Source organism: Chionomys nivalis, chromosome 5 (assembly GCF_950005125.1).
Source record: "Chionomys nivalis chromosome 5, mChiNiv1.1, whole genome shotgun sequence".
Taxonomy (NCBI): Eukaryota; Metazoa; Chordata; class Mammalia; order Rodentia; family Cricetidae; genus Chionomys; species Chionomys nivalis.
The window spans coordinates 57,984,478-58,102,091 of record NC_080090.1 but is presented as its reverse complement, the minus strand read 5'-3'; the positions used below and the strand labels follow the sequence as shown (position 1 = coordinate 58,102,091).

General features: G+C 40.6%; 3 protein-coding genes across 3 annotated transcripts; all 3 read right to left on the bottom strand.

The window, feature by feature from the left end:
• Positions 1-2,018: 2,018 nt before the first annotated feature.
• LOC130874222 (dimethylaniline monooxygenase [N-oxide-forming] 2) lies at positions 2,019-25,429 on the bottom strand. Its single transcript, XM_057769202.1, has 9 exons — positions 25,367-25,429; positions 24,890-25,027; positions 15,384-15,572; positions 14,232-14,394; positions 12,921-13,063; positions 9,344-9,543; positions 7,739-8,094; positions 5,534-5,606; positions 2,019-4,533 (listed from the first exon to the last, which is right to left on the bottom strand). The coding sequence occupies exons 2-9, from the start codon at positions 25,019-25,021 to the stop codon at positions 4,182-4,184; spliced, it is 1,608 nt and encodes a 535-aa protein (XP_057625185.1). The 5' UTR covers positions 25,022-25,027; positions 25,367-25,429; the 3' UTR covers positions 2,019-4,181.
• A 17,284-nt stretch (positions 25,430-42,713) lies between these two features.
• LOC130874224 (putative dimethylaniline monooxygenase [N-oxide-forming] 6) lies at positions 42,714-61,114 on the bottom strand. Its single transcript, XM_057769205.1, has 8 exons — positions 60,983-61,114; positions 54,248-54,436; positions 53,060-53,222; positions 51,026-51,168; positions 49,326-49,525; positions 46,966-47,321; positions 44,542-44,614; positions 42,714-43,056 (listed from the first exon to the last, which is right to left on the bottom strand). Exons 1-8 carry the CDS (start codon positions 61,112-61,114, stop codon positions 42,714-42,716), a joined length of 1,599 nt encoding a protein of 532 aa, XP_057625188.1.
• Positions 61,115-76,808: 15,694 nt separating this feature from the next.
• On the bottom strand, positions 76,809-94,742 carry LOC130874223 (flavin-containing monooxygenase 3). The gene is made up of 9 exons (XM_057769203.1): positions 94,668-94,742; positions 93,440-93,577; positions 88,164-88,352; positions 87,375-87,537; positions 85,778-85,920; positions 82,688-82,887; positions 79,706-80,061; positions 78,203-78,275; positions 76,809-77,520 (listed from the first exon to the last, which is right to left on the bottom strand). The coding sequence occupies exons 2-9, from the start codon at positions 93,569-93,571 to the stop codon at positions 77,178-77,180; spliced, it is 1,599 nt and encodes a 532-aa protein (XP_057625186.1). The 5' UTR covers positions 93,572-93,577; positions 94,668-94,742; the 3' UTR covers positions 76,809-77,177.
• Positions 94,743-117,614: the final 22,872 nt, after the last annotated feature.

The following is a 117,614-nucleotide window of genomic DNA, read 5'->3' as shown; positions in this document are numbered from 1 at the left end:
CAAAACCTTCATATTTTGGGATGATTGTTTGAAATTCATTTATATGTCATGGCCTGGGTAGTTTGCTTGAACGATATCTTTGCTTTTCTGCACAGAACAAATGTGGCACATCTGGTTTTGATGGAGAAAACCAAAGAGCTCTCATGCAGAGGAGGGTTAAAGGAAAGATTAGTAAGGAGAATCCTCTTGGGGAGGGGTTTGGAGGGGAGTGGGAGCCAGCGCACATTTTGTTCAGAAGAACAATTTCTGCAGACTGCAGCAGGAAGCTGCAAACAGGGAGGAGGCATTGGGCTGGAGGAGAGGTCTGGCCGGGAACTCAGCCTGAAAGCAAGATTTTCCCTTCCCTTCCTTTCCCTTCCCTTCCCTTCCCTTCCCTTCCCTTCCCTTCCCTTCCCTTCCCTTCCCTTCTTCCCTTCCTTCTCTCCCCTTCCCCCCTCCTCCCTTCTCTTCTCCCCTCCTCTCTCCCCCCCTTTTTTTCTCCCTATTGTGAGTCAGGGTCTTGATATGTAGGCCAACCTGGCCTCAAACATGTTATCTCCCTGTCCCAGCCTTCTGGGTCCCAGGATTACAGGTGTGTGTTACCACACCTGGTTAAAAACAGCCAGCCTGCCTTCTCTCCCCTCCCTTCTCTTCCTCCTCTCTCTCTCTCTCTCTCTCTCTCTCTCTCTCTCTCTCTCTCTCTCTCTCTCTCTCTCTCTCTCTCCTCTCTCTCTACACACACACACACACACACACACACACACACACACACACACGCACGACCCATGTTCCTTCTTTCCACACTCACGGCTCCCAAGTCTAATGTGCACAGGAGATTTTGAAACAGCAGAGATGCTGATTGAGCAGGTTATTGTTTATGTTATAAAAGCCATAAGGCCATATCCATGTGTACTGTGAGGGTCTCTAAAGTAGGTGGTCTCTGGACAGTGGTTTGGAGCAGACAGCTTTAGAAAGTTGGTCTGGGGTGGCTTTATGTTCAAGATGCACAGAGGCAGAGGGCGACCGGGTGACAACAGGGTGGCTTTTTTCTCTGTAGGGAGCTGCTGCTGAAAATTGATTATCAGAAGTTTTGCAAAACATTTAAGAGATTTGTAAAATTTTCAGTGGTGTTAATTGAATAATAATTTTGTCTTAAGGAAACCGATCCCCCCCAGTGACTGAACACCAGTCTAATAGGTGTTCCTCATATCTTTCACCATAGAAGCAGGGAAGGCAAAGCTGCTTCCGTGGGCGGTGCCCATGGCAGAATGAGTAGAGGTGCATGGGACCATCAGAGCGCTGCCTGGCACATGTAGGGCAGGGTGGGCGTGTTTTCTGCGAAGGGTCAGACAGGAAGGATCTTAGGGTTTGTGGCCCCCATACTCGCTCTGTCGTAAATGCTCCATTCTGCCACTGGAGCACAGAAGAAAGGGCAATAAGTGAGTGGGTTTGTCTGTGTCCTGATAAAACTCATAAAAACTGATGTTGATTTTTGCTCTTCAGGTTGACAGTTTCACATCATGATTTGAAAAGAATTTTTAAGAGTTGACGAGGTAATCTGCTTTTATTTATTTTTCTGCATTTTTAAAATTTATTTATTGTGTGTGGGTGTAGGTATGAGTGCCTGCACAGAGGTCAGAGGGCAACTTGCAAGCATGGGTTCTCTCCTTCCACCACGAGGGTCCTATGACTTGAACTCAGGTCATCAAGCAGGATGGCAAGTTCCTCTACCTGCTGAGCCATCTTTTCAGACACAAGGAATCTGCTCTTCATCAAGAAATAAGAATATATATATATATATATTTCATTTGTAATTTTTATTTAAAATTTTTTGTTTTAGGACTTTATATATGTATATGATGAATTTCATTTGTAATTTTTGAAAGGAATTTGCTTATAAGTATAGAAAGAAGTCTTACGTGCAAATTAGTGAAGTGGCATGATTTCAGTGAACTTTTGTATGTGTGTGTATGCCTGTAAGTGTTTGTGTGTTTAAGCATGTGCAGTTGCATGTGTATTTGAACATGTGGAGGTTCATGTTCAGAGGTCAGACTGTGGTCTCGTTCCTCAGGCAATTCATTGCTCACTTTTGTTTTTTTGAGATAGAGTGTCTCACTGGCTTGGAACTCACTAAAACTGACTAGGCTGACTGACCAGGGATCCCCAGGAATCTGTCTTCATTTCCTGCCCCAGTGCTGGGATTAGAAGTGTTTGCCATCACCCCTGGCTTTATAATGTCAGTTCTGGGGCTCAAACTCAGATTCTTGCTTACAAGGCAAACACGTTACCAGCTGGGCAGATTCTGAAGCCCAGTTCAGTGGACTTTAAAGAAAGCTCTTTCTACTGGGAGAGATTGCCATTAAACTGGGAAGGCAGTGGAGTGGGGGGATGAGAACGAGAGCTTGGTTGAGGTTTAAGAATAGTGTTCATAGAGGGTTCGGAGGGACAAAGAACTATTTACCTATGCCTTCAATATCCCAACCTTTGTCCTCTCTTCAGGGACTCTGATTTGGTCTCCAGGTGTGGGCTCATCTCCCACAGAGCGGCTCATGAAAAGAATTCTCTCAGGAGAGTCCATGGCTTGATGTTTGTTATGTTGCTCAATGTTTGTTGGCATCAATTGCTTGTGTCTCCTTTAGTTTTCAGTTCAAAGGAAATGTCTCTCACAACTGACACACCCCCTTTCATCAGATGGCATAGATAATACATCGCTGAATTTGCCCTGCTTACCTGTAATGCTAATCCTGGACACAGGCTCAGCCTCTGGAACATTTTGTGCCGGTTGGGCAGATATACTTTAGTTCAATTCTTATTTTCTCAAACTGTGATCATTATTTTAAGTATTACTGCATACATATTTCTCATTTTAGATCTCTTCAATTTCTTTTTCCTTTTGAGACAGGGTATCACTATATAGCCGTGGCTGGCCCAGAATTTGCTATGTAGACCAGTCTGGCCTCAAGCTCACAGAGATCCACCTGGCTCCAGAGTACTGGGATGAAAGGTCTGTACCTTGCATCCAGCTCATGTGTTATTTACAATCTAGCTGAAATAGAGAGCTAATATTGTAAATAAAATTAGTCAGACGGATTTGCAAGCAAAGTGCCATTTTCTACAATGGTTTTAGAAAACTTTATGCTAATGAATAGAATTATTGTCTAATCTTATAATGAATAGAATAAACTACTAGTAAGTACTTTATCAAGAGCAGAGATTTTAACAAATAAGTATATTCCGTGGTGAGGTTATGACCTTTAGTTTCAGGGTTCAATGAACTGGGCTCCAACTGAAGCTTCATCTCAAGGCCAGTGGCTAAGGGCATGCTCCATAGCTGTCTGTCACGTAGTATCATCTATAGAATGGGTATCATAGCTCTACCCATTTCATAGTTGCTGTGAGAACTAAATAAGGCAATATATATGATGTACACATAGCACAACGTCTAATCTGGGAGATATAACAGCTAACTCTATGTTGTAGCTAGGGTATATTATTTCCATCTTTGCATTAGTGTTTCTGTTCTGTCGTCTCAGTTTTGCCCACCAGCATTTCGGAGTGATCCCTCATCAAGCCAACAGAGCAGACCATAATACTTGGAAACCGTGACCAGAGTCTGCATAGAAATAGCCTGGAGCTCAGTGGGTAGGATATGAAATGTTACCACAATTTAAACTTAAATTGTTCAGTGAACTAACCTATGTGATTTTTTTTTTTTTTTTTTTTTTTTGAGATAGGATCTCTCTATGTAGTCCTCGCTGTTCTGGAACTTGCTACGTTGACCAGGCTGTCTTCAAACTCAAAGAGATCTGCCTGCCTTGGTCTCTCAATTACTTTCTGCCTCTCAAGTGCATGAGCCAACACGCCCAGCTATGACTTACTTTTTATTCTGCATAATTTGTTTTTTCCATAAAACTTGAAACCTGCTGTGCCTAGAAGCACTGTCTACCTGTGTTGGTGTTATTGTATAATACTATTTGGAGACTGATGAATTTGAGGAAAGAGTAGAATGCAAAAGATATTCCAAGACCTTCATTTCAGTTTTATATCTAGACCTAATTCTTCTGCTCTCCCTACAATTCCTTCTCCCACTTGTTCCCCTGAATTGTAAAAATTCTAATGTAGATGTCATTTCTTCAGTCGTTTTTGCAAAGACACACTGATGAATGAGAGGCACTGGCGGACAAAAGCGTCATGCTGACAGATTAGAACCACTGAAGTTGGAAAAAGAAGGCCAGGAGAACAGCCAAAAGCCCCAGGATTTTGAGCAGGAAAGCTGCTGGGATGCTGGATGGATGCTCCAGAGTGCGGGTCTTTAAGGGCTTCAGGATCCTCTGCTTCTGGGTGAGGATGGCATTCCTGGCTCCTTCCCACTGGCCAGGTCCAACTAGGCGGTACTGGTAGGAATTGCAGGGCCCAAAGTAGAGTTTCACAGCCAGTTTAGGGTCTTTGAAGAACAGAGAGACGAAATCTGGCTTCACACCTATCTCCAAGGCGAGTTCATCCAGGTAGTCAATGTAATTGGTCTGCAGTGTCTGGCTCTGGCTTTTTCCAAACCTTAATGAAGTAAATAAAAGGGCAGATTCATAAATGTTCTAAGTTATGTCTGAATATGAGGCACTCAGTGGCTGTTTAAAGAACAGCATGAATGCATGAAGGTATGAACTTTGAATAAATGTCTGGGAGGCTCCATTACAAGGCCCATATCTCAGATTGATGAGTACGCTACAAAGTAAACAGACAAATCCACGGAGATTCTAGAAAAGTAACAATGTTGAAATGGTGGTGATTATTTATTACTTATTAAGCTGCTGTATGTTTCCAAGTAAGAATATATGACTCAGGATTGATACAAATACTCGTGCGGTATCAGAGAGGTAGTGTCTTCCAGAGACCGGATGTACAGTATTCCTTGTTAACTACTAAAGCACCCTGTAGTCTGGCTGGCATGTTCTGGATACTCAACCTATATCAGATGGATTAAAATCCGTGCAGGAGATGACTCCTCATGTCTGTAAGGTCTCGAGTCAGTGGTGCAAGAGTATTGATCACTGTCAAACTCATTTTCATCTCAACAAAACTGACAAACCAGAGGCGTTTTTTGAGAGTGCCGCAGGCTATGGTGACCTCATCCTGTCCCTGAGTGTGGGTGGCCTGAGGGTTTATGGAATCCAACATGGGCATCATAGAAAAAAGAAATAAGATTAACCCAAGGAAAAATACTCTAAATTGGTACTCTTTCTTCTTCCTTCCTTCCTTCCTTCCTTCCTCCCTCCCTCCCTCCCTCCCTCCCTCCCTCCCTCCCTTCCTTCCTTCCTTCCTCTCTTTTTCTTTGTTTTTTGAGTTATGGGTCATTAAACCAGGATGTCTAAAAATAATATGGAAAAAACATCAGATTACACACTTCCAGTCTTATCTTCAGAACTGATCCATTTGTACCGGGCTGTGGTCCAGGACTCATTTCAACAGCCAGCTGTCTCTCATAGGCAGTCAGACCACGGTACTTTGTGACACACTACTCTATATAGACATTTTTCTTTATAAGGAAATTGCTTACAGGTCAATTTTCTTTTCATTCCTTTCAACAATGTCCACCTTCATAGTTGTCTCTGAGGGCAGGCTACACAAGCCTAGAAAACAAAAACGAAAACAAATTTGCTTTGAATAGTGGGTTTGATTCGATATCATTGATTCGTATAGTGGTTGTTTTCTAAAATTAAGTTTCGGCCGTTTTGTCATGCCATAGAGGCAGGACTTCTGTGCTTCTGAGCTGTAGGGTGAGAGTTCCATAGTGGGTCATAGCCACTGGCATCACCAGTGGAGAGGCCAGGGAAAGGGCTGAAGAAGGGACGCATGCTTGAGAAACGATGCCAGCTGGGGTGGCTTCTATACTGGCACTGACAGGACCCTGGAGAAAACTTTGCTGTGTGAGGCAACAAGGCCAGATTTGCCCTTTGGAAAGATCTATCTGGCTCTTTGGTTAAGGAAAGAGTGCTCACGGGAGGGGAACTTACAATTAGGGAGACCAGGTAAAAGACTGTGGAAGGAGATCTGGTGAGGATGAGAGTGGCCCCAACTAACAAGGGCAGTTGGGTTAAACAAAATAGTGCAATGCCCACTGTATGGGGGAGCCTGTCCCCAGTACGCAAGGGTCCTGTGAGCTTCAGAGGGGAAAGGTGGCAAGTCATCTAGCTTCTAGGACTTAAGTCCAAAGCTGAGTTTACTGTTGAGACCCTCCTGTCTCTATTCTCAGGCCCAGCCATCTCTCCAGCCTCCAGTCCTATAAGCCCTCCTTGATTCCTCTCCTTCCCTGTGTTGAGCCCTCCAGCACGCCCTGGCCCTGCTGCCTTTGTCCCTGACTGTTTCAACATGTATGTCCTCCTTTCCATTTTCTCTCTCAGCTCTGGCCCAGGCTGCATTGTATTTTGGCCCAGGTGAGCGCTGGAGTTTTCTCAATGATTGGCAAGTCTCCATCCCTGAGTTATAAATCTCTGTTCCAAACAACTGATGGAATTACGTGAACCGTGTAGTAGACACTTCCTAGTCTTTGAGGATACCTCCTCCCTGGTGCCTCTGGCTTAAGAACTTTCTAAGATGCAGATCCCAGGTTTGGAGGCCAGACTTAATCAGGATGGCTCCCTAAGGATCAGCTAGAAGGTTCTTGCATCTTACTACTCTTTCTCCTCCCTCCCTCCCTCCCTCCCTCCCTCCCTCCCTCCCTCCCTCTCTCCCTTCCCTCCCTCCCTCCCTCTCTCCCTCCCTCCCTCCTATCCTTCCAAGAAAGTCTGTTTAGAAGCCCTAGCTAGACTGAACTTTGCTGCATGGCCCAGGATGTCACTAAACTCTCATCTATCCTCCCGATTCTAGAGTACTGAAATTACAGGTCTGGAAATACTTAAAAGGTAGAAACAGGAGATCTGGAGTTCAAGGCTAGCCTTGGCGACATAACAAGTTTGAGGATAGCCTTGATTAGATTAGATTCATTCTCACTCCCCTGTTGGAAAACAAAATCAAAAACAAAAAATAAAAATAAAACACAGAACAAGAAACAAAACAAAACAAAACCTCACAGCTGTCTATATGTTTACATTTTATAATCCAGGATCCTTAACAAAATGTACAAAGCTTTTGTGTCCATCTGTCATTCTTTAAGATTAACCTCCCATCCTGTTCCACCTCACAGATCAGTAACGTGGGTCTCAGTTCTCCACAGGCAACCTGACTCTGTGTCTTTTGCTCAGGCAAACCCTTCTCTGTACTGAGAAAGTAAGACATCAGGAAACTGTCCTGGACCTTGTACCATCACACCAAGTTCCTTTCTGGGCCACGGTACACGTTCTGCCACCAAAGCACTTGTCATGTTACTAAAAACAACTTATTTACATTTCTTTCTGGCTGACCAGATCTCAGCACAGGCTCGGTGGTAAACGAGGCTTTTGTTGAACAGAAATGAACCCAAGAAGCAGGAAAAAAAAAATAGCCTTTCAAGGAAGGTGACATGCTGCACAAACCAGAAGAGATAAATCTTAAAAAAAAAAAAATGTAAACTTTGTCTCCCTGAGGTATGGCTCAGAGGGTAGAGCCATGCTATTGTGCAGGCCCCACAATCTGAGCTCTATCTCCGGCTCCCACAAGGTGGCAGCAGAGAACCAACTGCCCATAGAGTAGCTGTCTTTTGAGGGCCACAATAGAGCTGCCTCCCCTCCAGTAAAATTAAGGGAAAAAAATGTCAGAACTCTACTTGGTTGAGCAGCCCACTCACCTTTGAAAACTCTTGTCGCCCAACGTGCCTGCAGCTCCACAGTTGGGAAGATGGAGCCTAGAGGCTGGATGAGCCCCATGCACGCAAGGGTTGGCTTCTCCAGTTGAGGGGGGAACATGTATTTGTACAGCGAGACGCTGTTACCCTCCATTTTCACAAGCGAATCTTCAAGGAACGGGAAAGAGAAAGTATAGCCCGTGGCAAAGACAATGACGTCAATGTCCTCCTCCACCGTGCCGTCCTCAAAAACGGCAGCTGTCTCCGTGAGCTCCTTCACTTTGGTTTTCACCTTGACGAGTCCGTACAGCAGGCGGCTGGGGAGGTCGTCATTCAGAACAGGTTCTTTCAGAAGGTATCTGAGGCACAAGAGGAAAGAACACACTCAGAGCAGTCTTTGAGGAATCTTCAACCCGCTTGACAGCTTTAGGGGTGGCTCTGAAAAACACAGGAGTTTCCCAAACATCCATCAAACTCCAACACCACTGTTTTGTCCACCCCAAACTTTGTCACTGGCCTCAGTCTAACACTGATCATCTCTTCATTTGATAAACAAATGAAGACAACTAGGTGATAAAAGTAAAAAACAAAATAACAGCAATAACAACAAAACCCTGCAGGCGGAAGCACTTCAGGGGGCTCAGAAGTGATGTCAGCACCCATTGTTAATTTTGAGTTCGCTGGCAATTGTTCCCTGTGGTACCTCTATCACTTTTTATGCATCTGTTTTTCATTATTTGGTAGTTTTGTTTAATATCTACCCAATCATAAATAAGGGGAAACATACTACATTAGCACCGAGACCCACTGTGCGGTCAGTGTGAGAATCTATGCACAAAATGGGAATTGCTGACATATACTGACCCCAATATTCACAGGAACTCCGTCTGTGGTGGTATGGACAGTGGAACTAAGTCTGCTTGTATCTCTGGAGTTCTAATGTCTAATGTTTGTAAACCATTTTCTTTGTTTTAAAACATAAGGCAATCTATGACATATAGCTGGATTCTTAATTCAGCATAATGGAGCATCTCTTTTCGAGACTAAATATCCCCCTGGGGCCAGGGAGGAAGGCTGCTATCAACTGAAGGAGGGTAAACATCCACACTGTTTACTTGTGCTTACAGTATCCAAGATGTGTGACTTTGATATCAGCAAATATTTGTCTTTTGGCCACAAGAAAAAAAAATATGTTCTCATGGGAACAGCCTTCATTGCATAAGGGCAGCAAAGCTTGCGTTACCAGATGAAGAGCTATCTTTAGCCATCACAGTGCTCTGAGAAGATCACAGTCTTCTTGAAAAGCCTTCTCCAAACTGTCAGAGAGATCTTCCCATCAGTTCTAACCCCGTTTTCCTGCTTTCTGGAGCAGCTTCAACATTCCTATCTATATTCTCAAGTTTTTTTTTCTGTTTTTTTGTTTTTGTTTTTGTTTTTAAGGACACACAGTACAAATTTGGAATCAAGACCCCAGGACCAATATGATCACACACGCTGTTGGGTTATAGCTTGCACTATCATGCTACCAAATTGGATCTTTGCAAATAGAGGCACCATCAGACAGCCTTGCCTGTAAGAAGTACACCAGAAAAAGAAAAATAACGTTACTTGTTTTGAGGCACCAGACCATAATTTTCGTGGTTGAACCATCGATTCATTTGTTGCTCCATCATCCACTTGATGATAGTACGGGGCAGGACATTTCGGAGCATGGAGCTAAATCTAGTGTGGAACACCATGTCCCAAGGGTAGCCATCTTCAGAGATCCGGCTCATGACCCAGGCACCATGTCTGGTGCTGATAAACACCTGGCAAACAGACAGGAGTGCAGTTGAAGTGATGAGCTCTGGCCCTTTGGGAGGAATCTCTTGTACAGGTAATAGAAAAGATGTTTGGTGGCACAGTTTGCTGAGTTCTATTTATTTTATTAATTTGTGTGCAGTGTATGTGTGTTCATGTATGAAGGTGTGCGTGAGTATGTGTATATGTACGTGTGTGCATGCATGCATGTGTGTATGCATAACGGTGCCAGAGGTCAACCTTGAGTATCATCCCTGGTGTTGTCCATCTTGGCTTTTATTTGAGACAGGGTTTCTCACGGGCCTGGAGCTCATCAATTAGAATAGGCTGATGTCCAGTGCCCAGGAATCTGTCTCTGTTTATCTCTCTAGAACTGGAAGCATGCACCATGAAACCTGACATTTTTACCTATCTACCTGCCTTCCTTTCTTCCTTCTATTTTTCCTTCCTCTCTTTCTCCTCCCTCCATCTCTTCCTTTCCTCTTTGTTTCTTCTCTCTTTTTCACTGTTTAATAGCTTCATACATTTATATAATAATAAATTTTAGTCATTTCCTTTCCCCCATTTCCCCCTCTGGTTCTGGGGTCACGTCTAGGTCTTCTATTTGTGAAGAAATCACTTTATCTGCTGAGATGCCATCCCAGCCCTCAGGTTCCATTTTAAGAGTATTTGATGTCAAAATGAGGTCCTCCTAGCCTTTCCCCTTCTCTTTGGCAGCATGTCCTGACGAGGGCTGTCCAGTAACTTGCCCTGAGAGTGGAGTGTATCAAAGCCCTGATAGCATCTTGGAGATATGAGAAAAGTCTTTGGGCTAATTCTCATGGTCAGTTGACCAGCCTCTCCGGTGTTTACAGATGTGCTCTGCTGCTCCCTGAGAAACAGCTCCTCTGTATTTTCACTGTGGCTACCCAAGGAGACCTGGTAAATAATCACAGGCCTTGCAAACGTGTGTCTACTGTATCATGGCTGCAGGCATGCACGCATGGATCTCAGTATCTCTGGATGGTGAATAGGAAGCGCAACCACCTCTTTCCAGACCTCTGTCTGTGTGCTGTGGCTCCTTTCCTCTTCAGTACACATATTTTTAAAAATCATGCTTATATATTTTGAGATTATAACTAAATCATTTCCTCTTGCCATTCCTTTCTCCGGTTCCTTTCACGTACACTCTAATCCCACTTTCTTTCAAACTGGAGGCCTTTTTTTCATTCATTGTTGTTGTATGTATTCTTTGCCTTTTATATTAAAATTTGTTTCCAATACATACATTTAAAAATCTTGTCAAAGATGTATTCTCCTTTTTACTGTTGTCTTCCCATGGTCCAAATGCATCATTTCAGCTTCTCAACTTTTGTCTCATCTTATTAGTTCTGCTAATATCTTCAATAAATAAACAAGACTCATTCTCAAGGCATCCAATTTACTGAAGAGGTTTAGGTCATGGACACCGGGTCCAGACTCCCTAGGTTTGAAACTCAGTCCCCCTACCTATGAGTTAAGTAGTCTTGGTGAGTTCTTTGCGTTACTCTCTGCTTTTCTTTGCTCTCTTTTTTGGAGTGGGCAGTATAGCATCTGTCTTGGGACATTACTGTGCAGGTTACAAGAAGTTACCAATGTACTGTGAAGTATAAGCACACACAAACTCTCATTGTTTTGTAGATTAACCTTGGAGGAGGCATTACATCAGTCCTACCTAAGCTTGTGAGTAGCACATACCCACGCATGGCTGTACCCTTGGTCTGTGTGGGGGCCATATGCTTATGTCCCAATGTGCTCCTGTTGTTGCTCTTAGGCAGATTTGAAAATACTTGGAATGGATATTGGATATTCCATTTAAATGCTCCATCACCATCTCTTCCTATTATCTTCTCTCTCCTTCAGTAGGATCAACATCAGGTTTTCCATTTTCTTTGTTTACTTACTGTTGTGACCACTTTGTTGTAGAGAAATTAACCTAGATGAACTGTGATCCATGTGAGGGTCAAGGCTCAAGCTGCCTTCTTTGAGAAGCTAACTTCCTGGTCCAGATGTGAAGATCTGAGAGCTTACTACTCTGTTTTACTTTTAGACTTATGTGATTAATAAATATCGAAGAGAGGCTCTATGCAAAAGAGTAATGACTTATAAGGCACAGGTATAGAGCCAAAGTAGCTGCTTGGTATTAAATTTGGTCAATACTTAGGCTTGTTGACATGGAATGACCTTATTAAGACATGGCTCATGAAATTCAATATTTGAATCTCTGGCACATTTGTTCTAAGTCCAAATCACTGACCTGGCTCTTTACTTGGCTGACAGTGAAGACAACTTAGTTCCTTCCTCCTGTCCTATTGCACTCTCTTCCTCTCAAGTTTTAGAGGTGTTTCCAGCACAGAGAAGCTGGTGGCTGGTGGTCCCTGCCTCTTTCTACTGTCTTTCAAATGTTCATTTATTGCCTCTTTACTTGTTCTTTATGGCAAGGGTTGAAAAATTTGAAAAGTGAAAGGTGACAGTGATCTATCTATCTATCTATCTATCTATCTATCTATCTTCTATCTATCTATCTATCTATCTATCTATCTATCTATCTACCTACCTACCTATCTATATCTATCTCTCTATCATCAACTATCTATCTATCTATCTATCTATCTATCTATCTATCTATCTATCTATCTATCTCTCATCTGAGACAAGACATCTTACCGGACTGGAGCTTGCCAATAGATAGGTGCCTGGCTAACAAACCTGTGGTGTTTACCTCTATCTATGTCCCCAACCCTGGGATTACAACTGTGTGCTATCATGCATGGTTTTAAAACAATATGGGTTCTAGGGTTCAAACTCAGGTCCCCACGCTTGTTCAGTAAGCACTTTTCTAACTAAGCTATCGCTTGGCCCGTGTACTACATCTCTAAAAGTTGGTTCTTAAAATATTAAGGCCATGCATGTTGACGCATGCCTGTAATCCCAGAATTTGGGAGGTAGAGGCAGGCAGATCCATGAGTTTGAGGCTAGCCTGGTTTATAGAGCAAGTTCCAGGACAGTCAGAGCTACACAGAGAAACCCTGTCTCAAACAAATAAACAAACAAACATTAACAGGTCAGTTTCTCATTGGGTGCCTTGGATAAAAAGTAGGCTTTCTGTACCAGAAATATCTAATTTCCATTAAAAAAAAAACCCAAGGCACTACAGCTCAGAGAAGCAGAACAACTGGTTCTACGACACACAGCTAGTTAGCCGCAGAGGTGGGGTTTAGACTCTGGCTTCCTGGCTTCCAGGTTTCCTATGCTGTTACAACAGGCAGCCACCTATCAATCAATGGACCTTTGGAGTACAGCTGGGTACCCCAGTGTTCTCTCCCCACCCCTTCCACACAGTACAAGAGAAGCAAAAACATCGCACCTGTGAGGCCTTCTTACTCAGCTCAGAGGCAATATCTATGGCTGAGTTTCCTATCCCAACCACCAGGATGCGTTTCCCCTCAAAGCCAGCAGGGTGCTTGTATTGGCGGCTATGGAAATACTGGCCTTTGAACTTCTCGATACCTGTGGCAGGAAGAAGAGGGAAACTGTGACCTTCCAAGTAAGCAATTAGCACAAGTTAATGTCAATAAAACTGCGGGTTGGTTTTCCCTTTTTGAATTCTCACTTCCTCCCTTACAGGAGTTAAAATAGTCAAATATCAAACTCTAACTGAAATTCCTTATGAGATATGAGGTCCACGTGAGAGACTGGAATGTGTGTGTTCACCAGTGGCAAACAAGTGGCTTTGCTGTACAGATCATGACCTGACGCCGGCACCTCACTAGCTATATTTGGGGCACTGATCATGACCTGACGCTGGCATCTCACCAGCTGTATTTGGGGCAGTCTAATGACACTCTAGTTTCACATCGTCGACACATTGAAGAACTCTTTGGAAATAGTGTTATTGTAATTGTGCAATAATTAGAAGAGTGCTTATCATTTTGCAAAAGCAAATAACTAAAAGACTGAAACCAGGCCTACAGAAGTTGCTTCTTGAGTGACTCAATGACCATTTGATTGTTAACCATTTGCGTTCTTCCAGTTCGCCACTGCTATACTTCCCAGTAATATCTGGCCTTATTAAAGTGTTCTTTGCTTTTAGAGTGTGGGCAGTTCTCATATGAAGCCTGATTGTGACCTACTGTGTCAGACACTTTGAGGACTCTGGGAAGGGAATGCTCTTGGTGAGTCCTTGTCTAGGAGACGATCTTGACTAGGAAGTTCTCTCAGAGGGAAAGCTGGGACGACCTGCCAGCTGGCTTCAGGCATCTACTCCCACATTCCTTCCCTTATCTCTGTCCCGCCTCAGTGTGTATTTCCAGGAATTCTCTCTAGCAACCCTTGGCCGGTAGAAAAGGCCCCAGGGATGTAGTAAGTTTCCATGGGTTTGGCAGGACAGAACAATTAGGGTAGGCGTTTGGAGGTCCTCTTATAGGGAATGCATGTTTGTGTGAATCCTTTGAATTGCTGAAAATGTAATGATCTGGAGGAAGTTAGCTGAGCTATGTGTGAAGACTCAGAGGAAGCAATAGAAGCAGAGATGGTGTCCAGCATGTTTCTGCTCCCCAGCTGTTCCTCAAGCTTACTACCACCCCCATTCACAGCAGCCAATCCCGCCTGTCCATCTGAACTCCATGCGAGATTCCCGGAGGCCTACTCCTCCATGCTGAGAAGCCCACAGCCTCACCTGGAAACGACTTGAGCGGCAGGTGAGGTTGGATGTGATGGCCGCTGCAAACCATAACTGCGTCAAAGACAGCATGCTGCTCCTTGCCATTGCTCTGAGTATGAACTTCCCACTGCCCAGAAGAGGCAAAATCTGGGCGTCTTTTCACACTAACGACAGTGGTCTTGAACAAACACAGAGAAGGGCTCGTTAATTACTCTGTCAGGGCCCTGGAAGTAAGGATGGGGTGAGTGTAATAGGTTATTTGATTTTCTTGAGTCCACTGCCAGCAAACTTTGTCAAGTGGGCCCTTCTTGTTCCTTTGGCAGGCAAGCACTGAGGATATCCTTAGAAGACTGCCACTCATGGAATGGCTCTGCCAGGAATTGGAGGGGGAACCACAGGAGATTCCCTAATGGACATGAAGGAATCCCTAAAATGGACATAACAAGTCCCCAAAAGTGGACATTTCAACAGTATTTACAAATACAGATTTCCATGAAGATAAGCTGTTATGCGAACACAACACAAGCCTGGTGCTCACAAAGCCAAAGTTGCTAAGTTGCTAAGGACATGAAATGTCTTAAAAATGAGCCCCATTGAGTTCTTTATTCAGAAAAGCAATTTCAATTTGAACTGTGCTCATGCTTAGTGGTAACATGTTTCCTTGTTGTTCCTCTTTGTAGAAAGTACAGGAAATGGTAGTTTCAAGTATAACTCAAGATGATTGGATCATCCCTCTGTTGCTGCGGTTTACGTGCAGAAAAGAAATTATGAAAAAGTCGCTAGGTGCACCCGAGACAAATGGAAAGTAGACAGTGTGTTTAACCCATTTCTGTGGAGAACATAGAAAGAGGACCATTCGGCTCAGATTCATACAGCCTTTCAAGAGGAAAGGTCAGTGTGGCACTGGCTTAAATGATATTTTCACATCACTTTTCATCATCATCTGAACTTTCAGTCTTAATGGATGATTTTTCTCCTCTGTCCATGTGCATCATTGAAAAGACCAGGAGCAATGAGACTACTTTTGGGGTGAAATACCATGCTTTTACCTTTCCACAAAGCCACCAAAGTGCGATAGTTTATTTTAAGGTCTTTTACTGCCAGAGACACTTTTCCATTTATGTGTTAATTAAGGCAGAGAAATCCATTCCCCACCACACACAGTACCTGAAACTGAATGTATTTGAGAAGATCGAACTTCTTGGCAAAAATCCTGAAATATTCCAGGAGTTTAGAATTGTGCAAGAAGTTGGGGAAATCCTCAGGCATTGGGAAGTCGCTGAAGCAGGACATTTCTTTGCTGGTGTTGGTGATGACAGAGTGATAGATACTTGCTCGACCATCTTCCACGTTCTCCTAAAGGAGCGAGTGAAACGATCAGTGACAATGATTTTAATGCAAGTCTTTTTTTTTTTTTTTTTTTTTTTTTTTTTTTTTTTTTTGGTTTTTCGAGATAGGGTTTCTCTGTGGCTTTGGAGCCTGTCCTGGAACTAGCTCTTGTAGACCAGGCTGGTCTCGAACTCACAGAGATCCGCCTACCTCTGCCTCCCAAGTGCTGGGATTAAAGGCATGCGCCACCACCGCCCGGCTTAATGCAAGTCTTACTTGTAGTAAAAGTCTTCTTCCGGCCGGGTGGTGGCGCACACCTATAATCCCAGCACTTGGGAGGCAGAGGCAGGTGGATCTCTGTGAGTTCAAGGCCAGCCCTGGTCTACATAGTGAACTCCTGGACAGCCAGGGCTGCTATATAGGCAAACTCTGTCTTGAAAAAACACAGACACGTATGTATATGACATCTGGGGGCAAAGAGGTAGCACATGTGGCCCATCATTCTATGTGATAAACCTGTTTATTGACAACTGGCGCTGCTCAGTAGATGTGCTATTGGCCCTCATGGGGTTTGGAGTACAGACAAGTTTTTTTTTTTTTTTTTTTTTTTGGCATATTACAAAATATTTAACACTCTATCAATCTACCTATTTAACACCAAACTTTGTGAGCCAGTTCCAGTTGTCTTCTTAAATTCCCTTAGGGAAGCTTTATTTACTCTGACTTTGAAGGACTAATAATTCCTGGGACACTGAATATAGAATTTAAAATTAATGACTGCTTTTAGAAGCAGGGAGGCTTTATATCTTGATTTGACCCCTTAGGTCTTTATTTTGTTCTTAATTCAAATCAATTGTCCTTAAGTGACAAAGGTGATTAGTGCTGACACCAAATATCGTAGTTTTGCCGACTTGATACACACTCAGACACATCTGGAAAGAGAGAATCTCAGCTGAGGGACTGACCCTTTGGTATATCTGTAGGCCTTTTCTTGCCTGCTGACTGATGGACGGTAGCCATCCCACTGTGGATGGTGTCATATTTGGGCAGGTGGGCCTGAACTGCAGAAGAGAGCAAGCTAAACAAGGCAGTAAGTAACACTTCGCTATGGTCTCTGCTTTGATTCCTGGCTCCAGGCTCCTGCCTTGGTCTCCTGCCTGGCTTCTCTTCATGATGGAGACTGTAACCTGTAGGCTGACTTGAATCCTTTCCTCCCCCAGTTGTTCTGGTCAGTGTTTGATCACAAAAATAGGAAGCAAACTGAGACATCAGCCAGACCTCAAACCTGATTTTTAATGTTCACAATTGTGCCTCGGTAAAAGTCCCAGAAAGCACATGTTATGATTTAGTTAATATTTTCTTCTAAGTCATGCTCTACATGATGTCCTTCATGTAAATTTATGTAAATAAATAGCCATGATTGGTGGTCAGAATCTGTGAATAAACCTATGATCAGAGAGGCTTTTATTAGAAAATTTAAATAATGGTGCTTCAGAACCCTTCAGTAGGCGTGTCAGTGTGAACACAGACTAGGCTATAATCCAGAGAAACAGTAATTGCTATTTGACTATGCATTAGAGTGGCTGTAAAGATAGTAAAGTTTGTAGGAATTCACTAACTGACAGAAATTACTTAGTCTTACTTATATGGCACTGTATTTTCTCCTGTAGAGAAGTTTAAAAAGAAAAAAAATATTCACTTGTAATCCAAACAGCATTTTAAATCAAGTATAAATGTATCTTTCTTGTAAGTTTTTAATAGAAAATTATTCGTTGCCTGCTGTGTTTTTTAGACCCTCAGTTCGTTAGTTTTTGGCACCGTTGAAAGTGGTCATCAGAGATGGGCACGAGCTACACAGTGGACACTAAGCCAGCCACAGGAAGATAGTTAGACTCCATCTCAAAGCCACATACATAAATAAATTAAAAATTTATTAATAAATTTATTAATAAAAAATTAAATAAGAAATAAAGCAAACAAAAAAATGAAAGAGGTAACCAGGACTAGAAGAAGATGTGCTTAGTCTTCTCAGTAAGATGTGGGTGTCAACACATGTCTTTCTCTTTAAAGAGAAAAGTCTGGACAAATCTGTGCCGCTCCTCTGTGAGACAGAGATGTAAGAAGTGCTCCGTAGTACGAGGAATGTCATTAAGCCTCAGCGTTGATGCTTTCACAGCTCGCTGTGGCACTGAAGGTCAATCTGGGTATCAGCTAGGCATAGTGGCTCACTATTACACATGAATGTTCTGCAACAGGTTGAACTTGGTCTCCATGAGTTAAAAAAGAGAAAGTTTATGTGACTTGCCGTCCATTGTCCAAGTAGAAAGTACTCCACGTGTTTGGCTTCACTGGGTCTTAATATCTGGGATGCCAACACCTTATTACTTACTCTCAGAGCCTTCTGGTTAAGAGAAATATTCAGAATTCTTGCCAAATATGGATTTGCTTACAAATATCTTTCTCCCTTACATCCCTTCTTCTTTCTTCTTTTGTCATCCCTTCATCATTTATACATCTATTCTCTCATGCCTTTGATCAGACTTTCCCCATGAGTAGTGTGTTTATTTTTCCGGGACTAGAATCTAAACTTGAATAATAATTTTTGTTCCTATTGCAGGTGTCTTGGGCAAAGGCAGTCAGTGGAGAGTATGCAGCTTTTACATTATGCTGGGTCTCTAGACAGAGAGGGCTCATGGTGCTGTTATTGTGAAATTGTGTATATATACATATACACATATATATGCAATGGAATACAAACATGCATTTCAGTAGAATGAAAGGTTTTCTGACTTTCACACAGGAATATGATTACTTAAACATTGGATGAATAAGTAATGGTGCTCTTATTTTCTAACACTAGCTTCAAATTGTGCAGATACAGTCATATTGATATTTAAACATTTTTTTTCTGATTTTTTTGGGGGGGCGTAATTGAACACAATGTCCTTGGCAAATCTGAATACTTGTGTTTCCTATTCAACCAGAGTCTTAAAAAGGAAATATTTCATTAAGAGAAGAAATGCATTTTTTCCTCTCAAGACTACGTGATTTTGAGTAGTGTTGAATAAACAGTGAGGATTCCATAAATATTCTGGTGGGACTGGTCCCTGCTGCCTCTCTTAATGCTTCTGCAAACACGGACAAGTTACACAACTCAGTTTCTTCGTGTTCCTGTGTCAAACGGTGTTTGTGCATAACCCAGACGTTAGACATTTGTTCCAAAGTTTGCAGAGATTAGATAAAGTGCTTAGTACAATGCCTGCCTCCAAATAAGTGATAAACTAGTGTCTGCCTCTCTCATTATCACTACAGACCACCAGGGTGAACCTCACCGAACAGAAAAATCATTACACCCTTCGGAACCAAGACTGTGACACTGTAGACAAAACATTAGGACTTTTTCAAGAGTTAAAGCATTGCCCAGAAGTGTGACTGGACTCTGTCAGGTACATTTTTAAAGGAGGATTTGAGGATGAGAAGAATTCATTCTAATTGCTGATTCTTAATACAAATTTTAGGGCCCAACTAAAATCTTCCTTGGAAGTTTCATGTTTATAGATTATCACCAAACAGTGATGGAATCATAAGTTTTTTTTCCTCTTCTGAGGAGGAAGTGATCATCTTTATAGTAGATTTGATTGGTAGAAGTAGTTTCTTGTCAAAAGCAATGCCTGGTTGGGGGGTACTAGAACACTTATCTCACATGTTTAAGGCCCTATGATTCTTCCCCCCAATTTTTTTTTCCTTCAAGACAGTGTTTCTGTGTATCCCTGACTATCCTGGAACTCATTTTGTAGATCAGGCTGGATGGATATGATTAAAACTTTTCACCTCCTTGCATGATTAAACTGTGGTCCTCACAAACGAGAGTGGAGCAGCTTCATCAGAAGCATTCAGAGGAAGCTTGAGAACTATAAAGGTCAAGTTGGTGTGCTTAGCATTGAGGCATCTGTATTTTATTTCTTCTTTTTTTCCCCCTACTTAGATCATGTAGTTCCCCATTTAATTCGTATTTTCTTTAAACGGCAAATTCGTTTCTTAAATCATATGTTGTATAAACTAACCCTTTAAATATTTTTAGGTTTATTTTTATTTATGTATGGAGGAAGCTGCCCCGAGGTCAGAAGGGGGTGCCAGATCTAATGGAGCTGGAGGTACAGATCATTATGACCTATTCAATGTAGGTGCTTGAACCACACCTGGGTCTTCTAGAAGAGCAGCATGTGGTCTTAACTCATTCTGCTTTTTCTGGTGGATCTGTGTGCCCAGGCTGGCCTGGAGTTTGTTATGTATCCCACAATGGCCTCTTTCCTGTCTCTGTGCTCCAAGTGCTGGAATTGCAGGCATCTGACTTCACACTGAGCTGCATTTTACTACTACTACTACTAATTATATATATAATAATTAATGATGATATAATAGTAATAATAATAATAATAATTTTGTGGTGCTGGGGATTTAACCCAGGCAGAGTCATGCGCATGGTAGGCTAGCACTATACCACCAATCAAACACACAGCTCACTGTATTTTAGAAGGGCTCCTTAGGTGACTGTCATGTGTACTGAACACTGGGAGCCATCCTTATCACAGAAGCCTGCCATCCTCCCCTTAGGATAATGCTCCGTCAGATCAGCCTCAGTCACTGATAGAGTTCTGTCTTACTTTTGCCCAGTGTCTACACTCCATCTATGGTAAAGGGTCACCATTCACCTGGGACACAGTCCCCTCTTGACTAGTGTCTGATGGTCCTCTCTGTCTCACTGGGTGTCACTCTCTCACCCACAGTCCTCATTCCAGCCAGGGATTGTGACTCCCTGTCCTTAGAGCATCAGATTTAAGCTTGGTACCTTTTCACAGACTAGTTGCTTTGTCACTTTGTTTCTCCATTGTCACAGGATCCCTGTTAATTGTCAAGACAAATGAGAGCCTCACAGTCATGGAAGTCTGCCTTCTTCTCTCTTGAGATCCCATGCTTCTAAGGCAGCCTTGGTAAAACTGTACCCTAGGAGGGATTATCCTTAGTGATTCTCCATGAAGTGCACATCCTCTGACAGCTAAGAATGCGTTTTCGTGTTTTCAGCACCGAGTGCATGGCTGGAAGGCATCAAACACTCAGCACATTTGGTGAAAGAATAAAAAGGATGTGTGATGCCAATCATAAGCCCTCCTCTGTCTCTGCAAAAGCATTGGATGGATATCAAGTAGCAGCATGAACAAAAAATAGACATTCTGATAGCACACTATAAATGCCATTCTATTTTATGCATAAAATATGTTTTTTTTCTTTTTCTTTGAGAGACTGGGGGTTCAGCTCAGGGGCTTATGTGTCTACGTGCATACATACCCTTGGTCTCTTTTTAAATTTTTTATTTTAAATTAAATTTAAAATTTGAGACAGGGTCCCACTAAGTGGCCCAGACAGACCTTGGATTTATAACCTTACATAAGTCAGCCTCTGGAGTAGTTGAGATTACAGGCTTACATGACCAGACCTGGGCTTAGAACACGTTTTGGATTTCTTTGATCTTATGCTATATGCTTTCTTCAGTCTATGCAGGAAAACATCACTTCTTCAAAACTGTTATGAAGAAGCAAAATAAGTGTATTTCAGACAGTTAATGACTATGCCTACAGGACCACAGTACTACCTATTTGTTTGCCTGGAGAGGTTCACATAAATTAGGTTAAACTTGGTTCTAGAAGTGTCATTAGGATGCAAATGCCTATTGAGTTGTGCTGTGACAACTTTGTCTACGAGAATTTCAGGTTCAACAAGGGTAAGGCTGTTTGTCATCTTCTGAAAAGAACGTGCGAGAGCCTATAGAATGTCATGTCCTAAGGGAATGGAATGGCTCTTAAATGGCAGATGCCAGCTAAACAGAAGAAAGGCTGTGGTGACACCAAGAGGAAGTGGAGCAAGTACATGTTTGGGTCAGTGTAGAGGTGGCGCCAAAGGGCAGACCTCATTTGGGAGCTACTCCATGTGTCCACTTTATATTTTTATCTTATTCTGATCAATATTTTGTTTGTTTCTTATGAGACAGAGGATCCCTATATTGTCTAGCCTGGCCTCCAACTTGTCATGTAGCCCAGGGTGGCCTTGAACTGAATATCCTTGTGCCTTTGCCTCCCAAGTGTGGCCATTACAGTGTGGCTTTTTATGCTTGGCCTTGTGATCAATATTTTAACCAATGACTTTGACAGAGACAAATACAGATGATCATATTTGGGTATACACAATGGAGGGTGGTATAGTAAAGATGACAGATAATTGAAATTTCAAATAAAATTTCCAAGGCCAAGCAAACTTACAAAATACAAAACAAATAACACAGGAGGTTGTTGTGAGTATAAAGTGAGATCTACATGAAAATAACCATGCAAACATTAGTTTTTGTTTTGTAAATGCTGAAGATGTAGCATTAAATTGTTTTAGTGGAAGTGGTATTGGGGCGAAGTACATGGAAATCATACTGGCAAGACTCAGGCTACTGGTAACAGTTTTGTCAAAGGAACTGATTGTGTCTGGTTCATGCTTAATGTCTACTGCATTGGCCAGCCTCTCTCTGATCTTGAAATAGATGTTTTAAAAAATATGATCAATTTGAATTAGATCTCAGGAAAGTCACATGCTAAGAGATGATAATATTTCAGGCTGATTATAGATATAAGAGACTAAGTTGGAAAGAGATCTGTAGACCATTATGTGAAGGTTAAGTAAAATACCTGGTTATGTGTTGTTGGAGAGGGGAGATCTATTTATAAAAATTCCCAAGTCAGAAGACAGTGTACATTAGTAATTTCTCTGTGATGATAGGTACAGGAGCAGAGTAAGCTAGGGGCTGCAGGAGGGTCATGTTTTGGTGTCCCCCCCACCCCGTCAATTCTTTAGTAAGTGTGTGGACTCAGGAATCACAGACCTTTAATTTTGCTCTTTCCTTTCTACTGCCTTCCCTCTGGGCAAACCATTTATAACAAAATTCAGCTTCCCATTCAGTCACTAGTAAGAAAAATCCTAAGATCTAACCCTAAAGGTATGAAGAAAAGTAATGCATGCCAAGAGCTTCTTCCCTGGAAGAAACACTAAAAAATATTTAATTCCTCATCAGCTTGCCTGTATCTCAAAGATGACACCAGGGGGTGCTGGAGAACCTCCTGGAAGAATTCAGTATCACCTAATCCAGGCAAGGCACATAGATTTGAATTTCTTGGTTTTGTTTTTAAGTTAGCATTAGATGTGCCAATGATCAGAGGATTTTGTGTCAGTGTGGGAAGCAGTAAAAAAGAGATTTGCGCTGGTTTATGATGGTGTAATTGTGAGGAACAGTTTTCCTGGGGTGGGCATTGACGCCCCCAGAATCCTTTTCCAGAGTCTTCTTATCTCAGAAGCCGCGTACCCAAAATACCTCGGGCCCCAGTTCCCAAGATGCCATGACCCCCCCCCCAGCAGCAATTCGTAAAATTTTGCTCAGTGTTTCTCTTTGAAGGAAGGAGGTCTCTGAGAGGAGCAAATTATTTATTACTCTCCCGGCATATGATGTTGTTATAGATGCTTGGAAATTATGTATTTAATGTTATCCAATAAAGATTAATTAATTCACATTTTAATCTATATTTTTTCACAAAATACATAAGAAACGATCTCTGATTTTAAAATCTAATACACTGGGGCCATGGAAATGCTATAGGAACCACCTTACTGGAATGTATTAAACCCTATTGTTGACAGACTATTCAAAGCAACTTTTACCTCTTCGGCTAACAAATTTGCTACAAACAAGGAACACTTTGTGCTTAGATATTAAGTCTTGCACATTAAATTTGCTATAGGATCACTGAAGGGGTTCATCAGGTCAAACTCTTACTGTGCAAACCTGAAGATATGAATGCAACCCCCTGCAACCCACGTAAGGGCGGAGGGACGAACCAGTTCTACAGATCTGTCCTCTGGTCTTCATGAGCATGCCGTGACACTGGAGCCCCCAAGCTCACCGCTTGTGCTCTCTCTCTCTCTCTCTCTCTCTCTCTCTCTCTCTCTCTCTCTCACACACACACACACACACACACACAATTAATAAATATGTTAAATTGGTTACAATTTAAACCTATTCACATACAAAAAAAAACCCCTGTGTGTGCCTGCTATCAGTTAAGACAGGAATATATTACGTCACTTTCTCAGGAAAAGTTCTAATTCTCACAGCCAGTGTTTATTAAGATATAAATGTGATCCCTCACAGTAAAGCCGCTCGTCTCGCATGAAGGTCAAGGTCTCCATCATTAACTTTGTGTTTTCATGGTTGCGTGAACACATTTTCACTTGGCAACCTGTCCCACTGTTTGCCAAGCTGTCTCATTATCGTAGGGTTTGCGTGAGTGAGGCTTGCCTGAATTTCTTCGGGAGATTTTGATTCGACATGTCCAGTAAGGAGGATATTTTCTGATTGAGACAGAGTTTTGACATGTAGCCCAAGCTGACCTCAAATTTCCAATCCCCCTGCTTCACCCTCCCTAGAGGTGGAACCCCAGACAAGTGCCGTACCACTCTCTGGAAGGAATGCAAATATTTACATTCACAGGCATAAGGCTACATAGTTGTCTATGAATCTGTCAATAAAATTTTGAATGGCAAATAATATTATGAAATTTTAGGTTGAGTAAGAATGACTTTATTTAATAGAAAATATTTGACAAAGAGGTTCACAACAGGTTATACTGGAATATAACCAGAAAAGCTCAGTAAACAAACATGCTCTATTTTATTTTATTGTTTTTTTCAAGACAGGGTTTCTCTGTGTAACAGCCTTAGCTGTCCTGAAACTAGCTCTTATAGACCAGGCTGGCCTCGAACTCACAGAGATCCGCCTACCTCTGCCTCCTGTGTGCTGGGATTAAAGGTGTGTGCCACCACCATTCGGCGCATGGTTTATTTTAAGAGAAAAACAAAGTCAGAAGTAATAAGGGCCCATTCTCTGAAGAAGCATTTGACTCAGTGATTAGAATAGAAGTGATGTCTTAAAAATAATTCTGATTACTTCTATTTTATAAAATGCTTTCTAATATTAGTATATTATCTAATTAGTCTATCAGAAAAATGACAGAAACGTGGGCTGTTTTGCAATTAGCTGGCTTTTAAGAGAAGATTCCTTGCATCCCTGAGTTGGTCACGCGGGTTGGCACGATATTGACCTGGGAGAGATGCCAGCCCGAGTTCAGTTCCTGGTTAGCTGCATAGATAAATAAAAACAAAATTGGACCAAAACTGCTTAAGAAATCTTTCAAAGGCTCATCAGTCACCTTGAAATTTCAGCGTGTCGTAGTCTGAGGCATGGATTCACTTACTTTGAATCTCCACAGTCCCCCGATATCTTCAGTCCTTTCGAAGCAAGTGGGCTCCAGACCCTCATCCAGGCAGCACTTCAGAGAGATCAGTCCACTGACTCCTGCTCCAATCACAGCCACCTTCTTTGCCATCGTCTCCTGTCAATGAGTTGACCAGTCATTACTGCTTCAGGAGGACAAAGGTAAGAGAATCCGCCAGTGTGGTCAGGTCACACTATTGGTGGTAATTTAATAAGCAGCACTAATTGAATGAAATGCCTCACTAATCAAATCTTCAACCTCTTCCTCCCCTTAAGAGAAACTTGTCAGGTCAGATGACCTTCATTGTAAACTTGCTTACAATGTCTTGGCTTAATATTAAAAAGGAATCTGTTTAAACAAGCCAAGCCACTCAACAAAACAGTCCCCGGGCTGTGAACCTTCTTCAGAGTTCTGAGCACTTCCTTCTCAGCCTCTCTCCCCAGCTGTCATTCCTACCTTTATTTGGGCTTTTTAGCACAGTCCCTTTGGCAGGAGAGTTTCCTCTGTCGGTGGTGTGCCTAGAGGTGGAAGTTTTTAAAGAGATGGCTGAGCTGTGAGAAGTGGGAGGAGCTTTCCTCCTGGAGCCACACTCAGCCAGCTGAGTCTTCAAGGACTTCATTAGTACAGAAATGAAGCAAGAAGTGGAGAACACCGAACACACAGCAAACAGACGGTCTAAAGTTTATTTTTCTAGCCAGTGTAGAAAATGTGCATTGACAAATTGAAAAGAGAAAATAAATAAAAAGAAGTTAAAACCATCCCTACTATTACCATCCAGATGTATCTACAACTGCCAGTCCCATTTTGGCAAGTTCTTCCACCTATATATTGTATGTGTGTACGTGTGTATGTGCCCATGCGTATACACAGAGGTGGAGGCCAGAGGTTGGCTGCAAAGTTTTCTTCAATTATTTTTCATCTTATTCCTTGAGACAGGGTCCTTCACTAGGCATTCTGGCCAGTGAACCCCAGGAATCCTCCCATTCCCAATTACTGGGTGCTTGGTTCTAGATGCATGCTACTGAGACTGGATTTTTGTGTAGGGGACCTGAACTTAAGTTTTTTTTTTTTGTTGTTGTTGCTGCTGCTGCTGTTATTTTTCTTCCCCTTCCTTTCTTCCTTTCTTCCTTTCTTCCTTCCTTCCTTCCTTCCTTCCTTCCTTCCTTCCTTCCTTCCTTCCTTCCTTCCTTCCTCCCTCCCCCTCCCTCTCTTCTATCTATCTATTTATTTTTGAAGCAGGGTTTCTCTGTGTAGGTCTGGCTATCTTGGAACTTGCTCTGTAGACTAGGCTGGTCTCTGCCTCTGTCTTCTGAGTGCTAGGACTAAAGGTGTGTGACACCCCTACCCAGTCGAATTTAGGTTTTATACTCATGTTACCACTTTTTTTTTGAGCGAACTGACTTCTGAGCTCTGCTTTTACTTAGCTGTAGGTAACACATGTAGCAAAGCAAAAATGTGATTGCACTCCAAGTGTAATTTCCAACTTAGTTTTTTTTATTTCACTCTACCAGATTTGTGCAAGAACATTTTTTAAAAATTGTTTTTATTGGGCTATATATTTTTCTCCACTCTCCTCCCTTCCTCTTCCCTCCCCTTTTACGTTCTCCCATGGTCCCCATGCTCCCAATTTATTCAGGAAATCTCCAAGAACATTTTTAATGGTTGTGTTTTAATGGATTCCATTTGACCGGTGGAGTTAGTCATCAATCTAACAGCTATTCATTTTTTTGTGTTTGGTATTATTTGTCATGTAGCACCATGTCTGGATGAGTAGATTGTTTTTCTGACTTCACGGATTTTCTTTCTAGTCCTGATCTGGTTCTCTTAGGCTCCACGACTTCTGTGTCTTAGCACTCTGTGGTTATCTGTTTCTAACTGAGATCTATTTCTCAGTTGACTTCTCTGCGTGTATGTTTTCTGGCTTGGATGAACCTTCTGGGACTTCTAAGATCTTCCCAGCCACTACCCTCCTTGACTTGGAACAGGTAGAACAAGATAAACTTTTCTTTAATTCTTAATCTGTTATCAGCATTAACGTTTAACAGAAAGCCAGAAAGCTATAAGGCTCTGTGAATCTTGGTCACAACAGTGAGGGTAACTCTGGAAGACCAGTGGTCTGAGGACCCTGCAATGCTTCGCACAAATTGACTCACTGAATTCCAAATGCTTCCTGGGTACCAGACACTGTTTAAGTGCTACAGACACTGGAGAGAACAAACAGCAAAGTTACCTGGACTGTTGCCCTCGCTTGCAAGAGGAGGGACAAGACCGTCAATTGGTAAAGTGAAGTAAGCAGTAGATGGGAGGAGAGCTGTGGGGACAAATACAGCAGAGAGCGAAGGGCTGCTTTACAATGGAAATAAAGTGTTTAGGGCACATTGTTTTCTCTGAAATGCTCCAAATTGCATTTAGTCATGATGACAGGCTCCTCTTCAATAAATTGAGTGACTGCAGGACAAGAGTAACAGAGCCACAAAGGGGACGATCAGCGACTAGATACAAAGGAACTGGACACATTTCTCAGCTACAAAGAATAGAGCAGTCAGATCGCAGATTTTGCATATAGCCCACAACTAAAAATGAACAAGATAATCTCTCAGTTGTGTCTTCACCATCCTCCTTTAATTGGTTATATCTTAGATAGTTGTACTAATAGTTGCTAATAGTTGTACCTGACCTTTATACTTAGGAGAAATACCTAGATATGCTAGCAAAAGTTTAACGGCTGGAGTCTTGGGATTGAATAGAGGCCAATGGTATGGTTCCACCCTATGCATAACTCATGGTGGGGGGGGGGGCTAAAGCCATTTTGTCCCAACCTGAATGGATACCTTTATTCATAGCCAAAGCACTGGCATCTTCCTGGCACAGCTGCCAGGCTTGCTTTACAGAGGTAGTGCAGGCTGGCAAGTGGCATGAAGGTGTGGCTCGTATCATCAACAAGCTCCCAGGGAGACCGCAGGTATACCCAGGGTGAGTCAGTGAGCCCCTGGGCAGATTTTGACTAGCAGACCTGTAATTGTTTTGAGTTTCTGCTGTTACAGAAGCACTGGGCACCTTTTATACATCTCTTCCACACTTCACTAATTATTTCTCTGAGCAGATACTTGAGGCAGGGATTGCTGAGTGAGAAAGCATTTGAATTTTTGATGTTTAAGGCATTCCTCCAAGTTTAAGGTGCACAAGAAGCATTTGGGGGTCTTGTTAATAAACAGGATGGGGGCCTGGATTGTTTCTAACAAGCTTCCTGGTGACCCCAGAAGTGTCCTTTGGAGTTGTAACCACATTTTGAATTGTAACTTTCTAATACCTATATTCAAACTGCCTCCCAGGAAGCACATTTATTTTAACAGTTTTTTTTTATAGTTACAAAGTGTTCTGAATTGTAAAAAAATACTTTCCCTCACGTTAATTCCTTTTACTAGCCCAAGTCTATAAGTTTTACCACCCACCTCTACTTTATAGAAGTGGAAATATACTCCCTATCGCTAGGGAGTTTAAGAAGAGCCAGGAGAGCAGTAAGTTCTTAAAAACATTACCACATTAGAAGTTCCCTGGAAATGTTGTGCTTAGCCAAGATGGTTTATTTGAAATTCCCTAGTCAAGAAGGCTGATTGATGGACAAGCTCACACAAGGCAGTTTTAGGTAAGGCGAAGGTCTACCCAGGACCCCAAGTATGCATGCTCCGGAAGAACATAGTTTACTTTGGTCTAAGGAAGAACTCTCTGACTCGCAATACTATAGGAGAGGTGTTCTGTAAGGGGAGAATTCTCTATACGCAGATTAGCCCGTCAGCTCTTCTCAGGTCAGAGGGGATGCAGGCGAGTGAGTGGGAGACATGTGACGAAGCCTACGGCTGAGATCAGAAATCTTGCTGTTTTCAGTCAGTGCTCAAAACGCAAAGAATCTGGGGGAGGCTATTGATTGGAAAGTGCCCTGGATATTGTGGAGGCTGGAAGGTTCTTTTCACAGATCCCCGTGGTCAGGTGGCCTGGAATGACCCTTGAAGCATTCGTGGGAGAGACCACGTCCCCTTCTCTGACAACTGTGAGGAGAATGTACTTATCAGCTATCTTTTCTTTCTCCTTTGTTTTTGACTATCTGTTATTTATTTAACAGAAATATTCGAACAGAGTTCCCCTGGCTGAGGAGCCAAGAACTGGGAGGATAGGTTCTCTCAGTAAATCACGTTAGACCTTGGATGAACCACAAATCAAACTCGTTTTTCTTAGGTGAGGTAGGGCATCCGTGTTTGCTGCACGATGCTTGTAGACCCACTGCTTCCTGGATGCCCTGTATTATCTGGGGCAGTGGCTGAAAGAAACAATCCCTCTGGAGCTCTGGGATCAAGGGAATGAACTGAGCAAGCTCTTTGCTTGCTTTTGACACTTCAGCAGAGTGTCACGAGAGATCCTCCCACAGTGAAGTAACGCGACTCTGACATCCCTGAATCAGGGAAGCATTCCAGCCCAGGTTTAGAAAGCAGATACAATTTAAGATATCATATATTCCTCTAGTTTTAAGTCTAAAACTCAGTGGTTTTGCTAAATTCACAGCTGCGGAATAATTACTAAACCAATTTTAGGACTCTTTCATGCCCCCCCCCCCCGAAAGAACTTCCGTGTCTATTAGCAGTCAGCTCTAATTTCCCACCAACCAGCAGTGAGTTTTCTAATTTCCCACCACCAGCCCTAGGCTCTTTCTTTCTTCCTTCCTTCCTTCCTTCCTTCCTTCCTTCCTTCCTTCCTTCCTTCCTTCCTTCCTTCCTTCCTTTCTTTCTTTCTTTCTTTCTTTCTTTCTTTCTTTCTTTCTTTCTTTCTTTCTCTCTGTTTCTCTCCCTTCCTTCCTTCCTTCCTTCCTTCCTTCCTTCCTTCCTTCCTTCCTTCCTTCCTTCCTCCCTCCCTCCCTCCCTCCCTCCCTCCCTCCCCCCCCTCCCTCCCTCCCTCCCTCCCTCCCTCCCTCCCTCCTCCTCCCGTCTGTCTGTCTGTCTTTCTTTTTGTCTAAGCTTGGCCTACAGCAGCTTGCTTGGTTGTTCTTACAATCCCATGAAAGGATAAATCTTGTTGGCTGCAGTGTTTGAGTGATAAAGCCCATGTATAGACAAATTAAGGAAACTGTTGAAATTCACATAATAGGTTCTAAATTCTGGCCATTTAAGGTCTTAGGATATGTTTTTAAACATTCCACCTAGCTCAGAAGTAGCAGGTGTGGTGATAGGTGTGTTCTGTCAGCAGTAAGTCAGATAATTAATTTAATGAGAGTCAGTGGAAGAGTCAGGCTGTTTTTTATTTATCTTCTCAGCAGACACATTGGGAATAGTAGCTTTATTTACCTCTAGAATTATTTATAATTAACAGGAAAAATTCAAAGTCCTCAGAATGATCTACTCATTCTCCTATGCCATCGTATCCTAACATCATCCTAAACTCAATTTCCATATAAAACATCAACATTCTCTCCAGAGTTGTCCGTTTACAATGAGTTCAACAGCTAAGGCTATTTGAAAATTTCAATTTGATATTTTTTCTTTAATTGGAACATTAATGTTTTCATTTTGCCTGTATTACTATTTATATTGTGTTTGTAGTATATGTTCTATTTTGTACTTTTATGCCAAATTAGATTAATAAAATTTTTTTATTCTTTATTATATAATTGGGTTGTCTCCTGATGCTATTTTAAAAGTGTCCTTAAGGACTAAAATATACATCCTTTCCTCTTTGAAGTATAAGATATGTTCCTTTCTTTCTTTTTTTTTTTTTTAAAAAAGACAACACAAGGAGTTTCAAACATTCTCAATTTACTTGTTACCCCTACAGCATTTTTAGTGTCATTATTATATGTTCAATTATTCCTGTGTTTAACTCTGTGCAAGATGTTTTAGTCTTATACCATTAATGTTCATGGGAAGTGATACAAATATTTTCCTACCCAAAGCATAATATTTCATGTTCCCTCCAGGATCAGTTTCATTTGTGTGGGTTTTTTGGGCACTGCTTTTAGTTTTTATTTTTAAATGCAAATTGTTTTACCTTTTTGAAGACATTTAAAAATGTATAGCACTCTAGATTGGCAGCACTTTTTAAAAGCTAGTACTTAGAAAGTGTTTTTTATTTATTTTGCGTTTTTAGATTTTTTTAAATTAATTTTTATTGAACTCTACATTTTTCTCTGTTCCCCTCCCTGTCTCTCCCCTTCCCGTCAACCCTCTCCCAAGGTCCCCATGCTCCCAATTTACTCAGCAGATCTTGTCTTTTTCTACTTCCCATGTAGATTAGGTCTATGTATTTCTCTCTTAGGGTCCTCATTGTTGTCTACGTTCTCTGGGATTGTGATTTGTGGACTTGCTTTATGTTTAAAAACTACTTATGATTAATCCCAGCACTCAGGAGGCAGAGGCAGGCAGATCTCTGTGAGTTCGAGGCCAGCCTGGTCTACAAAGGGAGTTCCAGGATAGGCTCCAAAGCTACAGAGAAACCCTGTCTCGAAAAAAAAAAAAAAAAAAAACTACTTATGAGTGATTACATGTGATAATTGTATTTCTATGTCTGGGTGAGCTCACTCAAAATGATGTTTTCTAGCTCCATCCATTTTCTTGCAAAATTCGAGATGTTATTTTTTTCTGCTGTGTAGTACTCCATTGTGTAAATGTATGACATTTTCCTTATCCATTCTTCGGTCAAAGGGCATTTAGGTTGTTTCCAGGTTCTGGTTATGACAAACAATGCTGCTATGAACATAGTTGAGCACATGTCCTTATGGCAAGATTGAGCATACTCAAAAGTGGTATTACTGGGTCTTGAGGAAGGTTGTTTCCTAATTTTCTGAGAAATCGCCACACTGACATCCAAAGGAACTGTGCCAGCTTACATTCCTACCAGCAATGCAAAAGTGTTCCCTTTACCCCACAACCTCTCCAGCATAAGTTGTCATCAATGTTTTTGATCTTGGCCATTCTTAGAGGTGTAAAATGGAATCTCAGAGTTGTTTTGATTTGCATTTCTCTGATGACTAAGAAAGGATGTTGAACATTTCCTTAAGTGTTTTTCAGCCATTTTAGATTCCTCTGTTGAGAGTTCTTTGTTTAGGTCTGTACTCCATTTTTTAAATTGGATTATTTGTTCTTTTGATGACCAATTTCTTGAGTTCTTTGTATATTTTTGAACTCAGACCTGTCTGATGTGGAGTTAGTGAAGATCTTTTCCCATTCTGTAGGCTCTTGTTTTGCCTCGTTGACTGTGTCTTTTGCTTTACAGAAAGAAGCTTTTCAGTTTCAGGAGGTCCCATTTATTAATTGTTTCTCTCAGTGTCTGTGCTACTGGGGTTATATTTAGAAAGTGGTCTCCTGTGCCAATGTGTTCAAGTGTACTTCCCACTTTCTCTTCTTTAAGGTTAAGTGTGGCTGGCTTTATGTTGAGGTCTTGATCCATTTGGATTTGAGTTTTGTGAATGGTGATAGATATGGGTCTATTTTCATTCTTCTACATGTTGATATCCAGTTATGCCAGCATCATTTGTTAAATATGCTTTCTTTTTTCCATTTTATATATTTTGCTTCTTTGTCAAAAATCAGGTCTTCTAAGGTGTATGGATTAATATCTGGATCATCGATTCAATTCCATTGGTCCTCCTATTTTGTTTTTATGCCAATACCAGGCTGTTTTCAGTACTGTAGCTCTGTAGTAGAGTTTAAAGTCAGGGATTGTGATGCCTCCAGAAGTTTCTTTATTATACAGGATTGTTTTGGCTATCCTGGGTTTTTTGCTTTGAGTACTGTTCTTTTGAGGTCTGTGAAGAATTTTGCTGGGATTTTGATGGGCATTTCATTGAAACTGTAGATTGCTTTTGGTAATATTGCCATTTTTTACTATATTAATTCTACCTACCCAAGAGCATGGGAGATCTTTCCACTTTCTTGTGTCTTCAATTTCTTTTTTCGAAGATTTAAAGTTCTTGGCGTACAAGTCTTCCATTTGTTTGGTTAGAATTACTCCGAGATATTTTATGCTATTTGTGGCTATTGTGAAGGGTGTTGTTTCTCTGATTTCTTTCTCAGCCTTTTTATCATCTGTGTACAGGAGGGCTACTGATTTTTTTAAGTTAATCTTGTATCCTGCAACTTTGCTGAAAGTGTTTCAGTTGTAGAAGTTCCTTGGTAGAATTTTTGGGGTTGCTTATGTAAACTATCATATCATCAGCAAATAGTGAGAATTTGACTTCTTCTTTTCTGATTTGTATCCCATTGATCTCCTTTTGTTGTCTTATTGCTCTAGCTAGGACCTCAAGAACTTTATTGAATAGATATGGAGAGAGTGGACAACCTTGTCTTGTTACTGATTTCAGTGGGATCGCTGGGAGTTTCTCTCCATTTAGTTTGATGTTGTCTGTTGGCTTGCTGTATTTTGCCTTTACTATGTTTAGGTATGTTCCTTGTTTCTCTGCTCTCTCCAAGACCTTTATTATGAAGTGATGTTGCATTTTTGTCGAAGCTTTTTTGTAGTAATTGGAACGGCGGGCTGCTTCCCGTCACCAGCTAGCTTTACCCCAAATAACAACACACAATTGTATTCTTTAAAATACTGCTTGGCCCATTAATTTTAACCTCTTATTGGCTAGCTCTTACATATTGATCTAACCCATTTCTAATATTCTGTGTAGCACCACGAGCTGTTGGCTTACCAGGGAAGATCTTAACCTGCGTCTGTCTGGAGTGGGAGAATCATGGCAACTGCCTGAATCTGCTTCTTTCTCCCAGCATTCTGTTCTGTTTACTCCACCTACCTAAGGGTTGGCCTATCAAATGGGCCTAGGCAGTTTCTTTATTAATTAACCAATGAAAGCAACAGATTAGAAAGAAATCACTCCCATATCACTTTTTCAGCATCTAATTAAATGATTATATGGTTTTTATTTTTCAGTTTATTTATATGGTGGATTATGTTGACAGATTTCTTATGTTGAGCCATCCCTGTATCTCTGGAATGAAACTGACTTGATCATGGTGGATTATAGTTCTGATGTGCTCTTGGATTCGATTTGCCAGTATTTTATTTAGTATTTTTGCATCAATGTTCATGAGTGAGATTGGTCTGTAATTTTCTTTCTTAGTAATGTCTTTCTGTGGCTTGGGTATCATGGTAATTGTAGCCTCATAAAAAGAGTTTGGCAATGTTTAGAAGATATTATTTAATTGCTTTCTGGCTTCCATAATTTCAATTGCAAAATCATCTGTTAAACCTTGTTTCCTTTTGAAGGTAATAAGTACTTTTCCCGACCCATGGCTTATGCAGTCTTCTTATTCTATTTTTAACCACAAAGGACTTAAATTATCTTTATTGGAGGGTGGCTGGAGCTCATCTTGAATCACAATCAAAGATCTGAGGCCTGACTCAATAATTCCCTTTTTTTCAAAAAAAACCATTTATTTATTTATTATGTATACAATATTCTGTCTGTGTGTATGCCTGCTGGCCAGAAGAGGGCACCAGACCCCATTACAGATGGTTGTGAGCCACCATGTGGTTGCTGGGAATTGAACTCAGGACCTTTGGAAGAGCAGGCAATCCTCTTAACCTCTGAGCCATCTCTCCAGCCCAATAATGCCCTTTTTTCAACTACATATTTTTTTCTACATGGCCTTGTAGATTTTCCAGAAGTCCAGCCTCTCATTGGTTACTTCTCTCTGACTGACACAAGTCTCAAACAGAAAGTGAAACAACGCCTAGCCCATCCTTAGGGAACTTTTTTTTTTCCTCAGAATTTTGTTCTGGATGTCATTGTTGTTCTCTAATACTTATAGCAAATATATACTTAAAATGTTATATGCAGTGTTAGAGTTGCTATCAGTGGATGCTGGTCCAATATATGCTAGCCAGTCATAGCTAGAAGACTTCAATGATTTTCAGTCACTAAGAAACTTTGGAGTTTTCTTTTTCTATACTTATGGGAAAGAATGACTTTCTTCTTGATTTTGCCTACTAGACAACATTCTATTGTTGATGTTCTTTGTAAGAACATAACTTTGATGCCAAACTATGCTTCTTACCACTTTGAGACAGCTTTATACATGTTGCAAAGGTAGAGATTTCACTTTATTTTCAGCGTTTATAAATATACTACATAATAGTTATGATATACAAAATGCTATGAAATTATTCACATTCGTGTACTTCCTACCCAACTAAAGCCTTCTTTGTTCCACTCTGTGGTTATATTCTTTTTATTGTTGGCTGAAAATACCAGTCTGCTTCATATTTCTTTATATTTTGCTACATATGTACAAATCAACATGTAATAATATAAAGATATGTCACAACAAGTATATTTTTGTTCAATTTGATTTTTCCTCAATGCTCTCTGTAAGCCCTATATTTCCCCTCTTTAACCCTTCCTTTCTTATTTTTTTCTTTCCTCTCCCCTTCCAGTTTTTTGAGATAGCCTCACAATGCATTTCAGGCTATCCTCAAACTTACTGTGTAGACCAGGTTGGTCTTGAGTTCTGTATCTTTCTTCTTTGGCATCCCTACAGCACCACCACACCTAACTCCATGCTTCTAAATTCTGTGAATTAATTAATTTATTTTCAATTTGAAAGTTTTTGTATAGATATATTACAATTTATTTAACTATTATTCATTGAATACTTAGATTATTTCATTTTTCTAATACGAATGCTGTCATAAACATTCTTGATCTTGTTTACTATGTACCTGTTCAAAGTTTTCTGGTAATACACGACTAGCTGTGAAATGGCAAAGTTTTGAGTTATGCATGTTTCCAATTTTGAGATATGTTCATATTTCTGATAGTGGTAAGATGTTCTTCAGAACATTTATATCCATAATCTGCCTCTAACCATTAAGAATTCTACATGCCTCTAGTTCTATCCAATTGTCTCAGACTTTTTATATAATAAAATTGTGAAATGATATTTTATTGTTGTTTGTAGTTTTGTCTCCTGGATTACCAGTCAGTGACATGAATTAACAAAAGTATAGAGTAACACCTCAACACAGACAGTAATTTATAGTTATCACTAGAATACGCTTCCTGCCGGGTGGTGGTGGCGCACGCCTTTAATCCCAGCACTTGGGAGGCAGAGGCAGGCGGATCTCTGTGAGTTCGAGACCAGCCTGGTCTACAAGAGCTAGTTCCAGGACAGGCTCCAAAACCACAGAGAAACCCTGTCTCGAAAAAAACCAAGAAAAAAAAAATAGAATACGCTTCTCTTATAGCTAATGTTTCTCGATAACCAACTTCTTGCTTAGTTTTGTCAAGGGGAAAATTAAAAAGAAGTAGCATTGACTTAGACCACTTAAGGCTGAGTTGGGAGGCAGTTGTTAACAGATTTCAGTTTCTTCTCTATCCAAACTTCAGGCTGGATTGGAGACTTCTCATTATACAAGCTTACCTTTGAAATATTGTTACCTTCTACTGCCAAGAAGTCTTTCCCTCCAAATTGCTCAGAGCCTGAGGCTGCACCCAATTCCTTTCTCACAAGACAGCATAACTTCTGCCAGGAGCAATCATGATTCCTAACTAGTGATGTGATGTATGGTTTCTCTGATGTTGCTGCTGTGTGTGCTACTGCTGTTTTCTAGAACTCCAGGACACATCCCGGACTACCCCAGTCTGGGTGCTTCCAGCATTCAGTTCTGACTGCATTCCAATAAATGCAATTTTCTCTGTTAGACAAACTCACCAGGGTGTGAGTTTCTCGCAGGTGCTAACATTTACTCACATGCTATCTGCTAATGAATTCACCGGGTTGGTGATGGAAAACCAGCTAAGACTTCATAGGCTCTCTTCAGGAGATAGTTGAGATTTCCCAGAGGACAAACAAGGGTTCTCAACAAATAACAAACAACAAAAATCCCACCAAGAACAACAACCAAGACAAAAATCCTAGTACAGATTGAAGACAGAGAATGCCAAAACTGTAGAAAAACTGTGAGTAAAATAACAAACCATTAAATCACATTCTGCGGTTTCACCTGCTGTCTCTCCCCAGTGCTAGATGCAATGCCATAGAGATAAAGGAAGAAAAATGCATGAAGGAAGAAGACAGAGGCAAATGAGCTACTAGGGTGTTAGTTGAACAACCTCTAGCTTAATTAGATTGACCATATATCATGAAATTGCAAAAGTATCAAGTCAGGTTAGAAAACAAACCTCTGCAAAGGAATTTCAATAGTTATTAGACACTTGGGAAGAATTGTTATGATATAAAAGAGAAAGTGATTTGAAAGGACAAGTGATGTTTAAAGAGACACTTTCCCATGTATAACTCAAGGGGAGGAACGGAAAATAGAGAAGCAGAGCAAATCGGAAGCAAAGGGGAAAAGAAAGAAAGAAAAAACTAGAACTATAAAAGCGGAGGAGCTGACAAACTCCCCCATCCTTAACCCCGGTTTAACTTTCCTAGTCTCTCAGAAGAGTGCACCACTAGATGAGGAGCCCAGTAAAACACCCTACTATCATAAAGACAAAGAAGATGAAGTTGAGAGCTAAAGTCCAGATAGATAATGAAAGGTAGAGAAAGGGGGTGGGCAGAAGAGGAAACCACGCATGTGCTCTGGAAATTCTTGAGCACAAGTGAAAAACATCGGCAAATGTGAAGCAGTTTATAGCAAATACTAGCAATATTAGAAAGAAAGAAAACCGAAATAATCTAAACGCTCACCAGTGAGGAACCATTAAGTGTCTTGCAACATATTTCTATCAAGAAAGTTTTCTCATGATGACAAAAAATGAAATGAAATTTTATGTAATGAAAAGCACGCGTATGACAATAATAACACTGCAGGAAAAGCAAGCCGAGTACTGAAATGAAGCTCATGGTTCTTCTAGTGTTAAACAACAGGATAAATTCGTGAAAAATTTGAAAAAGCATTTCTCTTAAAACAAATGCAGTGTGATTACTTGCTAATGTGGCAATGATCTTGAATATGTTTCTAGCAAAGAGATACTAATTTAACTGCAGTTCTTTTGTAGATAGGCTTTGTGTTGCCCTAGCAACTGATTGCAGTTTGTTTTTTTGAAGTATGTTAAATGCTCATTCATTGTCTTCATTGGTTTTTCAAATTTGAAAACAGCAGTCATAACTAATGTAGGATCAGAAGAAAGAGCACTTCTTTCTTGTCTTTTCGAAAGGATCTTTGCTAATATTCCCACAACAAAGGGCAATTGGAAGAGAGGGCATATAAATGTGTATGATCACAGTTTTGTATGCCTTGATTGTTCTGAGATCAGTCACCTAAGAAATGAACGTAACCTCTCCATTTTCATAGATTTGATGAAGACTGGAGAGTCCTATGGAGCTATGAGCAGACGAAAGTTAGGTTCTAAGAAAAATAGACCAAGGAGGGAGAACCCAGCAGCACCTATCTGTTTAGATTCCTTTTGGTGTCTCTGCCCCATTCCCTCCCTCTCGACCTTGGGTTGGACCCTTTCTGATGGGGTCTTCTGACCTTCTCTCAGACAAGATAAGGTCAGACATTTCCTTATGATCACATCCTAGACAAGCGGCATAAAGTTTTATGGCTGATTTTATGGAGAGTTTGGCTTTCACGACTTACCTTGGAAAGAGGAGTTGTGTTTTCTACAGCTTGCCTGAGGAGTAAGGATGAGGAAAAGTAGCACAAAAGGTGTCAGAGCAAACATTTCTCTGAGGTTTTCATTTTTGGCTACCTCTAAGTTGGCCCTAAACTCTTGTTCACTATCTCCATGGTGCCATGACTTCCCCATTGACATTTAATGAGATCTGAGAGGTGCTGTGGGAACTCTTGTTGTCGATTATAATAAAATAGTCCCACAAAGAAGGGTTAATATTTGTGAAAAGCTGGCTAGAAATTCATGCAAGTTTCTCTTTGCCTCTATCTTTCTTTAGCAGTTCTTCTATAAAAAAGTAATTAGAAGGCTTTTAATGGTTTCGAAGAAGTGTAAGCTGTGCTCATACCTGTGGCAGTGTATAGCATATAATTGTTATGTAATTGTATTGTTATATAATTATATAAATGTATGCATATACGTTTTGTACATATATTGTACTTATTTGTACATATGTGTATTTGTACATGTATGTGTATAATCACACAAGTGAGAAAAATGTGCAGTTATTTTGTTGCTCCTTTCTTTTACTGAAAATATGCTTTGGAGTACTCCATGCGCATGTGCAGACTGATCTCAGATATTTTGCTTTGCATTGTTTTACATCATGGTGTGTATCTGGGGCATTTTATGTCTTTTAAATTAGAAGGGTGATGTCAGTTGCTCCCCTATTTTATGCATTTTAATACTTAATTAGGCCTCTAACCTGGAATCAATTAGATACCCTACTTCTAGTTGTTGGGCAGCTAGCTATGGCTCCTGAATTCAAACTTGGCATTTACTAGGCTCTTTCTGTGGCTCAGGATTGGTTTCTGTCTCTGTGAGTGAGAGATCACCACACTGAGAAAATGCTAGAGGTCATCAGTTACCTAAAGGGTCCTTGGGAGGGGATGAATGCCTGGTCTGTCCACAGAGTGATCAAACAGGAGACAAGATAACACAGGGAAGATGTGTCAACTACAGGTTGAATCAGGAGATATTTTAACTACATCTCTAGTCCAAGACATAGATTTTTAATGTGCTTGACCTTTGAGTGTTGCTGGAGTTAGAATACTGACTCCCTTCACACTTTTTATTTTTATTGTTTACTATATATAGATACACATATTCATGTTGTATATACTATGTGTGCATAAATACACATGTAATACTCTTTATATGTGAAGTAGGAAGCACTTCTCATAATAAGACTCGACCTATTTTATTTGTATTATAATGCATGTATAATGTATATACACATGCACATGTATACTATATGCATTATATATCTGTATACATGTATAAGTATTATATGTACATTTATCAATAAAATATAAATATTTAATCATATTTGTGAAGAGTGCTACTCATTTCATACCTGAAGGCTGGTCCTTAGCAAGTTACATAAATGTTCTTTTGGTTCTCAGTGTCAGAATGAGATGCTTGGAGGAAGTGGTAGTCAAATTCCTTTTGGAAAGAACACCAGATCAAGGTGTAAGAAAATTAGCTTCACCTTTAATCCTTGGTCTGCCTGGAAGCTTTGGTTTCCTCATGTGAAGTAGGTCAGGATAATGATGGTAGTTAGAAACATGCCTGAGAGATTAATGAAGAAATGTTTACAAATGATTCAGGCATGTCAGTAAAAAAAAATAACAAAGGGAAGATAATGAAAATTGAACTTCTGTGATTGTAGATTATATATATATGTATATATATAAATTTTTACTTAATATTTGTTACTTTATGCTAGTTTGTAGTCAAGTGTGACAGTAAAATTGTGATTACTTTTGTGTCAGCAGATACAGAGCACATTTTACCTGCTAGACTGAGGTCGATAATAGACTGGTAAGGTTCTTCCTTTTTTTTTTTTTAACTGTTAGAGACTTTGTTTGGTATGTGGAATTTCCCTCTGTATGCTGTGATTACCATTAATGAATAAAGATACTGCTTTGGACCTATGGCAGGGCAGAACTTAGCTAGGTCGGGAAAACTAAACTGAATGCTGGGAGAAAGAAGGGTGGAGTAAGAGGGATGCCATGTAACTCCACTGGAGACAGATGCCTGAACTTTAGCAGGTAAGCCATAGCCACGTGGTAATACATAGATTTATAGAAATGGGTTAAATAAATATATGAGTTAGCCAATAATAAACTAGAGCTAATGGACCAAGCAGTGGTTTAATACTATAGTTTCTGTGTGATTACCTTGGGGCTAAGTGGCTGGGAACTAACAAGCAGCCTCATTCAACAGTTTGGTAGAGTTCTTATATCAGATTTGGTCATATACCCCGATTCCACAAATATATACAAAGACAGATTTCACATTGATCAGAATAAGTTCTCAAAGCTAAAAATGAAATGTCTCTTCAGTGATCTTTGGTTTTATTTCCCTGGATGGTAAAAAATAAAAAGGCCATGATTGTGTCTGCTATTACTCAGAACCAAGTGTTGTAAAGCTATTTAAACCCCTTGTTTACTGGGATACACTGCTACAGATTTTTTTCCTCAAATCCAGTGTTTCTCTTCTCTGTTTTATATATTCAAGTTGATAGATTGAAGTATTCATCTTGCTTTTATTGTATATAAAATTAGTATAACTGCCAAAGATCTCTATATACTTATTATTTTCCCCCAAGGGAACTGTTCTTAATCTTGATGGAGTCCAATTTATAATTTTTAATGGAATTTTGGCATTTTGTGTTATGTTTAAGATGTTAATTGAGCTCAAATGGCTTTTCTATTTTCAGTTTAGTTTATTAGAAAGATGAATTATGTTATCCTTGAAGCCAACATTCTCTTCCTGAAATGTCTTATTTGGTGATAATGTGATGTGGAAAGGTCATTTGTCTATCTGTTGCTTTCATTGGTTAATTAATAAAGAAACTGCTTGGCCTGATAGGTCAGAACATAGGTGGGTGGAGTAATCAGAATAGAATGCTGGGAAGAAGTTAAGCAGACACCATGCCTCTCCTCTCCAGTGTAGAGGCAACGGAGCCAGACGCCAGGTCAGACATGCTGAATCTTTCCCGGCAAGCCACCACTTTGTGGTGCTACACAGATTATTAGAAATGGGTTAATCAAGATGTGAGAGTTAGCCAGAGAGGCTAGAGCTAATGGGCCAAGCAGTGTTTAAAAGAATACAATTTGTGTGTTGTTATTTCGGGGCATAAGTTAGCCAGGCGGCTGGGAGCCGGGCAGCAGGAACGCAGCCCGCAGCTCCTCACTACAATAATGCTGTTCATTTTATATACTGTTGACTTATATTTTGCATTTATTAAGAATGTTTGCATGTGCCAGGTAGTGGTGGTACATGCCTTTAATCTCAGCACTTAGGAGGCTGAAGCAGGAGGGTCTCTGTGAGTCCAAGGCCAGCTTGGTCTACAAAGCGAGTTCCAGGACAGCTAGGACTGTTACACAGAGAAACCCTGTCTTGAAAAAAAAAAAAGAATGCTTTCATGTGTTTATATGTATGTGAGGGATATTGATATAGATTTTCTTTTGTGGTTTTAAGTTTTAGAGTGATGGTAGCCTCATAAAGTTAATCAGAAAATAATCTGTCTTTTGCATTTTCTGATCAATTTTTACATAATCTGTATCATCAATTTCTCAAATTTTTGATGGAATTCATGAGTGTGGCCATCTTGGTTTTGAAGTTCATAGTGGAAATGTTTTCTCATCTTCTCTGGTCCCGGGTGTTGAACTCAGCACATGCCAAGCAGGCACTCTTTCCACTGATCTATGCATCCAGCCCTCTTCCTAGAAATTTTCTCTTCGTTCATCTTATTTAAGATGTTGTGGTGCCAGAACCCTATCTCCCCGTATTCATTTATGGTCAAACATTTCAGCTGATGTTGTGTAAAACATGTTGCTGCTGCAGTATCTAACACACCCCTTACAAAGTTCTTTAAACCTTGTCTAGTCTGAAAGTCTGCTTCTGCCTTTTCAACTTCCCTTCTGCTTCCTCCTTATTTCAAACATCCCAAATTTCAGTTCAACATGTGAAAGGCCTATTAAAGAAAAGATTCTCATCAGGAATAGATAGGCTGGGTACGTTCCATTTTATTTATCTTTTGAGTCCAATGATCCAGGATTTCTTTCACATCTGCCGGAAGGAAAGGAGGGGCTCTTGGCGACTGTGTGTGCCTACGTGTGTTTGTATATTGTACTCTGTGATTGCACTTCTAGGCTAGACTCTGGCACTGGAAAAGTTTTATCCTTAATAAAAGGTGAACAAAACAGCCAGAAGAAGCACTGGGAAGAAAAGCATTCTTAACAAGTCATAAAGATGACAGGGTCTCTGAGCTTCACCGACAGCCCTTGTCCTGGTCGGCATCACTGTCCTCTTCCATTGGGTCAAGATGGCATTTCGGGCTCCATCCCACTTTCCTGGTCCCATCAATCGAAACTGGTATGGACTACAAGGACCGAAGTACACCTCGAGAGCCAGCTGGGGATCAGTCAAGAAGAGCCAGGGTAGATTAGGCTTGGCGCCTATGAAGGAGCTCAGCTCATCCATGTATGTGATGTAATCTGTCTGCAGAGTGTTGCTCTGGCCAAACCTGAGGACAGAAAAGCCAAATGACTGTCATAGTTGCAAATAGGGCATTAGTGCTGTAATTGATGTCTCTTGCACATGCCATCCAGCCTGCTCACATTAGATTCTTAGGCGGGTTCATTTGAAGTTTAGATTTTGCATAGCTTCAGTGCTGCTAGCATTGCTGTAAGGTAAGTCAGTCATGTCATCCTTTCAGTTGGAGTGTGCCCTCATGTGACTTAAAGAAGATTGTCACTATGGCATTAGGTTTTGATCCTAATACATGAACTGGCTTTGTGGGAGCTTAGCCTGTTTAGACGCTCACCTTCCTGGACATAGATAGAAGACCTTCATCTTCCCACAGGGCAGGGAATTTGGACTGCTCTTCAGTATCGAGAGGGAGGGGGAATGGTGTGGGGGGAGGAGAAAAGGAGTGGGGATAGGGGGAGGGGAGTGGGGGGAGGGGGCAATATTTGGGAGGAGGGGAGGGAAATGGGAAACGGGGAGCAGGTGGAAATTTTAATTAAAAAAGAATAAAAATAAAAATTAAAAAAAATAAAATTAAATTAAAAAAAAGAAGATTGTCACTGACATTTGAACCTCCCCCCATTCTTTTTACTTGTATTCACGTCTAACATAAGTATTAGCAGTAGAAGGGCTCACCTCTGAGATGTGCCCTTTGGGTTGAGTTAGGTTAAGTGGGGACTGAGGGGTCCATTTCTTTTCCTCTCTAGACTCTCTAGCTGATGTCTACCCCAGGACAATCACTGAATGGTATGCTGGAGGCTGTAAAGAGGAAACAAACTTCCTACACAATTGTTTACTTATCCAACTGTGATCTTGTATTTAATTGTACTTTGAACAGATTTTGATAGGTAATTTAAGAAGAATTTTCTTTTATGGACTAATTAACCTGAAAAAGTACATTTAGACCTAGCCACATAAAGGCACGAATTGAACTTGGAAGTGAAAACTCTCTTCTCCAGAATACACAAAGGCAGCAGAACTGAATAGAAGTGTTTTTATTGGAATTTATCAACAGCAAATTAGATTCTACTTCTCAATAGCCAGCCAGCTAGTTTTCTTTAAGACTAATTTTCTTTAAGAGAGGGTGCTTTTGGGGAAAGATGTGGAGTCACTTCCTAACCTCATTACTTTGGACATTTGGAACCAGATGATTCCATGGTTTCTGAACTGCTCTTTTGTGGTACAGGAAGGTTCCAGCACCCAGGGAGGTGTCTTACAGGAAGCTTCTGGCTGCCAACTCTGTTTGCAGACCTCAGTTATCTCTATAGTTTTCACATCCTCCCTGGAGGGACAAATCACTCTCTCCTAAGTTTACAGGAGCAGAGAGTATTTTTCCACCTAATATAGATCAGTTACAGCCAGAATTTTTTTTTTTTAAAAGCAACGAACTGTTATGATTGGCAACATTAAAAACCTTATTGGTGTTTTCTATGCATGAAGAAGACAATGAGAACTCATTTGCTTAGCGAGTGTACGTGCTCACCACTTGAGCTTTGTGCCCATTTTCTCATCGATGTCATCCATCATCTCATCTGTAGGTGGCAGCGTGCATGTGTCTGGAAAACATGGGGAGGGAGACACCGAAAAAGACAATGACATGAGTTCTTGATAATGACACAGAATGGGATTCATTATTTATGAAATTCATAAAAATCCAAAAAAAGTGTTTGAGTGGCTACCTTAATTTATCCGTGTGGTATTTTTATTTGCATGTTCATTATAATAAAGCGATCTTATTTAATAAAAACGTTCTATCTTAAGAAGAGCTCTCTTTGGTGTCATTAGGCAAATGACAATTCACAAATACAGAGACCTGCGAGGCAAATGCTCTTGTGGGGATGGACAAGCCAGCCTATGTGTAACAATCAGAGCAGAGATGCTCGCAGCTTTAGTTACCCAACCTCCTTGATGCTTGTGTAACATCACACAGAGCCTGGTCCTCAGCATACCTCTGCAATACCTCATTCCATATAATGGAGTAATTGTGTCCAGGCTTCTCATCTATATCCACCATTAAAATTTCCCTCAAGTAGTAATCTGGAACAATAGTTGATAGTAAAGTCCACGGTAAGTGAAATAGATACTAAGAGAAGCCACATTCCAATGTCAGCATTCATCTGGATATTTAATAAAGGATGACCCACAAGCTTTGGTTTCTTTGCAACTTCACCTCTTGTGACTGGCTGCAAGTTACTTACCGCTGTAACAGTGGAAGGAGGTTGCTATGATGTTTGTGGTGCATGGACACCCCATAGACTGTGTGCTCCATAGCATCCTACGGCTACTATTTGCCATGTATTTCACTAGAGGGAGAGAGATCAGAATTCCTGTCTGTTTGATTTGGAATTGTGACCTAAGTAAGTGATAAGGCAGAATTCTCTGAGTATTTGTCAAATGAATAAATGATGTTCTTTGTTTAAGGTAAGTTGTCTAGGCTTCTGAACTGTATCCAACATTCTCATAAGAATTCAGGCTCTGGGGACACAGTTGGGCTTGTAAGAATAAAAAAAAATGTACTCACTTTAGACATAAGGCAAAAAACCCCCCACAAAACAGCCTACAATTCACAATCTCAGAGAACCTAGACAACAATGAGGACCCTAAGAGAGACATGCATGGATCTAATCTACATGGGAAATAGACAAGATCTCCTGAGAAAATAGGGAGCATGGGAGTCCCTATGGGAGAGAGTAGAAGGGGAGGGGAGAGAAAGGAAGGGGGCAGAGAAAAATGTATAAATCAATAAAGTCAATAAAAAAGAAAAAAGAATAAAGAATAAAAGACAATGGAACCATTGTACAGGAGGGTGTTCTTATTTAAGATTTCATGACAATATTTTTTTAGTTTTATTTTATGAGTGTTTTGCTTGCATGTATGGCTGTCTTAGGTTTTTTTTTGCTTTGAACAATTTTTCTTTTACTGATTTTTATTGAGCTCTACATTTTTCTCTGCTTCCCTTCCTGCCTCTCTCCTCCCCTTCAATCTTCCCCCAAAGTCCCCGTGCTCCCAATTTACTCAGGAGATCTTGTCATGACAATATTTTTGAAAAATCATTCTTCATGGTGCATTTGAAAAAAAAGCATATGTATTCACAGTGCATTTTAAACTCATTTTATGGTTTTCATATTTTCCTCAGTATGAGTTTTTAATCAGTAGTATGTTAGGGAAGTTATATTTTTGCTGTTTACGATTTTTTAGCCATTGAATAAGAAGACACTTTTCATGATCAAGATGATCAATAGTATTGTAGCCATTAAATCAGTATATTTTAAATCACCGCCTTTCTCCATGTAATATGTATGTCCCCACGTAAGAGTTCTTGTATCCCCTTGAGACTGTATAGTCTACAGTGGGAAAAGAGAAGGAAAGAAAACTTCCAACAGTGTGAGAGGACATGATGGTCACACAGAGGTAATGGTAGGTTTCCGGCATGCCCACCACCCCTGGCCCCAGCACCCCTTCAGTATATGTACCCTAACACTGCAGCTATCTCTCCGTTGCCTTTATCTTACATAAAACCTTACAAACTCCTCCCAACTTCACTGTCAGAAGGTCAAGTTCTTTGATACAGCTTATTAAGCCCCACTAGGCTTTTGTTTGGTTCTCCATTTCTTGTCACACCTGTCTTTAATTTTACAAATGTTTCTGGTTCTTCATACATTCAGTGCAATTCCTCGTATTTGTGTCTTGATTCATGTTGTCTAGATGGAACAAACACATCTGGGACTAGTTCTCCTTACCAGAACACCCTGAAACTTTTCCTGTGGTAATATCCCCTCTTCACTCCTCCCCATCTGTGAAGTCAAGTTGCGTGCCTGCCTTGTTCCAGTTGAATCCCTACCATAGTCATCAGCGTACAGCAGGCAATTATTGTCTTAGTGAATGAAAAATAGAATGACCCACATACTTGCAAACACTTTAGCAGCCCAGCGTGCCTGCAGGTCAGCTGTGGGGATGGTAGCACCAAGGGACTGGACAAGGCCAATCACTGCCATGGTTGGTTTCTCTAGCTGAGGAGGGAAAATGCCTTTGTACAAGGTGACCTCATTGTTTCTGCTTTTGATGATGGAGTCATCCAGGAAGGGATAGGCATAACCGTAGCCTGTTGCGAAGATGACACAGTCAATGTCCTCAAACACAGTCCCATCCTCGAACACAGCGGAGGTCTCTGTGAACTTTGTCACACTGGGCTTGATGGTCACAGTGCCACATAGGATGCGGGCTGGAAGCTCATCATTGAACACGGGTTCTTTCCTGAGGGGACTGTGCAGATGTGAAAGGGAAGCACCATGACTGTAATGGCCATTTCCATGAAATCCCTGCAACACCCCACACTATTGCAGCCATGTTTGATCAGTTATGCACCAACACGAGGACCCCTAGAGGCTATTCTCTCGTGGGAATTCCTTTCCCATTTATTAACACTTCTAAGAATTTATCTGAAATTTTCTTGTTGCCCTTTGAGACAAAATTATATTATGTGTATTTATATTCTTTGGAGACTCACCAAATAGACGAGAATAAAAATGAAGTCTTGATACAATAAATTAGTTAATAAGACAGAATCTAAAGCTAGACAGCACACAGTTATTCCCAGCCACATTGCCCTGTGTTTGTTTCTCTATGTGTATAACTGGGATAAAGGCAAACTTGTCCTCACAGGGACATTATCTCTGAATGACTGACTACCAGAGCAGTACTAAACACGGACAAGAACATTGCATGTTAACTACTATTATAACTGGAAGGCTTTGCATAGCAAAATCAGATTTTTGATGACCTTACCACCTTGTTTGGTCTTCTTCCATCAACTTCTTTGCATTCACAAAGAAAGAAATCACCTTTTATACTGTACTTTACCAAACGTATAGCAATGAAAGTTTTTCATAAAACATATTTCATGTTGACATAAGTTTTCTTCATAGATTCTGGAATGTTCTCTAAGTATCTTATATACATAGAAACACTGTGAATATTGGTATTTATTTCTGTATTTCCACACTGTTATTCCCCCTCTGTAACTGTGTCCCCTCTCCCTTTGCCTTATTAGGAAGCTAACAAGGAGATCACAGCATACCTGTTTTCTCGCCTTGTTCTCCTCTCAACCAAGGGAGGAATGAAAAAATGTCAACTTCAATTTAGGGTCTCTGGAACCCTTTCAAAGGGGGAGCTTAGTTCTGAGAATGAGTGGATTTCTAAAACTGGCTTTTTCCTGTCTAAATGGTAAAGCCCCAATATAAATTATAGTTACTCTTGTAAGATAAACCATTTTAACGAGATCAAATTTTGTACCTTTTATTATGTTAAACAAAATTCTAAACACATAAATTCAACCTTTCTTTTCCTTGTGCATCTAGGCAGTCCTTAAATCTGGGTAGGGCAAGAGCCTCGGAAGGAGGCTCTGGCCCTTTAATGTAGTGTTTAGTGTTCCCATTCACAGTCCTCCTCGCTTTCCTTAGCACATTTCTCCAAACAAATGGAATTCTTGGCTGGCATGGGCCAGAAGGGAAGATTTCACTGTGAAACTTTCTTACCCACCAAATATTCCTTTTTTCCTATGAATGCACTGAATTTTCTATCCACCATGCTTCCCCAGTTAGTGTGTACGAAGCACTATCTGGATAAGAAGTAAAGGAATGAATCTTATTAATTTTACGGGTCACATCAGTTTTATCAAGATAGCTCCATGGCTTTATATATTCCATGCTTTTCAAAAAGTTCAGGATGTGGAAAGGAGCATCCACTCCTGTTCTGGGTCTTCAATTTCCCGAGACATGCTGACTTTGGTAGATCTTCCTTACAAGCACATTGGGTAATCTGAGACTAAAAAGAACCTGCATTTGTAAGTTTTTAAATATAATTAATAAAGTAAATTAAAAATTTATATTTATCTCTCTAAATATTACTATCTTCAGAAGTAGACATTGTTATTGGTATCCTCACTTATCTATAAACATAGATATTCACAAAAGAAAATCCAATTTGAGATTGTTCAGCCCTTATGTTCTATGTAATGGATTGTAGTTAAATGAATTTTGTTTGTCAGGATGATCTGTTTGCCTCATCCACCTTCACTTTGCTTATCCACCACATTTCTGGACTAATTTCTAACCTGCATATGATTTTTGGTTTAAACTGTGTCATCTGAGAAATTCTTAATTCATTCCCATTAGACTCAATGGGATAACGAAAGTTAGAACCAGGAAGAAATAACCTAAACCAGTACTCTCTTAGGTTGAAGGATAAAATATGTACAATTTGGCATACCCGTTTAAAGGCATCAGCCCATAGTTCTCATGCTTAAACCATGTGTTCATCTTCTTGACATATAACCAGTCAGAGACAAATGAAGGAAGGACATTCCGGAGGAAGGATGCGAAGCGGGTTACATAGACCATGTCCCAAGGATATCCATCGTTCCAAACCCTACTCATGACCCAAGAACCACTTCTGGTGCTGATAATGACCTGGTTGAGAGAGACAATACAGATTTCAACATCCCTCTGTGACAAATAAGTAAACACAACACAGTCCTCTGGAGGCATATCTGTGTGTCTCCTTCAATGTTCAGTTGGGTACACTTTCTAAGAGGTGAGCCTCAATGAACACACTACCTTTGCAGCTAGAGTTGGGTAAGAGTCCTCCCCCACCACTCCAAAGCACTGATGTAGAGCTGTTCAAAGAATTATAACCACAACATCCAGTATAAGAAGCCTCTGTAGCCACCTGGGCTTGGTTTAATTTTTATGAGCCCATAGACTAAGATGGCAAGTAGAGACTTGTCAACCTAGAGAACCCTAGAAGCTGTGGGTGGTAGAAGAGGTTGGACTGAGTTGGGGAAATGGAGCTAAATTGGAAGCTGCAATTGGATTGTTGAGATGCACAGATAATGCTGTTGTCTGTCCCTCCTCCCCTTTCCTAGTCTTCCCTGCACACGTGCACACAAAGCATCTGTTCATCCCAAACTATGGAAGTCATCTCAGCCTGCCAGGTCAATTGCTAGTGTATTTACTATCTTTGTGATCACTCAGGGAGATTCTTAGTTTTAAAAAACAAACAAAGTTTTCTTTCCATACATTTAGGAGTTAACTTGTTTAGTATCTGCTTGCTTGAAAATACGTTAAGGTTCTCAGGGCTCTACTAGTCCCAACAACTTGAATCCCCTGGAAGCTTTCCTTGACTTTATCCAGGTTAAATTAGGTTCTTTGTTCTTTTTGCCACACCTAATTCCACAGGAGACTCGTCACTTCCTTCGGAGATGGTATATACACTTATCACCTCATCTCCACCCACTGATTGCTCCTTAAAGTCATACTCTAGTCTAGCCCATATCTTTAATTTTAATTTAGCATAATTTTGACACACAATAGCACCTGGCATTTGCTGAATGCTTTCTTCCGAATGAGTGAATCAATGAATGATGCTAAAAGCCAGGCTATGTGATGCTCCAGAGGTGTCTTTCACGTGGTAGGTAGTAAGAAACGTTAAATAAAGATGGAGCCTGGATGGTGGCGCACGCCTTTAATCCCAGCACTCGGGAGGCGGAGGCTGGTGGATCTCTGTGAGTTCGAGACCAGCCTGGTCTACAGAGCTAGTTCCAGGACAGGCTCCAAAGCCATAGAGAAACCCTGTCTCGAAACCCCCCCCCCCCAAAAAAAAGATGGAGCCTGACTAAGAACCAGCTAGTTTGAAAGCTACCAAAATATAAAATTAGAACAAAAAGTAAATGTTTACATACGCACTTATACACACGCTCAGACATTTGCCTCCATTTCAGCAGAACAACATCTTTATATCAAGGAAGACTGTCTTCCCTCACTGGAAGAAGAGCTCACTCAAATCCTCATGACTGGAAGGTCTCACAAAGCAGACAATATGCTGTGGAAACTCTTTCCCCAGCCTCCAGGCTGACTTAATGGCATATTTCTATTCTACTTTTATTCCCAGAAAACCTCTTTGTCACATACCTGTGTAGCCAGACGACTGAGTTCAACAGCAATGTCAGATGCTGAGTTCCCCAGGCCAATCACAAGGATCCTCTTCCCCTGGAAATCTCCTGGGCTCTTGTAATCTCGACTGTGCAGGCACTTGCCTTGAAAGTGCTCTAGGCCTAAGTTGATTTTCAAAAATTTTGAAAACACACTTTCACACTTAAAAAAAAAATCCCATAGTTAAAATGTACTTGTCCATTTAGTGAGTTTTGCCAGTAAACTCTGAAATGATTACTTCTGGGGAATCTTAAAATTTTTGAGATATTATGATTTCCATTTTAATAATAATAATAATAAATTCTTTAAATACTGTCTAAAGGCTATTGCATAGTCTGTTTTAAGAATTTACTCACAATATCTTTCTGGGTGACAATACTATATGTGTTAAAAGATGAAGAACTTGGCAGAAAGGGAGGGAGGGATGATGGAGAGTAGAAGGAAGGGGGGCTGAAAAGTGGAATAGAGGGCAGGAAGATTTTTGAGTGTATTTATTTCCTTGATATCACTTTTTCATTTTTGGATGGCATCTGTTCTGGTTAATATTTTCGTCAACTTAATGCAAGCTGGGATCATCTGGGATGAGCGAACCTCAGTTCAGAAAATACTTCCATCAGACTGGCCTGTAGGCAAGCTTGTGGTGCATTTACTTGATTCATGATTGACATGGGAGGGCCCAGCCTAGAGTGGGCAGTGGCACCTCAGGGCAGGTGGTTCTGGACTGCATAGAAAAGCAAATTAAGTGAGCCACGGGAACTGCTGTGGGAGAGTGGTTTTACCCTGTGAAGATTTGTTGTACTGGTTTAATAAATGCTGATTGGCCAGTAGCCAGGCAGGAAGTAGAGGCAGGGCAACGAGAATTCTAGGAAGAGGGTAGTTTCAGTCTACAGTCATCACCCAGAGAGAGAGGAAGCCAGACACAGAGCAAACAAGATGTGACTGCCTCACCGAGAAAGGTACCAAGCCACGTGGCTAACACAGATAAGTATTATGGGCTTATGTAAATTATGAGTTAATAAGCCTGAGCTACTAGGCCAATCAGTTTATAATTAATGAAAGCCTCTGTGTGATTTCTTTGGGACTTAACAACTGTGGAGCCTGGTGGGACAGAAACCTCAGTCAACAGGGAACAATAAACAGTATTCCTTCATAATCTCTGTTTCAGTTCTTGCCTCTAGGTTCCTGCCTCAATTTCTCTCCACAGTGAATTACAAACTGTATATTGAAGTAAACCCTTTGCTTCTCAAGTTGCTTTTGGTCAGTGTTTTATCACTGTAATAGAAAAGCAAACTAAGACAGCAACTGAATGTGCTGTTGTTGCTATAGCAACAACAACGACTACTTTTGATACACACACACACACTCATGCATGTACATGCACACGTACATATGCACACACACACATCAAAATATAAATTTTGCATGCATAACATACAACACTGAGATTATTAAAATTCCCTTGTAAATTGCAAATGAAGGTGAAAAGAAGAATCATACTTTAATTTTCTGGCAGAATCCCACATTTTTGCATACGAGTGTTCAAAGACCCTACGTGTGCTAGGACTTAAATTTGCATTATCATCTGTGACATAAGAACTCATGTTTGGCCGGGCGGTGGTGGCGCACGCCTTTAATCCCAGCACTTGGGAGGCAGAGGCAGGCGGATCTCTGTGAGTTCGAGACCAGCCTGGTCTACAAGAGCTAGTTCCAGGACAGGCTCCAAAACCACAGAGAAACCCTGTCTCGAAAAACCAAAAAAAAAAAAAAAAAAAAAAAAAAAAAAAAAAAAAAAAAAAAAAAGAACTCATGTTTGTCTGTCTGTTATTTGTACAGTCTTTGGACTTTGGGGATTAGGGAATAAGTTATTATATTTTTCATATAATCATACATAAATATTTTTTTACGTTTGATGTTTCTGGTAATTTAAATATAATTATTGGGGAAAGATATCCTTCAACCCTAGATGTTTGCCTATAAATCCAAGTATTATTATTATGTATATTTCAAGCTTACCAGGAAAAGAGTCAGTTGGCATATTGGGGTATACATGGTGCCCTGAACAAATCATCACAGCATCGAAGAGCAGAGAATCTTGCTTTCCATCCTTTTCAATAACAACCACCCATTGGCCAGTGGCCAAGAAGCTAGAACATTTCTTTATACTGGAAACCAGAGTCTGAAAGAAAACAAGTAAAAGGAATTCCTTCTATGTTTCTTTCTTGGCTTATTTTTCTTCCTTCACCTTCCTCCCTCCCTTCTTCCCTCTCTCTGTCTTGCTCTCTCTCTCTTTCTCTCTCTCTTCCTATATAACCATATCATGATATAAGCATGTATCAGGAGCATGACTAATGTTTGTAGATATTACTGCCACAAATGAAGGCAATTTTTGACATTTGGAATTCCACAGTAGATGAATGGGCAGAATGGGTAGATAAACGCAATAAAAGGCCATCTGGGGTGATGCCTTTTGGGGTACTTTCCAGCTTCAGGCAGCTGGTTCTTTACTTTTCAATTAACTTTGATTTTTTAACTTTTAAAAAAACTTGAAAAAAATGATAGCTTGACATTTTAATTTTAACTATATATTTGGAACTACCCCAGGGAAAATAATTATGTAAATACAGCCTCAAGTCATAATTTTGTCAATTGTTTCCTCCATTATATATGTGCACTTTTCATTTGACACTAATTAATTAAGGCAGGGCTTTCAAACAAATATAAAACATTACTGCCAGTTACCGAAACAATGGCCCCACTTCATAACTCTTCTAAGACTCATTAAGGAGGAATAGAATGGGCTAAGAGGGTAAAGGACAGGGCTCATTGGCGTTGATACTCTTTTTATAATGTTGTAATTTCTAACAAATGCCACATTTGATTGGACAATGCGTGACTCATTGATATTGAACCCACAGGAGTCCAAATGTGGACGACAGAATTTTGAAGTATTTTCCAAGCAGAAGAGAGTGATGCAGGGAACTTTGCTAGGATAGTAGATCTGTCTCCAGCATTTTCTTAAGGGATTTAAAAAGTTTCTGAGAAGAACTGGGCGGGAGGGGGAGTGCATAAATGCTCTATAGTATAACAGAACTATGGGCTGGCGAGGAGTGAAGATATTTGGTGCATGCTGTTTGATGCTGTGTCCTTCCATCTTCGTGGATTCATTCTTATAATACCAGTGGTACTGGGCACAGGTCCTACCTCAAACTGTATGTATCTTAAAAGATCCTTCTTCTGAGCAAATGCCTTTATATATTCCTGGAGCTTGCTGTGGTGCATGTAGTTTGGGAAATCATCAGGATAGGGGAAATCTGGAAAACACATCATTTCTTTGGAAGAGTTGGTGAATACAGACTGGTAAATGCTGGCTCTTCCTTCTTCCACATGACTCTAGGAGGAACAACAAAACTGTAAAACAAAAGCAAGAATGGCGCTCTTTTCTGAGAATATTCAACTATTAGCTGGTCAACAAGCCCCCCTTTTATTAAGACATTTTTTCCCTCATATATTACATCCTGACTGCTGCCCCCTAGCCCCTCTCCCCCAGATCTACTCCTCCTCCATTCTCTTCAGAAGAGGGCAGGCCTCCTAGGGATATCAACCAAGCATGACATATCAAGTTACAGTAAAACTAAGCATGTCTCATCATATTAAAGCCGGATAAGGCAACCCAGTAGGGGCAAAACCCCTTTTAATATTAAAAATTAAGAGTTCTTTTTGTTTCTTTTTTCTTTTTGGTTTTTCAAGACAGGGTTTCTCTGTGTAGCTTTGGTTGTCCTAGAACTCACTATGTAGACCATGCTGGCCTTAAACTCACAGAGATCTGCCTGCCTCTGCCTCCCAAGGGCTGGGATTAAAGGCGTGCACCACTACTGCTAGGTAAGAGTTCTTTTTTATTGGTTCTCTCTAATGGAGTCTCACTGGGTATTTTAACCACACTTAAGGGTACACCCCATCCATGCCCAGCAGTAGACAGCCAACAAAAAACAAGCTCAATGGTTTTGTCTCATGATGCTTTGTTTGGCTTTTTTTGTTCTCTTACTTATCTTTTGCTTCTATGTTATCGTTTCTGATTCTGTGTTTTGTTTGTGTTTGTATGTGTGTTTCTCCTTTTTTTTAACCTGATTATTTTTCCTGTTTATTTCTAAAGAGAGAGAGAAAGAAAGGTGTGGCGTTAAGTAGATGGGAAGGTGCAAGGGGTATGGGAGGAGTTGGGAGAGAAGAAAACTTAATCAGAATGTATTGTATTGTATTACATTCTTTTTCAATAAAATGTATGATAAAGGAGTTATTTTTTCAGATATACAATAGAAAGTCCTTTACATAACAATTGTCCAGAGCTGTTATCTTCCTACATTAACCCTCCCTGGCCTAATTAATCTTGTGTTAGTTTTTTTACAGTCTCTCAGCATTTTCCTTACTTTTTCCTGTGTTATCACTGGTTCTGATATCATGCTCACCTTGGAAAAACACGAAACAGCAGTACAGTGTGTGTGTAGCTTTGCTCTTATGTGGATGCTACAGGGACTTCAGCACCCTCTACACCAGCCACAAGTTCTAGGCTGCAGGTGGCTTATCCACTTCGATGCAATCAGAATCACAAGAAAATCCCCCCAATTGTGGATTCCTGGGCTTCACTTCCAAAATGTTGGATTCCCTGCCTCTAATGTTTGGTCTGAGAAACTTGAGAAGCCTGAGAATTTGTACTTCATGAAGCTACAGGGGATACTGGTGCGGCTGGTCCTGAAATCATACTGTGGGAAACTCTGCTGTTGTTAGTAAGATCTGTGTTTGAGGAGCCTTTAACTCATCAGCTATGGGAATTCACTCTTCCCCCTCCCAAAAAAAATCCACAGGAAACCACAGAACTTAGAATGTGTGTCACTTCTTGGCATTCCATTTTCAAACCACTATATAATTGAAAAGTAGTTTCTTGTTGAGAAGCAGTCGGAAGCTAAATTGAAAATAAACATTTCCTGTCTCTTGTGTGGACAGGATCAAGTGTACACGGGGTGCTGCCTTGAAAACATATTTCAAAGCTGGCAGTCTCAGTGTCCCCAAGGCCTGAAGGAATTCTTATGTAACAGAGGGGAGGGATTCAATGTCACATTGTTGCTTGATTTAAGTCTCCATCTCTAGATCACCATGGCTAGCTTCTGGAAGACCAAAACAGACAGGGCTAGAAAGGATCATGAGGTCTGTGTCTCTGGGAGGGAAGGGTTCAGCTTAAGGCCTCAGTGTTTCTCCTCAAGTTGAGAATATGCTCTTCCTCTACCAATGGTTGCCACATTTCCCTTAAGTTTCTAGGCTCAGATATTTATCCTTTGAAAGATTTGCTTGGAAATATTTATGGAGGTCAGAAAAAGGATGAAGGCTCCCGCCTGGCAGGTTCTGGGGTTTGAACCATTGCTGTTCACTCACAGTGCTGTCTGCTGCCAGGGGTGAGGCAAGGAGGGAAGGAGATTTCTCAACTGCCCAATGAAAGGAGGGAGGGCTTAGTTGTGGGTCAGGGACTAGTAAAAAATGTTAAGACTGCTCTGGAAAAGAGATGATCCGGCCTGGGACTATTGATTGCATAAGTCCATGTGCTTCCCCTCATTGATTCTAGACAATCCTAACATGGAAAGAGAACTTCAGAAACTGTTCTTCACCTAAGAGAATTGTACAACAGGTAGTTGCTTCAAAAAACATGCCCTTTAAGTATTTTAATATACAAAGTGGCTTGAGCAGGCCAGGAGGAAATGAAGCCCCAACTCTGATTTAGTCTGAGAGACTGTGTCCTGGAGCTAGAGACCAGCTGTTGTGGGTACATTATCAACACATTGTCATTCTGTCTGGAGTTTCCACATCTACCCTCTTTTGCTCTAGGTCATAAGTGACTTAAGGACTTGAGGTGAATTCCAGAATGTTCCTTGTGTGTTTTTATCAGTCTGCCTTTATTGCCTCTCATATTTCATCTCTGTATATCTGTTGACTTTCTATTGGCTTAAAGAAACTCTCAAAAAAAAAAAAAAGAAAAAAAAAAGAAAAAGAAAGAAACTCTCCAGCTCCAGTTTTAAAGTTGCTTCCCTTTTCTTCCTCTTATCACCTGTCAATCATCCCTGCATCCACCAAGCTTCCATCGTCTTTTTGCCTTTCTTTTCTTCCTCCTGTCAACTGTCAATCATCCTTGCATCCACCAAGCTTCTGTTATCCTTATTGTTTTCCTTACTACATATTTGCTTACATCACAGTTATTTTCACTTCTATAGCCATGGTGGGTTTCTTATGTTTCATTGACTGGCCTCACACTCGTTCACATGTGAATAGCACAATGACTTAGTGGATTACTTAAAACAAGGTGTGAAGCTGAAGGGATAGAGGGGAACTGGAGGAGGAATGGGAGGTAGATACGATCATACTTGTGTGCAGGTATGAAATTCTTAAAAATAAAGGAAAATGTAAAAGACTAGCTTTCTAGTGTTCTTTTTGCTCGATGATGTGCCTAACACAGCAGTGTGTGCACTCAGGATGTATCCGTAGAGTAAATACGTGAATGAGTGAGTGAGAAAAATAAGTTCAGAGTATTCTGATTCTGTTATTTTCCTTTTTCTTAAGCCAAAAGAATGCCAATCTACAGCTAGTTTATTGAGAAAATTTTAATTGCTGTGTATGATGACCATGTTGTAAACTTGGGCTTATAATCTGTACCCCAAAAGTCAAGCTCCGCCACTTGTTCTCCAGAAGTCAATTGAAATAGCAAAATTAATAGTAAAAAGCAGATAAAGGAGCTTTAGTCAATGTGGCCATTGGGAAGAAGGACAATGAGATCCAGTGACCTCCTTTAGCCCATCGTACAAGTCCTGAAGTGATATTAAAGTTTATATACATCTAAGCAGTCCAGGGCAAAGTGGGGTCTGCCTACCATTGACCCATCATTGTCTAGGCTTCCATTTCATCATACAAGGTGGCCTAGCAAGTGATAGAAGCAGTCAGTACTATTAGATCTCTTTTCAGAGAAACAAAGGCTTCCAACATTTTTCTTCTCCCAGCATACGATTTCTGGGAGACAATTCCATTGTGTGGTGTCCGTTGTTTCCATAGTCTGATAGGCTGGGGAATGTAAGTGTCTTCTTAGGGCTAGTTACAGCCACACTACCCTGAACGCACCGAAGTTCAGCAGGGTCAAGCCCTTTTTAGTACTTACATGGGAGACATTTCTTATTGTAAAACTAACCAGATATTTTAAGGACGTGATGCCCAATAGGAATGCAGGAAACTTAAAACTCATTTACATTTAATCTGCCGTTCTTTAAAGCCCACTTGGTTTCCATTTCTCAGCAAAAGCATACAATGAAGAGTTCAGAGTGCTCAGGTTTATGTCTCCTGGCACATCTCCTGCACAGCAGGGACTTGCAAGATGAAAGCTTATATAACACATTCTTCAAAAATTCCTGTCTGTGCACATTGTGCAAAGCAACTTTTCTTAGAAAAGAAAAGAGGCTTAGGGATGAGTGGAGGAGGCTAAAGTTTCAAGTATTTGAAGGTATTCACACCCCCACCGGGACCCTGCGTGGAATTTTGCTTATATACATAACTTGATGGAAAAGAGACATTGTACCTTGTGGACAACCAGAGTCTGACTTTGTATCTTAGTAAACTGTCACTTTTTGCTTCCTTACATAAGCTTCCTGAGGTGGCGATAATGGCTAACTCAGATTCCTTTTCAGATGCTGACGACTCCTCCCCTGTACATTTCATGGACTGTTGATTTTTTTTTTATAATGCTGGTATTAGCACACTGCTGTACATCCACATGGCCGTGGGCACCACTCACAGATCAAGAAGGGAAGGGCATCTGAGACTATATCATATAGAGATTTACATCCTTTGACAACACTCACAGCGCTCCTGGTTCTGGAGGAATTTTCCCCTGACTTATGAAGACTTCAGTAGCTTTTTATCCCCTGAGTTGACATTAACTGAAGGCTAGCTTGTCAACAACTTTTTATCTGAGATCCTTAGGGCCACCTAATTTATAGAATATGTACAGCTTTGAATGATGATCCATAGTCTCCTAGTGAGGTCTGGGGTACCTGTCTATAGTCAAACATGATAAAATTTCTGTAGGATAAAATAAAAGTGGAAATAGCTGTATAACATTTTGGATTTATTTATTTTTTTATTTTGCTGTGACCCAAGAAGCCAGCGATGTCCACCTATCCTCAACAAGCCAATTAGGTCAGCCAAATTAATAGTAAAAATCAGAAAAGGGGAAGGGCCAGTTATCCGTTCACTCCAGTTCATCTCCAGGGCCCTAAAATGAGACTTATTTTCAAATAGAGGACCAATGATACACACATTTAAGCAGTTCAAGTCAAGGCATGGTCCCACCCACCACTGACCGATCATCATCTCTGTAAAGTTGTGAAGCTCTTTCATCTAGAGAAGAGCTTCCTCCCTGAACAGCCCAGGCTTTTTTCTCTTAACTTGAGACCCTGGAGAAATCCCAAATTCTTGAGGTTTACTGTTTAATAATCTAATAGCTAAAGTGCCTCTGAGAATATACTGAGTTTTTTTTTCCCCAGAATGGTTCCATTATATAGCTCATAGTCAGATTATTTCTGTCATTATCCTGTGAAAGGTATTGCTATCCAATGAATTCTTGCTCGATATCCAAGTGTTATGGACTTAAGTTATGACTCCTCTCATCAGCAGACTGGAAGTCATTGGTATAGAAAAATAATTGTGCCACATGTTTCTCATCCTCCTCTCTAGCACAAAACAGACACACCTAATGCTGATGTAGCATTTAGCTATGGCTAATGAGATTGTAGGCAGTCACCTTAGTCTATGCTGGTGACACTTCTCTGGGCAGATATAAAGAAAATGGAATTCTCTAAATAACTTATTTCCAGAATGGAAAATAAAGTCTATGACTATATATCTCATGTGATACTTTGCATTCAGCAGGAACAAAAAGTACAGAAAGGACTCATGAGATGAATACAGATGCATTCTAAATCAGTACAAAATTCTCTAGCAGAGAAAATAGGTTTTGTTGTTGTTGTTGCAGGTGGACAAGAACTAAAACTGAGACAGGTGAGTGTCGTGGATACACTCTCTTTGAACCAAAATTATTTATCACTTACGTGTAGCCACATTGACTGGAAAATTCAAAACACAAAAGCTAGGAGTGCTCCCAGATTTGGCTTTGAAACTTAAATGTTATATTTATATTGAATATTTCATGACCATATTGTTTTTAAGACTAGATGGCAAAGATCATCATTTTTTCTCCTTCAGATTTAGAGTTGACAGGCAATCCAATAACCACACACACAGCCAACATTTATAATAATTTATAACTGCTCAGAGAGAACAGGAAAATCATATCCTGTTGGAATTGCAAGGCACATTAGATTTAACCTAATTTCCAATCTCTGTGTTTGATAGATGAGTATTTCAGCTTCAGTGTGGTGTAGTCAACTTCCCTAAGAACTGCCTAGAAAACCCAAGTTGGAAATAGAACTTAGAACTGGATTTTAGTTTAGATTTTTGAAACTGTTTTGTTGGTATTTAAGAGGAATAAATGATGGAATCTTTGCAGGTATACACGAAGGTGACCGTGTATTATTTTTAGTTAATTAGGGACATTAGCACTCTGTCCCTTGGAGAACTGGACTCCACCAGTCCTGTCATGGTATTGTTGATGAGCTAGAGACTAGAACTACACAAGAAAATGATCTGTTTTCCTTTGAGGACATCGTTTAAGGTTCAGCTACAGTCAGCCCTGCTGGTGTGAAGTAGTTTTGAGTGATGGGAGATGCAAGACTTAACTTTCCAGACCTGAGCCTTTTGTGATTTGCCTTCCAGGTCTGAATGAGAACTGATCAGATGCGATTTGCAAAGGAAACCATCTTTCTACCTCTTGCGTCCTAGAGATGGACCACTTACCGAGAATTTCCATAGGCCTCCAACATCATTGCTCCTTTCAAAGCAGATGGGCTCCATTCCTTCCTCCAGACAGCATCTTATTGCAGCCAAGCCACTGACACCAGCTCCGACAATGGCCACTCTTTTGCCCATGGTAGATGGTACGAAAAAACGTCTTCAGAAAAAAAAAAATGTCCTTTGATGCTTAGGGGCTTTTCAGTTGAAATTTTTGGCCAAGGCTTATGTGTCAGGATCCCCACCTTAACACAAGGAGACACAGGAGCACATTAAAGTGTGTGTTCATTGCATATAAGAAGACACAAAGCCTGCCTTCTTCTGTTTAGCCCATTCTTTCAGAAATAACCACGTCAGTGACTGCCAAGGTCACCAAACCAATGCTCAGAATTTCAAATGAAGCTTCAGTAGCTTGAAATTTAAATACAAGATTCAGAACTAGAAATGTACCTCTTCAGAGAAACCCATTTCATCAAATCACATCTGTGAATACCAATTGTCTGATTTCATTGGATTTTACCTCTTAATCAACCACCTTCTTTCCTCTGCCCAGAGAACCACCAACTCTCCAAATGTAGACAAGAATGGCTTTTAATGTCAAAATTGAGAAAGGGGCGGGGTTATTTTTCTTAAAGCAAAAATTCCTGCTTCTTTGTATTTTTTATGGTGTAGAGCTTTGTTAAAACCAAGAAGAGGAGGATTGAGTGCAGTAGGAATAAGAGAAGGACCAGGAGGGCATGAGGGGGCAAGTAAGAAAGGGATGGAGGAAGGGCAATGAATGGGGGCCCTGGCCCTTGGCTCTGAAAACTACAATAGTGACTGATATGGTCACCAGGGTGTAAAGTGAAACTCCTGGGAGATTAAGTGACCAACAATTCATGTATTTGTTCTTGCTTTAAAATCACAGAAAATGTAAACAAAAGCTAAGCACCTGAACCACAAGGAAAGAGTCTTGTGCCAACAGAGGGATGAAAAGAGGGAAAGTTCACACTTCTTGATTTGAGTTGCTGGTCTAGTTCTTGTAGACTGCAGGTTTGTGAAACTGGCCAATGTCAAGAGCAGACTGTGAAGTCAGGAGTCTGCTCTCCAGCTGGTCCTGCTCTGCTGCTCACTCCCCCTTGGTCCAGTCTTTACAGTTCAGGGGGAGTCCAGAGTGGTAGCAGCTAGCTTTCCCTGCACAGTTTCCTTTCCACCAGGCCCTTTCTTTACCCAAGTGCTAACTTTACTCGTCACTTCCCCAGTGTTCTCAAGCGCAGTTGGTTCCCATCTCAATGCTTATGTTTTTCCATTGTGCTCAGTTTCTTAGTTCTTCTGCCCAGAGCTCGCTAGTGATTCAGAAAGCACGTTTTTAATTTAAGTAGCTGTTTAGGAATCTGGGGACTTTAGGGAACTTTGAAATTAAAGAGCTTCAGCTTTTATTAGGGTGTTAGAAGACTATGAGACATCCGTGGTTCCTCAGGAGAGGTGATTAGGAGTTCTCAGAGATGAGGTCACAGAAACTACCTGGTGGGTCTCAGGTTTTCTGGAGACTTCACATCTCCTTGTTTTCAAACTCCATAGGTGGTTTGCAGAGTGACTACCACACAGAGCAGGGTTGTGTGAACAAGTTGTTCACTGGCCTGATGACTGGCTTCTCTGGCCAGGAGATTAGCGCTTTTTTTAAGGGAGTTGAGGGAATTCAAGTGTGGAAAGAGTTGATATTTGCCAGCCGAGCTGATTATTGTAAAATTTGTGAGAGTTTAAGGAGTCTCTAGATAATTTTACATTATGTAATTCTTATGTTTGTATTTTGATGGACCTAAGGGAACACCTAGAACCATAGCCAGAGGCCTTGATTTATAGTGACTTCACGTCTCTGGGCTTCACTCCCTGCCTCCGGGCCTACTCACACTGCACAGGCCCTCCTTGTTTGCTGGGGCTGTGCTTGCCTGGCTCTGTTTTAGCTCAGGCACAGCAGAGCAGGAAAGACAATTTAGCCTTATCTTTCCTGGAGGTTTCCTTCAGTTAGCAGACATCTAATCCTTGTCCTTTGGGTGACACCTTCATTTAGGTGAGAGCAGGTCCTGGGGCAAACAGGTCCATCAGGAGGTGAAGAGCAGAACAGTAGAACCCCCTTTCCTTTCTTCCCCCCTGTGTTCTTGGTACCACCCTGCCCTGTCAGGTGAACTTTGGCTTAACTCTGTTTTTTTTTTTTTTTTATGGAGCTTCTTTGCCTTTGGTAGTAAATTTCCTCTCTTAATCCTCAGGGCCAACGCATCATTTGGAAGCTCTAACAGCTTCAGGAAATTAATTTTCCAGAATGATAAATTTTATGGCGTTCCTCCCTAGAGATTAGGGAACACACAGTTTTCCTAGCTTCCTGATCGCACTACTTCTTGGCACTTACCTCCACTGAGATGTCCAGAACTGCCTGCCATTCAGCCACATTCTTTCTCAGCTCCCCACAAGGGATCACGTTCCCTCCTGACCCAGACCTCTATAGTGCCTCTTGGGGGATTCTACATGTTCATTTAATCTATGCAAAGTTCACTCTTCAATAGAAAGTTTCTTAGAACTTACATGTTTTGTTCCTAAAGTTACATAGACCAAAGGCTATGCCCACACTACCTAACAGTTGTATATTTTTAGAAGGTTTTATGAGTTGGCTCAAAAGTGTAGATTATTATATTGGTGGGCAGATTTCCCATTTCCTCTCAGGCACCAATATGTCTGCTCTTTTTTTTTTTTTTTATTAATCTTCCTTAACACCCAGTAGATAGTTGAATATTCAGTAGAGGATCAATTGGTCCATGCTGACTTAACTTTATAATACTGGGAAAACATTCTCTTTAGTTTTTCTGTAAAGGGGATTTTATTATTACTGCACAGATGGGTTCAAAAATTAGGGTTTTTGTTTTTGAGGTATTATATTACTTATTTTTATTGAGATATAATTGATAAATAGAATGTATATTTTAAGGCTGTGTAAAAAACACAACACTGACTTTTGCTATAAGATACAGTGTGAAATGTTACAGGCAGGCTAATTGTGTTGGTCACTTTACATGATGACCTCTGTTTATCTATAGCTGAGAACATTCAACACCTCCTGTCTTACCAACTTTTAAGGACATAGTATTCTCTTTAACTATAGTTAACATGTACATTGAATCTTCCAGACATGCTCATGCCACCTAACTGAGCCTATGCTGTGAACGGCATCATCCCAGGCTCCTGGCATCCACCCTTCTGCTCTCTGCTTCTGTTGGGATCCCTTCTTCAGATTCCACATCTGATGAGGATTAGGAGTATTTGTCTATCTGCTCTTGGCTGACTTCACAGGTGCTGTTGCCAATTCATACCGTGTTTTCTTTATGCGCTCGTTGATGGGTGTTTAGTTTGATTGCGAATCTTGGCTGTTGTCAATGAAGTAGCAATGACTATTAAAATGCATATTTTTTATATTATTATAAGATGACTATAAAAAAGAGATATCTCTTCAGCCTAATTATTTCAAATCCTTTGGGTATATACCCATAAATGAGATTGATGTGGTAGATTTTCATTTCTTGAGGAAAATCCATTCTGCTTGTATAATGGCTTTGCATTTCACCAGACGACGTATCAGAATTTTTTTCCTTGCACACAATTTCCTACCATTGTGATTTATTTTGTCCTTTGGAAACAGCTACTGTGACAGATATGAGGTGACATCACATTTGGTTTTGATTTGTATTTTCCTGATGATTAGTGATGCTTAATACTTAATTTTTTCTTTATTTTTGAGAATTCATACATGTATACAGTGGATTATGATCATGTCTACCCCCATTCCTTATGAAATACACCCACATTCTCCCATAATGCTCCCTTACAATTTCATGCCTTTTTTTTTTTTTTTTTGATAACCTAATCCAGTTGTTGATGCCAAGATGTGCACGAATGTGGGGTCAATCTCCTGGAGCACAGAACATATGTCATCTGTCATACCCTCAATAAAGAATAATTCTCCATCCCTCGGCAACTATCTACTTCCAATAGCATCACTATAGAGGGAATGGGGCCTAGAGACCATCTTTACTCCTTCTATGTGGAATTTGCTTTTTTTGATCTTGTGTAAGTCTTAAAGGGGTAGTCCCGGATGCTGCGAGTTTGTGATTTTGATAGCTATGTCCATAAGACAGCAGCTCACACGCTCATTCTTCCCCATCATCTGGCTCTAACTTTCTTTCCATTTCCTCTTCTGTGATGCTTTTTGAGCCTTGGTGGTGATGGTGGTGGTGATGATGGTGGTAGTTGGGGTGGCAGTATAGGTGGTGGTGGCGGTTATGGTGATTGTGATAGTAGTGATGGTGGTAGTGGTGGCAGTAGTGATGTTATTGGGGGTCAGTACAGATGTCCTGTTTATATTCAACCATTCAGACCATTTGACCATTCTCAGCTCTTTGATGCATTTTTCCACGGACTGTTGTTCACTGCAAACAAAACAAGAAGAAACAAGCAAACAATAATACTTCCTGAACAAGGTTGAGAGCAGCTCGGGTGTATGGGTATAAACAGAACTATTTTAAAGGCGACTTAGCATGGAACTTCTGATTATTTTCTCTGGTCATGTGCATGGTGCCTTTCAGCACAATGAATGCTAGCTAGTAAGAGTTAAGTGAACACTAGCTAGTTAGAGGTAAGTTAATGCTAGCTAGTTAGAGATAAGTGGATGCTAGCTAGTTAGAGATAAGTGGATGCTAGCTAGTTAGAGATAAGTGGATGCTAGCTAGTTAGAGATAAGTGAACGCTAGCTAGTTAGAGATAAGTGAATGCTAATTAGTTAGAGATAAGTGAATGCTAGCTAGTTAGAGATAAGTGAACGCTAGCTAGTTAGAGATAAGTGAACGCTAACCAGTTAGAGATAAGTGAACACTAGCTAGTTAGAGAAAAGTGAACGCTAGCTAGTTAGAGATGGATGAGGCCTCCAATTGAGTGCCAGCTGGGCTTCTCCATGATCTATGACTCAGGTATGTAAGTCTTTTTTTTTTTTTTTGACAATTTTGTTTTATGTCTTTTATCCAACTTTAAATTAGATTACTTGATGCTTTCCTAGTGGTTGTTCAGCTTCCCTTTATAATATGGTTTGTTATTGCCCTATCGTTGCATATATGTTGCAAACATTTTAATCTCATTCTATGGGCTGAATGTCTACTCTGTTAATTATTTCCTTTGCTATATGAAAACTTTTTTGTGACATTATACTTGTGTCGTATCTTTTTTGTATTCTGTGTTACAAAAATCACTGCACTTTGCCTAAACAAGACCTAGACACTGACAATGTCAGTACATATGCAATCATGAAATGGGAAAATCTCATGATACCTACCCCTAGACAAAGAACTACAGGCAATGGCTGGTGAGAAAGGAAGAATTAGCCTCTTCTGGGGACAAGGCCCCTAACTGGTTATCAAATTCAAAGTGGCCATTCTTGAAATCATATACATGTAGGCAACAAAAATGGATTCAACAGGTTGTATTTATACATTTATGCATGTGTGTATAACAATAATAATAAAAATAGACTATCAATTTGAGTGGGAGATGGGGGCACATGGAAGGGGTTGGAGGGAGAGGACCTGGACGGGAAGAGTTGGAGGGAAGAAAGGGGAGGGAAAAAGATATAACTATATTTTAATTAAAAATATATTTAAAAATCACTGCCAAGAACAATATTAGGAAGTATTTCCCCCTGTTTTTTTTTTTTTGAAAGTAGTTTCATGTCTTGTGCTCAAGTCATCAATGCAGTTTACACTGATTTTTTTGGTATATGGTATGTAATAATTTGTCAATTTCTTTCTTTTTTGGATATCCAGCTTTTCCAATACCACTTATTGAAGACGTTGTTCTTTGCCCATGTGCCAAGTGTCCATGGCATTTATTTAAAAGATTAATTTGTTGTATAGGTATGCACATAATTACTGGCTTATGTATGCCTTTAGTGAGTTCTTCTTAAGATTACCATGGCTAACTTTGTGTTTTTGTAGTTTGTTATGACTTAGAGAATTTTTAAATCCATTTATCTGTTGGTTGGCATCTAGTTTGACTTTAATGTTTTGGCTAGTGTGAATTGGGTAGTTAGTTAGAATTTTTCTGAGAACTTTTGTGTGCATATATCTGTAGCTCTTGCTACCTAGCCTTCCGACATGAATTGGATTCCTGGTACCCATTGAGAGAACCAATTCCTAAAAATTATTCCCTGACCTTCACATGCACACCCCATGTCTAACACACAAAAATAAATAAATGAAAGTAAAATAGCCCTTGTGGAGGAGGCAGCATTTGAGATGGGTTTAAAGAACGTTTGCAGGTTTAGCTATTGTCTTTCAGCTTCAATCCTACTGTTTAATTTCCTGCTTTAAGAAGCCAGGCAGTAAATTAATTAATTAATTTATTTTTGACAGCTGGCTTCTTGTTGGGGGGAGTCTCAAAGGCTGGGAGAGAAGGAACTTTCTCCTTCCAGTTTCTATTAGCATTTTTGCCATAAATTTCCTCACCTCCAACTATCTTGCTGATGTTTTAAGTAGATTCAGTTACAGTTACAATGGTTCCCCCAACCTGTAGAACCGGTCTCTTCGCGTTGCCTCAGAGACACTCACTAGCCCAGACCACTTGACACACTCCTCAGAGCTGAGGCACCAGCTCGGCAAGTTCCTTCTAAGAGCTTTAGTTTTTAATATTTCCAATCTGTTTCCTTGTGAGTGTGAGTCTCAGTCTCTCTTCCTTTGTTTCCCTCCTCAACCATCCACCCTCTCTTTCTCTGTGTGTGTGTATGTATGTGCGTGTGTGTGTGTGTGTGTGTGTGTGCACACTCATGCACTCACATGCGTGCATGGGTAGGCTAGAGGAGAGCCTTGGATGTTGTTCAGCAGATGCTGTCCCAGATAGATCTCTTTATGATCTCGAACTCTCCAAGTTATCCTGGCTGGCTGGCTAGCAACTCCCAGGAGCCTCAGGGGGTCTGCCTGTTCTTGCTTCTTCCAGAGCTGGGACTGCAAGCATGTGCCACCGTGCCTGGCTATTCTCTACAGATTATGGTGGTCAAGCTTTACCATCTCAGCTATCAACTTAGCCCAGAACCAGCTCCTTTTTGTCTCATTAATCCTGGGAGTCTCAGTGCCTTCTGAGGTTCACACCTCTGTGATATTCTGGACTGTCATTATTATTTAGACTCTCTGATATTCTGCCAACACTTTCCCATATGATATTGATATAATGGAATTCTCTCTTCTGACAGGATCATAATTCTGAAGCTGATACTAGGAATATTTCAGGCAAATAGACTCAGTATCTGACATTTGGAGACATGTTTAGTCAAGTCCTTCATTTCGTATTTAGTCCTGAGTTCCTTGAGCATTGTGAATTCAGACACAGAAACTCATGTAGGGTCACCATCTGTTCTTGATTGTGAAGTACTTGCTCAAGCAAAGGTGACCACTTTGCTCACCAGGCTTTTAGACTATAGCACCCATGTGCCAGACCTAAAGAATTTCTTATTTCCTGTAGCTTCATCACAGAGTTTGCTGAGAGTCAAAAAACATCTTAACCTTTCATTCTTGGGATTATAAAATAACCGAAACCACCCAACTCTCTCAAGCTTTTCAATAGCGCCGAGACTCTTGAATGTTTGGGTCCATCAGTTTGAGCTTCTCTCGCTGGCAAATGTCTGATGACACTCGTGGTGAGCCTACCTGGGACAATGGTTACAAAGGGGCAGTGGTTCTCTTTGAGATCTTCCTCAGCCCGTTCAACAGGAGGGAGAATCATAGCAAAAGACAGTTCTCAGCCTGCTCCTGAGGACAATAATGACCTAGGAGGTAATAATGCAGCTGTCAAGCAGGTCTGAAAGATACCTGGATCCCAGGCGGGCAGATACACACATGAACATGAGGATGAGATATACATATGCACATGAGGATGGAGGTGGGTTTATTCATGGACCAATCTGCAAACCATATTGTTGATCTGGAACGTGGTTACAAGAGAGACTGGAAAAGCAGGTTAAGCCATTTTGGGCGGCACCTCATCTATGATTTGAACGGAGAAAGGCATAGCAGAGAATGATTTTGAGCAGATGTGATATACCTAAAGGTTCACTTAAGACAGGCAAATGTGGGAGGGGCTACAGGTGTGGGGGTCCCGCAAGCATCTGCAACAGAAAAATGAAACTCAAGAGGCGAGAAGGAAAACTTGGTTCAGTCTGACTTAGTCAGTGCTGGTTCAGACTTCTGGAGTCTGATACCAGGCAGTTTATTGTAAGCATATTTAAACACAGGACAATTTTGGGGGGGAAAAAAAGCAAACTTCCTGCTGTGATACAATTCCTGATTCTCAAGGGGGCATGATTACATCAGAAATCAACTCAAAGTACATGTGACTATGAAGATGGGCTCTCCAGCTTAAGGGTTTAGAATCTGGAGTGGTCTCTGACTGCGAAAATGTAGAGGTCACCAGGCTATAAAGTTCATGTGACATCTCCCCGAAGGATGCATTCAGTTGACTGAGAGCTAAAGATATGTGTCTAAGGTGGATGGTCTGGGGTAAACATTCTGGGGGTGGGGGGTTGCTTGTGTTCAAGCTCCACAGCTAGCTATGGTCACCAAGTTACCAACAACATCCACTCCCAGTTTTCTGTGTGGAAAATGAGTATTTATTTCCTCTATTGATGAGATACTCCTGCATGATTAACATTCCTGATTTCTCCAAGTGTTTATCTGTGAGCACGAGTACCTGGTGCCCTCTATATACAGAATGGGCTATGGCCGGGGTTCTGAAGTCTAGCTGGCCACTTAGATGATCATTCAAGAAATAATGATAGGTAGATTTCATATATACTCCATTTCTTCTCCGTTTTTAAATACTGTGGTATAGACATGATATTTTCTGCTCTATTAATTTACATATGCATATTGACTACTTTTTTCAAAAAAAAAACCATAGCCTTAGAGTAGGAATAATTTCTACCTAATTCACTCTCAAGTCCCCTAGTCCTAGAATAGGTCCTGGTCCACAATATGAATTCAGACTATTAGCGCAAACCATGACTTCTTTAACATTTTTGTTGCAAAAATCTTTTGAACTGGAAAATATGATAATTTTGGAGTTAGGAATTAGCATAGTAGAGTCATGTATAGCCAAACAGAATCTGGGAAATAAACAAATAAAATTTGGTTATTTGATGCTAAACAGGATAAAGACTGATGAGGAAGAGGTTGGGGAACACCTGGGTCTGACATTTCGAGTTCGGAGCCCTCTCCATAGTTTACACAAGCTCTAGAACAGATGACTATGGTCATCGTCACTCTTTCTCTCAGAGGAATTTTAGTCTTTTGGTTTTGCTATCCCTAGATACTGATCTGGGTACATCAAAATGGAAGGTGTGTAGCCACTAGAGGTGGGTCCCAGAAGGTCTCCTCCTTTGGTAATTTGGTATCTGATGCAAAGTTTGCATCTCTACCTTTTTTAAGGCTTTGATAGATCACACAGGACTGGGCCATCCTGGTGACCTTGAGAACACAGTAAGGGTAATCAGACAAGGACCCACGTTCCCCGAAGCCTTTGAACTGAAGCTGCATTTGTCCTGGGTTTGTTAGGGATGCTAAGCAAATCTATCCCTTGTACCCCAGGACTTCTCTAATGTCTACTTCAGGATTGAGGCTTCCTTCTATGGCCTCGTCAAATCTGTCTTAGAGTCCTTGGCAGTCTAGAATGTTTCCCTCTTCTTTGCCTTTCTTTCATTTGGTATCAGACTGGCTTCTTCTTCCTGTCTGTCAGCTCTCTCTGGCTGCCCCAGCTCATAGGTATCCTTGACAGATTTCCTCCTACTAAAGCTCTAGTCTAGTGCATCTCAGCAAACTCTTCTGAAGATTACAGAAGCGAAAAGGGAAAACAGGAACTTCCAAGTGTCAGGGACCTTTGGACTCTCTGCATGCCTGTGTCACAGCTTCAGTGCAGAACTGAAACCTTTATCTACCAAATACCCGTACAATTACATAACTAACAGGAGGCTGTACACTTCATATAGTATTACAGCTTAATCCCTTACAAAGTCACACATGGGCAAATACCCGATCAACTTACCTTTTCACATGACCTTTTGTGTTCAGGTCCTCATTCATAGGAAACCTGGTAACTCGATCTGTGGAAGGGAGTTGAGAATGCCCTTTGTCCAACAGTCTACAGCAGGCAGTTTGACTACTGGGGGATAACTCAGAATAAGAAGGGGTGGTCAGAATTTCCTCTATTGCTGTTGTGCTAACCCAAGGGGACTATCTGTGGGGAGCCGAATGCTCAGACCACTGGTTATCTGTCCTGTGTTGCTGAGAACAGCTCACAGACTTAAAATGTCACATCTCATCTAGACTCTAGAGTATAGCACAGTAATGTAATAAATACATAGCTTTGCCTGATAGTGCACAGGCATGAAGGATTTGGCAGAGATATGTGTGAGGAGGGACAAAGGAATAGTTCAGAATAAATACACCTAAAAGAAGTCAATGGACGAGCATACTTGTGATTGTCTGACCTCGTCCTCCTGGTGGCCAGCTGGAGAAGTGCAGAAAGTATCTCTCAGCACAAGGCCAGCCAGTGTTTTCATGCAGAAATTAAAAGTACTGTTATTGTTTTTAAAGTACATGCTGTGGTCCTCAGGGGTGCCCTTCTGACCTAGAAGCAACAGTAGCAAAACCACAATCACTTAGAGGGTAGAGGTACTCCAGAGCTGTGGGAGTTTTAGATGTTTGAGCCATCTTCAACATCTTGCTGTGAAAGACACTTTGCGATAGTCAACATTTGTGAGAAATAAATGATGTATTTGAAAATATTAAAAATAAAGCAGAAAGGACTTTATATTTTTTATTCATATAGATGGCAATTACTTTTATACATAAAGCATGTTGAGTGCTCATGGCATCACAATACTTCTTGGAGTACAAGCATGGCACTATAAGGAAGGTCAGAAGTGCCACTGTTCCCCTTTAAGCGACTGTGCTTAGGATCAGGCATGTTAGTATAGAATAGCAGCCCTCCCAGACTTTGCCCGTGCAGCCACAGCTGCTGCCCGGCAGCTTCTACCCCAGACCGGGCCCCAGGGAGCTGTGCCACCTCATTAGGACACTTCTCTTTCTTCCTGTAGAGTCTGACTCCAGCTGCTTCTCTGCCCCAGGAAATATAGACGCGTTAATTAAATCTTTTTATCTCTCCCCCAGCCCTCCTTCTCTTGCTCCTTCCTGTCCTTCCTACCTATGAATCATAATTGTCTACAATTGTGGGTCACAGTGGAGGTGGCCTGACATGCTTGTGTAGTGCAGCATGATCAAACTGATGGACGCATCACTGCATGTATGTATTTTTTGTGGTGACACGCTTTGAATATCATCTACTGGTCTACTCATCAGGGGATAACCAGTCCCATTTCACCGCATCTTCTCCAAACGTTTTCCCTCTTTTTCTAACAGGTGTGAGGTGACGTGTTTATTAGGCATCTTTCCTTTAGGATTAGTGATGCTAAGATTTTTTTTTTCTTAGCTTTCCACTTACATGTGATGTGCCACCCAAATGTCTTATCCTGAGAAACATCCGTGTAAGACCCCCCCCCCCCGGACTTCCTTAAACGGGTCATCTGCTTTTTTGCCACTGAGCTGTGTTCTTCATGTACTTTGGATATTAGCTCTTTATTAGGTGGACAGATTGCAGTGATTTTTTTCCACTCTGCAGCTTGTCTTGTAACTTTAATCATTTCCTTTACTTTGCAAAAGTTTTTAGTTTGGAACCTCAAAGCCCTTCATTTCTTTTATGAACACTTTTATTTTTTGGTCCAGAGAGATATTGCTGATTTTTACACGTTGTTTTTGTATCCTGCCACTTTACTGGGTTTATCACTTCCTGCTGGGTTTTGGTGGAGCCGTCAGGGTTTTCCATGTGTCCTCAAATCATGTGGTCCACAAATAGATGCTTGCTTGTCTTCCTATCCGGTTACCATACCTTTTCACTTCCTCGCCTAGTGGCTCCAGTGATGTCATCCACTAGAATGTTGGAAAGCACTGGGGTAGATATCTCTGACCCTGACCTGTGAGAAAAGGCTTATGACTCATCACTGTGCATGTTAATTGTGGTTTGTCATCTGTGGTCTTCATTGTGCTGAGGTGTATTCCCACACCTAATATACTGAGGTTTTATTGAGAAAAGAAGTTGAATTTTGTCAAATGTATTTTTCTATCTGACATGAGTGCATGGCTTTTGTCCTCCAAACTGTCAATGTGATGCATCTTATTTATATATGAGCATATATTTATATATGTGTATATGCTCAACAGTCCCTGTATCACAGGGATAAAACTTATTCTTTTAGTTAAATTTTGATTTTTTTCCTGTATTTGTTTTGTGCATATACATGCACACATGGCACGTGTGCTGTGGAGTGAATGTGAAGGTCAGGGAATGGCTTGGTGGTGAGGGAGAATTATCTGTATTCTGTCAATTATGTTTTAAATAAATGCTGATTGGCCAGGCAGGAAGTATACGCGGGAAAATCAGACAGGAAGTAGAAATGATGCAATGAGAACAGGAGAATTCTGAGAAGGAGGAAATTGATTCCTCCCACTCCTGCCCAGACCACCAAAGAAACAGCATGTAATCTGCCCAGTTGAAAAAGGTACTAAGCCACATGGCTAACATAGATCAGAATAATGGGTTAATATAAGTGATAAGAGCTAATAAGAAGCCTGAGCTAATGGGCCAATCAGTTTATAATCTTACGAAGTCCTCTGTGTGATTTTTTTTGAGGCTTGCTGGCTGTGAGGTATAGGGCGGGACAGAAACTCCAACAAGCAGGCCCCACATGTTATAGCTTCGGACAATTGGTTCTTTCCTTCTATCACTGTTGTAATAGGAGCTGCGGGGCTGCATCCCTGGCACCCAGCCTCCCGCATGGCTAGCTTATGCCCTGAAATAACTACACGGAAACTGTATTCTTTTAAACACTGCTTGGCCCATTAGTTTTAACCTCTTATTGGCTAGCTCTTACATATTGATCTAACCCATTTCTAATATTCTGTGTAGCACCATGAGCTGGCTTACCAGGAAAGATCTTAACCTCTGTCTGTCTGGAGTGAGAGCATCATGGCGACTGCCTGACTCGGCTTCTTTCTCCCAGCATTCTGTTCTGTCTACTCCACCTACCTAAGGACTGGCCTATCAAATGTGCCAAGGCAGTTTCTTTATTAATTAACCAATGAAAGCAACGGATTAGAAAGAAGTCACTCCCACATCATATCACGTGGGTTTTGGGGGCTGAACTCAGGCCAACAGCCTCGGTGGTAAGCACCATTACCTACTGAGCCATCTCACTGGCCTGTAAATTCTATTCTTTTAAAAACACTTATTTATTTACTTATTTATTGTGCATGAATGTTTTGCCTGCCAGTATGTTTGTGTACCACATGTATTCGGAGGCCAGAAGAAGGTGTTAGGTCCCCTGAAACTGCAGTGACAGGCTATTGTGAGCTACCCTGTGGGTTCTGGGAATTGAACCCAGGTTTTTGCAAGAGCAGATATTGCTTTTTGATGTAGGTAGATCTTCTGTCTATGTGTTACTTTCATTGGTTAATAAAGAAACTGCCTTGGTCTTTTGATAGGCCAGCCCTTAAGTGGGTGGAGTAGACAGAACAGAATTCTGGGAGAAAGAAAGCAGAGTCAGGCAGATGCCATGAAGCCCCGGCCCAAGATAGACGTAGGTTAGAATCTTCCAGGTAAGCCACCACCTCATGGTGCTACATACATGAATAGAAATGGGTTAATCAAGATGTGAGAGTTAGCCAGTAAGAGGCTAGAGCTAATGGTCCAGGCAGTGTTTAAATGAATACAATTTGTGTGTTGTTATTTTGGGTGTAAAGCTAGCTGTGCGGGAGCTGGGCAGGACGAAAAGCAGGCCTGCTCACCTCTTCACTACAGCTTTTAATTGTTGAGCCATCTCTTTAGTCCCATAATTCTATTCTTTACACAACAGTTACATAAACAAAATCAAAGTCCAATGTGAGTGTGACCTCAAGCTCTTGGTACTCTTGTTTCAAACTCCAAAGTGTTGGGATTAAAGGCATGTACCACTATCCCTAGATGCCTAATGCATTCTTGAATTCACTTTATTACTATTTTGAAGGAGAATTTTGCATCTGTATTGATCAATGATATTGACCCTTTTTCTTCTTCTTGTAATGTCTTGTTTGGTTTTGTTGTCAGTGTACCCTTATTCCCGTAAAATGAGTTTGGAAGCATTTCTTTTACTTTTGTGTTTTTAAAAGAGCCTGAAAATGGTATTAATTCCTCAAATTAATTTAGTGGTGAGGCCACCTGGTCCTGGACGTCCTTTCATCACTGGCTTAATTTTCTTGCTGGTTATTTGCCTTTTTTTCATATTTCTTCATGATTTAGTCAAGGAGGGAAGTATGTTTCTACGGAATTTATCCATTTTTTCCAGATTCTCCCACCTGTTGATATGCAATTATTTGTAGTACTCTCTTAAAAATCCTTAAAAGCATGATATTATCTTTAATATTTTCTTTCAGTGCTGATCTTATTTTAGCCTATTATTTCCTTACTCTTTCTTTCCTCCTAGTTTGTCTAGCTGAATGATTAGGTCTAAGTTTTCATCCTTTAAAATATCCAAGTCTTAGTTTGTTGATTTTTCTGTTTTCTGGTGTGAGTCTCACTCATTTCTGCTCTGACCTTTAGTTCTTTTCTCATAAACACCTTAAGTTTAATCCTTCTTCTAGCTCCTTTAGGTGTGACATAGATTTTTGTTGTTTTTGTGTCAGGGTCAAATTTACCATTCTTCTGCCTCAGTGCCCCACCCCCCACATCCTAGGTTTATAGGCATGACACCATTACAAGCTTTACATTTTTGGGGTGGGTATTTTTTCCTCTGTTCTTACAGAAAGATTTATCATAAACTTCCATCATAAGATGCTACTGCTATATTGCATAGGTTTTGTTTTGTTTCTGAAAAGATGCATTTTTATTTCTTCTGAGATATATCAGTAATTTTTGGAGGCTGCTGTTGAATTTCTCATCTTTTTGAATTTCAAAGGTTCTCCCTAGAGAATCTCTGTGTACAACGAGATGCCCTTGGAATGGCAGTCGTTTCCTGATCTGTTGGCCTCGTCATTCCTGGATAATAATTGTTTCAGAATTTTGCTGATGTGCAGAAACAACTGAGGCAGATCAGTTTGAGAGCAGGAGACACGGGCATGGACTGAGTGCCTGGCTGTGTCACACTGATTGACAGAACAGTGGGACACCTGAAAGAACTAGCTAACGTAACTGCATTCCAAGCCAGGACCAGAGAGAAGAAATCAATGACTCATAAAACCTTTGAGGACCTGCTCCACAGAATGACCCTAGGATCCCCTGTTGAACTCCACCTCTGGAAGCTTCCATCATATCTCAGTAGTCCATTGTGGGGACAGACCCTAGAGAACACTTATCGTATTCAAGTCCCAGCACTAAGAAAACCCATTTTTCAAAACATCTTTTCTAGCAATTCAAATATATTGCTTATTGTTGTGATTATGTATTACTCTATGTTGGAGAGTTTCTTTCCTTAATTTACTAATTTTCGTATCAGTGAAATGAGTTAATTTGAGCTATCTGTCAGTGTGGGTCAGATTTCTGTACTGTGTTTCTTAGCTAGGGAGCAGGAGATAGTTCCTGGAGCATTAGGAAAAATAATAATAATAATAAAAAACCTAGTAATTGCCAAGCTCTCCCCCAGGTTCACACATAGTTTAGAGAGACAGCTTGAGAAGATCATATTCTAAATGTTCTATTTTATTCACTGTTTGTATTTGAAGCTCTTCTTTCAAGCATCGTTTAAAAGAGAAAAAGGCGCCACTTCCAAGTGTTTCAGGAAATGATTCAAGATGGACATAAAAACATAGTTCCCATTATTAAGTGTTAGTGGAATTGAAAAAGGCCTGACTCATGCCCCCTGAAGACCAACAAGATTCTGAAAGTGGCTCATGTAGAAGGCCAGAGCAATACTGTCTTGCTTTCTAATTAATGCCTAGAGTCCTGCCAAATGATCTTGAACAGGAAAGGGAGAGGTATGAGAATCTTCATTTTTAAATAGCAAAATTTCTGCCCAGTTACTGTCAGTGACTATCAGAAATTCTAGAGGGAACTGCGATCAGATCAACGCAAGGAAAAGAGCAATGAGCAGAATAGGAACAGAGAGGAGCCTGAGCAAATAGAGGTATAAACAAGGCTTCCGAACACCACCAACGACACGTGTGTTCATAGGCTTCAGTGACCGGTCCCACTGGGTTAGGATGGCGTTCCTGGCTCCTGACCACTTCCCTGGACCTTCCAACCGGAACTGGTAGGGACTGCAAGGGCCAAAGAACACTTCTATGGCCAACCTGGGATCCTTGAGAAACAGTTGTCGGATATTGGGCTTTGCTCCAATAAAGGAGGCCAGTTCATCCATGTAAACAATGTAATCCGTCTGAATGGTCTGAGTGCTGCCAAACCTAGAGATGGAGAGAAGGGACTCCTGTGATACCCGGGCTTTGCAGAAGCAAGAAGAGAGAAAGCAGCTCACATCTTCCTATCGGGGCAGTCATTATTCTCTTGTGTTATCGAGGGCATTATTTCATATCTCATTTGGAAATAAATCCCTCAACACTACCCAGCAGTGGAGAACGATAGTTGTCTCTTGCTCAAACGAAGTTCCTCATTCACAGCCCCCAAGCTAATTAGTGGCAGACAGGGATGGAGACCAGTTTTCCATGCTAATTCTCCTGCTGCTGGTCCTTTTCATTTAAAGCATCCACTTGAAGGATCATCCATCCTGTGAAGGGTTTCTGCGCAGACAACAGAGCTCTGCTTTCATTTGTTTCCCCAATTATTTCAAGTCCATCACTTTCGTATGTCCTTTCTGGGATGGACTGCTGAAGGCAGGGATAAAGGGGACACTACAACGAGGTTCCTCAGTCTTACTGCTGACTCTGCACCTTGCACCTAGTAGGACCCAGTGCAATGTCAGGTGAGAAGGTCTCCACTCTTAGATGGAAGAATGGGGCTCATTAAATCTGTTAACTTCATGAAGGATCATTTAAGACAAAATCAGTTTCAATTATTGAGAAATTCTGATTTTTTTCTAAACAAATCCTGGATCTACATTATAATAGATCTACCACATAAAACTCTTACCATTTGAGCTTTTTACCCATTTTCTCATCAATATCATCCATCATGTCTTTAACAGAGGGCAGCATACAAGTTCCTGAAAAAGAAGGAAGGGCAAAATAGTTTAATGAATCCAGAGTAGGAGTAGCCCCGTGTTTTTCGGTCTCAGTGAATTATGAGTCACATTGTATTTTCAGTTTTAGAAGTGTTTATTAGTGTGTGTGTGTGTGTGTGTGTGGTCAGAGAACAACTTGTGGGAATTAGTTTTATCTTTCTACCATGTGGTCTCAGAATGGAGCCCAGGTTTGGCAGTCCTGCCATCAAGCGCCTGTGTCAACCATCTCTCCAGTTCCCCTTTTTGTTTTACTTTTTTCCTTATTTTTATTTTCTCAGAGCCAAAGTTAAAACTCTTGTCCTCACAGAGATTTAGTGACTTTCCTTTAAGTCCTGTCTCCCTAAGGTGGGATCTGAGGGCTGAGAGAGTGCTGCTGCTTTGCTGGAGTCACTTAGCCCTCTGAAGCTACATCCAATCTCTGCCTGAGCAGGGAGAGACAAAGGCAGAGGCGGAGAGGCCACCGCTGAGTAGGAACATGCGGATATGGCGGCAGTCTGGCGGCTCAGGGTATACAGGGGCACGCATACTCATTCTAAGCTTCCACAGGAAAGGGAGACTGAGCTCCAGTGAGCCAGGGTAGTACTAGAAACCTTAGTTATGGTTTCAAAAGGAGCCCACTTTGCTAAAACTTCCTCATCGAGAAGTTTCATAAATTAAGGTTCAACTAAACGTTGCTCAATATACTTTGATACCTCTGTTTTTTCTTTAATTAAGGCTCCACTTGTTTCTATGGACCATGGCTGTCCACAGCTATTCCCCTTCATTCAGATGTCACCATGACTCTGATCTCAGCTCTGCTACCAGAGGATGCTGGCTGACTTCCTTACCTAATCAAGTCTGTTGTTTCCTTTTCTTTTTGAAAATATGAATAACATGTACTCTTGTACCTTAGAAATTAAACATCTCTTACATCTTGTACTTCCCGTCTCTAATCAAGCACTGCTTGTCCTTAACAAACACAGTTCAGAGAAGAAAACAGCCCAGAAGACCCACTGTCTTCCCAGAGTATGTGCTATTCCTGGCTGCAGGTATCTGAGTCTAGCTGAAGATTTGCCTGGAATTATCTTCCCCCATCACCCTTTCAAGTAATGTAATTCTATCCCATTTGAAATCACAATTTCATAATATTGTCATGCAGCAATGACCAAGAGCTCTTGGAGTTCTTGTCTATTGAATGATCTCAGGTAATTGTCAGCTCCCAGGAATCATAAGTAGCAAAAATCTCCAATAATATTGTACTATTGCCCATGATAACCCAGTGACACATATTTCAAATTGCTCATGGAGTACCATGCCAATGGGAATGGAGTTACAGATTCTCAAAGTTGGATGGGTCTCTTAATCAGGAATTTTGCTCTGATTCTGAAAGAATTCTCATTAGCACCCATCGGTGAACTGTTTGGCCCACTTACCCCTTATTACTTGTGCAGCCCAGCGTGCCTGGAGGTCAGTTGTGGGGATGGCAGCACCAAGGGACTGGACAAGGCCAATCACTGCCATGGTTGGTTTCTCCAGCTGAGGAGGGAAGATGCCCTTGTACAAGGTGACCTCGTTGTTTCTGCTTTTGATGATGGAGTCGTCCAGGAAGGGATAGGCATAACCATAGCCTGTTGCGAAGATGACACAGTCAATGTCCTCAAACACGGTCCCATCCTCAAACACAGCAGAGGTCTCTGTGAACTCCTTCACGTTAGGTTTGATGGACACGGTGCCACACAGGATGCGTGCTGGGAGCTCGTCATTGAACACGGGTTCTTTCCTGAGGGTTCTGTATGGACAGACGAGGTTGGTCATTGTAACAGTAACATGTCCCCCTTGTGTTAGTCTCTGTACAGATTGTGAAGGAAGGAACAAGATGATCAAAAGGTTTTCCTGAGCTATGGAATATCACTAATGCATGAGAAGAAAAAAACTCCTGTGAGGCCATATAGGAGGTAAGAGAAGTTACTAACAAAGTCTATGCCAAGAAAAATTCTAATATAAGGCACCTGGTATCTGAAGTCTTATTGCTTCCTATTACCCATAAAATTGAGAAGGTTCAGTCCTTTTAAATTCCCAATACCTCACTTTTCTCTTCTGAAATGACACTGTCCTCTATCTTAGGTCACAGCAAGATCTGAATAGTATGAGAAATTTTGTAGTCTGTAGCACAGATAAAGCGCTAACAGTGTTAATGTCTATTCTTATTTTCCAAACTGGCCATAGTAAGATAGACTTGGGAAGGTAAAGGAACACATAAGAGGGCTACCCCTGACATAGAAAAAGACAGGATCTCCTGAGTAAATTGGGAGCATGGGGACCATGGGAGAGGGTAGAAGGGGAGGGTGAGAGAAAGGGAGGGGAGCAAAGAAAAATATATAACTCAATAAAAACAATAAAAAGGCAGGAGAGAGGGCTATCCTTGGGCTTTCACAGAGTAGTGAAACGTGAGCCACATGAAGTAATTGCACCACTTAGGCCAAAGAAGATGCACCTGGGAACTTATGTAAGGGGAGAAGAAGGAGAGAACAGTTTGAAGCATGGGCACCTGGAGATCTGAAGCGATCCATCGTTTTGATCAGGAAAATCTCCATGCATACAGAGTATTCTGAAGTTGCCAATGAACTTGAATATCATGTAAGGAAAGGACTTTGTTATGTATGACCAAGACAGTCAGGGGAAGAAGCTGAAGGAGGAGAAACTGAGACCATGAGATTAGGTGGAGCTCTGGTTGGAAAAGCGCTAGACTCAACTGCCCTTCTTCTCTGCCACTAAACTCATTGTCACCCGCCACTAAGTACCCCAGCCTCACTGAGACTGTGTTTGCCAAGGCCCCGCTCAGTTATTTTCCTGAACTTATTAGTACCTCTCAGCTTAGTTGATTGTGTCTTCCCTCCTGAAGCACTGTCTGTCTTTAGAGATCACTTTTCCTTAGTGCCTTTCCTAACATGGCTACTCTCTCCTGGTGGTTCCTGCTGCTCTTCCCCACAAGATTGTTGACAGTCTTTTTGCCCTCTGTGTCCATATTCATCCTTCAAGAGATGGCATGAAATTTAACTTAGCGTTTATGCCTAATTCTAGGACCCTACTGAAAACTGTCTTTGCAGCATTTCTATCCCTTTTGCCCACATTGTATTCTCCACAACATACATCACCATATAGCTTTCTACTAAGCATTTGTTGTATGTTTATGGCTACTAAGAGTGTAATCTAGTGGAACAGAATTCTGCTTGTTCTAGACCCTGATATATCCCCAAACACTTAACTTGGTACCTGACACAGTAAACACTTCATTTATGTTTGTTGAGTTAATGAATATGTAAGAAGAAATTTGGGATTTGTAGCCAATGTTGAAGTTGTTTTTTATGTAGTGGTCTAGAGGGAGTTGTAGAAAAATACTAAGGAGGAAGCGGGGAATGCCAGACTTGTGTAGAACTGGTTCAGTGAGAGCATTCTTTGCAGGGGTTGAGAAAAAGAGTACAACGCAGGAAAGTGATTTTGTTAGCCTCCACTTTTCCACTAAGTGTTAGGTCACAGAGGAAGAGGATAAAGAACAAAAGACCTGGAATCAGCAGATGTGGATTTATACTGAAGGTTGCTTCTACTTCCTGGATGTGGGACATTAGCAATTCTTTCGCACTTCAGTTTTCTCCTCTGTGATGTGGGAGTGATTTCTTTCTAATCTGTTGCTTTCATTGGTTAATTAATAAAGAAACTGCCTTGGCCCATTTGATAGGCCAACCCTTAGGTGGGTGGAGTAAACAGAACAGAATGCTGGGAGAAAGAAGCTGAGTCAGGCAGTCGCCATGATTCTCCCACTCCAGACAGATGCAGGTTAAGATCTTCCCTGGTAAGCCAACAGCTCTTGGTGCTACACAGAATATTAGAAATGGGTTAGATCAATATGTAAGAGCTAGCCAATAAGAGGCTATAACTAATGGGCTAGGCAGTGTTTAAAAGAATACAGTTTCCGTGTAATTATTTCGGGGCATAAGCTAGCCAGGTGGCTGGGAGCTGGGTAGAACACAGCCCACTGCTCTCACAACACCTCTGAAAATCAGAACAAACACAGCCCTCTTAGTTGTGAGGATACATGTCATAATATATGCCAGAGCCTAAAGCAGAGAATGGATAAGACTCTGGTAATGTATGAAGTGCTTAAAACATGTTTATTTTTATTCCTGTTGCTATGGGATCTAACTGCTTCAGTATTACCTAACGTTCTAGATGTACAAATCTGGTAAGAAAGCTGTGTGGAAATCATTCCCAATATTTGCAGTTCTTTATCCTTTGATACGTGTGATGTGATTACTTCATGAATGTCTTTTGATTTGTTTTGAGATTACAACACACACCAAGCGTTGTTGACATTGAAATAAACCTTAGCAGGCATATCACGTTTTAGTCCACGTTACCCATTTAAAGGCATCAAGCCGTAGTTCTCATGCTTGAATCTTGCGTTCATCTGCCTCATGTACCACCAGTCAGAGATGGCTGTGGGCAAGTTGTTCCTGAGGAAAGTTTGAAATCGTGTGATCACCAACATGTCCCAGGGGTAGCCGTCATCCCAGACCCTGCTCATCACCCAGGATCCACTTCTGGAGCTGATGATGACCTGAAAAATACAAACGTTAAATGCAGCAAGTGTAAGGCATGTTGTAAGATGCCCTCTACAGCCCCCTGTAGGAATGGGCGTGTTACTCTTACTTTTAGGTTTTTGTTTGTTTTTGTTTTCTTTTGCTAGGAGGAAGTAGGAAACCCTCAGCTGTCAGTCCTCCTAAAGAATTGTTTTGATTAACGATCTAGGCTCCCCTCAGATCTTACTTCCTTTTTTGGTTTTCCAAATCCACTGATTGTCCATGTAGGTTCAGACCCTCATTTCAACTTAGTTCACATCCATAGGCCCTCAAAACTTGAGCATAAGGCAAAAGAAAGCCAGCTTTCCTTCCTGGGAGACACGACTTCAAGGGCACTTTGAGACAAGCTACCTCAGGTCTAATCAGATTCCCTGCTGCTGCTGCTGACAGGAACCAACTTACTTCAATCATGTCTTCCTAGCACAGGTGACCACCGGTACAACTCCCAGTGCTTATCCAACTACTGATAGCTACAAAGAAGTAATTATTATTCCAATTACTGATAGCTACAAAGAAGTAATTATTATCCCCAAATAGGCATTGGTGTAAAATGAGGCAAGCAAATTGTGATCTGGACATTATAGGCAGAAATCCTGGCCTTCCTACCTCTAAATGATGTGACAGGCAAGACTGCTTTAACTTCTTTAATCTTGTTTCCTTTCTTATAAACCAGAAAGAAACAGCATCTAAAGTACTTTAGATTTGTATGAGGGTCAATTGATCATGATAACCTGTGTCATATGACTGACATCATCTCGGATATAATGTGATTATTAAATGTCTCTTTCTTCCTCTTCTGCTAATTTGTAACACAGTGGGTTTTTAGGTTTCTTCTATTTATTTCTTCTTTTCTTGCTTTTTTAAAATTATGCAATGCCATTATAAGAGAAGAATTGTATCTTTAAAGCTTCAGAAATTGAATTTCTTTCTTCTAATTCATTACATATACAGACATAAATATCTTATCACCCTGGTTCATTGTATTGCTCGTAGTTCAATAACCTTAAACGGTATACTTTTATTTATAAAGAATTCACATTTTTTTTCAGCTCTTCATTGAAGTCTTTGAAAAGATCACTTACTGGGGCTCCTACCTTTCTTTCCTACCTCAGTTCCAGTGGCTACTCTATGCTCTTGGAATCTGAAGCTCCAAATTTTGCATCTCTTAAGTCATCTTCCACTCAGATCTTAGGTTCCTTGAGCTTTTTAAGAAGTTGCTAATGTTTTTGTCTTCAATTGCCTTTTTTCACCAAGAGGAAAAATAAGATTCAATGACCTTTTACCTACAGTTGAAGGCACTTATTTAGGTAGGAGTATTAAAGTACTTTGATGCATCATATCCGTTGTCGCTATTAAGAACCTTCATTTCAGTTGTCAAACACACAGTACTGATTCCTGTCCTCATGTTTGCTGTCATCCCCCATTCTAAGAACAGCTTATGTCTATATTTTAGGTTTATATTCGACTATATGGTTTATATTTCTCTTTCAAGAATGGGTTCAAAACCATCTCCTTTGTGATGCTTTGGATTCTACAGTCTTTTGGGCATTTAGTGACAGAGTCATCTGTTTTTTTCTTCATTCCAGTGTTTTAACTCTTATACTGTTGTCATGCATTCTGCTTATCTCTTAAGACTGTTATGTGTGTCTGTGTGTGCGAGTGTGTGTGTGTGTGCGCGCACATGTGCATGTGCATTTTGGCTAGACTTTATGACCTCTTGAGAAGGAAGGCCACGTGGTTAATTTCTTTGCTTGCCCCCTGGTTGTCAAGTGCAGTGTGTGGAACAGAAGCATAGGAATAAATTTTTATGACATTTGTCCTAACTTGATCTTCATGTATCCTGACTGTAATATTGTGGAGCAAAACTAGAAAGAAGTATGCTCAGGGACCTGTCAGGAACCAATATTAGGAGGTCTACGACATCTGGAAATAAGATCCCTGCCTTTGGGATTCTGGAAAAGCAACTTTTAATGCATCTTTTGAAGGGAGATGACATTTGTTTAAAGTCATACCTTACATGGACCTTCATCCTTCCCTCTCCATCTTCCTTTCGGTCTCCCTTGACACCCTTCTTTCCAGACCCACTGAGATGCAGCCAAGAAGCCTTTCATCAGTTTTTGAGACACCTGATTTCTTACTTCAAGACCCTCTGCCTGAAGACCTCTTTTGAGTCTGTGCCTTTCTCAACTTCTGGTTCTCTGCTTGTGTGTCATCATCTCCAGGGGTCTTTCCTGCCTCATGTGGAGTATGTTACCCTTATTAATTACATAAACCGTGTGCTTTGCTTTCTTAGTACTTTCCACAATGATAATTTATGCATTAGAACATTTACATAATTAGTATTGCGGCGTTGAAGAGTGAAGGGTACGTTTGCTTTGTTCAACATTCTTTCTCCAATGCCTATGCCAGTGCCTAGAAGAAGAATTAGCCACAGACCGAAGGCATGTATGGATGAGTGACTATGCAGCTCTCTGTTAATGCGGACTGGGTCGGGTTTTCACTCTGTAACAATCTCGTTTCTAAACTGGTTCTGTTTTTATCTGCTTCATTGATGTGGAGAGCAGAAGCCCAGAAGTATAGAATAACTTCTCTAGGAGTCTCAGTCATAGCTTTAACCTTGAGTCCACTCTAGTTTCAAAGGAATCGATCAGACACACACAAGGTATCAAATCCTTATTGGGTCAGAAACATCACTAGTGACACCTATACAGCTATTTCAAATCCTACTTGTTTGTTACCCAGGAAGCTGAGGTATATGAAATATCACTTGGCTAAAACATGCCATTCAATTCCATAGCAGTTTTCAAAGGAGAAAATACCAGTTTTTGTCCCTTTAAGATTGACTGTGGCGTGTGTGAGATATGGTACCTGTTGAGCTACGTGGCTGACTTCTGCAGCAATGTCACAGCCTGAGTTCCCTAGGCCAATCACCAGGACTCGCTTTCCCTTCCACATCCCTGGTTCCTTATAGTCCCTGCTGTGGAAGCATTTCCCTTTAAAACGGTTTAAACCTGAGTAAAAAGAAAGAAGCATATGAATCAACTTGATTTCTATTAAAAATCAAACAACTTACTGCTGAGTCATTGTTTTTTTTTGTTTGTTTTTTTTGTTTTTTTTTTTTCTTGAATTTTGCATACAAATGGACGGAAATTGAAAACACTATCCTGAGTGAGGTAAGCCAGACCCAAAAAGAGGAACATGGGATGTACTCACTCATATTTGGTTTCTAGCCATAAATAAAGGACATTGAGACTATAATTCGTGATTCTAGAGAAGCTAAATAAGAAGGTGAACCCAAAGAAAAACATATAAGCATCCCCCTGAATATTAACCTTCATCAGGCGATGAAAGAAGACAGAGACAGAGACCAACATTGGAGCACTGGACTGAAGTCTCACGATCCAAAGGAGGAACAGAAGGAGAGTGAGCACGAGCAAGGAACTCAGGACTGCGAGGGGTGCACCCACACACTGAGGCAATGGGGATGTTCTATCGGGAACTCACCAAGGCCAGCTGGCCGGGGACTGAAAAAGCATGGGACAAAACCGGTCTCGCTGAACATAATGGACAATGAGGACTACTGAGAACTGAAGAACAATGGCAATGGGTTCTTGATCCTATTGCACGTAATGGCTTTGTGGGAGCCCAGGTAGTTTGGATGCTCACCTTAATAGACCTGGATGGAGGTGGGTGGTCCTTGGACCTCCCACAGGGCAGAGAAACCTGCTTACTCTTTGGGCTGAGGAGGAAGGAAGACTTGATTGGGGGAGGGGGAGGGAATGGGAGGTGGTGGCAGGGAAGAGGCAGAAATCTTTAATAATTAAATAAATTAATTAATAAAAAAAACAAAAAAAATCAAACAACTTTAGTGGTCACAAAATAAGAAAATTTAATAACCCTAATATATTATAGAAAACAGAAATATACTTTAATTGGCCTGTTTGTAGTTTAATTAAGAAGATACTACTGCAGTTTGGGGAAGACTTGAATGTATTCCCCAGAGGTACATGTGCCGACAGCTTGGTGACAACTAGGAAGTAAAGCTGTTTGTTAAGGACATCGCCCTTGGCAAGGATGGTGGAGTGAGTTGTTACAGGAGAGCATTAACTGTCTGGTTCTAACAAGAGCAAGCCTGGCTGTTGAATCCTTCCAGATGCCCTTCTCACCTTGCAACCTTTAGGTGCTGGACATACCTAGTTCTTTTCCTAACTCTTAACCATACTGTGATGCAATGCCGTGGGTTTAGGTGGTGGTGGTGGGCGGAGCTCGCTAGATTGTTAGCACCATGCTGCTTACCTTTCCAGTGCCTGTAGTTATGAGCCAAGTCTCTTTCCTTTACAACGTCCTTTACTTTAATTGCCAGGTTTTCTGTTACTCGCATTAGAAAGCAGACTAAAATAAACCTCACCGATACATTTATTCCTGACAGATGTGTAGGTGGCCTCCTCACCTTCAGCCGCCTTACCTGGAAAGGAGTCTTTTGGTAGATGGGGGTACACATGATGCCCAGAACAAATCATTATAGCATCAAAGACAGCTGTTTCTTTTTTACCATTCTTTTCAGTGGTAACTTCCCATTTGCCAGTAGTTGAGAAATCAGGACTTTTATTTATACTGGTTACAAATGTCTAAAGAATATAGAAAGAAAGCCTTCTTTAATATGCTAATGGTAGATTGGTCTTAAAATCATTTTATTAATAAGACACATCTTAAGGAATTCAAAAGTTCCTCAGGAGAAATGAAAACATTAGATTGTATATGTATGTATGTGTCAATACTTGTGTGTGTGTATTCTTTGCCTTGTTTTAAAATACGTTAATTGTTTATTACAAATGGTTAAGCTTATGGGCCCACAAAAGTATGGCTTTCAATGCCTTCCACAAAAAGTTTAACTAATGTCCAATTCTAAGTGATTTGTATTTTTTCATTACATTACATTTCTTTTGGACACAAAGATTACTTAGAGAATGAGGTTTTAAATTTACAAACCCATGGGTATTTTGTATCTATTATTTTTGTTGCTGATTTCTAAGTTGGTGCCATTTTGATGTAAGAACTGTATGTGATCATGTTTTATGTATTTCTGACAGATTCATAAGAGAAAAATCGTGTTCACAAATCTGCAATTAGCGAAATCAAGCAGTTAAAAATGTTGGTTAAAGAAAGGGACTCTGGGGGGAAAAGTGGGACTTGAGCAATAGCCACGGACTTCCTCATTGCTATGTATGACATTGCTTTGCTGACAGCATCTTACCTCAAACTGTATGTATTTTAGAAGGTTCTTTTCTTTGGCAAATGAAATGATGTATTCTTGGAGCTTGCTGTTATGCATGAAGTTGGGGAAGTCATCAGGATAGGGGAAGTCTGGGAAACACATCATTTCTTTGGAAGAGTTGGTAAAGACTGATCGGTAGATACTAGCCCTTCCCTCTTCTGCATGGTCCTGTGAACAGAATTTTCAGGCGGAAGGAGATCAGTAAGTGAGTATACAGCTCTTGTTCATATTCAGTTCCAAGTCATTACAGTAAGTTGAACTGGCCTTTACCCACTAGGGACTCTGATGATGTCTGTGACCCCTCTGGCTTTTACAATCCTTTCTCTCTCTCTTCTGCAGGATTCTTCAGGATCCCCCAGATTAATGGAGAAGTTACAAAACTATGCCAGAATTGTAGAGGAGGTACCAAGTGATGATGAAAGAAAATGGGGAAGTTGGAGAAAAAGAGATAGCAAAGAGTAGATCAGGACGTTGTGGTCTGGTTCATCTGTAGCCATACACTGGCTTTCTCTCTCTCTCTCTCTCTCTCTCTCTCTCTCTCTCTCTCTCTCTCTCTCTCACACACACACACACACACACACACACCACCACCACCACCACCAACAACAACAACACCAACAACAACACATGCTCCAAACAAACAAACAAAATCTCACAGCAATTCAGAGTTAGATTCAACTCCTGTAGAATTTGCTTTAGGTGGCCTGGAGTTTCAAATGGCTTTCAAGTAACACTATAGAATAAAACTGGTGGAGGGCAGTGACCAACAAAGTAGTTCCTATGGAAGATCACACTATAGGACCTGTTTGTTGCAGCTGCTGCCTCAATCAATGTATGTGTGAAGTGAATTAAAGACACTAAATAAAAAGTAAATGTGTTTGCTTATGGGTAGGTTGTACCTGTGTGACCATGTGCATGTGTCCCCCATCATCTGTGTGTGTGTGTGTGTGCATGTGTGTCTGTGTCTTTGTAGGTCAGTCTCAGGTGTGTGTTTCTTAAGAGCCGTCCACTCACTGAGAAGGCTAGGCTGGCTAGTAAGAAACTCCAGGAATCCTTCTTCTTCTGCCTCTGCCTCCCAGTGCTGGGATTACAAACTTGGCTTCTGAGGCTTGAAGTCAGATGCTCACACTTGCAAAGCAAGCAATCATTTTAATGACTGAGCTAGATTATCAGTCCAAGGCATTACAGGAAACTGAAAATTACTGCAAGGACCGTGAAAAGAGAGCTGAAACTTTACTTGGGTTTCTGAAAACACCAAGGTCGTGTGAGTGCTCTCTAGGTCTAGATGAATTATTTGGCATTCTCAGTAGCTCCATAAACAATATATCAGTAAGATGTCTGGATTTGACCTTAAGTTTTGTGATGAAAGACTAAATTACAGGTCATTATGGATAACTGTTGAGTTTGGAGAGAAACATGCAGATGATTAGAATGTTCTTATTAGGTGTCATGTAATTCAAAGCTGATGGGTGAGTAGCTGATGTCCCTTTAGGAAACACTGGAATAGTACATCATGCCAGTCACTATTACTAGCATGATGGGAATTTGTTTATTGTCAAGAGACAGATTGGCAGGTGTATGTTTGTTTCAAAAAGGCATGTGACTTTGAACCGGGACCCGAGTTTTCTGCTGTTCATGCACCTGAGTTGTTTGTATGGGACTTTTGAGGAGGTGAAGGGATTTGTGGCTTCTGGTGAGTTTAGGAAGATTGATAGAAATGGTATTGCAAGGAAAGAAGAGAGAATAAGGAATAAATTAATTTATTTCAGGCTCTCAACCTGAAAATTCTTAATCTGAAATGTTTTGAGCACCAACATGGCAGGACAAGTAGAAAAATCCAGTTGTAGGTGGGACATCCATATAGACCTCTCTCTAAGACTCAGGGAACTCTGTAGAAGTACAGGTCGAAAGGACAGAAGAGCCAGAGGATGGAGAAGGGCGTCCTAAAAAGATGTCTTCTGAACATGATATGGATGCCGCACGCATGAACTCATAGCAGGTGTGGTTGCCTGTATGGGGCCTGCACAAGATCAAGGCAGTTATAAATTTAGACATAGACTGGGGAGAAGCTTCTCCAGCCCCACTCCAAGATGAGGAACTATTGGCTGTTGGGGGGAGGATCTTTCTTCCTTTCTTTTCCCCTCATTCCTTCCTTTCTTCCTTTTTTCTTCCTTCCCTCCCTCCCCTTTTCTCTTTTCTCTCTTTTCTGTTTTCAATACATTCTCACCTCAGTTTCCCTTCCATCCTCTCCTTCCAGTACCCCCTACAGCCTCCCCTCTCTCTCAGATCTACTCCTCTTTTTCCTTCAGAAAAGAGCAGACCTTCCAGTGATATCAACTGAACACAGCAAACAAGATACAATAAGTCTAGGCACAAATCCTCATAAAGGGCTGAGCAAGGCAACCCAGTAGGAGGAAAAATGGTCCCAAGAGCAGACAAAAGGGTCAGAGATATTTCCATTCCCACTGTTAGGAGCTCCACAGAAATACCGAGCTGACAACCATAACATATATGTGTGGAGGACCTAGTACAGACCTGTGCAGGCTGGAATGACTTTTCTTATGGGATGTAGCTACTGGTAGCTTACCCCAGCTCTGGTGGATGACCCACACCCATGAACAGACAGGCAGCACTAATTGAACTCAGTGAACTGTACACACACACACACACACACACACACACACATAAGACGTGAAATTGAGAAGGTAAGTTTCTGGGAATGAGGAAAGGGAAATCGTATATTTAGTCATTGGGGTGATTATGTGGTACATATGATCAAGATACACTTAATATGTATATGAAATTTTCAAATAATAAATATCAGTAAGATATTTTGTGTGGAAAAGAGCCCATATAATTATACCCACCCACTCATACACACACACACACACACACACACACACACACAGATAGAGAGAGAGAAAGAAAGAGAGAGAGAGCCATTGTAAATGGATGACATTGTCCTGCATAAAGGGACTTTGTCAAGAGTGTATATCTTTATAGAGCACAATGCCCTCCCACACTCCCAACATTACCATGTTAATTGTACTACCTTGTAGACTGTGAGAAAATAATATCATATACATGTAGGCATTGCATAGCAGTTAAACCAGAGTATTTAGAAATTGTATCTTTTAAAACATTAAAAGTATGCTGACAAACATAGAATTAGTGCATATTTTGAGGCACAATCTGATGTTTCAATGCATAGGTACAATACATATTTACGAGATTAAGAAAATGTGTTTCTATCCCTTGTCATCATGTTGTATTTGGAGTGCTTGGGTGATTCTCTTGTAGTTATTCAAAACGACTTAATTGGTTACTATACACTATAATATAGAGTATATTACTTCAGTCTACCTGTGCTTGGGTGCCTGTTATCTAATCTCCCAGTGTCTTCCCATATCTTACCTTCCCCAGGCTTTAGTATGCACTACTCCACATTCAAGTACTTTAGAATACATTTTTTTTCATTTAACACAATGACTTCCATTTTTATCTGTTTCCCTGAAAATAATAAGGTATTATTCTTCTTCAGGTTGAGCACTATCCATGCAGACCGTGTGCCACGCTTGCTTCATCCATTCGCTCCATTCGCCTATTGTATCTTGAGCTGCTGGGGCCATAGTCATTTTCTTTTTGGCCTGTATTAATGTCTGGGAGTGCTTCCCCTATTTTCTTCTAGTAATTCTGTTCTTCTGGATCTTACAGTTAGGTCTTTAATGTGTCTTTGCTTTATTTTTGAGTGTGCGAGAGGTATAGGGGTCAAGTTTTAATCTTCCATTCATGAATATCCTGTTTTTCCAGTACCATTTACCAAAGAGGTTACCTTTTTTTTCTAGTGAGATTAAAGAAATCATAAAAGGAATCTCATTCATAATTGGCACAAAACTGCAAAGGAGCTGGGCATAGTGGTACACATCTCTAATCCTAGCATTTGGGAGGCAGAGGTAGGCAGAGCTCTGTGAGTTTGAGTCCAACCTTGTCTACAGAGTGAGTTTCCAGACAGCTAGGCCAGGGCTATGTAGAGAGACCCTATTTCAAACAAACAAACAATGACAGCAACAAGAACAGAAAAGACACACTTTTCAAAACAAAAAGAAAATTACAAAGGAGTAAGTTTAATCAAGACGTGAAAGGACTTTTCAACGAAAATTGTAAAACTCTGATGAAAGAAATTAAAGTTGACCTCACCAAATGGAGATGACTGTGACGTTGACAGGCAGAAGGAACTGATGTCACTATGCTCACACTACGCTAGTTATTTACAGGCTCAATGCAGATTATTGTTCAGTCTACCAACATACCAATGATATTCTAGTGAAACTAGTGAAAAATGTCCTGAAATTCCTTTGGAAGTACAGAAAACTCCAAATAGACACAATAGACTTGAACTAAACCAAACCAAAGCGTATAAAGAGACAAACACAACCCCAAGCTGGAAGTAATCACATCAACTGACTCCGAAATATACTACAAAGCTCCAGAAGCCAAAACATCACAGTACTGGCATAAAAACAGACACATAGACTAGTGGAACAGAAAACAGAGCCTAGAAATAACCTAATACATTTGTAGCCAACTGATTATTGACCATATTCACCTGTGAAATTGAAATTTGGAATCGCTAAAATGACCTTTGGTGACCTCACATTTAAAGCATTTATTTATTTTTGTGTGACAAATGTATACACATTCAAGAGCATGCTGAGGCCAGAAGTTGACACTGGAAGTCTCCCTCCTTCACTTTTCACTTTCTTTTTTATGATCTTTTCCTGAACATGAGGTCACAGATTTGGCTAGACTGGTCAAGCAGCCATAGGTATCAGCATCCCTTTGCCTCTCAACATAGGACCACAGATGTGAGCTGCTGCACCTGACCCCTCGGTGTTTCCTGGGGATCTAAACGCAGATCCTCATGCTCACAGGGCTAAGCTCTTTACTCCCAGACCTGCCTGGTGGCTTTTAAACAGGAAGATATATATCTCTCTTATAAAATGTACCTAGTATTGGACTATGGGTTTTATTCTTCAAGTGACTCTTACTCGTGATTTATCAGAGGTGAGTTCTGTACACAAATGAACTTGCTAAGACACCTGGTTTTCTGCTAAGTTGCAAAGAGCTTATTTCAGACCTGCTTCTATTATTGCATTTTGTGGACTCCAATACTGCTAGGAGTCACAGCTGCCCCCTAGGCTGGCCTGGAGCCTCCTCCTCCGCTTTTCTTTCTGTTGCTCAGATGCCCCACTCACTGAGAATTTCCACAGGCCCCCAACATCATTGCTCCTCTCAAAGCAGGTGGGCTCCAGTCCCTCCTCCAGACAGCTCCTGATGGAGGCCAGGCCACTGACGCCTGCTCCGATGATGGCCACTCTCTTCTTCATGGGTGCCTGTGGAGAGGTGCAGAGATCATTTCTGAGACTTTACTTTGCTGTTTACTTTTGGCTTAATGAGAAATTTTGCTTTGGCACGCATGATAGCATTTCCAAAGTACTCCAGAACTCCTGTTAGTCATCAAAGCACTTCCTGATTCTTCGCAAAAAGAAGCAGCCTAACAGTCACCAGGAACCTTGAGATTTATTTGTGATGTGAGTCACTAGCACTACCTGTGGTAAACTTACATTTAAAGCATTTATTGTGTGTGTGTGTGTGGGGGGGGCAGGTACGTCCACACAAATGCACAAGCATGTGAAGGCAAAATGTATTAAACATTTGGTTTTCAGTCAGCTCCCTAAATTAAGAGATTCATAGCTAAACTATATGAACATTCACCCACACCACACATTCACAGGTATGTTATAGGCACACACATTTTGACACAAATGTTTACATGTGGATGAAACAAACTAAAATGTATGCATAGATGTATGATGGCCTCTCTGTGAGAGAGGGTTCATTTCATGACCATCAGCAGATGCTCAGGTTCCTTCTATGAAAGCCTATGGAATCCTCCTGCATCCTTCAATTCATCTCTGGATTATTTGTAATTTATGAATAGACACACAGGAAAGCCTGTATGTCTATTTTACTTGACATAAGACTGAGAACACCCAGACCTCAATAAGTCAGATAGTCAGTCCTTTTCCTTCCTTAACAAAAGTTAAGTCATTGCCTTACAACAACATCTTCCCCTTATCATTCATTCTCAACTCTGTTCTCTTCCAAGAACACTATGCTTCCTAATCTTTTCCTAACTGTAGGTTCTACCACTACTTCTCTATTTTTCTTTTTAGGTAAAATTCTACAGCTCTGCAAACAAACAAAATACTTTTTTGTATGACTAGATGATTAGAATCATGTTCTAGGATATCCAGGAAAACTAAAACCCAAACCACTTCCCAAATGGCATGCCACGTTCATTCTGTACACAGTGAATGCAGAGCCTCGCAACCCCATTCACCCCCCACCCTCCATACTCCTCTTTCATTCACCTCCCAGATGCTCCCACCCCAGTCCTTTGCAATAGCTTTCTTTCCCCACCTTTTCCTTGTCTTCCTTTCTTCTGTGTGCCTAAGCCCTGAGTCTTCTGGAACGTCTGAAGAAGAAGATATTGGGCACCTGATGGCAAGGGAGGTTGTTATTGGAGTAGGAAGGAGGAGCTTCTCTTAAAGGGATAATCCTTGATCCAGTAGTAAGTAAATACACACTTTAGCTCCTGTAATGTGCGGGTCTCTGGGGCCACCTTTCTGGTCACTCAGAGCTGCTTTCCTGTTAGCTGTTAGCAGCAGTTAGCAACCCCCAGAGTCACCTGGGAGGTGGCAATTTCTCCAAGCCTCTATGGTTTTTGAGTCTATTTCCTTATGTGTAATCACAAAGCTTACCTTATTTTTCTTATTTGTAGGTCTTTTAGGGTAGCCTATGATAACCTTCCAAGTTCTATAGAAAACTCCAATTAATCACAATTGGAGATAGGCAGGCCAACACCAAAGATAGCTTTTCTATGCTACAAAAAAATAATCCTTAGCTTGCTAGTCACAGATATAGCAAGTCAGTCAGAGCTGGATCATGGACTTTAGAAAGATTGTATTATTCAAATGAATCTTGTTGTGAGTCTTCTTCGAGAACTTCCTTAGCATCTTCAAAGTTAAAATCTGCAACTATATTCCATAGGGAGGAGTTTGTAAGTGAAGGTGCCTCTTGCCATTGCAATTTACCTTCCTAATGGATCTCTGGTAGGAAGAGGTATCCATTGTACTGTACCTGATCAGAAGGGAAGAGACTTCCAAGCAGGCAAAGACCTTCCAGGAGACAGTGCCCATTCTTCAAAGCCATCACTGAGTTGTCACCTTCACCAGTAAACCTGTCTGCCTACTTACAAACGTAGGTCGCAGTATCTGAAACTGCCTACCACTTGGCCAAAATGGGATAGAGACATATGTTCAGAGTCATGGGAGAGTGTTCTATTAAGGAGCCAATAAGTCAACAGAGTCAAGCTCAACTCTTCAGAAAGCAGTGAAGAATAAGCTAGCATTCAAGTGTACTTCCCACTTTCTCTTCCATGAGATTCAGTGTGGTTGGTTTTATGTTTAGGCCTTTGATTCACCTGAACTTGAATATTGTGCATGGCGATAGATATGGATCTATTTTCATTCTTCTACGTGTTGGTATCAAGTTATGCCAGCTCCATTTGCTGAATATGCTTTCTTTTTTCCATTTTATATTTTTAGCTTCTTTGTCAAACATCAAGTGTTCATAGGTGTGTGGCTTTATATCTGGGTCTTCAATTCAATTCCATTGGTCCTCCTGTCTGTTGTTATTACTGTAGCTCTACAGTAGAGTTTGAAGTCTGGGATTGTGATGCCTCCAGAAGTTCTTTTGTTGTACAGGATTGTTTTGGCTATCCTATTTTTTTTTTTCCATATGAAGTTGAGCATTGTTCTTTTGAGGTCTGTGAATAATTTTTCTAGGATTTTGATGGACATTGCATTGAAGGAGACCACTTCCCAAATATAACCCCAGTAGCACAGACACTGAGAGAAACAATAAATGGGACCTCCTAAAACTGAGAAGCTTCTGTAAAGCAAAGGTGAATAAGACAAAATGGTAGCCTACAGAATGGGGACAGATCTTTGCCAACCCCACATCAAACAGAGGTCTGATCTCTAAAATATACAAAGAACTCAAGAAACGTGACATCAAAAAAAAAAAAACCAAATAATTCAATTAAATGGGGGTACAGACCTAAACAGAGAAGTCTCAACAGACAAATCTCAAAGGGCTGAAAGACCCTTAAGAAATGCTCAACATTCATAGCTATCAGAGAAATGTAAATCAGAACAACTCTGAGATTCCATCTTACACCTGTCAGAATGGCCAAGATCAAAAACAATGATGACAGCTTATGTTGGAGATAATGTGGGGTAAGAGGAACACTCCTTCATTGCTGGTGGGAGTACAAACTGGTACAGCTGCTTTGGAAATCAGTATGACTATTTTTCAGAAAATTAGGAAACAATCTACCTCAAGACCCAGCAATGCCACTGTTGAGTATATAACCAAAAGATGCTCAATCATACCTCAAGGGCATATGCTGAACTATGTTCCTAGCAGCATTATTTGTAATAGCCAGTGTTGACAGAGGTTTCTGTTCCACCCTATCCCACAGTCATTCAGTCCCAAAAAACACACACAGAGGTCTACATTAATTATAAACTGGTTAGCCTATTAGTTCAAGCCTCTTATTAACTCTTACATTCTACATTAACACATAATTCTTGTCTGTGTTAGCCACATGGCTTGGTACCTTTTATCAGTTAGTCATTCTCATCTTGCTTCCTCTGCATTTGGGTTACACCTACAGACTGGGCCTTTTCTCTTCCCAGAATTCTCCTGTTCTGGTTGCCCCACCCATACTTCCTGCCTGGTCACTGGCCAATCAGTGTTTTATTAAAATTCAAGTAACAAATTTTTACAGGGTATAAGACCATTGTCCCATAGAAAGCTAGACCTGGAAACAACCTAGATGCCCCTCAGCTGAAGAATAGGTAAAGAAAATTGATGTAGGTGGGTCTTCTGTCTATGTGTTCCTTTCATTGGTCAAATAAAGAGACTGCCTTGGCCTTTGATAGAACAGCAGCTTAGATAGGCAGAGTAGACAGAACAGAATTCTGGGAGAAAGAAGCAGAGTCAGGCAGATGCCATGGAGCCAGCCGCCAGGTCAGACATGCTGAATCTTTCCTGGTAAGCCACGACCTCATGGTGATACACAGATTATTAGATATGGGTTAAACAAATATGTAAGAGCCAATAAGAGGCTGGAGCTAATGGGCCAGGCAGTGTTTAAATGAATACAATTTGTGTGTTGTTATTTCTGGGCATAAGCTAGCCAGGTGGCCAGGGGCTGGGTGGCAGGAATGCAGCCCACTGTTCCTTCTACAGAAAATATGGTACATTCACACAAGAAGTACTACAACAGCAATAAATAAAATCAATGACCTCTTGAAATTTGCAGGCAAACGGATGGACCTAGAAAAAAAAAAACCAATATTGAATGAGGTAACCCAAATCCAGAAAGACAAATATAATATGTATTCACTCATAAGTATCTTTTAGACATAAAGCAAAAAGAAAAACCAGCCTACAGGCCACAACCCCAGAGAACCTAGACAACAGTGAGGACCGTAAAGGAAACATACATGACTCTATATAGGAAGGAGAAAAAGACAAGATATCCTGAGTAAACTGGGAGCTTGGTGGTCACTGGAGAGAGTAAAAGAAGAGAGGTAACGAGGGGAGGGGAGTTGAGAAAAATGTATAGCTCAAAAAATGTGATAGGAAAAATGTTGTGCTAATAACAACAGTTGAAATGTGTATGTTGTAAACAAAAAAGTAAAGATAAGCTAGCACTTAAAACCATTTATGAAACTTGGTTAGTTATCTAACTTCAACTGAAACCTTTTTAAAAAGTTATTTTATAAGCCTTATTTTCTGTAAGTAATCTAATGCATATATCTTTGTCATTTTATTCAAGTATTTATAATTCTGCAAATTTGAGACTTAGGTTGTTGAATATGCATTTTCCAAAAGAGTCATCCCAGTGTGAGCATGGTCACAAAACACCTCACAGAATAGGTGGAAACAATTAAAAGTGACCTTGTATAATGACAAGTATGGGTGGAAAGACAGACATATGATATGGGCAGTGTCAGGTCGTGTTTAAAAGTAACTGCAGAATAATGACCATTTGTCAGCGTACTTGAGTTTTAAAGAAAGCACTGGCTTTGAAAAGGAGGTGAATTAGGTAGAGATTCAAACATCTTATTTCAGTTGACACGGCGTGTCACATGTGTTTAAATAACCTCTGAACGGCATAACACACTGTGCCTGTGACTGGGGCATGCTCGCTGTGCACATCACTATGCCTACTTTCCCTACCAACTGGACTCCCCCTGTTCATATAATCCCTCCTCCCTCTTTTTGGCTGGACTACCTTAGCTCTATGATGGCAGGGTGGTCACCAATCTGATGATAGGAAAAGGCTATTTCAGGCCTGGTCTTCACTACTGTTAGTAGTCTTAGCTGGGGGGCATCCTTGTAGATTTCTGGGAATTTCCCTGATGGCTCTCTCTATCAAGATCTCTCTTCCATTGCTCTCCCTCTCCATCCCTTTCACAATTGCACCAACCCATTCCCTCATGTTTTCATTCCTCATCCCCCCTTTTACTGGCCCTGCCCCAACTTTATCCAGGAAATCTCATCTATTTCCCTTTCCTAGGGCAGTCCATGTGTCCCTCTTAGGGTCCTCCATACTACTTAGCTTCTCCGGACCTGTGGATTGTGGTCTGGCTATCCTTTATTTCACATCTAATATCCACTTATGAGTGACTACATACCGTGTTTGTGTTCTGGGTCTGGGTTACCTCACTCAAGATGATATTTTCTAGTTCTATCAGTTTGCCTGCAAATGTCCTGATGTCATTGTTTTTTACAGCTAAGTAACACTCCATTGTGTAAATGTACCACACTTTATTTATCTATCCTTCGGTTGAGGGGTGTCTAGGTTGTTTCCAGGTTCTACCAAACCACACTCTTATGTTTTAAATTTTATACTAGAATTAGAAGACAATGGTCCTCTGTTCCATTATTACAGTGCCCTTTTTCCTACTTATTCATGTGTTACCAGTGTAATTCCATATCATTTCTGAGTTCTTTTTAATTTCAACTGGAAAGTTCTCATTGCATTTTAAAACATAAGATAGGCCTAGTGATAAGCTAGTAGTATTTCCTTTTTCATGTAGTGTTTTATTATCCTGAAAAATTTCCCCTTTCAGCACTTAGAAAAGTGATACCCTACAGCCTCTGCTGTTAAATCTACTGAAATCCTTGTGGTGGTTTCGTTGCAAGCGATGATTCTCTTTATGTTGATGTTTTCAAAACCATGTGTCTGCCTTTGGAAAATGCTTATTGTTTGAGAACTGAATAGACTATTTAATTGTTTAAGGTGGTCTATGGGTGCTAAAAAGCTATAATGTGGGTATTACAGCTGTAATAGATGTCTTCGAAAAATCTTAGATAACATGAAAGCAGACACAAGATGCACAAATAGCTATTACATTTTCAATGTCATAATGAGCAATTATTTAAAAAATTTTAAATACGTATGCAAGCAATATAAGCATAGCTATACAATCTAAAATAAACTTCTACTAAGGAAAAAATATGGATGCATGTATACATGAAGTAGTTGGCATGTTTTATCCTGTTGAGCAGGGGATCAATGTGTGAATGGATGAAAGAGCCAAGATGAAACAATAGTCAAATGAATAAACAGTGTAAAACACAAACAACTTATTCTCACTGGGAAAAACAGGACAGAATGTTCTAGAACATAGATGATGATATTACGCATTTTGTTCTGGAGCTAAAAAGCCAGTGCAAATTTGAACATGTGTTTAAAACAAGGTCAGGCTGTGGTTCACTGTGATTTTTGGTTGTCGAGTGCATTGTTGAGCAATACTGGGTTGAGAGCTGGATCCAACCACAGGGCCCGTGGGCTTCCTTCACTCACTGTCCTCTGCCAAGGGTTAAGGTGACTTGTTCTCACATTGCAAATATTACCCCATCTCGGAGTTCCTACCTAAAGCTTCCACAGTTGTTGACAGCCATCATCAGAGCCTTCTTGAGCAAGAGCCCCGTGGAATGAAAAAGTTTCCATTGCGACTTAGCAGATTTCTTGTATTGGTTGGGCTTGGCATTGGTGGCCAAGATAAACTACTGGGTTACAGACCATATGAGCTGGAACTGTGATTAGGAGCAGGGACATAGTTCAGAGTTCAGCCCTGAGCTCTTGGCTGTTCTGTTCCTACATTCTACATGTGGGGTCTGACAGTGCAGCCAGGAACATTCCATAAGGCTAGCAGGAAGCAGAGTTGGAGCCTTTTGAGTTAATGTTAGCTCAAGAGTCACAGCAGACAATTAAACAAGACCTTTACTTTGAATCATATAATTGTTTAGGATTAAATTTTAGGATTAAAATTTTAATTAATATCACTAGATACCTTGGGCAAGACAAATTTTCATTTTATTGGCCTATTCTTGGGACTTTTTGGATATTTAACCCTCTTGGAATATAGTTGCTGATAAATGTCAACTATGCCTGCCTAGCATTAGAAAAACAGAAAAAATTAAGCCCTTGTGTCTACCATTATCAGCTATTCCAATAAAGAAGTTTCAGTATCACTGAGAACTATATACAGGGCAACTATGTTTTTATATTTAGATGAACAACAACAGCAACAACAAAAAGAAGGACCTTAATTGATTTATTCAAATTGTGGCTTACTAGTTCAACACATATTTCAAGAACATGTGTTATGTGTCAAACACTGAAGGAGGTAGTGAGGACAAAGAGATTTATAAGATCCAGAAAACACAGGCATAGACAATTATTGTTCCTATAACACTTGTGAGCACATGTACACACACAGACACATTTTTATTTATTAACATAGTAAATAATTGTCTACACTATACCAGGTAATGTTCTAAGAATCACTCATACCTTCAAGTACACATATTCAAGTGCGCTCCACATTGTTTTCCCTATCCCTAACTTTCTGATAACAATATTTTATATTTAAAACATAAGTCTGAGTTATTAGTCCATTCCACCATCTCTCCCAACTCTAGGCTGCCATTTAAAAGAGAAATATATCATTTATTGACTTACAAGTAGTTTAAAAATTATTTATACAGGCTATCATTTAAAAGATAAAAGACTTTGAAATTACCTTAAAAAGTTCAGAGTTGCTGAAAATACTGCATGTTGGAATGGAAATGCTGGGGTAGCTTTTTTTTTTTTTTTTTCTGTGGCCCTCACTGCCGATAAAACAAGTCAATGTGAAGAACAGAGTGCAAGGGTTGAGGAAGTCCTGGTACTTTGTACGTTTGTGAACTGGATTTTCTGGCTTGGCTTCTGAAGGTACTGGAAGATATTCAACTGCTCTTTGATCCTTTCCTTTGAGAACAGAAAGCACCATGGTTAATCACATAACTCAGCTTCTTCTGATGCTGGATTTGAAGCTGTGATATTATCTCTAGTTTGCAGTCAAATGATATATATATATATATATATATATATATATATATATATATATATTCGTTTCTGGGACTGACATGGGCTTGAGAGTAGTCCTTACTCTCTTGACATCTGAGTTTTCTGTCTACCCACTGTCCATGACTTTGTTGTGGTTAAACCTGCATAAACAATCCTAAGAATAGGCAACAGATTCTTGGAGAGTGGAACAGCATGTCTTTCATCTTGGATTTTCTTCAGCACCCAGCATGATGCTCTGTTCATCAGTAGGTTCTCAGGACATTCCTTGTTTTATGGTCAGTAATCAGGAAACTAGCTCTATAGAAGAGACACATTTTTAGCAGTTTCTCCTCAATGATGTGCACTTAAATTTAAGAAAGTTCAACAAATACCATTGTTCTGTTTCTCATTCTCTTGTTGAGATGAATGATTATAGCACCTTTAATTCAGGTGATAACCTAGTTTGGGAAGTGACTCAGAACACAGAGCATTTTGTTTCTATTCAGAGGTTTTATGTACAAACCTGATAATAAATGACAGTCATTGACTAAAAAAATGAGATAGGTGAGCAAAATATATGAAATTTATGCAAGAAACTGGAAGTTACCAGAAAACTTCATCTTAGCTGCTTTATGTGTGGCACCACAGTGATGAATTTTCTATAAACTTCATATAGGAACGAAACTTTCCGTAAGGTGCTTAGTCCTAAACGTGACAGCTTCTTCAGCCACATGAGCCAGGGTTAAGCCCAAGGTATGCTTGAGTGTAGTGCTGTGGTACTTAAGAGATGGGAGAGAGGACAGTGCAGGAGATAAAATGAAGACTAAGACAGCGGTAGCACACACCTTTAATCCTAGCACTTGGGAGGCAGAGTCAGGCGGATCTCTGTGAGTTCAAGGCCAGCCTGGTTAATGAAGAGAGAGTTCCAGGACAACTAGAGCTGTTACACAGAGGAACTCTATCTGGAAAAACAAAAAAGGAAGAAGAAGAAGAAGAAGAAAAGAAGAAGAAGAAGAAGAAGAAGAAGAAGAAGAAGAAGAAGGAGGAGGAGGAGGAGGAGGAGGAGGAGGAGGAGGAAGAAGAAGAAGAAGAAGAAGAAGAAGAAGAAGAAGAAGAAGAAGAAGAAGAAGAAGAAGAAGAAGAAGAAGAAGAAGAAGAAGAAGAAGAAGGAAAGGCAGGGACTTGGCTGTCATGAAACTTGCTTCATAAACCAGACTGACCTTGAATTCGGAGGGCTACCTGCCTCTGCCTTCCAAGCTCTGGGATTAAATGTGTACACCACCATTGCTAGGCTTAAAAATGTTTTTGAGGTTTTGAAATTTTTTCATTAGGCTTCCTCATTTAAAATTTTATTTTTAAAAATTGGTGTGCAAAACTTTAGGTATTAAGACATTTTAGTTTTTCAAAGGTTTTATTTTTGTGTATGAATATGAGTATTGTTTGTGGGTTTGTAACCATCGGTATGTATGCCTGTGATAACATGAGTGAGGTTATATACCTGCAAGTGGAGATATAGGCAGTTGTGAGCTGCCCAGTGTGGGTATTGTGAACTAATTTGAGTCCTCTGTGAGAGCAATTGATGCTCTTAACCATGCTACCATCATCATAGTTTTGAACAATCCATCATCATATTTTTGAACAAAGTGTGTTTTAATAAATTCTCTTCCCCCCTTCCTAACCATTCCCATATTAGGCTGATCTTGAATTTTGGGGTTCAAGTGAACCTTTCTCAAAAGACGAAAGACTTTGGGGCAGATTTTCTAACAGTGGTCATGCAAAGGTCATAAAGACAAGCTATCCACTCCCTTGTCTCAGATTACAGAAATGGGCTATAGTCAGTGACATTGTGGTTAATGTTGGGCAGTCACCCAAAACTAAACTGAGGAAACAGATTAGCTTGGACCTTTACTCTAGCCAGGAAGAAGGAGCATGAGATGAAGGCCTGTTTAAATTTTGAGTAAGAGATTGTTCCTGCCAGCCTCAGCCTCTTCCATACTTTCTTGCATTTCCCCTCCCAGAAGGAATCCCATCTCTTGTGCTTCTCTATATACTGGTTTAAAGGCCCGATCTATATTGAATTTAGTATTATAAACATTGTAGTAAAATTATACCATTGAAGGTAACTAATCACAATAAATTATAATTTATTACTATTTTTTTAATGGTATTTATCCTGCTTTCTTACTTTGCCCAAGCATAGCAGTACTCATGAGTATTTACTCTGCATACAAATGAGCTAATATTTTGGAGTGAGACAGTACCAGCAGGCTATCAACTTGCTATAGGAGTTAATAGTAACAGATCTATAATGCAGAGTTTCTTCTTGACATCATTCTGCTGTTAAAATAATATCTAAGGTAGTCTGCATTAGTTTTCTTGTGGTCAAAAAGAGAACTTGAAAAGGGAAGCATCAGTGTACTTGACAACCTGAGATAATGCCATCTCTTCCTTCTGGCCTCAAATGCTCAATTTCACTCGATTTCTGGCTGCATTGTGTATACAGAAGGTAGAGCTGCAGAAACTTAATATTTGTGTCTATTCCCTGATGAAACAGCTCTAGAGTAGAGATTCTCAACCTGTGGATTGCAGCCCCCACAGAGGTTGCATATCAGATATTTACTGTAGGCAGACTTTTCTTTCCTGACCACCAGTTTCCAAATAACTGACAAGGGTACTTAATTGTAAATACTCGGTCAATAGCTCAGGCTTTTTACTAGCTAGGTCTTACATTTTAAATGAATCCATATTTCATATTTACCCTCTGCCATGTGGCTCATGGCTTGTTACCTAATTTTTCTACACATCCTACTTCCTCTGCATGTGCTAGCATCTCCTCTGACTCTGCCCTTCTTTATCCTAGCATCCTTAGTTTGACTGTTCCACCTATACTTCCTGCGTACCTACCAACCAGTCAGCTTTTTATTAAACCATTTCAAGAGATAAATCTTTACAGTGTACAAAAGGATTATTCCACAACAATTTACACTGTGATTCATAACAGTAACAAAATTACAGTTATGGAATAGTGTTGAGAATAATTTTATGGTTTAGGGTCACTGTGGTATGAGGTCACTTGTTTGTTCCCAGCTGCCCACACCATGAAATAATCATTCAGAAACTATATTATTTGCAATACTGTGTGACCAATAACTTAAGCATATTTCTAGCTTGCTCTTATATCTTAACCTAACCCATCTCCATTAATTTGTACATCACCATGTGGTCGTGGTCTATTGGCAAGGTTCCATCACATTTGTCTTTGGTGGTGGGCTACATGGCTTCTCTTTGACTCTGGCTTCTTTCTCCCAGCATTCAGTTTAGTTTTCTCTGCCTACCTCAATTCTGCCCTGCCAGGCCCAACACAGATTCTTTATTAACCAATGGTATCCACAGCATACAAAGGGGAGTCCCACATCAGGTCACCACAGAATCACTGGTGTAGAGTATCAAAGCAAAAACTCTCTCCAATATATGGTTCCTGATTTTTGCCTTACATGTGTGAGTAATAGACCCTGTGCTGATTTTCCACTGGAAATCTAGAATGTAATATTCTGCTGCTTTTTATCATCCAACCATCTGACTGGTGAAGATACCAGGCCCAATAAAAATAATAACTTTGTTAAATGTCAAATTGATGGTGTAATGGCTTAGTGGACTGAAGTTGAAGATTTAACTCTATTACCTAGATCTAGATCATATGCAAGTCACGTCAGTTGGCTGGGTGATTTGTTGGGGGATATCTAATTACACTGTGAGCCCCAATATTGTGTTAATTAAATAAAAAACCTGAGGTCAGGAGGCAGAGCCAATGACCAGTTGACAGGAAATAGCCATAGAGGCTAAAAGTGAATTAGGACAATAGATAAGGAAAGGCTCAGGAAGTAGAACGGAGGGACAGAGAGTTTGATAGTTCCTTTTGGATTGGAACTGCGGAAAAGGTCTCTCTTTTTGGGATGACAGCTAAGGAAGAAGGTCAGCTACTAGCTCCTCAACCTCTTTGAGCCATCAGGTTTTTACTCCAGCCTCTGACTCTCGAGACTTTTTTGGTAAAATAATAAAATATAAATTTAGATTAAAAATAACAGTGTCTGACTTCCAACTGGTTCCAATGTACCTTCTGTTGCTGCCAGCAGGGTAAAACACAATACGGCACAGAAAATTTAAAACCATGACCTAAACCTATTTAGTAAGTATATAGGAAGTGAAAATAAAAGAATAAATGCCAAGTAGCAGAGAGAAAGCAAACATCATCACATCAGGTGTTTGCAGCAAGTGGGAGAGATGGCAGAATAGTCAAATCACTTGCTTAATGGAGACAGACTGGGCAGATCAAGATGGCCAGCTGGAGTTCTCAACTGAGCTTCCCTTCCACGGAGGGAGCTTCCCAGGACTGAACTTCCAGCTTTCTGTTCCTTCTGTAGGCATATTTATAGCATGGGATAAATAGTAGTAACCCCCAAAAGTTGTGGTGTTTTCTCTAACTGTCCCCTAAGGTGCAAACTTTTACACTTGAACTATTTTTTCTCTGTTCTCTTTCTATTCTGTCAAACATTAGAGCAGCCAGAAACTCCTGTCATAATAAGCATGTAGAGTTCTTGAGGTAGTTTCAAAGCTCCCCCATAAGCTCATAGGGAGTGGCACTATTAGTTGCTATACCTTTGTTTGAGTGGTATGGCCTTGTTAGAGGAAGTGTGTCTCTGTGGGGGTGGACTTTGAGGTTTCTTTTTGTTGACCCTGCCTGTGGTGTGATATGGACATGAGGCCGAAGTGTTAAGGACGGGGTTGAAGGTTATTAGCAAGGCCAGCAAAGCCCACAATATAAAGGGAAATAACTTGAAACAACTTTGTAGTGTTGCAAAAAAAAGTTTAATAGTGTCAGTAGCAATTAAAGATCACTTTACAGTTTACTGCGTAGATTATCTTTTGCAACAAAAAAACTGTCACCCGAGATAATAAATGAGACATTTCAAACTATAAAATAAAATCCCTGATCTCAAGGTGAGGAATATAGGCCTATTAAGAAGTAAATGTGCCCTGAAGCATGACAGGTTTATCTGCTCACACAATGCTGTCTTCTTCTTGTGACTTTTCCTTAGTTTAATGTGACAATCAAATTACATGGGTAGGAAGTTCCCAAGGACAGCACAGAACCCAGCATATGACATTTGCTAAACAACCAGGCAACTCTGGATAAGATGCACCATGAAAATCTTTCTCCCAACAGGGTGGTGGGTATATTAACTGGATCCCCTAAGTCAGTGGTTATAAACGTGTGGGTCATGATCCCTTTGGGTTTGCATATCAGATACCTTGCATATCAACTATTTACATTACTATTCATAACATGATCAAAATTACAGTCATGAAGTCGTTACACAAGAATTTTCTGGTTAGGGGTCGTCACAACACAAAGAACTGAATTAAAGGATCACAGCATTGAGAAGGTCAAGAACCACTGCCTTAAGCAAACAATCAGAGCCATCTCCACCTTTATGCAGGACAAACCTATAACTTATAAGCCTTCCATTGTCCTGAACCTTGCCACTTTTCTTAAAACAGATGGTCAAGTTCTTTAGCCAAGCAACATTTTTCTGGATAGCAGCCAGAGATCCATGTTCCACATATACAAGGTTTTATTCATTATGGCTTCCTGGGGAAATGAGGGATTTCCTGGACTGAGAAGAAACCCACCAAGGCCAGCTGGTCTGGGACTGAATAAGCATGGGTTGATTCCGGACTCTCTGAGCATGGCGGACAATGAAGGCAGATGAGAAGCCAAGGACAATGGCACTAGGTTTCGATCCTAATACATGAACCGGCTTTGTGGGAGCTTAGCCTGTTTAGATGCTCACCTTCCTGGAAGTAGACAGAAGACCTTCGTCTTCCCGCAGGGCAGAGAATTTGGACTGCTCTTCAGTATCAAGAGGGAGGGGGAATGGTGTGGGGGGAGGAGAAGAGGAGTGGGGATAGGGGAAGGGAAGTGGGGGGAGGGGGCAATATTTGGGAGGAGGGGAGGGAAATGGGAAACGGGGAGCAGGTGGAAATTTTAATTAAAAAAAAAAAAAAAAAAAAAAGAAACCCAGCCTTTCTGCCATGCATCCAACACGGAGATGCCCCTTTCTGATCTCACAGCCAAGATGCATGTAGGAAGGGATTGCAGTGACACAAATCACTTCTGTTCGGATTTTCTCTCCTTGCTTCTTGCTTCTTGCTTTCTTCTCCTTGACTGACACCATCAGGCACCACGATCAATCACTTACTATCTTTTGTTTTCTGTTAGTCCTCTACCTTCTGCTAGGATCAAATCTCAATAAAGGCAATGTGTGTTTAAGAACGGTGCTCACTTCTGTGGCCTTCAGCTCTTAGAACAATGCCTGACAGGTGGTAGACACTTGACAGTATTGTGAGTTGAAATCCTTAGTGAAATGTTTCACTTTGTCCCTGATTCTGAGATTCCAGTTTTGATTCGGTCATCAAAAGTTGGTTTGAGAGCTGGGTTTGGGTCTGCCAAGGACCCGAGGGAGAGTTAAGTCAGGCGAGGGTCCTTGGATGCTTTACTGGACTGACAGATACTAGCTTGGCTTGTATTGAGTAGGAAGCTAGCGAACTAATTACTCTGCAAGTCTTTTTTATTTATGTAGCAAGTATCCACTTGATGGTAGATACCGTAGACCAGACGGCAAAAGCACAAATAACTTGTCTTACTGTCTTGTAGATCTTTAACAGTGGGTGGGACAGTTCACTCTAAACATTTTTTTTCAATTTAAAATAATGGCATTGATAGTCATACCCCATCATTGTCCTGGGATTAATCGGTTACATTTAATGGGACTCTGTACTCAGTGTGGAGTAATACTTGGAGTCGTCCCTATTATATTACAGACTGACGGTTGACCTTTTCAAGTGGTATCTATGTAATACCTCTAGTCCTCACCACACTCCATTCTGCCAAAGCCAGCTATAGCTCATAGGAGGCTGATTTCAAGGCCACACAATGTTAACCGCTTATCCAGCACACATATTTAACACTAACTAAACTATCATTCATTACCAAACTAGACAGTACTTAATGGTAAAGATCCACACTGGGTCACAAACCTTACCAAAGTATGCATCAGTGGAGGCATAGATTCCACTATCACATGTCCTTTTTCTAAGAACAGTGTTCCTCCATCTTCCCCAGTCAAACATGACTGTGTTGGAAGATTCTTTCTTTCCTAGTAATATCAAAATTATAGAAAAATATTCATTTGTCTTATAATCTTACTATTTTTAGCATAAACTCATGATCCAGTGTAATTCTGCATCTCTACCTCTCACCTGTATACCCCATGATCAAGCTGGCAATCTGCAACACCGTGAAGCCTGGACACCTACCAGGGCGTTTGCTCTTTCTCAATTTGTTTTATGTCTGTCTTCCCTTATCAGGTGGTGAGGACCATGAATCCAGAACTATTCCACAACATCCAGTAAAGTATCTCGTATAAGACGACACCAAGGATGCATTTAGTAAAACCTGAATATATGAAGATGAGGGATTGACTATGTTTGATTAACTCATTTTAAATTTATCTTCTATATTTGACTCTGCTGATTAAGCATAGGCATTTCAGTATCATTGTATGTGTCAAAACTCATTTTCTTTTGGGATGGATAAAGTGGTTTACTTTTCTCACTTCTTATAGATCAACTTCTAGGTGCTTAGCCACCAACCTCAGCAATTAGGAGAAGCACATCACTATGGAGCAGTCATAGTCGCAAACACTCATATTGCATTTATTGTGTGTTCTGGACAGTTTATGGTTTTTTGTTTTTTGGGTTTTTTATTGCTGTTTTATGTTTTTGTTTTTTACCTTATTCAGCACAAAAGAAACACTGTGAAAAAGGAACTGCTACTGTCACTCTAATGGTACTGATGGGGAAACTGAGGCACTGAAAGTCATAACCACTCACCCAAGGCTATATAGTTTGAAGTGGTAAAACTTGCACTTGAACCCAAGTTAGCAATGCTCAGAATCTAAATGCGTGAACACTGCTTCATAAGACTTGTTTGTATTAACAAATTCAGCATATTAAGACAGTCTATGAGGACAACTACCTACTGAAACAATACTTTGATACATTAACTGATTTTTGGTTTTCAGTGTTTACTGTATCATCATTATTCCTTGTCAAATTGTAGGAACTTAATAACCCCGAGAAGGCACAACAGAATTAAGCACAGCAAATTACTTAAAATTTGAGCTCTAGGCGCAAGTCATAGGTACAAAAGAACAGCAGTTTATTTTGTAACTCTCTGCAATCAGGCTTGTCTCTCAGGGAAGAGAGAGAAGCAGGGCTTGTATCCAGGCTGCTGTTCCCCAGTGTTTGCTTGAAGGACGGATGCACACCTAGGATCTGCAGCTCTTGTTGTAGAGAGGACTTGGACCTGCTGCCTTCCTTTACGGACAGCAAAGCACATAGAGGCTTGTATGATGCTGGGAGTTTCCTCACAAGCAGCATGGGGTTAGAAATAAGAATATAGAGGGTATGGTGCCATAGATAAATAATACTACCTAGTTTCCCAAGTTTGATGCTTAGCAGAATAAAATCTTTTATCATGAGTCAGAGAAGTGTGGTTGGCTGAGAGCTCAGTGTGATCAGATCTCGAGATAGGATAAGTAGGGTCTCCTGTGACCTGGGGTGAATAGGGTCTCCTGTGCCCTGGGGTGAATAGGGTCTCCTGTGCCCTGGGGTGAGTAGGGTCCCCTGTGACCTGGGGTGAATAGGGTCCCTTGTGACATGGGGTGAATAGGGTCCCCTGTGACCCAATGGTTGATGATGACAGGCTTCAGTTGGACTCAGTAAATTTCACCGTGGGTCCTAGATGATGACTAAGCAGCAGTTTCATTGCTCGTGTACCTCCCTACCTCCCACTTGAGCCTCCTGGGATACTGCACATAAAGCTGGGCAACAACCTGAAATGACCGAATAATTCTGTCACTGGGTAGAAAATGAACTGTACTAAAAAATTAAAAAAAATGATATAGTAAATGAAGTGAATATTTTTTCATATTGCTTATGAAAAAATCTCCAACCCAGAAAGCAACATTTATTGTTAAACAGACTCTAAAGATTGTGCTAATTAATTTAGTTTTGGGTATTTAGACAGGGCTTCTATTCCCTGCCCTTGAGTTAAATGAATGATTTATGTAACAGCTAAGTTACATAAGGATTTAATCTCCATCTCACTCAATCCAAAATTCTTGCTCTTAAACATCTCACTAGTCTGTCAGCTTTTACCGCCTGGCAGTGTAACAAAACACTAAAGTCGGAACCTGTCTCGGTTTTCTTCATCCTTTATTTTCAATTTTTAAGACATAGGGAATCTATGTCCAAAATGCAAGGTCATGGTCATGAAGGAAAATTATAGACCATAGAAAGCTGGGTGAGCACCTGGCAGAGCTTCTGGAGTCTCGGGCTGGAGTAAAGGAAAAGAATGCACATGGGGGGCTTGGATGTCACAGGAGAGTTGAGCTACAGCAGAGAGTCAGGAACTGGACAGACCTTCAGATGTGGAAGGAGCTGTCAGTCTTCCCCTGCAAACATAAGCATTTGTGTGCTTACTGTGGTGTCAGCCATCCATGGTCTTATAGAGCAGATGAACCATCCATTATTAGGGCAGTTTGAGCTGAGTGTGGTCTGTCCATCATGGCTGGTGTGGCTTGTCTGTTTTGCAAACCATAGTATAGTCCATTACAACCTCTTCTTTCTTGGTCTTCTACACAGCCTGACTAGTGTCCCTATTTACAAGTGTTCTCACCTACGGCCATTTCAGAAAAGTCAAAGTGATATTTCTTCAAATCTCAATTGGGATCTTATTATTCCACTCAGCGTTCCTCAGTGACTTTCCAATGACCTTGGAAAAACCCCGCATAGTCAGAACATCCTATGCCACCGTCAACAATTCAAGTATCATCCTACATCTCTGCCCCTCAGGTGCTAAGCCCATCCACCCTGGCTGTCTTTGTGTTGTGAACATACCAGGAAACCACCACCTCAGTCTCCCTCACATATGGTATTTCTCATGTCTTAATGATTTTCTTCAACTCCTCCGGGGATGAAGCTCATTGTAATGCTCACTTTTCTGCCAATGAAGACTTTCAAATCCCCATTTTATATTAGATTTCTTTAGGGCAATATAAGTACCCAGTGTTCGCTTTCATTGCATACATAACTTATAATTACACTTACTTGTATGTTTATTTGCTTGATATTGTATCCATGGTAAGTAATAAAGTTTATGTGCCCGTTCTGCTTGATACTGTATTCCTAGCATTGCTAAGGAGGAAGTGCTTGATAAATATTGACTCAATGACAAATGAAAGTATTTCACAGATTATACCAGGGGTTGGTATACGGAAAATAAAACCATATGTCCTCAGATGCCCAGGGCTAGTACTTTCCCATATACTTAAGTCTAGCTTAGTTTGTGACCAGTTCTTGAGAAATGAAGTCAACTAATCCAAAGATTTCTTTTTATTTAAAAGAGGGATATATGAGGCTGAGGAGATAGCTTGGTGGGTAAGGTGCTTGCTGTACAAGCATGGGACCTTGAGTTTGAATCCTCAGCACCTACACCATAAAACAAACAGACAACTAACTTTTGGGCATGGCTATGCTTGCCTGTAACCCCTGTGCTGGGGATAAGAACAGTATGAGAAGGCTTGTCTCAAGGGGACAGAACGAATCATAATACAGCAAACCACATAATGCCCCCATGTAAGTACATGTATGGATGTGTACAACTGTATACGCATAGGTGCCTATACTGCATACACACGCACCACACGTGCACACACACACAAACACACAAAGCAGAATCGTGGTATATGTTTTCTATAACACAATTATTGTTGAGGGTATTCTGATGCTAAAGGTTTGATGACGAGGACCTTCAGGTGAATGTAGGTGCTAGATTAACGATGTATGAGGATCTCACATGGTGAGCCTGAGACGAAGAATCAAACAATTGAGAGTTGGGTGGGTTAGAGCCAGAAAGTGGGGGCTAGAAACTTTGAACTTTCTACTAAGTTGAAGGTCCTGAGAAATTCTCTGTGTTTTTATCTAAATGGGGGTGGGGAATTAAAAACTGTTTGTTTTCGGGATGTTGTTATGTGAATTACATGATAGCTCTATGTTCAGTCTAGACATAAACTTGGGTGTGCATAGGAAACTGATGGCAGCTGCTGAATCAGGCAGGCTAGCCTACTACTTTATTGTTATAGCTTAACAAGATAAAAATTGTGACGAGTTAGAAGTTAACATCAATGATTTGACAGATAATTATGAGTTTATTTAAATTATTTATTTCATTCTGATTTAGCTTTGGTGAGCCAAATATATCTAGAAATACATCCATTTCTTTTAAATTGTCCAGTTTGGTAGAATACATATTTTTAAAGTATATCTTTTATGAGTCTCTGACTTTTCTTGGTGTCTGTTGTAACATCTTTTTTCCAACTCTAATTTTATTAATTTGTGTACTCTTATTGTTAATTTGGCTAAAGATTTGTCAGTCTTGTTAATTTTTTTCTAAATACCAACTCTTCATTTGATCAATATTTTTATTTCTATTTCATTAATTTTAGTCCTGATCTTGATTAGCTCATCCTCTCTTCCCCTCCCCCCCTTTTTTGAGGGAGTTGTTTGTTCTTGTTTTTGCAAGGATTTAGGTGCATCAGTAAGCTATTAATCTGAGATCTCTATTTAAAACTAATTTCTTGATTTAAGTCTAGTGGTGGGGGACTCACCTTTATTCTCAGCACTCAGGAGGCAGAGATAGACAAATCTCTGTGTGTTGGAGGCCAGCCTGGTCTACAGAGCAAGTTCCAGCACAGCCAAGGATACACAGAGAAACCCTGTCTAAAAATCAAACTAATAATAATAATAATTTCTTCATTTGATAAGAGCATAACCAACGCTCAAAATTCCTGTGGGTTTCTCTGAGTGGTTTCATTTATTTTAAACTTTTCTGAGTAGAGAATGTTTCTTTGCCAGAATGAGTGTACAGATTTTTATCAGTCAGCGCATCTGTGGAATGATGGATGTGTTATGAGTGGAAACTGAATTAAAGATTTATGAATTCTAAAATGCTATCTAGTTACTTAAATGATTAATGTTGTGTGTATGCTTTGTAATATTGTACATAGCTTGGTTTATGCCCACTGTGTCTTGGTGATGCACTCTGTAAATTAACTAGCTAGTTTATGGAATGGAAGCAACGTTCCCTTCTTCAGTCAGCCCAGACAACATCAGCTACACTGGGCTTCCTCCAGCCTCCTCTTCTTAAGAAAGACTTTTAGCGCCCCCTCTGTGTCTGATAGTATGTGAAGGAATGGTTTATTCTGAGATATTTTTCATACTTACAAGTGTGAGAAGGAACAAAAGAGAGTGAGAAATCACACGGCAAAAAGGGAGCTGAAAACATTAGGAATGAGATTTGCTGACACCGTGAAATAGCTGAGGTCTTATGGCCTCATAAATATATGTCTAAGAAACTAATTGCAATCACACATTTCCATTATAGATTTACACTTCTCATATTCTTTGACTAAAACTTCCAAAATTATTTTTTGCATTATCCTTCAACATATATATTAAAAATTCAACTGGATTAATTTTTTTTCATGATATGTTAAGTTGTCAAAGGAGGGAGCACAGAGGGAAGGCAGCATGGAAGAATCTGCAGAGCTTCTGAAAACAGACACTTGGACAAAATATTGGATTCTCTTTCAGCTTTGTGAGTTCCTGGGTGTCTAAGGCTCTTTAAAGTGGTTTAACTTCCCATGCTTTTTCAGACAATGGGATAAAACCGGACTTGCTGAACATAATGGACAATGAGGACTACGGAGAACTCAAGAACAATGGCAATGGGTTTTTGATCCTACTACACGTACTGGCTTTGTGGGAGCCTAGGCAGTTTGGATGCTCACCTTACTAGACCTAGATGGAGGGGGGTGGTCCTTGGACTTCCCACAGGGCAGGGAACCCGGATTACTCTTAGGGATGATGAGGGAGGGGAACTTGATGGGGGAGGGGGAGGGAAATGGGAGGTGGTGGCAGGGAGAAGGCAGAAATCTTTAATAAATAAATAAAAAAAAAGTGGTTTAACTTGTAGGGATTCACTTTTTAGATCTTGTTCTATGTTTAGTGAGCTGGAATTTAATGTGGATATTGATATTTTTGGTGGATCTAAAGTTGTATGGGGAAATATTTATTGGGTGGAAGTGCTATCCCCTCCCCATTGCACCCCCCTATTCCTACCACCAGTATTGACACCCACCCCCCAAAACCATGGTGGTAATTCTGGCTATATTTCCCTTTCTGCTTCCCACGACAGATTACCTCCAAACCAATTTTTCCTCATAGTCTAATTAACTCATGACCCTGCTCAAAATTCACTATTTCAGACTCAATCTACAGAACCTAAATTTCTCTTCATTACCGTGGTTTCAGAATTTCCAAAAACATTTGTCTCACTCCTATTACAGTCTGACAGTTCTGCAAAGTGCTTGATGTCAAATATTATGGAGCACTTATCAGCAAAGAGCTTGGAGATGAATGTTGGGAAACGTCTTAGTTAGGGTTTCTGTTGCTGTGGAGAGACACCATTACTGTAGCAACTCTTGTAAAGAAAAGCATTTAATTGGGGTGACTTACAATTCAAAGGTTTAGTCCATTATCATCATGACTGGAAATATGACTGTGTCCAGGAGGACATGGTGCTGGAGAAGGAGCTGAAGGTTCTACATCTTGAGCCACAGGCAACAGGAAGTGAACTGTGTACCACAATGAGTGTAGCTTGAGCAAAGGAGACTATCTAGCCCACCCCCACAGTGACTCACTTTTCTCAACAAAGTCACACCAACTCCAACAAGGCCAGACCTCCTAATAGTCCTTTGGGGGCCATTTTTTTCCAAAACACTACAAGAAAGCAGATTTTTTAAAACTTAATTTTATCTTTGAGATTATATTACATAATTTTGTAATCCCGTTTCTTTCCTCCCTTCAAACACTCCCATATGCCCCTCCACAGATGGATTTACATTTCTTCTTCAAGTACCGTGAGTTGTTTCAAACTGATTCTTTTTGTCAACATGTATCTGAGTGTTCCTTGCTTGGCAGGATGTGGTGTTCCAGTGGGCAAGAAATTCAGCGTTCACTCCTATAGTATTTATATTCTGAGTTGGAATAATACACAGAAAAGTAATATATACAAATAAAGTTTAAAAGTAAAAAGTGAAAATAAAAAGGGTTGTATCTATAAGTTTCATTTATTTTCCTTAGATTTTGAAACTTATTATGATTTTTGGTGTCTATTTCTGAAATTTTTAAGTATATACCATTGCACATGCATACATTGTTTTAAAAATAAATGAATCAAACTTTTACTTAGCATAGTTAACTGAATTGCACTTTAACCCTCTCTTAAATACAGACATGTCTTGTAACAATGTCATTTTATAGTTTTAGTTGGCAGATTCTTTGACTTTGCAGTACATAAAAATGGGGTGGAATTTAACAATGAGCCAAAGAATATAGTGTCATAATAGTGAGGGATTTCACTATGAGAACAAAAAACAAAGACAGCATCAGGAATTCCATTAGGTTGGAAATAATAAAAATGAAAACTAATAGAATAAAAAGGACTCGAGCATTTGGGAATGTAGATCTAACATGTGGTGTTAATGGTGCTGAACTGTGGGCTAGGTTGCAAGTAGCCACCCATGACTAAGGAGTGCACGTGTTATATAAAGGCCCCAGAATTGAAACTACAAGCAGTAACAAGATGACAGGGGAATATTCTGATGATACGGGGGAAATTCTGTTATGTTATTCATTCTCTTGGTTCCATACTAGGGGCCCCTGAGAGGAAAAGGACTGATTGAAGAAACAGATCTTAGGAGAGGATTTCTTAGATTGATTTACAGGTAGTCCAGCAGCCCGTGAATTCACATTGGAGGATTTATGAGCCCAGTACCCTCTCAGATCATGAGTGTAGGTCTCCTTTTCCTTAGAAGCAGTTGATCACCGGCCCATGAGGGCAAATGGAACAGAAGAGGTGACCAGGGTTCAGACAGCCATGAAGGAAAGAACTTCCGGGAGTCAACTTCAGAGAGTCGGTTCATTTTATTGTTCCAGGCTTAAGGTATCATACAGGTTCTTAGGCTTATGGGCAAGAAGGGCTGATTGGTCATGACACAGCCCTAATTATCATACAGGGAGGAAGAAAGAGCAGGACTTACCTGCTGAGTCCCGCAGTGTTTGCTGGGAGCTCTGCGCAAGGTCATCCCCAAAATAGGGTCCGGCATCTGAGCTTAGAGATATTCTCCAAATAGTACTAGACAAGAGAAGAGGAAATCTTGTCCTGAGCTTAGAGAGCCATCAGGATAATAGTAGAACGACAACTTTAATTGCAGGGTTTCCCAACACAAGATTCCTCAGCATTCCTGAAGAGCCACTGGTCTTCAGTTTATCTAGGAGGGCCAATGAAACTGGATTCTAATGTCAGTGAAAAAAATGCAGCAGTGTTAACAGCAGCAGCAGCAGCAGCAGCAGCAGCAGCAGCAGCAGCAGCAGCAGCGCCAACAGCCAAATGCCAACCCAGTAGATGAGCTTGCCAGCACAATATGAAGACAACAGGCAAAAGCCTTTCTTTCTCGTACTTCCTCTTTCCTCATCTGCCACCTTTAGGGTGGTCCTTTAGATTTCAGTTAAACTGATCAAGACAATCCCTCACAGATACGCCTAACTGATTTTCGTTCGGTTGGTTATAGATCCAGCCAATTTGACAACCAAGGTTAGCTGTCACAGACTTCCTGAGCTCAAGTTTTTGGCATTTTCATAGAAAT

Bases quoted from the DNA above. Each gene is read 5' to 3' on its own strand.
- LOC130874224 (XM_057769205.1), bottom strand. From the start codon at position 61,114: ATGGGCAAAAGAGTGGCCATTGTCGGAGCTGGTGTCAGTGGCTTGGCT. The intron at 51,169-53,059 runs GTAAGCTTGAAA...AAATCAACTTAG, and splicing joins GCCAACTGACTCTTTTCCTG to GCCTAGAGCACTTTCAAGGC. The intron at 47,322-49,325 runs GTATGCCAAATT...ACATCTGCACAG, and splicing joins GGGCTGATGCCTTTAAACGG to TCCCCTCAGGAAAGAACCCG.
- LOC130874222 (XM_057769202.1), bottom strand. From the start codon at position 25,021: ATGGCAAAGAAGGTGGCTGTGATTGGAGCAGGAGTCAGTGGACTGATC. The intron at 14,395-15,383 runs GTACTGTGTGTG...TGTTTGTTCAAG, and splicing joins TCAAATACATTCAGTTTCAG to ACCACTGTCGTTAGTGTGAA. The intron at 9,544-12,920 runs GTGCGATGTTTT...TCTGTTTGCCAG, and splicing joins TGAGTAAGAAGGCCTCACAG to GTGTTTATCAGCACCAGACA.
- LOC130874223 (XM_057769203.1), bottom strand. From the start codon at position 93,571: ATGAAGAAGAGAGTGGCCATCATCGGAGCAGGCGTCAGTGGCCTGGCC. The intron at 87,538-88,163 runs GTAAGATGCTGT...TATATTCTTTAG, and splicing joins TAAAATACATACAGTTTGAG to ACATTTGTAACCAGTATAAA. The intron at 77,521-78,202 runs GTAAGAGTTTTA...CTCCATCTCTAG, and splicing joins ATGGGTAAAAAGCTCAAATG to GTTTGGCAGCACTCAGACCA.